General features: G+C 40.7%; 1 protein-coding gene, 2 long non-coding RNA genes and 2 pseudogenes across 5 annotated transcripts; 2 read left to right on the top strand and 3 right to left on the bottom strand.

Moving 5' to 3' along the window:
- Positions 1 to 18,549: 18,549 nt before the first annotated feature.
- Positions 18,550 to 24,442, bottom strand: LOC143272567 (uncharacterized). Its single transcript, XR_013050242.1, has 3 exons — positions 24,200 to 24,442; positions 23,199 to 23,260; positions 18,550 to 18,785 (listed from the first exon to the last, which is right to left on the bottom strand). It is a non-coding gene; the product is annotated as an uncharacterized LOC143272567 (long non-coding RNA).
- Positions 24,443 to 24,513: 71 nt separating this feature from the next.
- Positions 24,514 to 36,698, top strand: LOC143272536 (uncharacterized). 2 transcript variants are annotated; one of them, XR_013050191.1, is made up of 5 exons: positions 24,514 to 25,048; positions 26,532 to 26,642; positions 27,544 to 27,642; positions 27,920 to 27,989; positions 36,481 to 36,698. It is a non-coding gene; the product is annotated as an uncharacterized LOC143272536 (long non-coding RNA). The 2 variants fall into 2 exon arrangements; XR_013050187.1 differs by lacking the exon at positions 36,481 to 36,698 and having other exon boundaries at positions 27,920 to 28,242.
- Positions 36,699 to 48,579: 11,881 nt separating this feature from the next.
- Positions 48,580 to 105,795, bottom strand: LOC143272448 (ankyrin repeat and SOCS box protein 16-like). Of its 2 annotated transcripts, XM_076567426.1 has the most exons (12): positions 105,659 to 105,795; positions 104,265 to 104,326; positions 75,972 to 76,086; positions 75,055 to 75,228; positions 69,621 to 69,657; positions 67,865 to 67,926; positions 64,905 to 64,938; positions 62,986 to 63,052; positions 58,837 to 58,925; positions 52,427 to 52,493; positions 51,406 to 51,442; positions 48,580 to 48,892 (listed from the first exon to the last, which is right to left on the bottom strand). In XM_076567426.1, exons 2-6 carry the CDS (start codon positions 104,273 to 104,275, stop codon positions 67,919 to 67,921), a joined length of 345 nt encoding a protein of 114 aa, XP_076423541.1. In that variant the 5' UTR covers positions 104,276 to 104,326; positions 105,659 to 105,795; the 3' UTR covers positions 48,580 to 48,892; positions 51,406 to 51,442; positions 52,427 to 52,493; positions 58,837 to 58,925; positions 62,986 to 63,052; positions 64,905 to 64,938; positions 67,865 to 67,918. The 2 variants fall into 2 exon arrangements, with proteins under 2 accessions (XP_076423541.1, XP_076423588.1); XM_076567473.1 differs by lacking the exons at positions 48,580 to 48,892; positions 51,406 to 51,442; positions 52,427 to 52,493; positions 105,659 to 105,795 and adding an exon at positions 105,352 to 105,534 and having other exon boundaries at positions 53,575 to 58,925.
- LOC121822263 (synaptojanin-2-binding protein pseudogene) lies at positions 52,720 to 54,448 on the top strand (annotated as a pseudogene).
- On the bottom strand, positions 53,754 to 53,872 carry LOC143271225 (small nucleolar RNA SNORA40; annotated as a pseudogene).
- Positions 105,796 to 122,059: the final 16,264 nt, after the last annotated feature.

Here is a 122,059-nt window from a genome sequence, read left to right as displayed (position 1 = left end):
TCAAACTTTAAACTGTAGGCATCTGAATCCTCTCCCAGATGGGTTTCAACTGAGCATGGTAGTCTCACCAACACCTCCAAGTTGTTGGGTTTCACAGGATCAGCAGCTGGGCCCTGGGTTGTCCTCAGACGGAATGTTCAGATTCGTTCTGGTTCCGACCCTCGGAGATAGCTTCTTCCCCAGGTGTTGGGGTTAGGGGCGTCCCTGTTCCAAACTGTGTCTGCTTGTCTCCATCCCTGGGCCTGTCTACCCCTGCAGTCCACCGCTGGGCCTGTATGTCCCTGTCAGCTGCTGCTGCCAGGCCCATCTACCTCTGCCGGGTGCCTCCGCGGGCCTACCTGCATCTGCTTGTCTCCACCTCCAGGCCCATCTGCATGAATCTTAATTAGTCTTATTAATAAAAACCTGGAGTCAGATATCAGGGTAAGTGCTGAAAGATCAGAGGGACAAAGGAACAAGCCACAGCCACCTCTTACCTTACCAACTCCTCAGCTGAAAGAATTGAGCTCCTTTCTCTGCCCAGCCATATCACTTCCTCAGCATTTCCTTCTTTAAGTTGGGAAAGTTTTCTTCTATAATTTTGTTGAATATATTTTCTGTGCCTTTGAGTTGGTATTCTTCACCTTCTTCTATCCCTATAATTCGTAGGTTTGGTCTTTTCATGGTGTCCCAAATTTCTTGGACATTTTGGTTTATGACTTTGTTGGCTTTAGTATTTTCTTTGACTGATGAAACTATTTCTTCTACTGTATCTTCAATGCCAGAGATCCTCTCTTCCATCTCTTGCATTCTGTTGGTTATACTTGCATCTGAAGTTTCCGATCTTTTACTCAGATTTTCCATTTCCAGCATTCCCTCTGTTTGTGTCTTCTTCATTTCTTCTATTTCCCTTTTCAGGTCTTGGACTGTTTCCTTTATTTGTTTCATTGCCTTTTCATGATTTTCTTTTAGTACTTTATTGTTTTCTTCCAGGACTTTATTGTTTTCTTCCAGGACTTTATTGATTTCTTCCAGGACTTTATTGATTTCTTCTAGAACTTTATTGTTTTCTTCTAATTTGTTTGCCCTTTCCTCTAGTTGTTTACAGCATTCTTCCCATTTTTTTTGTCTTTTCCTCTACACAAGCCTCTACCTTCTTCATGATGTTATTCATAAGGCTGTATTCTTCTGCTTCTTCCAATTTTTGATGTTCAGGTCTAGATGTTGGAGTCGGGCTAGGTTCTGGTGATGCTGTATTGCTCTTCATTTTCTTGTGTGTACTTCTGCCTTGACGTCTGCCCATCTCCTTGTGGTTCGTTCTTGGTCTTATCAGTGCACTTGGTTCAGACAGAGCTGACAGATTCAGGAAGTCTCTCTCTCTTGTCCAGATGGGAGATCTTTTGTCCAAATGGGAACTCTGGGGCAGGATGGAAGCTCTTATCTGGACAGGAAGTCTGGGGCAGGATGGGAGCTTTTTTCCAGACAGGCAGTCCAGGGTAGGATGGGCTCTCTTGTCCAGAAGGAAAGTCCAGGGCAGGATGTGTGCTCTTGTCCAGAAGGGAAGTCCAGGTCAGGATGTGAGCTCTTGTCCAGAAGGGAAACCCTGGGCAGGATGGGAGCCCTCTCTGGTACAGAAGGGAAGTCCAGGGCAGGAAGGGAGCTGGGGGCCGGTCTCTAAGTCTCAGAAAGTGGCTGGGGTCTCTGGCAGATGGGCGTGGGGACAGGGCGTGGAAATTGCAGGGGCTGCCAGTGGGCTTGGAGAAGGGGATCCTTCCCTGTGGGGCTAGAAGGGGACCTGCTCGGTGGCCAGAACCTGGGGCCAAGTTGGGCAGGTCTTCCCCGGAGTGGCTGTTGCCCAGGGATGGAGTCCAGGCTGGGCCCGGATACTCACCTCTGGTCCACAAGGGTGTTTTTTTTTTTTAAAGGGTTTCTCTGTTTAGCATTGAAGCCTTTCCTCGAAATATAGCCCAGGCTGGCTTCGAACTCACAGAGATCTGCCTGCCTCTGCCTCCTGAGTGCTGGGATTAAAGGCGTGCACCACTACTGTGTGCCCCCCCCCACTTGTTAACCACCTCCTCCCATTTATCTATCCAGAGGCTGATTTTTCCCTCTTCTTGGCTTCAAACTGAGCATGAGAGTATAACGAGATGTCTGAAAGACCCTCCCTATGCAAAAAGTAAATCAGGCAAAGAATTTGTATGTGTGGCAAGCCTATTTTCTGGGGCCCTCACATTGTCTCCCTGCCCTCTCACAACCCTTTCCAGGAAAAGATCAAACATCACCATTCACAGCTTTTTAACAAGTATTTAGTTTGGCGATCTGTACCATATTGGGCATTTTTGTTCTCTATTTAATCTCAATGGCCACAGTGAAAGGTGGAGAGTGGAGCCCTGGGAGAAGTCAAAGGATCTATGGGACCTCAAGTTTACAACCCAGACCCAACACTCTGGTTCCATCCCAGTTTTGACCACAACTCCTGTTTCTGTTTCTCTAAGAAATATCACTGTGGTCCTTCTTTTCCCTCTTCTAATTGACACAGTGTGAAAAAGGTGACCGGGTTCGATGGGCTCGCAGGGGTCAAGAAGACCAATGGGCACTAAGGTCAGTGTGTGGTCCAGATGGACATTCCCAGGCCCTCTCACTAAGACTGGGGAGCAGCAGTTGTCTACAAAGATAGGGAGGGCAGGACTGGGGGACTGTCATCCTGTGCTGGGGAGTCAGCCCTTTGGGGGACATCATGCCCTGGGGTGCAGGGACATGGGGATCCTGTTCCTTTTGTTCTCTTTGGCTATCGGGGTTTTGCCTCCAGATTAGGGTTTTGAGGGCTGAGAAAAGCTACATTGTTTTTAGGCCTAGTATAAACACAAGCCTCCAGGACATCTTCCTGTTCGCGGCTATATGCCACTTAAAACTCACAGTAGAGTGCAGAGACCTAAGCAGCACATTCAGGGAATCCTTCCATTCTTCCAGCATACCTGGCTGTCTTGGAGACTGACTTTAAATAGTCTGCTTTCTTTTAGGGCTTCCCTGGATCCAGGGGGGAAAAGGTCAGTCCTTGTCTCTCCTGGCATCCCAGACATTGGTCTGGGCACAGCTCTGGAGTTAGGGGTGGGTAGAAGACAGGCCCAGCTCTCTCTTCAGATATCAACTGCAGCCATCATTTCCAGCTACTCCTCTGTCCTTCATCGTGTATGGGCTGAGAGAGAAGAGTTGCCTCCTGAGGCAGGGCAATTCTGGTTAAAAAAAAAAGGACCTCCCAGTGAGGCTCTTGCCCCACAACAGGGACCAGGGAAATTAATGAGAGCCAGGTAGGGAGTTATCCTAAGTCAGGGTGCTGGAAGAGGGGACTTAGCCTTAGGCCAGGTTTCTATCACACAGCTTTCTCTTCTACTTAAATAAAACAAACACCAACAGACACATGCCCTGTGAGATGAGAGGATCTGAGACTATCTTTGTTTCACTTTATTAACTAACATTAAGAGGTCTTAGGGGCACTGGGCATGCCTTTAATCCCAGCACTTGGGAGGCAGAGCCAGGTGGATCTCTGTGAATTTCAGCCCCCCCACACACACACCCAGAGCGAGATCCAGAACAGACACCAAAACTACACAGAGAAACTCTGTCTCAAAAAACAAAACAAAAAAAAAAAAAAGAGGTCTTAGGGGGTCTAACCAGAAAGCAAGCCTTTACTGGGCAAGCGACCTATTATCTGAGTCCCTAGAGCTTTGCAAAAATGAGGGTGTTGGCCTAGGGAGTTTATCAGTTTGAAATGCTCCTTATCCTCCCCCAACACACACAAGTGCAATATTAGTGCATTGACCCTCCCTTTGGTTTCCTCCTGGGGATCCTGAAGCAAAAGGGGTGACTTGGGTCCCAAAGGAGAAAAGGTAGTGGCAAGTCTGTACAAGTGATGTGCTGTAATAGAAGTGGGAGCTCCCACACCTGTGGATTGATGGATGGCCATCATAGAAATGGCTGACCAAATCTATCCACAGACAGTTCCAAGTGGCATTTCAAAACAGTCACAGCATTTGTTCTTTTCACAGGGATTCCCTGGATTTCCTGGAATGCTAGGGCAGAATGTAAGTGTCTAGAATTAGAGATGACAGACCTCAGGTCCTCCAAACAGCAAATGGAGCTTCCTTTTGGTTCTTCTGGCAGAACATTGATTTTAACTGTGGAAAGTTCCCATTTCAGTTGGGAACCAAGTTGTCTTATCCACTGGAAGAGGGTAGCAGGGAGGCCTGAGGTCAACCTCCAGTTGAGTGGAAAAGGCTATTTCCACTCACTCCATACACACCATGGAGAGAGGTCTCTCTTTGCTTCTCCTACCTCCTGGAGCTCAAGGCAAGATTAAAAAACTATAAGTTGTGTGAAGAGCAACTCCTATCTCTTATCTGAGCCACAATGGTCAAGACCCCTCATATCCCTCAGACCCTGGAGCAAATTAGAGATTTGTTTGATTTAGTTTCACTGCTGCCTAAACACTCAATACAGTCTTCAAGGGTGGCAAACACTGTTGGAGGGACAAAGGATTATAGTAAATAGGTGACAACTATTTTATTTAACTGGCAAGATATTTAGTATCTCACTTGGGACAGGCCCAATTTTAAAAGGAGACAGTTTGAGGTGTTAAAGAAAAACCATTCGGGGCTGGAGAGATGTCTCGGTGCTTAAGAGCACTGGCTGCCCTTCCAGAGGACCTGAGTTCATGGCATCAAATAGCTGAGAACTTCCATCTATATCTACAAATGGGAGAGAGAGAGAGAGAGAGAGAGAGAGAGAGAGAGAGAGAGAGAGAGAGAGAGAGAGAGAGAGACTCACTGGACATGGCACAAGTCTTCTGAAACCCAAAGCCCAACCCCAGTGACACACCTCTGCCAATAAGGCCACACCCCCTAATCCTTCCCAAACAGTCCCACCTACTAGTAACCAAACAATCAAATACTTGAGCCTATGAGGGTCATTCTTATTTGAACTGCCACCTAGGCTAGCAAGGTAATGCTGGATCTTCACGTTGTAAGGCACTGACATTGGAAAGTGTAATCTTTACCTAGGTCACAGACCTATTCTTCAAATATGCAAATAAGTATTTTCTTAGTATTTTTAATTGTTTTTAAACATTCACTTTAAATGTTACTTTCTAAAGTGTAATATTTTTATTGGGCAGTACCCAGCCATCAGGGCATGATGGAGTACTTTCAGTCATTATGTAAGTCACTGTAACTTATGCTTAACCTGTCAGAAATTCAATTCCTGCTATCCTAGATAAGATGCTACATTTTAAAAAATAGAGTAATTATATAAACAAACTAAAGCAAACTTCAAAAAAGAAGTGAGTTCCATAAGATATTTGGTCTAGGTTTTCATTCCCTGCAACAGTGACCATCAAAGACTCATATATCACTGTAAAGTTAAATATGACAGTTTCCCTGGTTTCTGCACCATTTCCTAGACTTGGCAACAGGAGCTGTCTCCCCCTTTCATGGCAGGATGTTTTAAGACAGAGATGATATGATAACCATAATTAGGTCTTAGGAGAGAAATTAGATCAAGAAATTATGGGCTGCTTCTAGTTCTTAAAGAGAAAGGCCATATTTCCTTCTGACAATCTCTTTTCAAAAATTCATATTTTTTAATGGTGTTGTTTTCTCCTAGCCAAGCAAGACATGCCCTAGGCCTCTTTAAATAGCCCAGGGGAATTGTGAACCATCTCCATGGCCCAATTAACCCATCATACGCTCATTGCTGAGCATCCTGAAGGACAACATGTTCAAAAGACTACATGGACACAAGGAAAATTCTTTCTTAAAGATTGATTGTTTTAATTGTATGAATGTGTGTGGGTATATGTGTAGGTATGTGCACATAGTGTCAGTACCTGTGCAGGTTGGATGTCTTGAATACCATTAAGTTGGAAGTTTTGTGACCATTCACTGCCTGGAGTTACAGGGAGTGTGAGCTACCTGATACAGGTGCTAGGAAATGAACTTGGAAAACAAGTCCTCTGGAAAACAAGTAAGCATTCTTTTTTTCTTAATTGAGATTTTTTCTATTCATTTTTACATACCAACCACAGATTCCCCTGTCCTCCCTCCTCCCATCCCCAGACTCCTCCCCCTAACCCACCCCTCATTCCTACCTTCTCCAAGGCAAGGTCTCCCATGGGAAGTCAGCAGAGCCTGGTACATTCAGTGGAGGCAGGTCCAAGCCCCTCCTTCCTATACCAAGGCTGTGCAAAGTGTCTCACCATAGGCAATAGGTTCCAAAAAACTGGCTCATGCACTAGGGACAGATTCCCGATCCCATTGCCTGGGGGCCCCCTGAACAGTTCAAGCTAAACAACTGTCTTGCCTATCCAGGGTTCCTAGTCCTGTACCAGGTTGGCTCCTCAGCTATTGGTCCACCATTCATGCATTTTCACTACTTTGGCTAGTTGTCTTTGTACTTTTTTCCATCATGGTCTTGATGTCCCTTACTCATAGAATTCTTTCTCTCTCTCATCAATTGGACTCCTGGAGCTCGGCCTGGCACCTGGCCGTGGATCTCTACATTTACCTCCATCAGTCATTGGATGAGGGCTCTATGATGACAGTTAGGGTATTCAGTCATCTCATCACCTGAGTAGGCCAGTTCAGGCACCCTCTCAACTATTGCCAGGAGTCTAAGGTGGGGTCATCCTGTGGATTTCCTGGGAAATTCCCTAGCATTCTGTTTCTCCCTATTCCCACGATGTCTTCATTTATCATGGTATCTCTTTCCTGGCTCTCCCACTCTATCTCTGTTCCAGCTCAAACTTCCCATTCCCCTATATTCTCATCTCCCATCCCTTGCCCTCCATTACTACCCCCCACCTCTAGTTTGTTTATGTAGGTCTCATCTATTTCTCCTTCACTGGGTGATCCATGTGTCCTTCCTAGGGTCCTCCTTGCAAGGTAGCCTCCCTGCAGCTGTGGGTTGCAGGCTAGTTATTCTTTGATCTAGTATCCACTTATGAGTGAGTACATACCATGTTTGTCCTTCTGAGTCTGGGTTACCTCACTCAGGATGATATTTTCTAGTTCTATCCATTTGCCTGCAAATTTCATGATGTCATTGTTATTCTCTACTAAGTAGTACTCCATTGTGTATATGCACCAGATTTTCTTTATCCATTCTCACAGAGATCTGCCTGCCTCTGCCTCCTGAGTGCTCAGATTAAAGTCGTGAGCCACCACTGCCAGGCAGCTTTTCTTATTTATTTCAAAATACTGGAAATGAAATCAGTTTTGGATCTTTCCCTTGTACTCACTGTTACACTCCCCTCCCCAACAAATGCTGTTTTCAGCTCGGGGAATGAATTCTGCCAAACTGGCCCACACAACACCTCGCTCCTGGCCATACTCCCCCATCCCAGGCAGAAAAAGCCTGGAGTCCCTGTTCTCCCTTACCTTAGCACCAGGCCCTGCCAGGACAGTGATGGAAGAAATCACAGTAGTGCCAGTGTGGCTCCTTCCTTCACAGACAGCCAGAGAAAAGCTTCCAGCTCACACACACCGGTTCCGGATGCTCCTCAGAAGTCCTGGGGTGGAGAGCTGCAGTTGGTCCACTGGATGTCACTCTTTCAATGCAGAGGAATCTGAGGTGGGGCCAGAGAGGAGACTCTAGTTAAAATGGAGGTCCTGGTGCATGTGAGAGAGTTTTCTACAGTCACTCCCCATGCAGCTAACTTTTTGTGTGAGAGTCAGTCTACCACACACTCTGTCCTACTGTGAAGCCATGACAGACTGCCCCTGGCCACTCTTGAGATTCCTTCTCAAGAGCCTCACAGTGATATGATTATCTGTTGTCTCAAAGGCTCCCATCATCCGGGCAACCTGTGCGAGGAGCCTGGAAAGTCCCCAGCTGCTCAAGGCTGCCTGTGGTGCAAGCCTGTGGTAAGACTCCCTGGAGCGTTTAGACCAGCAGCTCACAGGGTGGGGACACAGCCTTTCCTGCCCAGGTGGCCGCTCCCACCGGGAGCCTACACTGTACACAGCCATTTTTGCTGTCCCCTTCTGTCAGCAGCAGTAAGTTCCCTGCCTTCATTTTAAATGCCCTTTTTTGTCCTGTCCCAGTTAAGTTGTTTGTGTGAAAAATGTGCAGTTGGGTTCGGGAGGGTGCTGGGGATCAGTTCCCCTGTTGTTTTTCCTGTTTGGAGAGCATTGTCCAGCTTGTGTCTGGATACAGAGTAGCCATTCCTTGACTCTGGCTGTTAGAGGGGTATATAAACCCATGTTGGTACGAATAAAGAGAGCTGCTTCCCTGACAAACTGAAACTGGGTATCTAGAGTGCTGTTTAACCTCGGCGTCCCTCACCAGATTTCCTGCTCCAGCTTCGCGGGCTGCAGCACCCTTCTGGATGTGGCATCTGGGTCTTAAGCATCTGCTCACTGGTCATCTGCTCTGTACCTGAGCTTGGCCTAGTAAGGCTGGCCGGGTCACCTGTCCTGAAAACCTTTCCCATGGTGCTTGGTTTTGGGGAAGGATACAGAGGTTCGCAGGGATGCTTGAACCCACCGCACTTTTCCTTTCTAGATCTTTCCTGAGCTCCCAGGGGAGGAGGAGGAGAAATGGGGAAAGGGCAGGAACAGGAAGATTCTTAGGTTCCTCCTCTCCCAAGAGCTCAAGATTGTTGTGGAAGCTTCTGGGTCCCCACAGCAGTGACTAGATGCTGGGTGGTGGAAAGGTGTACAGTAACACCTCCTCCCTTGTGGTTCCTGCCCAGGCATGCTCTGCAGTGACTGGGCTGGCTGGAGAGCTTCTGTCACTGTTTCACTTGTGTTGGGGCCTATGCAATCTTAACAGAGAGCATCATGCTGGAGCTTTTACCCCACTGGCTCTTTGTCCTGATTTAATTGCCCTCTGAACACCTCCACTCCTGTGCTCTGGGGTTCCTGTTCCCTTCTGGGTGGCACTGTAAAACCATTTCATCAACTTATGCTCTTAGGGAAAAACACAGAGAAATGGCTGCTGTTCCTATTAGTTTTTTCTTCACCCAAATGATAAAAAAAAAAGGTCTGTTTAACAATCTACCCACTTATAAGTACATGGGTGCTGTGTAAAGTTCTTAATCTAGTTACCTGGATTTTTCCCCCAAGATGTACCGGTCTTGAGGTTCTGAGCCATCTAGCTGAGCTCTAACAAACAGTTCAGAGTCTGACTTTCCATTGGTTGAAAACCATTCTTTGAATATTTTCCACTCTTGATTTCCCTTCTCACTGAAGTTTCAATGACTTTTTAAAAATGTCTGTTCTCATCTCTTGGGACTTAAAGCAGTATTAACTTTGCCTCTGTATAAGGCCACTTAATTGAAAGAGGTGAACATTAATATTTTACAAGGTGCAGCCATTTGTGGTTCATGGTATTACATGGCCTTTTCATTCATGGATGCCAGAGGAAGAGGTGGAGAACTTTGCATTTCAGACAGAAGCCACTCAACTCGTGTCCCTCATCATCAAGGAAAATTTCTTATAGGAGTTGGTTTTTTTTGTTTTGTTTTTTTTTTTTTTTTTTTTGGTTTTTCGATACAGGGTTTCTCTGTATAGCTTTGTGCCTCTCCTGGATCTAGCTCTGTAGATTAGGCTGGCCTTTAACTCACAAATATCCGCCTGCCTCTGCCTCCCAAGTGCTGGGGTTAAAGGCCGATGGAGGGAAATGTGGCTGCGCCGGCAAGTCCAGGTGCAGAGAGTTTTTTATAGGGAAAAACTGCAAGTCAGGGCTTACATGCTTTGGCATCTTGGGATTGGGTAGTAGGGATATGGGGCAAGGTGATTTTGTAAACAATTGGTCTAGATTTTCAGCTCAAAGTCACATTTGAAACATTGGGTTAGACTTTTGGCTGGGGAACCACAACCTGCTGAACAGGATTATCTGGGCTGCTCAGCAGGATTATCTAGATATCTTCAAGGGCCATAAACCACAGACAGGATGTCCGCAGGAGGATACTGCTCTGTATCTGTTAGAGTTGTCATGGCACATTCCTGGGGTCCTTCCTGGAACTGAGTACAGCAGGTGGTCTGAGATGGTGGCCCTGCCCTAAGGTGGAGTCTGTATTGCCTTCACAATTCATTTCTTCTTGTTCTTCCTCTAACTTAGGACTACACTAGCAGAGGAGCATGTTGTTTGAGTCCCAGTTGTATCAGCTGTGGCTCCAGCTTCCAGGTAGGAAGAGGTAGAGGGCCTGTCCAGCCTTCAGGCAGTATACTGCTGTGGCTTCCTGAGATTTTCAGGTTATCAAAAGCCAAAAAGAAGAGTGCTTAGAAAGAGAATGAAGAGAAACAGATAGTGTCATGAGATGCTGCAGCAAGATCCCAGGAAAGCTACTAGGCAGGCAGCACTCTTCCCACCAGAGCTGAAGACCAGCAGGGGACTCAGTCAGACTTCCCAGGCAGTGTGTGGTCTGAGGATGGCCAAGCTCCAAAGTTCGAGACAAGCTCTCCTAAAAACCATGCAGTGTACATAGGCTAGGAGTGGCTTAGAGGAAAAATCCATTTTCCTACTTTTTGTGGCTGTTTTACAGGTGTAGAAGGATCTCATTATGTAGCTCTGCCTGTCAGAAAATTCACTGAGTAGACAAGGCTGACCTCAGACTCACATAGTCCTGCTGGCATTTACCTCCTGAATGCTGTGATTAAAGTCATGTGCATCTTGGCCCAACTGAATTCCTCCCCTCCAAGTGCTCTACCACTGAGCTAAATCCCCACCCCACCCCGTAATATTTTTATGTATGGAAAACTTCAGTTTTGCCTCTTTTTTTTTTTCGAGACAGGGTTTCTCTGTGTAGCTTTTCACCTTTCCTGGAACTCACTTGGTAGCCCAGGTTGGCCTTGAACTCACAGAGATCCTCCTGGTTCTGCTTCCTGAGTGCTGGGATTAAAGGCGTGCGCCACCACCGCCCAGCCAGTTTTGCCTCTTAACAAAACCAAATATGTATGCTGTTATGAATTATTATGAGGTGGGGCCCCCCATGGGTATCCCGCGCACAGGGAACCATGCTGGCATGCTGGACAGATGCAGCGCAGCGGTGGCCGGCGGGCATGGCATCAGGGTGGCCCTTGGACATTGACAACCCAGAGGCTGCATCCATGTGGAAATGGTTTATTATAAAGATGCAGAGAGACAGAGGAGAGAGGGAAGGAGGAGGGGGAAGAGGAAGGGAAAGAGAGTGAGAAGGGTATGGAGAGGGGCAGGGCGGGGAGAGAAGAGAAAGAAATGGGTGGAGTTATCCCTTAATAAGAGACTTCTATGTCAGGATGCAGGGCGGTCCCAAGGGGCAGGGTCAGAATATTAACATATGCCCTCCCCCCCAAAAAAAATACCTAACACCTAGAAATGGGAGGTATACATGTATAGTTGCACATATGTGGTGAAGTTGACTGTGGACACATGCTGAGGCATGGCTCTCGGGTTTCTCACAGGCCTCACCATTCCCTTTCTTTTATCTGGTAGCTTCAGTGATTCACTCCTGTTTGGCAGTTCATGTTTGGGCTCCTGGGGCCTGACCTGTTAAAGAAACAATCTGACTGGGGCAAAATCAGCTCATGGTGCCTCAGTTGGTAAGAAGCAGCTCTGTTCTATCTCCGAAGGTTTTTTGTTTTGTTTTCTTTTGTTTTGTTTTTTTATAGAGGTGATCTCATGTAGCTTAGGCTGGCCTTGACCTTTCTGCACAGATGAAAACCATCTTTACTTTTTGACCCTCCTGACTCCATTTCCCCAGTGATGGAATAGCAGGTATATGCCACCTTATGTGGGGCTGGGAATTGAACCCAAGGCCCCTTATAGGCAAGGGAAGTACCCTGTCAACTGAGTCACATCTTAACAGTGGTCAGGGTCGGTTCCCTAGTGAAAGTACCCCTGTTATGGATGGGAGGCCATGCGGTGCAGAGCACATATCTCTTACATTCTCACCCTGGTCCTGGGGTGCCTCATTTTCCATATTCAGCAGCAGGGAGTCAGCAGCAGCCTCCCAAACAGTGGAAGCGATGCTGTTGAGGCCTCGGTCAGTTGCCAGGTACACAGGTGTGCATTCATTGAGCATGGGGTCATCTGCCTAGGGACAGCTTGGACCAGGAACTGCACCATGCTGTGCTCCTGAGCTTCCACAGCCAGGTGCAGTGCAGTCCATCCCCTGGGCCTCCTGGATAGGAATATGGATGTCAGCTATGAAGTTCAGAGGCCATACACTGAGCCTGTGCCCTGGAGATGGAGTTTCAACAGATTTGACATTGTCAGGGGACTTGTGGCTGGACCAGAAGGAGTCAGGTTGTGGACCAGGTGGCATCCTGGCTGCATTCTGAAGCAGTGACTCTATGAATGGTTGGTTTTTCTGCAATGTGGTGACTTGAAGACAGAAAAGGCCTGGGGTGGACTAGGGCAAGGAGAGTTGTTGGCCATGTACTGGTCATTTCTTCAAGGACCACCCTACCCTTCAGCCTCAAGGGACCACTGCCAACACAATTCCTCTAATCCCAAGACTATAAAAACACAACCTCCCAACACCACCCTCAGATCTGAGAAGAAAGGAACTTAAATGTTCCACCTTTCCAGCCATGTTATTGAAACTTTCATGTTTCAAGGATCAGGCTGCTGAATGGCAGTCCCCAACATACCCACTCTTCCAATGTACATTACCAACCTTGCCAGCTCTAAACTCTACCTGTCTTCCAGGCCCAGCTAGACTTCTTACATAAGCTGGCTGGTTCTCTTCATGGCCCCGATCTCTACACAGGGATTACTCCTTCCTGTATGCCCCATGACTTTAGTTTTACTCTGTTATCTCCCATATGGTCTGGATCTCCTTCTTTTCTCTAACCCTGTTTATAATGGAGATTTAGATTCCAACTTTGCAATCTAAAATCCAATTTAGATTTCATCCTTTGTCTCTTTCAAGTTTCTGTTCAAAGGTTCCTGACTCCAAGGCCTTCCCTGAACATTACTCCAGAGGAGTAGTTTTGGAGCTTGGAATTTTCTGGCTGAATCAGTTTCTCACAGTTTGAGGAGTGGGTGGTAAAGGTAGCAGAGAAGCAAAAGACTTATACCTGACAGCTACCTCAAGATATCACTTTAAAGGATAATGCTGCATCACCTACAAAAAGAGCATTTTGAACTAAAGGAAACACAAGATAAATATACGTTAAAGATCCAGAAACTAATCAATAGTAGAATCAATGCAGAATCCAGTGCCTTTTATCAAGGGGATAAAAGAAAAACTTGTAACAGGAGACAACATGATCTTGTTTGCTATGCTCAGGCAACTTTCCCTCTGGTAAACTACTGTCTTAGGGGTGAAACATTTTTGGTTCATTTGTTTTGTTTTGTTTGGAAAATACTATTATACTACCCCTTGTATTGATTATAAAGGCTAATATGGGACAGGATATATTATGCTCATTTTCCTCAGTAAATTTTTGCAATTGGTTGGTCATCAGAATTAAGAGAGCTTTTTTCCCCTGAGAATTGTGTTGTTGTTGTTTTTTTCTTACTTTTCTTATTCTTTTTAATTTTATATGTATGACTGGTTTTTTGTTTGTTTGTTTTTCCTTTTATTTTCTTTTACAATACCATTCAGTTCTACATATCAGCCATGGATTCCCTTGTTCTCCCTCCTCCTGCCCCCTCCCCTTCCCCCCAGCCCATCCCCCATTCCGACCTCCTCCAGGGCAAAGTTTCCCCAGAGGACTGAGATCGGCCTGGTAGACTCAGTCCAGGCAGGTCCAGTCCCCTCCTCCCAGACTGAGCCAAGTGTCCCTGCATAAGCCCCAGGTTTCAAACAGCCAACTCACGCAATGAGCACAGGACCGGGTACCACTGCCTAGATGTCTCCCAAACAGATCAAGCCAATCAACTGTCTCACCTATTCAGAGGGCCTGATCCAGTTGGGGGCCCCTCAGCCTTTGGTTCATAGTTCATGTGTTTCCGTTCATTTGGATATTTGTCCCTGTGCTTTATTCAACCTTGGTTTCAACAATTCTCACTCATATAAACCCTCCTCTTTCTTGCTAATTAGACTCCTGATGATCCACCCGGAGCCTAGCCATGGATCTCTGCATCCAGATCCCTCAGTCGTTGGATGGGGTTTCTGGCATGACTATTAGGGTGTTTGGCCATCCCATCACCAGAGTAGGTCAGTTCCTGCTGTCTCTCGACCATTGCCAGCAGTCTATTGAGAACAGAGAACAGAGACTCACTGGGGGTTCTAACTGATGTACTTCCTTTAAGCACAGAGGCAGAATAAGGGCAGGGAATATTGTGTTCCTTCAAAGGATTGTAATTTACATAATCACTTGTCTCACCAGCAGCTTTTACCCTCATCTCAGATCTCCTCAGCAGTAGCATTTCTGTTAAAATAGGTAACACGAGTTCTCTAGAATGCTAGCAACTATGTCTAATACCTTTTGAGCTTTCTTTAATGCCAGATAAGCTTACTCCCCTTGGGGTACATGTGGGAAACAGATGAAGTTCTCATTGAATGTGTATAGTTGACACAGGCATGGTCATACCAAGGATTTCAATGTCATACCCATGGGGATGGCAAAGTCTTCCCCTGTTCAGTCTTGAAGAAAAGCAAAAGCCGCCCTGAGGACCTATTATCAATGTTGACTGTATGTAAAACTTAGAATCTCAGCTTCCTTTCCCAGGCCAACTATAATCTGGCTTACCTTCCCTACAAAGACCTTGGACTAGGATATTACCTGCAGCTGGGGCAAACCCTGAAAGTAGGTTGGAAAGCAAGTATGTCCACTATGGTTCCTCCTATGAAGGAAGAGCAGAAACCAGTAAGAGAAAGCAATAGCAACTCAGTGCTGGCCCTCTGACATTTACCCTATTGTTCAAGGGAAGTTTGAGATAAGACTGCATCCTCTGCAGAAATGCTTGTCTATTTGCTCAGATAGAATCATCTTAGTCTCTTTCTGTAGTAGTATTTAACCTTTGTGAAAACTTGTTTGCAGCTTGGGTGGCATGAAAGGGAGCTGACAGAAAAAGCCTTTCTACTAATATTTTCAGGGTATATCACCATGGTGCAGCAAAATAAACATTATCCTGTAATACTCTGTAATCGAGTCAGCAGGATCATACTGGAGGTTAAGTGTGCAACTCTGTTGACATCTATGAACTCCAATGTTTGCAATATAAAAATAGTTCCAAAAAACATTTTCATAGTCACTTAGAAACAAGAATTCTCACCCAAAAAAATGCATTAGAGGTTCATAAGTTTCTTAATTGGATTATGCTAGCTTATATGATGTCTACAAATCTGTGTTTGTATTTCTATATGAATCTTCTATAATTGATTTGCTAATTATGTTGATTAGTATTTTTCCTACTGCACGCGGTACTGCTAAACTAATTTTCTTCACACTTTTGGGGTTTTCTAGTTGTATATGACCATGCATGTTAAATTATTTCTATTTGTAGGTTTTCACTGGCGAATCAGTATTTTAAAGGTGGATAACAATTGAGTATTAGCATTAGTGTGTGTATGGGTTCCTTTAGGATCAATTTTCAGATGGATCTACACTTTTAGCACTAGTTTTGACAGATGCTATGCATTTGGGGGCTTTTCTAGAATGGACTTTATAGGGTGCACTAATAATGAGACATTAATTTAACAAAACTGAATAAAGTGTTTTCTCCTTACTATCAATTTTTTGGTGGACAAAAGTTTTGAGGAAAAATTGTGGGTTCATTACATGTTTTATAATATGATTATTCAAGAGATGAAACATGAATATATATTTACTCATAAAAAGAGAAGAACTGAAAAAGAACAAAGTATGGATGTCACTGAAGTCCGTTTTGTTGGATGAATGAGTTTTACTCAATTAGAGGAATATGTGAAAGGAGTTGCTTACAGTAGTAAAAGGGGCTCAGACATTTGCTACCATGAAACACCGTGGGATACAACTTATGAACATTGGACACCCTGAGCCCACTGCACATGTGTAGGCCTATCTACATGATGTAGGGTATCATTTCATCAGAGCTTCTTCTAAGCATCATTTCTGGTCTGAGTTTCTTCGGGAGACTTAAGCATAAGCAGTCTTATCAGTTTTGCAGACTTCCCAATGACATATGAAGATGTTATTTTTGTGTGTGTGTTATTACCTTCCCTTCATGATGAAATGTTACAGTCTCCAGAAAATATTTAAACAACAGTACCTCCCTATTTTTATCAATTTGCATAAATTATGCAGTCTTTGAGATTAAGAGTAAAATGTTTTAATGAATTTTTTCTACATTTAGAATGTTTGCTTAGTGCAAAGTATAGATATTTTCTAAGAGTTGAATATTACATAAAGGTTATTTAAATTCATAATATTTTCTAGGGTCCTTTAAGGACAGAGCTTGGAAAAATCATATACAAAATCATTTACAACAGAAACTTTTCTCCCCAGGATGAATTTTCTGATGGATCCTTAGCTGTGTCTGCTAGCTAAAGCATTAGTAGCATTAGCTACAAGGATTCTCTCTTGTATGATCTCTCTGATGTTTAAGAGTTGAGGCACATATGAATGATTTCACACATTTACTATATTTGTAAGGTTTCTCTCCTATATGAAGTTGCTGATGTATTCTAAACTCTGAAGCACTTGAAAAGGACTTCTTACATTCCCAACATTTGTAAGGTTTTTCTCCTGTATGAATTTTCTCCAGTTTTCGAAGACCTGATCTATAGTTAAATAATTTCTCACATTCACTACATTTGCAAGGTTTCTTTCCTGTATGACTTTTCTCATGTGACTCAAGATTTGTGCTACATGCAAAAGGACTTTACACATTCAGTACATTTGTAAGGTTTCTCACCTGTGTCAGTTCTCTGATGTTTTATATGAGTTGAGCCACATGCAAAGGATTTTTCACATTCCCTACATTTGTAAGGTTTTTCTCCTGTATGAATTCTTTAATGATTTGTAAGGGTTAAACTATTTGTAAATGACTTCTCACATTCACTACATTTGTAAGGTTTCTCTCCTATATGAATCTTCTGATGATATTTAAGAGTAGAACTATATGTAAACGATTTCATGAATCCACTACATTTGTAAGATTTCACTCCTGCATGAATCCTCCGATGATTTTTAAGAGTTGAATTGTGTGTAAATGACTTCTTACACTCACTACATTTGTAAGGTTTCTGTCCTTTATGAGATTTCTGATGTGTTCCAAGATTTAAGCTACATCCAAAAGATTTTTCACATTCACCATATTTGTAAGGCTCCTGTCCTGTATGAATTCTCTGATCGTTTCCTGTAGTATTGCTGGTTTTATAAGGTATGCACCTAGATGATTCATAAAGCATTTTGCCAAGGTCATTATCTTTATAAGACTTCTTTTGGATATTCACATGCTGATAGTACTATTTGATCCTTGATCCATGATGTTCTCATATTTACCACATATGCGATGTTTCTCTGGAAATTCAGACCAAACACAGCTAACAGGAACTGATGAATGAGTAAGAGCTTCAATACTTGAAGTTCCCTCAAGGAAACTAGCATTTACTAAAAGCAGAGCTCTCAGCATAGGCCTTCTGTGTTTTACTCTCATTAACTGAACAGTAATAAAAACCACTCTAGTCTCCATTAAACACAAGGATCACTGAAGGGGCTTCCATCCTCACATGAAATGGATATTTGAAGAGGCAGGGGAAAAATGGGTGATTGAGAAAGCATCATATGTTGTGGGACGGTCTATATGTCAAATTGCTCTGATTGGTCAATAAATAAAACACTGGTTGGCCAGTGGCCAGGCAGGAAGTAGGTGGGACAAGGAGAGAGGAGAATTGTGGGAAGCAGAAGGCTGAGGCAGAGAGACACTGCAGCCGCCGCCATGACCAGCAGCATGTGAAGATGCCGGTAAGCCACCAGCCACGTGGCAAGGTATAGATTTATGGAAATGGATTAATTTAAGCTATAAGCACAGTTAACAAGAAGCCTGCCATGGCCATACAGTTTATAACCAATATAAGTCTCTGTGTTTACTTGGTTGGGTCTGAGCGGCTGTGGGACTGGCGGGTGACAAAGATTTGTCCTGACTGTGGGCAAGGCAGGAAAACTCTAGCTACAATCATATGTGGATTATTTCTATACAGAGTCATACTGTACAGCCTTGGCTTACTAGGAACTCACTAGGTAACTCAAGGTAGCCTGAAACTCACCAGTTCCTCTTGGTTCAGCCTCCCTAGTGCTAGGATTAAAATCATGTTCACCAGGACTAAAGATACAGACCAGATTTCAAAAATTGATCAATAAAACAAACAAAAAACAACAACATAGTTACCATAGTATTTTCTCTATTTTAAAACTTCTCCATTTTTTAAGTCAGAAAGAGGTGAATAGTTTAATTCAATAGTAAAATAAAAATATTCCAATCACTAACGGTATTTCACTACATTTCCATGCTCTGAATATTCAATATTCTTTGAAGTTTTCAGTTAAAAACTAATTAAGAGGCCTTGAGAGATCACAGTATATAGCATTTGTTGCTTATGCAGAAAAAATGTAAAAGAAGCACCAGGTAAAATTATGTTTATTACCAGAACTTCCCTCATTTCTGGTAGTAGTCATAGAATGTTCATGGAGTTTATTTAAAAATAACACACAAAAAATAGGTAAATATAAACAATGTGCCAGGAATTCTACAAGAAGATCATTCTTACCTACAAAAACCAGATTTCTGTAATTCTCCAACATCACATCAATATATAAAGTCCTCCAAGCAGGATTCAGACATTCCCATTCCTCATGGGAAAAGTCTTCATCCAAATCACTGAATCCCAACAGACCCTGTAATAGAAAATTACCTTTTACCATATGCTTTGGGCAAAATGCTTTCCTATGGAAAGAAAGGTTAGCAATTTCAAGCACTAGCTGCTCTTTTCAGAGGATTCACATTCAATTCCTACTACACACTGAGTTTAACTCCAGTTCCATGGGATCCAATGCTCACTCCTGATCTCTGCAGGCAGGAGGTAGACAGCAGTCATGCAGATATTTTAAAGGAAAAAAGAAAGTTAATTTTGAAGATACATTCTAGAATATTCATACTGTTTTTTATTAAAGCTCTGGGAAACCCAGTTCTATTCTGTCTACACATGTGGCAGCTCAATACAGTACCAGATTCCAGAGCCAAGTGTTTTGTGCCAACCTCGGGACTCCATATTCACCAGCAGGCATGTGGTACATATAAAAACATGCTGAAAACATTCACATATGTAAATACATTTTATTTAAAAGAAAGAAATGGAAACCTGTCCATTGCAGCCTCACTTTAGAATCTCCACCTAGGTCATACAGTAACTTTGGGGAAGCAAAACAATAGGGTGGGGGAGCTTTCCTCTCCCCAAAAGAAAAGAGAGCAAAATCATTAACAGAGGCATTCACTGAGGCTAGAAAATTGATGGTTTATGCACAGCTCCAAGACAACTGTTTCTAGAAAAGTCTTACTTTATATTTCACATGATGCAATATCAATATGGGGCCTGCTTTGCTTATAAAATGGTCTGTGGTACAATGTTTGAAAAACAAAATGAAGGACAAAGAGAAATTACTAATCTATTGAAAATGTACCATTGACCATTGGAATTGAGAGAATGATAACAGCAAGAGATATCCTGAGACAAATATATTTCAGGTATTCAAATCCTGTGTTCCCAGTCCCCAACTCAAACAGAGACCCCTGCCTGACCAGAGGCCATGCAGGCCACCAAAACTGCAGGTATGCCATCTGCCAGAGGACATTCACTCACTCTGTAGTCGCCTGACCACTCTACTCTCAAGCCCCTCCCATCTTCACCACGGTGTCATGTCCCCACCCACAACTCAGACAGAGACCCCCTACTTGATGAGATGTTATGCTGGCCACCAGAAATCTAGATAGGTCACCCACCACAGACCACCTCTACTCTCTCAGTGCCTGCCCAACCTACCCCCAACATTCTTTACCCTCCTCATTACTTTGTCCCAGCTCCTGACTCAGGCAGAGACCCCCTGCTTACCAGAAGCCATGCTTTTACCATAAGACCAAGTAGGCCACATGCCTCATACTCCCCTCATACACTCAGTGCACTCCCCATCCTCAATTCACCCACAACACCTCATCACTATGTCCAAACCTCCAACTCAGGTGAAACCCTGCTTGACCAGATGCCTCCCCAGCCACGAGAAATTCAGCCCTCAACATGAATGAAAGACACATACTCAACCACAGGCCACATCAACCTGGAGACCAGAGATAATACATAAAACAAACAAACAAACAAAAACAACAACAAAAAAAAACCTAAAACCAAAAAAACCAAAAAAAAAAACTAAAACTAAAACAAAACCACCCAATAAACACCCCTCCAACAAAGATAAAATCAGAAACTGACACCTGCACCTATAACCACCACAAACCCAGATGCCTAGATGCCAACCCAAGAGCACAATCCACAACAGTCAAGGCCACATGACCACCAGAGCCCAGCTATCTTACTAAATCAAGTCCTGAATATTCCAACACAACTGAAGCACAAAAAAAATAAAGACATTAAAACCAGGTTTATGCAGGTGATAGAAGTCCTTAAAGAGGACATAAATAAATCCCTTAAAGAAATCAAGAAAAACACAAACAAAAACAGAGAAAATTAATAAATCTCTTAAAGAATGATAACAATAAACAGTTAAAGGAAATGAATAAAATTTTTCAAACTTAAAAATGGAAATAGAAACAATAAAGAAAATACAAACTGAAGGAATTCTGGAAATAAAAAAAGGAGTTAAGTAAACAGGAACAAAAGATGCAAGCATCACCAGGAGAATCCAACACATGGATGAAAGGATTCCCATGCAGGGAATGCCCTGGGAAGGGGAAATAGAATAGATTTGGCCAGTGGACTAGGGGCAGGTGGTAACTGAGAAATGATCTACTTCAAGACCCAGCTTTAATACTTTTGTGTATATACCCAAAGGATGCTCCATCCTACCACAAGGACACTTGCCCAACTATGCTCATAGCTGCATTATTCACAATAGCCAGAAACTGGTAACTCATGTCCTTCAGTCAAAGAATGTATAAGGAAATGTGGGGTGTTTACACAATGGAGTGTTGACGGGAGCCAAAAGCCTAAGTGATCCTTGACACACATGCCACCACATTTAGGCTTCTCTCCTCTTTTCCTAGATCTAGGCCTTGCTTAAGTCTCCATAGCACCAGAACCTCTTCTCATAAATATCAGAACCTCTTCTCAGAAATCAGGTGACCGCACTGCAGTTAGGCAGTTAGGCAAGAATAGATAATCCTCATAACAACACTCACGGCTGGCAGAACAACCCATGATTCAAGTCCCCTCTCTGCTTGCATCCCCCTTTGCCCCTCCCTATATATGCCTTAAGAGGAAAGTAAGATTTTGGAGCTTGATCAGACATCCTGTCTTGCTCTCATTCATTGTGTCCATTGTCCCTATTCACTCGCTGGCCGTCCCTTCAGGTCCCTGTTGAAGACCCCACTGGCAGGGGCAGAATATTACTCAGCTGTTGAAAATAATCACATCATGAAATCTACAGGTAAATGGATGCAACTACAAGAAATTATCCTGAGTGAGGTAACCCATTATCGCAAACATGGTATGTACTCACTTAGAAGTTAGCTGTTAATAAAGGTTAAGAATGCTACAACCCACACACCCAGAGAGGATAAGTAACAAATTGGGCTCAAAGCTGGATGTATGGATCTCCCTGAGAAGGGGAAATTGATTTTTCAGATGGATTAGGAGGGATCAAGTGGTAGGGGAGGGGTGGAGGAAGACAGTACAAGGGACAGAGGCTAATGGAATTGGAGAACATTTGGGGGGCTACATGGAACCCTAGTGCAGTGGAAACTTCCACAATACTATGAGAGTAACCCTAGGGAAGACTCCTAGTAATGGAGGAAATAGAGTCTGAACTGGCCATATTCTTTAACCAGACACCTTCCAGTGTTGAGACTGGGACACCAACCCAGCCACAAAACTTTCAACCTACAATCTATCCTGACTGCAAGATATGCAGGGACAATGGAAGTGTAGAACTTTTGGGAGTGGGCAGCCAGTGATTGATCTAAATTGAGGCCCAGGATACAAAAGAAAGTCCACGCCCAACACTGCCAGGAAGACCAGGAAGCAGAGGCTGGAAAGCCCAGAGACCTGTAATAGAAAACAAACAAACAAACAAAACAAAACAAAAAAAAACATGTGTTCAAATGATCCAAGTGATATTCTGCTATACTCATGGATCAGTGCCTAGCCTAATTCTCATCTGAAAAGCTTCTTCTGGCAGCTTATGGGAGCATACAGAGATCCACAGCCAAACATTAGATAGAGAGAGTCCAAACTGGAGATCCCCATGAGGTCCCTCCCCTCAGAGCACAAGGCCTGTTCATTTCTGAAAGGAACCAGAGGAATACAGAGTGGGAGGTGGGGAAGTGTGGGAAGAAACTGGGAGGAGTGGCAGGAGGGGAACCACAGTTGGTTGGGATGTGTTGTATGTGAGAAAAATATAAATCAGAATTAAAAAGCTGAAAAAGAAAACCAAACAAACACCTAGAGGCACATCATCACTGAATGATATCAAATGCCAATGAGAAAAACCAGTATACTGCAATCTGCATCTCTTCACAGAAACATCAGTTTCATGGCAAGAGCAAGGCAGAGCATTCCATCTCTCATCTGCCCACTCTACACTGCTGAAACATTTAGTATTAGGATTTAGACAGTGAGTCTTTTCTGTGATACAAGGAAATAGTTTCATGTATTTGCATGGCCACATTCAAAATCCTGGTTCTGGAAACCTGACCATCCCTGAAATGTAACCTTTGCAGCACATCAGACTTTCCTTCATCACTAATATATAGGGACACAGAGCCATCCTCAGTAGGAACTGTAGGGCAGCAATATATGTCATTGATCGTCATTCACAGTGGACTCTCTTTCACAACTGCAGGTCTTAAGTCTATGAAAAATAGTTGCTTCACAGTAGTAATGGAGAGAATATAAAATAGAACAAGGCTGTGCTATGAAGGTCACATGATTTAACGACATTTTTGATAACCAGAGAAGAAAAAAGGAAAAAAGTCACAGGAAATAAACACATCTGATGAAATTGTCCAAGGCAGAGTACAAAAGGCCTTCCTGACTTCAATATCAAATAATTTTCAAGGAAATATCCAGACACAACACTGACCTGCTGCTCATTTACAGGAGACACAGCCATTCTCCTTGTTGATCTTCTCCGAGTTTCTGTCTCTGGAACAAAGACCAGAACTCTTGTTCACATTTCACATCAACGTTTAAAAAGCACAAACCTACAAATCTGCAACCGTGTTATGTGTGTTATGGACAATGTCATACCACAGGAAAAAATCCAAACACCCAAGTGATACCAGGTCTTGTCAATATTTCTACAGAGAGGAGAGCTTGTGAAATTATACTTGGAGTTCTTAAAGAAAATAACTCTCAGGTGGTGGGAGTCATCACGGCCTTTTTTCTGTTTCTAGGCCTGGCTAGGGGAACAATATTCTTATTAAGGGCAGTTTTGTGACCATATGGCGACAGGACGGTACTGTCTGCCTGCTTCCAGCTCATTGCCTTCTCTGCCGGGGTCAATGAGCAGAGGTCCAAATGTTTGCTTTTCTAGCTGACTTCTGCATTCTTCCGGTCTGTGCTGGGCTCAGATATCTGGGTCCCAGGGAGGGAGTCTCTGCAGATGGACTTGTCAATGGGGGGTCAGAGTGGCAAGGGTGCACAGCTCTGACTGATCTCTGCTTAAGCCAAGCACAAGAAGCTCCTAGGCTGAGAGAGAGCTGTCTCTCTGCCTATCACAAGGACGGGGGTGGAGGTGGCAGGCCTGACTGGTGTATGTGATCTGATGATGTTCCTTCTCCCTTCCTTCTTGAATGCCTGTTCTCTGTGACGGAAACTAGACGCCTTCGGGGGCTCTCTGATTAAATAAACTTTTCCCCCTCCCCAGCTCCTGTGACCTCCCAATGCTTAACCCCTTGGACAGGCTAGGAGGCTGGCAGACTGGGTCTAGGGGTTGAACATGGCCCTAGTGTGGACCTGGGTATAAGAGGGAGAAGGAACACTTCGGCCTCAGAAGGGCAGAAGTTAAATGACAGGCCTAGGCCCAAGACAGCCAGTGTTGCTCTGATTTAGAAAGGCCATTTTTTTTTCTTTTTTGCTCACTTTTTTTTTAAGACAAGATGTAGCCCACAGTGACCTCGCATTTCATATGTCCCTAAAGATGACCCTGAATGGATCTTGTTATCTTCACCTATCACGTGCTGGTATTGCAGGTATGCACCTCCATATCCTGGATCAGGAGATCAAATCCAGGACTCTGTGAGTGCTAAACAAGCACTCAGCTAACTGAGCTACACTCCAGCCCCTTCCTAATTTCCAAGTACTGGCAATGGAGTTTCCTCTTCACTGTTTATTCCCTCCCCCTCCGCACCCCTCCCCCACAACTCTGTCCACAGTTCCTGGAACAAACTGCCAAACTGGCCAGCACCACCCCTAGCTCCTGGCCGTCCTCCCACATCCCTGTGCAGAAAAAGACTGAGGCCGGGGTTCTCCCTTACCTTGGTACCAGGCCCTGATGGGAAACTACTGGAAGAAATTGAAATATGGCATTGGCTTCTCTTTCAGCCTGGAAAGGGCAGAGATTCTGCCAGTCCAGGCCCCTTTTCCAAGCCAGCAGGCCTCCTTCTCAAGGGGGTGGGCCATGGCAGTGGCAACTCTGAGATCCCATTCCTTTAAAACAGAAGGGTCCCAGGCGGATCTCTGTGAATTCGAGGCCAGCCTGGTCTGAGTGAGATCCAGGACAGGCACCAAAACTACACAGAGAAACTCTGTCTTGAAAAACAAAAGAACAAAAACAAAACGACAAACAAAAATAACAAAACAGAAGGATCTACTCCTGGCTGACCTTGGAGTGAACCCGCTGCAAGTCTGCCCCCGTCTGGATCCGCAGCCAGCAAGGCAGTGGTTAGACTGGTGATTGGCAGCCACATGTGGGAGCCACGAACCCTGAAGGTAGACATATTGACCTTCGACTTTCATACACTGTTGCAGGATCCCAAATGTCTGCAAGGTGGCGGATTGCTTTGTGGGTGACTCAGTACAGCCAGAGAGTCTGGCCCTACCACCTGTCCTGGAAGCCTTTCCTAAGGAGCTTGGTTTGGTGGAGCTGTCCATGGGTTGGCAGGGTTCCTTGAGCCCACTTCGCTTTCCTTTTATAGATATTTTCTCTGCTCTCCCAGTGGAAAAGGAGGAAAAACTGAGAGGGGTGGGCCCAGAAAGATTCATAGGCTCCTCCCCACCAGAGAGCTCAGGTTGTTTTGCCCAGACACATAGCAGTGGGAGGGTGTAGAGTGGGGTGCTCTCCCTGTGTGGCTGCTCCCCATGCATACCCTGCATTGACTAGGGTGGCTGGGGCCACCATTTACTTGTGTTCAGGCCAATGCACGTGTGCAAAGGAGCAATCATGGAGGAGCTTTTACCTCATAGACTCTTTGTGCTGATTTAGTTGCTCCTTGAACACCTCCACTACTGTGCCCTTGGGTTTTCTTGTCCTGCTGGAGGGAAGAGCAAACTCTTTCAAAGGGCTGATGTTCACGTGGAGCAGCACACAAAAACGCTATTTCTGTTAAAGTTTGTTCTTCACCCAAAAGAAAAATTTTTTTTTTGTTTTGTTTTGTTTTGTTTTCCGAGACAGGGTTTCTCTGTGTAGCTTTGTGCCTTTCCTGGAACTCACTTGGTAGCCCAGGCTGGCCTCGAACTCACAAAGATATGCCTGCCTCTGCCTCCCGAGTGCTGACCCCAAAAGAAAAATTTCTAATTAATGAATTTCTGATTTGTAAGTGAACCAGGGGGTCCCATGGGGGTTCTTAATCTGTTTAAATCTCATTCAGGATTTTTTCCAAGGTGTATCAGCTTCCAACCCACATAGCTGAACTCTAATATATCGTTCAGAAATTCTGACTGTCCATTTATTTAAAAACCATCTTTTGTGAATTTTTCCACTCTTGATTTTTCTTCTTACTGTAGCTGCAAGGTCTTTTTTTTTTTTTTTTAATCGTAGTTCTTCTCACTTGGATCTTCAAATCAGTGTGAACTGTACCTCTAAATATGACTTCATTGTAAGAGATGCACTTTCAGATTTTAAAATGCAAAGGCATTGTGGTCATGGTAATACATGATCCTTCATTCTTATTTGACAGAAGAGGAGGTGGGGACTTTTGCCTTTTAGTCAGAAATTGCTCAGCCTCTGTCCCTCATCTTCAATAGTATCTATTCAAATGGGAAATTTTTTCCTTTGGGAGTTGACTTCTAAGGCTTAGGATGTGGGTATCCTTTTGTGTTTCTCAACCTTTATATAGGGGAAGTGTAATATGAGATGTAGTGGGAGTGATTTGGAGGGATAATTCAGCAGTTGATCTCCAAAATTGTCACAAGTTTGAAAGGGAAGGGACTGTTGGACAAGTGGAATAATGTGGCTGTGCATATGTATTAACAGGCATTGGACAGTATTCCATAAGAGGAGTTGAGAGGCCCTTCCAAGTTGGACAGGAGTAAAGAGCAGAAAAATGAAATCTGCCCCAACCATCAAGGAGCACAGAAACTGCAGGTGAGGAGCTTTTAGAGCAAAAGATGCTGCTCCGGGGCTCTAATGCTCTACTCTGTACTCTGATACTGACAAAGCATTTTGCACTTGAACCCTTACTTGAAAAGCTAAAGAAATTTAGAGTGATGAGAACAGTGACTATGTTTGCAGTTCCTCAGCCCCTGTGCCCTCCTGAGGCAACTGTACCACGGAAGTGTCTAATTGGCCTCCCTTGCCCCTCTGCAGAATCTCCAGCTGGACAGAAAAAGAAACTCTTAGGGGTCTGGGTCAGGTCAAGCATAAGCTTGTCCCTTTCTAGGAGTGAGCCTCATAGATTGCCTCTGTTCCCTCCAGCTGAGCTTCAAGGACAGATCAGACCACAGGCTTCCCCACTTCTAGTTAAAGGGCTCCACAATCCTGCATCTGCTCAGCACTACTGATGCCCACATCCCCATTCAAACTGGCTCCCAACAGCATCAGGCAAGTTGGAAGCTTGCAGCACCACCCCCAAACCCCAACTCTCTGCACCTGGTGTCCTTGCCTGAGCACAGGTATAGGGGAAGACTAGAAATGCATGTTCCCTCAGCTCCATCCACTACCCAGCTTGAGCAGCCATGGGCCCACTGGCTTCTAGCCTTGTCCACTCCCTCCATCACTTACCTCCCTGGCTTGTCTGGCACAGCTTCTCTTACATGGCTAGGAGATAGGCCAGGCCAGATTTCTACAGGGAACCCCTTTAGTGATGCTCTCCCTCTTCACCAGCCTGCTTGGTCACAGCCATCAGCCTTCACCATTCTAGACACAGTGACCACCATTGCCACTTAGTGGGCCAGACTTGTGAATATCTGAAGCTCAAGGGCTTCCTCTTAGGTCAGGTTCCCCGTTTTCTAACAATGGTGTCTCCTTCCCTTTTTGCCTGGGTCAGTGATCTAGGACCAGTGACTCTGACCTTCAAAGATCTGTATGACCTGCTGCATCTTCCCTCAACCACTTACCCAGCTCTGGAGAGATCTGGTGACCTGATGTAAGTTCTTTTCCCCATTGCTTTGTCCAGTCCTTGCTTATCCTATGTCTTAGTTGATGAGACACCAATCTGAAGCTTCCCTGGAACACCCAAAGAAGGATCTTCAACCTAATTTATTGTCCTCCCTCCTGCTAGTTTTTCCCTTCCCAGCATCCATTACAATTTATAAGTGTTTATGATTTTAATAGCTGTCTCACTCAGAGTAAGCACTTAGAGTATACAAGCACTAGGTGTCAGAAACAATGTTGGTTTATTCTTGTTCTTCCTCTCATTTTAGGACTGCACTGGCCCCACTAGAGAGGCACATTGCTGGGCTCAAATTACAGCATCTGTGACTCCATCTGCAGGTAGGAAGAGGTGGGAGCCCTGTTTTGGGTTCAGTCAATACACAGCAGTGGTTTTCTAGAGATTCCCATCTCATCAAATGACAAGTAAGAAAGGTGCTGATATAAATCATCAGAGAGGCTTCCTCCAGTGGCTAATGGGAGCAGATGCAGAGACCCACTGCAGAGGGACCCACCTTTTGCACATCAAAGACATTGGCAATGAGATGCAGAGTCAGTGAGAAATAAACACACAGACTTCTTTCCCGAGGAATAAGTGCTTCTCATCTGCTCTTTATTTTTAGCCACCCTGTTTATAGTCACCACACCAAGTTGATTACAAATAGGAGGATTTTTCCCATAATCAAATGGTACACAGTTACTATATGATCATCATAAAACCATATTTTTTCTGGAACAAGTCAATCTCAGTATATTTCTTAGTCGCATATTTATGTACTTTCTGAGAAACCCACATTCAGTTAAACATTCATTTTTTAGACTTCTCACAAAACCAAGATCCTTGCTGGGCAGTGGTAGCACATGCCTTTAATCGCAGCACTAGGGAGGCAGAGACAGGAGGATCTCTGTGAGTTCGAGGCCAGCCTGGACTACAGAGCAAGATCCAGGACAGGCACCAAAACTATACAGAGAAACCCTGTCTTGAAAAAATAAAAAACAAAACAAAACCAAGATCTTTTCAGCCATGGCCGTTTGCATAGGGAGTGGTTTTTGTGATTGCCAGGAAAACAGGTTACTAGTTTCACTTTTCATATTTTTTAGAGTCCTGTGCAATTATCTTAACTAGGCACTCAATTCTTTGTTTTGTAGTTACATGAAGTCCTTATTGAAACTGTTGTTTCAGCTATGATGCCCACTGAAACTCATGAACACATTCATCAAGATTAAATGAACTTGAGCCAGCCTGGCTCCTGAGACCCAATTGTTTTTCTTATTCCCTAACCAAACCCACAATCTATATAGCTCTTCAAGGTAAACTCATGAGTCTTAGCTGTGTGACTCTTCCTTGTTCTTATTTTCTATCCTCTGCAGCACCTGCTTTGTCAAGGCTGGGCAACACTAATCCTACCTTTACCTATGTTAATTTCCCACTCAGATGACCTCTGTCACAGTCCCTCACTATATTTATCAAAAACTCTTAGTCATCAAATCCCATTTACACTAAAACTATTATAGTATAAAATCACTGCTTCAGTTAAAGAGTACACCTTAAGAGGAAATCATCTTCATAATAATCTATAGGAAACATGCCAAGTAGAGCAGAATATTTCCAATCCCAGTACATTACAGGCAGTGGAGATCTTCCTACCCCCATTTACATCATGCCAGATACCAGAGAAAAATGGAAGACCAGAGAAATGCAGCAACCATGTAAAGGCACAGCAATAGCAAGAGACAATCCAGAGCCAAAGCCCTCAGGGCCTTGCCTATGTAAGATTCACCCATCAGTGCCTTCCTTCCTGGTGGGCTAATCTCTTGAAATTTAATGGCCACCTGATGTTCCTCTCACATGTCCACCAGCCCCACAGCCAAACATTAGGCAAAGCCTAAACTGGACACCTCCATTGGGATCCTCCTGTTGGAGCTCAGGGAACCCTGAAAAACAGGGAGAGGAGGAAATGTAGGAATCAGATGGGCCGAGAATACTAGGAGGATAACTTGGCCCAAAAAATCAACTAAGAATGACTCATAGGGGCTCAGAGAGCCTGAAGCAGCAATAATGAGGTCTGCATGGCCCTTTATTAGGTCCTCTGCATATTAGTTTTGCTTGTTAGCTTAGTATTTTTTGTGAGACTCCTAACACTGGGAGTGGGGATGTCTTTGACCTTTTTGTCTGCTCTTGGGATCTTTTGACTGGGTTGCCTCACCCAGCCTTGCTATGAGGGTTTGTGCCTAGTCTTATTGAATGTTTTCATGCCATGCTCAGGTGATATCCCTGGGAGGCTCTTTTCTCAAGAAAATCAGAGGAGCAATGGATCTGGTGGAAAGGGGGCTGGGGGCTGGGAGGAGTAAGCAGATGGGAAACTGTGATCAGGATGCATTGTATGAGAAGAATAAATAAAAATATATGCCAGGGGTGATGGTACCAGCCTTTAATCCCAGGACTCTGTAGCCAGAGGTAAGCAAGTCTCTTTGAGTTTGAGGCCAGGCTGGTCTACAGAGCAAGTTCCAGGATATCCAGAGAAAGATATTTTTATTTTGGTTATGTCTGATGATAATCCAGCAGATTATGGAATATTCAATGATCAAATAATGGCACTTAATAAATATTTCCTTTTAAAATAAAATCTTCATTTATTTCATAGTTGTATATATTTATGACATATGATATTTTCTAAGCAGGATTTAAATATAATGCTCAAGTCTGGTTGATTTGTCAACATCCACATCATTGCTTTGTGTTTGGAGATTTGAGGTCCTCACCTGTATTGGTTATCCACTATATGTAATAAAGTAGATGATGTACAATGCAGGTCTTTAGATATGGTTGTTCACTCAAACTGTGCTTGCATCACAACTCTCCAGCCTAAGTTTACCCCTCCAGTCTTCACAGTCCCTCCCATGTAGAAATTGCTAGTCTATCCAGAGTGCTGTGTTTCAATGGCAGTTGTATGTATTCTACTGGTCAGGAGACAGAATCTATTATATCAATATCATTTCCTTTGATATCCAGAGAAGTGGACTAGCTGTCCTGAACATGCATGGTTCTTAGTGATGATTTTAATAATCTATAGCACTAGCAGCTGTATAAGGGATTCCTCTTCCTCTACACCATCACCAGTATGTGTGACCTAATCCCTTTAACAGTAAGATTGTAACTTGGGAGAAATGATTGCTCCCACTTGTTATGACATGTCTTACCATGAAAAAATAATGAAATCAGGCAATTATTCTAAAAACATGCTAACAATTGGAGGTATCCTTTTAGTCTATGACTGTGCTTTTGGTTTCTGACAACTTCACACAAACTGGAGTGAACTGAAGAGAAGAGACCACAACTGAAGAATTGTCCACTTAACATTGCCAAGAGTTGTCAGGAGGTCCTGGGTTGTATAAAAAAGCAAGCTGATCAGTCAATGGAGAAATCATCATTACTCCATGCTTTCTACTTCAGTTACTGCCTTGAGATCTGCATTTGGGGTGCTGAGAAGAAGGTATATTCCTGTTTGTTAGGATGGAATGCTCTATAGATATTAATTAAATCCATGTAAGTCATTACATCAGTTAGGTCCCTTATTTCTCTGTTAAATTTTGATCTGGCAGATCTGTCCAGTGGTGAGAGTGGGGTGTTGAAGTCTCCCACTATTAATGTGTGGGGTTTTATATGTGATTTAAGCTTTAGTAATATTTCTTTTACATATGTGGGTACCCTTTTATTTGGGGCATAATGTTCAGAATTGAAACTTCATCTTGGTGGATCTTTCCTGTGATAAGTATGTCATATCCTTCTTGATCTCTTTTGATTGATTTTATTTTGAAGTCTATTTTGTTAGATATTAGGATAGCTACACCAGCATTCTTCTTTAGTCCATTTGATTGGAAAGACTTTTCCCAGCCTTTTACTCTGACGTAGTGTCTATCTTTGAAGTTGAGGTGTATTTCTTGTATGCAGCAGAAAGATGGATCCTGCTTTCATATCCATTCTGATAGACTCTGTCTTTTAATAGGTGAATTAAATCCATTGATATTAATGGATATTAATGACCAGTGATTGTTGATTCCTGTTATTTTTTGGTGGTAGCATGTGTGTACTTCTCTTCTTTCAGGTTTACTGCTGTGGGGTTATCTATTGCATGTATTTTGTGGGTTTATCTGAATTCCTTAGGTTGAAATTTTCCTTCCAGTGCTTTCTGTAGGGCTGGATAGGTGTTGTTTAATTCAGATTTTGTCTTGGAATGTCTTGTTCACTCCATCTATAGTGACTGAAAATTTTGTTGGGCATATTAGTCGAGGCTGACATCCATGGTCTCTTAGTGTCTGTATTACATCTGTCCAGGTCTTTCTGGCTTTCAAAGTCTCCATTGAGAAATGGGGTGTTATTCTGATGGGTCTGCCTTTATAAGTCACTTGCCCTTTTTCCTTAGCTGCTGTTAATATTTTTTCTTCTTTTTGTATTTTTAGTGGTTTAATTATTATGTGGCGAGGGGACTTTTTTGGGGGTCTTGTCTATTTGGTACTCTGTGAGCTTCTTGTATCTTCATAGGTATTTCCTTCTCTATGTTGGGATAGTTTTCTTCCATGATTTTGTTGAATGTATTTTCTGTGCCTTTGAGTTGGTATTCCTCTCCTTCTATCCCTATTATTTTTAGTTTTGGCCTTTTCATGGTATCCCAGATTTCCTGGGCAGTGAGTTTTCTTTGAATGTTGAATCTATATTCTCTATTGTATCTCCTATACTGGAGATTCTCTCTGTCTCTTCCATCTCTTGTATTCTGTCGATTATACTTGCACCTGTATTTTTGTTCATTTATTCAGATTTTCTATTTTCAGTACTCCCTCAGTTTGTGTCTTCTTCATGGTTTCTATTTCACTTTTCAAATCTTCAGCTGTTTCCTTCACATGTTTAATTGCCTTTTCATGGTTTTCTTGGCTTTCGTTAAGAAATTTATTGATGTCTTCTAACTTTTTGTCTTGTCCTCAATTTCTTTAAGAGAAAAATTCATTTCTTTTTTAAAGCCCTCTAGTGTCTTCATGAAGTTATTTTTCACTTCACTTTCTTCTGTTTCTTCAACATTGTGATGTTCAGGTCTTGCTTTTGTAGAAGGGGTAGGTTCTTGTCAGGCCATATTGCTTTTTATGTGGTTGTACATATTTAGGCACTGGCATCTATCCATCTCTTCCTCCAATAGGTGCAAAAGGTGCCTGTGTCTGAGCGAGCTGCTATTGGTCCAATTTGTGCTTGCTGTGTCTGTGTCTCAGAAGGCCACTCTGGGTCCCATCTTAGCTTTAGTTATATTGGAGCTGCCAGTTTCTGTATCCAGGGATCTGCTCTTGGTCTTGTCTGGGTTCTTGGTCCAATGAGAGCTGGCAGTTTCTATGTCTCAGGAAATCACTGGGATAGCAGCGGAATGGGTATGTTTGCAATAGGGTGTATGTCTTGTAGATTGCAGGGTCCAAATGGGGGGCTTTGATGGATGAGTCTGCCCACAGGAGTCTTCCCTGCTCCTTGGCAACTGGGGCAGTGATGTGTGTGGGGTTCCCAGAGACTGTATGTGTCCCAGAGCCTAGGTCCTAGAGGCAGGACCCTCTAGGTGAGAGATGAGTCATTCACCTATTGGTCCAATCAAAGCTGATGGATTCTGTGTCTGAGGAAGCCACTAGGGTCATAGGGGGATAGGAATTGAGGTAGGGCATGGGTCTTGTTGATTCAGGGTTGAATGGGGGGTATAGGTGAGGTAGCCTGTTGTCAGGAGTCTTCCCTGCTGCCTGGCAACTGGGGTAGAGATGAGTCAGGGTTTCCAGGGACTGGTTCTATCTCAGGGCCTAGCTCCTAGAGCCATATCTAGGATGTGGCTGGGGCTTTCTCCCATGTAAAGAGACTGTACTTTAGGCCAAGTATATTTTTCTTTCTATCACTAACTCATGCCTTCATGCCCCCACCATTTGCTTTCCTGATCACCATGACCCAGAAAGAACATCCAGAGCTTTGAACCATACTCATGTTCTTTTACCCCCAATGCTCCCAGCTCCTGTCCTTTCTCACCTGGTGATTGGCTTCTGCTCTGATTCCAGAGGCAGGTGTTGACTATGAAAGGAGGCCTGTTCTGAGTCAGGATGGAACTTAGGTTTCATTAACTCCTTACAATGTCTGTAGTGGATATTAGAGCATCTCTGGACTGAGGATCCAGGAAGTGGGAAAAGTGAAAGCTGGGGTAGATGACCCTAAGCTGTGTCCTGGCTCTGAGTGTCCAGTTTGGAGATTCTGTGAACATCAGCACAAGTGAGGACTGTTGGGGACTGAGAGAGACACTTACTTGGATAATGGGGAACTTCCAAGTAGCATCCTTGTGGAGGAGAAGAACTTAACAGTTTGAAACAGTGTACTAGTTAGCATTAACAGTCACCTTGACACAGCCCAAAGTCATATTGGTGGAAAAAGTGTCCCAACTGAGTAACTGCAACTTCATGTCTATGGCCAATCTTTATCAAGTTAGGCTGTGGACATGTCTTGATTGAGTGTCTTAATTGGCTCAGGAGGGACCAAGCCTCTTTGGGCAGCACCATCCATATGCAGATGGTCCTTGAATGTATGAGATAGAAAGCTAAACATGAGCCAGAGTGTGAGCCTGTGAATGAGCCAGCAAGCAGCATGTTTTCTGCCTTGACTTCCTTCAGTGCTACACTATGATACAGCCCCAGAAGGAAATGGACCATTTACTCTTTCCTAAACTGCTATGCTCAGGAGGAAAGAATACAACAGTGTATTGGAAGGAGCAGAAGACATGTCAATTTGAATCAGTGTTCTTTGTACTAGAGAACAGACCTTCAACAACCTGTGGACAAAGAAAAGGAAGGCTTTAGACACCAATGATGGGCCAGAAAGTGCATGTGCAGCCCCTGTATTAGACTCTCGAGAGAAATGTTCTTGGACTTTCCTCTGAAATTTTCTAAGCACAGGGCTCCTTCTGAAGGTGCCTATCCTCTGGATGTACACTATTTCAATTCTTGTCATGGACTTCCTTAGAAAAATCTGAAACCTTGTGTAGATCCAACCTACACTAGAAGGAATTAGGAGTTCTGAAGAGCACAGTGAACCTGATGACAGGCCCTACATCCCACCTGTGCTGAGGGTCTCAGGGCAGTTCACTGTTGACTTGTTGACCATGCCTACTGTAGCCCTAGACGTGAGATTGTCATTCTCCCATTGATCTCCATGGGGCGATATCAGGACACACCATTAAAAATCAGAAAATTGTTTTCCTGAGCCATGACCTTGCCTAGCCAACTCATTTCTATTTTTGTCTCCACTAATCCAGAGCTTCCTCCCTAGATTCTGTTCAGAACTACTGGCTCCTTCCTTTTTTCTGAGAACACATGGGGAACACTAAAGTCGCCTCTCTTGGCATCTCTCATAGGGCAATACAGGATTACTACCAGGGAATGACCTAGGCAAAGGGCAAAGGTGACCCAGGAAGATCGGGGGTATATGTGCTCACTGAACACACAGCTCAGCCAACACATAATGCTGAAGGTTACTTTGAAGCCCTCCACAGATAGAAGGAGCTAACAGACTTTTCAAGAACACACAGATCACCTCTACCCCAACACTGAGTACATGGAACTCCTCACACCATGGCGCCTGGAACATTCTCCTGGATCAGGCAATTGACTGGTGGCATTAGTGATACAGGATTTATCTTCATCCCTAGTCATCACTTAGCTAGTCCCTTTGCAGTCCTCAAAGACTGTCCTTTTCCTTCAGGGAGTAAATCTTACCTTCCCAGAGCACTGAGGACACAGGGCAGACCAGATGCTCAGCTGGGTCTCTGTGTCACAAAGACACATAGACAGGATAGAGGCTCCTTCTTACGTGCAGACACAACCAATGCCACAGGATAGGAGAGGTGATTGATCAAGATTACCAAGGTGAAATTGGATTGGTGCTCCACAATGGAAGTAAGAAAGGTTATGGCTGTTGGGCAGGAAATCCTTTAGGACTACTCTAGATTCCACCGTGTTTTATAATTAAAGACAATGGGAGACTGCAACATGTTAATACAGGCAGATAACAAAAGACACAGACTCACCAGAATGAACATATAGGTCACAGCTCCATGAAAAGAGCCAAGGATGTGTAGTTTCATTCTCACTGAATGAGAGTAAAAGCCATGTATTCAAAATTTAGTCAAATTATGTAAGTTTTAATTTCTGCCATAATAGGTTCCTCCCTAAAAACAGGTTTGAGAAAAGACCAAGGAAAAAAGGGGGCAATGGGGTTTTTATATCCTCCCAAAATAGGGGAAAGGCTTTCCAGGGCTTAGGAGTTCCAGAGGAACTTTGATGATGTAGGTACTTGGCAGAACAACTTTGCTTCTGAGGGTAGAGGTCTAGGGTTAGGGCATGGAACATGTTCAGTTCCAGAATCTTAAGTTTTACAGTAAATAGAAACAAACTTCTTTTGACACCATGAAAAGATGGTTTCTGATATTAAGATGGAGTCAGGCTGGTCCATCAATCATAGGAGAAGGTAATTACAAATACTAGCTAAGGCATGTGAACAATTTCAGAAAGGTGGATTAGAGTTGACATGAGTTATTCTGTGGTATTTTTTTTTTTTTTGGTTTTTTCGAGACAGGGTTTCTCTGTGTAGCTTTGCGCCTTTCCTGGAACTCACTTGGTAGCCCAGGCTGGCCTCGAACTCACAGAGATCCGCCTGGCTCTGCCTCCCGAGTGCTGGAATTAAAGGCGTGTACCACCACTGCCCGGCCTGTTGTATTTTTTAAGAATGTGTTCATACAGATATTTGTGTTTTCTTCTTATCTCTTTAACATAGGATGTAACATCAATCAAGAGAATACTAATGATTATTATATTTCAGTTTGAGATACTGAAAGAATATCTCTCAAGGAATCTTGCTACCTCTTCTAAATTAATAATGACTTTGTGGTTTTATGGGGACAGTTTTAGCATGTTTGGTAAAATTGTAACCTGGTTAAATATATATTTCATTTGCAATTACATGTGTGATAAATAAATTATGTTTAGTTATAAGCTAGTTATTGTTTTCATTTAGAAATTAATCATCGCATAAGGATATATGCTTGAGTGACAGGTTGACAAGAGGTAGACTCATAAAGGCTGTTCTTGGTTATCAACTTGACTATATTTGAGATGAACGAAAATCTGAAAATGAAATGCATACCAGTTAGGGATTATTTTTAATTAATTTTAAGTAGGAAGAATCACTTCTAATCTGGTTCTTGAGGCAAGAAGACTCACTCCTTTATTCTGGGTGTTGAGGCAGGAAGACACACTTTCAATTGGGCCATACTTTCTGCTGAAAGCCTGTAAAGAGACACTGCAGATAAAGTCTTTGTGCTTTGCCTTCTTGCTCTTGACTTCCTAGCATGTTTGCCTGCTCGTTCGCCTTCACTGGCATTAGAGCCTACTCCTTTCGATTCCCCATCTACTAAAGACCAGGTGAGTCATCCAGCCTCATGGACTGAGCATCTTTTAGATTTATGGAATTTCTTTTGATAGCCACCCATTGTTGTATTAGCAGGACTACAGGCTGTGCGTCATTCTATTAATCACACACACACACATACACACACACACACACACACTCAGAGAGAGTCTCATTCCCTTTGACTGTTCTGGTGTGTGAATGTGTGGTAACCACCTCTGGTTCACTTTATAGTGTCTCCCTCTCTGTGTCTCTCAGTTTTGCTCAGTCTCTGTCTCTCATTCTCATTCTTCCTCAGTCCCACTGTCTCTCCATATCTTTCTCTGTCTCTCCCTATGTGTCTGTGTAGATGAATTTCAAAAATGGTTTTATTATATGAAACCACCCAGCCAAATATAGGGGTGAAAGCTTTATATCAGGAAAAGCCACCAGGCAACCATACCTTACCAACTCTTCAGATTCCAAATGCGAGTTACTTCCTGTCTGCCCATGCCTTTATTGTGTTGCTTTTCTGCCCTCTCCTTGGCTCTCTTAGCCCAGCTACCTCACCTCCAATACCTACACAGCTCAGTCACTTTCTGTCTGTCTGTACAGACCTCCAGGCTTCTCTGGTTGGTACTGGGAATAAAGGCATGTTTCACCATGCTTGGCTCTATTCCCTACCTTGAACACACAGAGACCCTGCCTGCGAAGTGATAGGATTAAGGAAGTGCACTCTCTGATTTTTGTGTTTACTATAGTGGCCAGCTTTCCTCTGATCTCCAGGCAAACTTTATTAAAGCATAAATAAAATATCACCACATTTCCCCTTTTTTGTCTAAAAAAATTATAACTAATATGAGAAAGACTATATACCTTACTACAATAACTATATATAATATATACAAGCAAAATATACATCAACAATGTCTAGTCCATCTGCATTTGACAAATTCATAGAAATGGCTTCTTTATCTATCTTATTTTGTTGAGTCCAAAATGTACCTAATTCACTTTCCATCCTATCTTGTATTACCAACAGAAAAGTATTTTATGGTGTCTTTGAAATCTATAAACTTACACCTCCTTAGTGAAATTCTTTTCTGAAATTTCTTAACAAGGAAAACTGTAACCATAACTATCTCATCTTCAACTCCCTCAGAGACCCAAGAAGGAAATAATATTAACTAGTAAAATAGGAAGTGCAAACAAGCGACTTTTAAAAAATGAGTTATGACAAACACAACCAACTGCCTGGACAGTCACCCAAGGTTTCTCTGCACCTTGGGGCATCATCTTTGGCCTATAGGTTTAGCATATTTGACAGATGTTTTTGTGAAGTGGGATGTACACAAGGTCTAAAGCTTGACCCACATTTGGTGTGAGAATTCCGTGTAACAGATAAACCTGAATTCCACCAGTGTCCTGTCATGATTTAGAATTTTAAATTCAAGAAGTTGCTGGTATATTTGGAATTCAGCTTCCCATTCTTCTTGACTTGTGGGTGACTTCATCTCCTTTATTACATGCCAGTCTACCATTGAGAAGTTAGACTCCATCAGCCTAGTTCCTCTTTCAAGAATAAATGTTTCAGGTACTGCTCCACTACACACCAGAAGCCATCGGTCCACTGCCTGTTCAGATGCCTTAAAAGAAAGGGGCACTGTACCTTTTCCAGATTGAAAAGCCACTTCAGTGATGGTGCCATATTTTCCTGGCCTCAGGGGACACCTGGTGCCAAAGCTGCAACCATTCTTGTCTTGTCAAGGATTGGTAATCCTTTGTTTTGTTTACTTTTTGTCCATTTTGGATAGCATACTGTCAGCAGTCAATGCAAGAGCACTTTCCTGCACTGTGGCTAACTTCTGCAACAATGAAAGTTAACTCTGTATGCATTTTCTTCAATGGCCATACCTTCTCTGAAGTAGACTGGTGCTGCCAGGAGCAGAAATGTCTCATAGTCATTATAAAAGAAATAAAATCTGTGTTACTAAAACATTTTAAATGCCATATTCTGTAGATGTCCAAAGGGTTTGAAGATGACCTGTCTATCTAAAATTTATCACTGCTTGACCTTGAAAGCATACCTAATATGAATACAAGTTTGATTGTAATGTCTAAGTACTAAATTTCATTTCTTTATATCCTAATATTTGGTAATAATAACATCCAAGGATTAGAAAACTGCATTATATTGTTAAATGAACTGTATAGCTACAATATCATAACAAGATTAGAACTATATGTACAGCATTTTCTAACTAACTGACTAACTAACTAACTATATAATATAAAATCCAATCCAATGTAATGTATTTAAAACTAGTAGTTGTCTTTTAAAAGTAGATTCAATAATATACCTTTTTGTCTATATCATATCTATATCCTCTCTTTTTTTTCTTTTCAGAGTAGATTCAATAATCTACCATTAATTCTATCATTTCTATATTTTTTTTCAGAGTAGATTCAATAATGTACCTCTTATTTATATCCTCATTTTTCTTTTTTTTAAAATAAGAACCTAAAATCTAATCCACTTTGTTTAGCCTCTTTCCTGACCATTAACAATAACACCTTATAACCAACCATCCTAAACAATGAAAGCTATTCCTCAGCTGATCCTTTTGCCTCAGACTGGAAGCCTCTGAGTCCTCATCCAGAAAGAATCCCACCTGAATTGAGCTGCTCCAAGCCTGAAAGCTTAACCAGCCAAATGCTTCTAGTTTCTGGCCCTCACGACTTAAATATCTTTCTGCTTTCTGCCATCACTCCCAGGGATTAAAGGCTCATTTTTGGGATTAAAGGTGTGAGTCACCATACCGGGGTGTTTCCACTGTGGCCTTGAACTCACAGAGATCCAGAGGGATTTCTGCCTCTGGAAAGCTATGATTAAAGGGGTGTGCTACCACTATGTTTATTCTATCCTCTATGTTTAATATTGTGGCTGTTGTCTTATCTGACCCCAGATAAGTTTATTAGTGTGCACAATATTTTTGGGGAACACAATATCACCACAAAATACTCTTGTCTAAATCAGGTCACCTCATGAAGCTTCCACCAATGGGAAAAATAAAAGCTCCACCTGTGCCTCTCCATTAATGGGAAACTTTATGAGCCAAGACTATGCTTACTGCCCCAGGGGTTCTCAGTTCCTCTGTGACAAGTCACACTTGCCCTGGAGGAGCATGCTCATTGGAGCCTAGCACTCACAATATAGAGCACCATTTTTGGAAACAATGGGTGTTGAAGTGGTCACATACAAACCCTTCAAATGACAGATTTGAGGGAGGGGTACCTAATACCCTGACCCAGAACTTGCTTAATAAAGACTCACCCATGCTACAATGTAGCCATTGGCACAGGGTCTACCAGATGAATCAAAATCAAGGGACCAATATTGATTTTTTTTTTCATGTATTGACAGTTAAGTAGTGTTGGAGCCAGACTACAGGAAAGCCAGACTGAGAATGGCTGAGCTGATTGAATCTGTACTTAATTGTGTTGTCTAGGCTTAATGAGTTTCCAGAAGACAGGACTAACTGGAGAGAGATGAGATGTAGGTGTTGTGCCTGAATCTGGAGACCCCAGAGCAAGACAACCACAGAACCTATATCCAATGTGAAACACACAGGAGTTTATGAATTAACAAGCAGCCTGGGCTTGGTCTGTGTCCAAATCTCTGACACAGGGGCTAGAAGGAGGACATCCCTGAGCTCTCAGAATGGGGGTTTTTAAAGGGAAATATTGCAAGCACGGTGGTAAAAAGCTTTGTGTCATAGGACTGGGTGAGGCTGTATAACCATTGAACTCTCTGGTTGGGGTCCAGAGGAATTTTCCAACAGCATTTATCAGAAGGACATTTGGAGCCTGCAGATGTTGTTTATCAGGATTGCTTTATGCTAGTGTTCTGCCAGGGAGGCTGGCTGGCCTAGCACATAATGGCATCCAACAGGTTGGCAAGAGTTTCCACCTAAAACCTGAGAAAAAAAAGATTCTAAAATGGAGCTAAAAATAGCCTCCTAGTGGTCTCTCTCAAGTTAGTGGCAACCTGTGGGTTTGAGCTTCTCTATGGTGGGATCGTGGCGTGCAGGCTTGACCTATGCTATGTTAAACAGCGGTGTCTCCAAGCTGTGCACTATTCTGAGTGTTGGATATAGTTTTTGTTAGTTAAAAAAAGAGCTTTCTGGGCTACACAGTGCTGTGGATATTGCTCTGTATAAATAAACACTGATTGGTCAGTAGCCAGACAGGAAGTATAGGCAGGACTAACAGAGAGGAGAATTGAGGGAACAGAAAGGCAGAGAGGGAGACTGCCTGGAGCCCCAGCCAGGACAAGCAAGATAAGGTACCAGTAAGCCACGAGCCATGTGGCAAAATATAGATTAATAGAAATGGGCTAAATATTAGAGTAAGAGCTAGACAATGATAGGCCTGAGCTAATGGCCAAGCAGTTTCAATAATGTAAGCATCTGTGTGTTTATTTTATAAGTGGGCTCCGGGACTGGCGGGACTTGGTGGGACCCTGAGAGAAAAGCTCTTCAGCTATAACACAGTGCTTTGATAGAAGCATAGAACCACTGTTTCTAAGAGTTGATGGCTCCCAGACCTGGCGGTAAACATACCACCGCCATGTTGGGAAGCTAAGGTGGGTAGAGCCTTCAGCCAAAGCTACCATTTCAGTCCTAGTAATGCTGCAGTTTAAAACAATAGATTCACAATAAGACAGATTCAGATGAAACAAGACTTTAAATGCTTTACAAGGTGTGTAAAAATGTATGTAGGGTTGAAAGAGAGAGAAAAAGGGTATATACAGTTAGATAAAGAAATAGTTTTTAAAAATAAAGTTTTTAAAGAGACAGTAAAGGTAGTATAAAAAATAAGTCACGTAAACATGGATATTACACAGAGAATCTGGATTGTGTTGTCTTCACGGTTTTTTAAATGCAGAAAAACACTTGATAGTAAAAGATGTTGAGTTAAGCCACTATGTGCTTTTTAAAGGTACCTTGACTTCAAAATTTGGATGTAAGAATAGAATATGTTGCTTTGGAAAGGAGGCTCTGCTTTTGTTTCCACAGAAAGCAAGAGGCTATGGATTTGTTCCAGATTAAGATAAATCAAGTTTGACCAGCCAAGACCCCATGAAACATCTCCAGTGACACCATGGCCCAGATGATTCAACATCCAGAATAGTTTCAAGGAAACTGGCTCAGATAATACACTCTCACAGACTACTCCATAATCCTAAAATTTTTTTTGTGTCTGCATAAGATACAGTGCCCCTCTCTAGCAGGAAGTAGCAAGAGAAGCTACAATGAAATTCCCAAATATACTAAGCTGGCTTTGAGATGAAATTGGCTCACTCCTTCTCTAACCCAAACATACTGCTAAAAAATAAGGTTGAGAGATTCTTTTCTCCCAAATCAGAAGAGCCCTCTGGTGTGGGACAGAGTAAAACCAATATTTTTATTTAAAGCAGGCCTGTTATAAATGTAATCTCTTTCTAAAGAAGAAAAGGGGATAGTTTAGATATGATAGGATGAAAGGGTAGATTAATGAACCTACTTTTAAAGAGTAACAACTTGTTCAGAAATGTTTTACATTGCTATTGATTTTAGTTTATTGATACAAGTTTAAACCTAATTTTGTTATTATATATATATATATATATATATATATATATATATATATATATATATATATATATATTTGCTTGGGAAAATGGTCCTTCATGTTCCTGCTTCACAGAGGAAACTGCCAGTCATTCTATAGGACACAGAGAAAAATAACTGGGAGACTCGAGGCCTGTGGGCTGAAGACAGATGCCCATGACTTTAAGTTCTGTTGACCTAGACATTTTGGTTCCAGCATTTTGATCATTATGCTATGAAGGGAGATTCATCCCAGGGCCACTCCCTCTAGCTTTGGGCTGAATATATTCTACATTTCATGGAAACAAGAATAATCTCTCACTTTTAAGAACCAGCTGAATAATAATGACAATTCTAAGGTTGAAGAAAACAGAACCTACCAAAGGAGGAAGAAGAATATGAGCTAATTAGAAGCTGAACCTGGACAATCTAAGATCCTGACTTGCAAAGGATTTAGAATATTTATAAACCACACTCTAAGATGGACCCGAAACACTGTTTCCAAGTAGGATTATCTGAGGGGCAGGGGAAAGATCTCCAGTAAAATTTGCTGGAATCATCTGGGACTGTGGGTCTGGATGGAATAAAAGACAGGAAAGAAGATGGCCACATTTCGGAGTTCCTTGCTCTGCTTCCAGCTGCTCACCATGTAGGAGCTCTTCACCTGCCATCCATCTTGTGAAAACTAAGTCCATTGACAAGTTAAGGAAAACACTCCTTTCTTAAAAATTATGCTCAACTTTTGTGGTTTTTATTCTTTCATTTAATTTTTAAATCCAAACAAAAATAAAATGAAAAAAAAAACAAAAGAAAACCAAAAAAGACCATCATTTTTAAAACAAAAGTTGAGCAGACATATTTTCATTAAGGAGAATATATAAGTGATGAATGATATATCATGATTAATAAAATTAAGTGGCCCAAATAAAGGTGCACCCCCCTCAGCCTGTATGTCTGGAATAAAGGTGTGTTTCTTCCTTCCTCAAAAGTCCCCATTTGAAGTAGATTTCTCGCAGTTGTGCTCTCCATTTTGTAGTTTTGTAAATTCCAGATAGAGTCAAGTTGAGAACCAAGTTTAGCCATCACAAGTGTGTTTTATTTCTTATGGTTAGTCTTCCATCAAAGAGGGATCATGTCAAAATTTTCACCGCTACTATTTACTCTTGTATGTTGTTACAATACTTGCTGCTATAAACACCATCAAGGAAGGGGTGTTTTACTTAACTTGTCAGAGGTCTTAATTTTCACAAGATGGATGGCAGGTGAAGAGCTCATACATGGTGAGTGGGAAGCAGAACCAGGAGCCTCTGAAGGTGGCTCTCTTCTTCCCTGCTTTTGATTGCATCCAGACCCACAGTTCCAGGATGACTTCAACAAACTTTAGTGGTGGTCTTTCCCTGCATCTCAGATAATCCTACTTGGAAACACTCTTCCAGATCATTTTACGGACACTAAGATAAACACATCAGAAAGAATAGGTCCCACTGACCAAAATGAAATCAAGATCACACATGTAATTTAAACATCATTAAACCCCAATAAAAGAGTATAATCACTTAAAGGCTCCCCACCAAAAAAAATCCCAGGACCAGAGAGTTTGAGGGAAGCAGTATCTGAAACTCTGACCCCAAACCCATATAGAGAATAGTCACTGATATTACTAGCTAGCCACCACCAAAACTTCTTAAGAGGAACCAGAAAGAAATCAGACAAAGAAAGAAACACAGAAAAAAAAATTTCAAAGTAGCCTCAAATAGTATAAAATATCTTATGGGTACCAATAACAAAGCAAGTGAAAGACTTGTATAATCAAAACTTCAAGTCTTTGAGAAAGAAAGTGAAGAAGATATTAGAAAATGGAAAAATCTCCCATGCTCATTGGTCAGTAGGATTAATATCTAAAAACAGCCATTCTAAAACAACAATCTACAGATTCAAAACAATCTGCTTCAAAATTTCAACACATTTTTTAAAGACCATTCTTAGCTTCATATGAAAATACAAAAAGCCATTTGAGTCATAACATTGGTTAAGTCCCTTATATTTCTACTACGTTTCAATTTGGCAGATCTTTCCAGTGGTGAGAGTGGGGTGTTGAAGTCTCCCACTATTAATGTGTGGGCTGTTATGTGTAATTTAAACTTTACTAATGTTTTTTTAAACATATATGGGTGCCCTTGTGTTTGGGGCAAAAATGTTCAGAATTGAAACTTCATCTTGGTGGATCTATCCTGTGATAAGTATGTAATGTCCTTAATGCTATCTTTGATTGATTTTAGTTTGAAATCTATTTTGCTGAACATTAGGATAGCTACAGCAGCTTGCTTCTTAAGACCTTTGGATTGGTAAGACTTCTCCTAGCCAGATCTGATAGCTAACAGATCTTCAAAGAAGAGATAATACCGATACTCTTTAAATTGTTCCACATAATAGAAACAGAAGGAATGTTACCAAACTCCTTCTATAAGGTTACAATTACCCGGATTCCCAAGCCAACCAAACATTCACTACAAACAAAGAGAACTACAGACCAATCTCCCTCATGAACATTGATGCAAAAATATTCAATAAAATATTGGCAAACAGACTCCAAGAACACATCAAAACATTTATCCACCATGTTCAAGTAGGCTTCATCCCAGAGATGCAAGGGTGGTTGAACTTAACGGAAGTCTGTCAATGTGAAACACCATATAAACAAAAAAAAAAAAAAAAGAAAAAAAAGAAAGAAAAAAACCACATGATCATCTCACTAGATGCTGAAAAGGCCTTTGACAAAATCCAACACCCCTTCATGAAAAAGGTCTTGGAGAGATCAGGAATACAGGGAACATACCTAAACATAACAAAGGCAATTTACAGCAAGGCAACAGCCAACATCAAAGAAAATGGAGAGAAACTCAAAGCGATTCCACTAAAATCAGGAACAAGACAAAGCTGTCTGTTCTCCCCATACTAATTGAATATAAAAATGGCTCCACTGAAGCCAGAGTAAATGTTCAAACTTGGATCTTTGGACAGCTGAACAACACTAAATAAGCTGACCAGTAATCTTTGCTTTCTTCATGGACCTGGTCTGTAGCATGAATCTTAAATAGTCTTATTAATGAATCAAACCTGAGGCCAGTAATTGGGGTGAGTGCTGGAAGGTCAGAGACACAGAACAAGCCACAGCCAAACTCACCTTGCTAGTTCCTCAGCTGATTCTTTTCCCTCGGACTGGATGCATCTCAGCTGAACTGTGCTGCTCAAAAAACAAAAGCTTACCAGCTGAATGCTTCTAGTTTCTGGTCTTCAAGTCTTATATATCTTTCTGTCTTCTGCCAACACTCCCTGGGATTAAAGGCTCACTCTCTGGGGTTAAAGGCATGAGTCACCATGCCTGGTTGGTTCCAGTGTAGCCTTGAACTCACAGAGATCTCAGATGGATTTCTGCCTCTGGAATGCAAGGATTAAAGGCGTGTGCCACCACTTCTGTATCCTCTATGTTTAATATTGTGGCTGTCTTATTCTCTGAGCCCAGATAAGTTTATTAGAGTGCACTGAATTTCGGGGAACACAATACCACCACACTGGTCAGGTCCTCTCAAACAACATTTCTATTTGTCATTGGTTCCTGGTGAGAAAGTTCAACCAAGTTCCTACATCACCAAAATTCCTTTGGGACCCCCAACCATTAGAAAACTCTTACTACTGCATTTTGGGGGGGGGTATAAAAACCGTACATCTCCTATATTCCTGGCTATCCTCTCAAACCTGAGATTGGGGAGAAAACCTATTATGGCAGAAAATAAAGCTTATTTAATTTGACTCAAAATATATTGATTGGTGGTTTACTTTCTTTCAGTGGGAATATCACTACACATCTTGAACCCTTTTATGGATTTGTGCTATATTTCCTCATCCCTGGTGTGTTTGTACTTTTTGTCATCTGTCTGCATTAGGTTGTGACAGTCTCCCATCATATTTAATCATAGGAAAATGTGGCACCATGAGGAGCCCTAAAGGATTTCTTGTCTGAAAGGCATAATCTTTCTTTCCTCCATTGTGGAGAAGCCATGCAATTTCCTAATGTTTATCTTGGTCATTCAACCCTCTTAACACTGTTATTTCCTTCTTGGCCTGTTGGATTAAGGACATCCGAAGCTCAAAGTGACTTAGGAGAAGTCTGAGGTTCCAGTTCAATGATCTGTTTGTTGTAGCTCCAATCAGGAGCACTGCCCTACACCATCAATCACACTAGAATCAAAATTTCCAAGCAAAAAACTTAAGGTCATGTAAACAGAAAGTAAACTTTTCCCCCAAGAGGTCACTAGGGGTGACAGTGAGTGGTACTATTCCCTTTTCTAACACCTAGTGCCTTGACCCATGGATCTGGGCTATGGAGGAATCTGCCTCCCGGAGAATACTACTTCAGCTCTCCTGGTTGATGTTACTTCATTGGTTCCATAGTAGTGTCTTCTAAATATCATGAGAGAAGCTTCAGGGTTTTGGTGAACCTGCACCAACCAGTGGATTCCATGACTGTGGGCCACAGGTTCACCTATGTGTCTGTGAATTTAATCTTGGTCAGAAGCTATACCATGTGGAATAACATGATGGTTAAAAAGACATTCTGTTAGTTCCTGTGTGGTAGTTTTGGTAAAAATCATTACAGGTGGGAAATGCAAATCTATATCTAGACTAAGAATCTGCTCAAATAAGGATTGTCCATTCCACAGAGAAAGACGTCCAATGTAGCCATCCTGTCATGATGTTGCTCTGGGTCTCTGTGTTGGTCTTTGCTGTTGGCAGATCTGACATTCAGCAGCAGGTGTACCCAGGTAAGTCTTGATGAGTGGATATCTATGTTGTTGATCTCAAGCATAACCCCCATCTCAGGTAGAACAGCTACTATGATCATGGGCAATGGGGCAATACCAAAAGTGACTTGGGAAAGAGTCTGACAGTCCATGGTATGGGTTTTCATGTCTAATTAATTATTGACCTCCTCCTCTACCTAAACCACCTTTCATGGCAGTTTACAGAGGACAACGGATCTTCACATTCTTTGCTTCTTTGCAGATCTGTCCAAATACTTCTCCCCCAAATGTCTTTCTAATTTGTCCTTATTTCCTTATTTGTTTTTATGTTTTCTTCTCTCATACAATGCCATCTGTCCATAGTCTCCCCTCCTTCCCTCCACAGAGATGTACTACTACCCTATTTCCCTTCAGAAAAGCACAGGTTTCCTGGGGTTATCAACTGAACACAACATACTAAGATGTAATAATAGTAGTCACAAACCCTCATATCAAGGCTAGAGAAGCCAACCTAGAAGGAAGAAAAGTTCCCAAGATCAGACAAAAAGGTCAGAGACTCCTCATACTTCCCTTCTTAGGAGTCCCACTAACCAATGAGCAAAACAACCAGAGCCTGTATGCAGAGGACTTAATACAGACCCATGCAGGCTGTGTGATTGCCTCTTCGGGCTCTGGGAGACAAAATGAGCACTATTCAGATGAATCTGTGTGCTCTGTTCACCTAGTTTCTTTGAACCCTCCTATAATCCTGCCTTACCTTGTTCCTTGAGATTTTTCCTGAGCTCTGCCTAATGTTTGGTTGTGGATCTCAGTATCTGGTACCATCAGCTGCTAGAGAAAGCATAACTGATGTCCATTGGACTAGACCCAATCTCTGAGTGAAACAGTATTTCTGTAGGTATTGTCTCATAGTTTTTTTTTTTTATGAGTGTGGCAGTAAGACCCTGCATAAACTTCCACAGATGAACAGAGCTGGATGGACTAATATGGGATTCTTCAAACAAAAACAACACTGGAATCCACAAACTGATTTTAACATTTTTATTCATTTTGGTATTTTATTTGGGTAGATATTGTTTACAGAGATGGATGTGACCATGGAGACAAGAGGAGGACTGAACAAGGGTCCTCTGCAAGAGCAAAAATTGCTTTTGCAACTGACTCATCTCTTTAGTCCCACACACTGAGTTAGGAGAAAAAATGTCTTCATTCTCTTCCACTTCTCTTGTAAGCAAACATTCATGTTTATTTTCTCCTTTCCAGAGTCCTTGACCATAACTTCTGCTCAGTCCAATCCAGACAGGTTTCTCCAAAGAAATTCTGTTGTAATGTGCTTGGGGTCAGCAACTAAAATGAATTCCAGTTTGCAACTCATTGACAAAAATCAAACCAGGACAGTAACAGCATAGTGCACAACATAGTTCAGCACTTCCCCTCCCTTAACCTGACAACTCATTTACAGCTGTATTATACCCTGAGCCACCATGCTGTCTTTCCCCAGTTCCACTGGAAATGTTCCACACATCCCATATCCTAACCAGGTGTCATTGATAACAACATTTAGCTGCTGCTTCTCGGAGACAAGTGTAGGACAAGGCTGACCAGGTCCTAAGATTGCTTCAAGCATTTGAAAGGGGGCTCCAAGAAAGGGAGATGAGCAGAAGCCAAGGAATTGTATGCTTCAGCCACTAAATGGGGATATGCGCCCACCATTGCCTTCCAGCCTGAGGTCTCAGAGGCCTCAGAAGCATGAACTGTAATGAAATCCAGTACCTGGGTTTTCAGTTGCCCTGAGCTGTGGAGGTCAGCCTTTGTCTTCTTACCACTGTCTTTCCAGTCCATTCTTGTATTGGGCCACCACTACCTACAAGGACTTATTGCTCATTTACAATTTATAGAAGTGATGGTTCACACCAACAAAATATTTTTCTCTGGCCAAATTTTCATACAAAACTGAGGTAGGTAGTAGACTACTGCTGCATTTTAACAACATTCATAAGAAAATGAATTTCACAAAGGATCACTTTACCATAGGAACAGATGGAGTACCATTACCCTCTGGGACGGGTGTGAGAGCAACAGGTTTTTCAGAGAGCCTTTAGGATAAAAACATGCAATAATGGGTGGATTTGGTCCTTTGACTGACTCTATTGAAAGATTGTTTACCTGTATATTAAGCAGCATTTTTGCATTAAGTAATTCAACATAAACCTGAATTTTACAATTTTTTGTTGCTTTTGTGAGTTTCAACTTAACTCAATCTATAAAACATTCAGTGAAGACTCACTCTTAGTTCTATTTAAAAATCAAAATCAAAACAGTCAGTGGCCTGGGAGAGGCCTCAGTCAATAAGAGTGCTTGATGCCCACACACAACAAACTGAGATTGAATGATCATCAACCACATAAAAAGCTGGGCATGGACACATGCACTTGTAACCCAGTCTGTGGGTGGAAGAGACAGGGTATCATTTGGGCTTGTTGGCTGCTAGAGCTGCTCCAGGTTCAGTCAGAGACCTTATGTCAAGTGGGTAAGTGAGAGAATGACACAAGAAACCAATATCCTCCTCTTCTCTTCATGTCGCACACAGACATAGGCAAACCAGGCAACACACATCTATGCACACTAGAGACAGGATGGTGGTTTTTGCACACACTTTGTTCAGATGGTTGCATTAACTGATGACTTTCTTGTTGTTGCTCAAAGCACTTAAAGCTCTTATTTCATTCTTCTTCCTCTACTCCTAAAGCACCATGGCCCCTTCTCTGTCAAGAAACTTTATAGGCATTTTAAGCATATCATTGTGTGTCATGCTCTCTCCCAAGAAATTGGTTTGGTAGAATGTGAAGTATACTCTATCTTGAAGTATCAAGCTGACAACCAGTTCAGAAGTCACCACTTTTTTGGTGCTTTGAATTGCTTTTTGATAGTCTGTTCACAAGCATATGATGAAACTGTCACAGGACTATTTTTATACTCTACAGGTGTTTCTTTATTGCTTAGTCTTTATGAGGCAGTGGAGAGTAACAATGTCCCCTCAGCTCTACTCCATCCAAACTGCACTGAAGATCTCCACGTTTCAGGGCTTATGGTTTATAAGTTCTAGGGCAACCACTTTTTTTTCCTACCTGACACATCCCTTGGTCTTCACCCCAGTTGTGGAACTCATTGAGGGGACTATTAACCTTCTGTACAGAAGCATATCCATAAGCCCACTCTGAGGCAATCTTCAGCAAAGCCTGGGAGAGTCTTGAACCTTGCCAGTTTACTCACACTCTCTCCAGCAGACAGCTCACCCAAACATAACAGTGAACCAAATTAATGCCCTGCAAATTAATATTGTTACATATATGTGCATGGCATGTGATATGCAGTGTATTTGTATGTATGTGTGATTTCAGGTACATACATGCCATTTCCTCCAAAGAGGAAAGTAATTTGTGGGCTCCCAGTAATACTTTCTGAAAACTCAGAATGATCCCCAATTCTGTAAGCTCTCAGAAAAGATAAAGATCTCAAACTAGAACTCCTAAAGAAGGTATAGTTCAAAAGCTGATTTCAGAAAAGTTTTGAAAAGGTAAGGAGAGTCAAATGGACATCAGTGTGTATGGTTAACACAAGGAGCCTCATTTTCTAATACACAGAGTTGGTACTTGGGAAATGCTGGTTGAGTATAAACCTCATGTCCATATGAACTAAAAAGAACAACTTTTTAGTCTAAAATATAGTGATAATACTGTTGGTACTGTAACACAAAGCAAAAATTCAGTATATAAAATTGTGTCTATCTGAGAATACATCCAAGAAATAAATTAGTTATTTTTGAATTTCCCTAGGATTAGGGTATTGTTAAACCTTACCTGCAGAGAGGTCTTGGGTCAGTACTGTAATACATTTCTAAAAATAAAAACAAAATGCATTACATTACAACTCTAGAAAAATATAGCCTATAAAAATGATTAGACTCATTGTTAGCATCAATTTCTTCAAGACCAATTTTGAGATTATTCTAGAGAAAATAGTCATCTGTAGGCAATTACTTCAGGTAGAATTCTTCCATTTTCTGTATATATCACATCAAAGAAGACATATATTCATCAAGCGTAATGCCTAAAATAAACACCCATACACAACTGTGATGATCTTAATGAGCTCTCTCAGACTGATGGGGAGCAGCATCCTTACCAGTAAAAGTATCACCAATTGACAGTGTCACAAAATAGCTTCATGGGGTTCTTGTTTGACTTTGGGTTAATGATACAAGAAAAAATGTCTAGACTGGGTTTGGTGGCACACAACTTTAATCCCAGCATTGGAGAGGCAAAGGCAGGTAGATCCTTATGACTTCCAGGACAGCCAGAATGTAACAGTGAGACTGTGTCTCAAAAATAAAACAACAAACAAAATAGAGAGCCAAAAAGGAAAAATATCTATGAGCCTATACATACTTTTTCTTCGGGAAAACAAAGTATCTTGTTCAGCTTTTTAGATGGAATTGTTCATGTTAGGATACAAATTCCTACCACTGGGTCTAGATGTTGGCAACTGTCCTTTGTATCATAATGACTCACAGAAAGAAACAGAAGATGGACAAAGATCTTCAAGGAGCAGCATGAGTGAGGACAACATCCTTAATCTCCTCGTCCCTCTGAGGGAAGAAGCTCCTTAGCTCTAGTTATCACAGTCTTTCCAGTCCATTCCTTTATTGGGTCACCACTACCTACAAGGACTTATTGCTCACTTACAATTTATCAAGTGATGGTTCACACCAACAAAATATTTTTCTCGGGCCAAATTTTCATACAAAACTGAGGTAGGTAGACTACTGCTGCATTTTAACAACATTCATAAGAAAATGAATTTCACAAAGGATCACTTTACCACAGGAAGCGATGGAGGTCCATTATCCTCTGGGACAGGTGTGAGAGCATCAGGTTTTTCAGGGAGCCTTTAGGATAAAAACATGCAATAATGGGTGGATTTGGTCCTTTGACTGACTCTATTGAAAGATTGGTTACCTGCATATTAAGCAACGTTTTTGCATTACGTATTTCAACATACACCCAAATTTTACAGTTTTGTGTTGCTTTTGTGAATTTCAACTTAACTCAATCTATAAAACATTCAGTGAAGACTCACTCTTAGTTCTATTTAAAAATCAAAATCAGAACAGCTATGCTGGGGACGCGGCGTGGAGTTTGATTCACCTTCACCTGCGCGGAGCACCCGCTGACCCCGGGCTTCCGCCCGGAGAGCTGTCCGACATGAACGGACGGGTGGATTATTTTGTCACGGAGGAAGCGATCAACCTGACGAGAGGACCCTCGGGTAAATGGCCGAGACTTAAAGAACCTGCTACACCAGGATGCTGTAGACCTCTTTCGTAATGCGGGATATGCTGTGTCCCTGAGAGTACAGCATAGGTTACCAGTGCAGAATGGACCTATAGTACATCGAGGTGAAGGAGAACCAAGTGGGATTCCTGTAGCCATGGTGCTGCTACCAGTGTTTGCCCTCACCATGGTTGCAGTTTGGGCCTTTGTGAGATACCGAAAACAGCTTTGAAATGCTTGCGGTCTTCCAGTGTGTCCAATGAACTATTTCTCTCACTCACCTTCCCTGCCAGTCTCCTATATCCTTTATCCTCTACATAGCCAACACATGATTTAAAGTGACTGATTACCACTCAAAACCTTGCTGTTCAAACTCGCCAAGACTTCAAATTCTAATGGGAGAGTAAAGGTATTATTTGAAGAAAAGCTTGTGGGGGGGAGGGAGAAGCCTTGCTAAGAACAAATGAGAAGTTACATATTTTACTAGAACTGCCAATAAAAATTCAGCTATCACCCAAAGAGGAAAAGCTCAGTCTTCCTGTCACCATGGATGACACCTTTTTCTTAGCTGGCATGTTTGAAGGCTAGCTGTGCTACATGGAAGGAGGAGCTGATCTTTACTTTTTTTCTTTTCCTTTTAATGCTTTTCCTTGTGAAGTGTTTGTGGCCTTTAATTTGTAACTCTATACCTAGATGCCTATATTGGACACAGGCGAATGAAGTTTTTTTTTTTTAAACTTACTTCAAAAAATAAATATATACAGTAGTACACATATGCATATATGATAACATAACACTGATGCCTTATAAGAGGTGAGAAAACCATACTAGTTCCTGGGTTTCTAATGAACAATTTTTTGGGACTAGGGGGTCATCATATTCCTTCATATATAATCAAGACTCATATTAACAGTGAGTTCTGGATTGTAAAGAGAACCTCCTTGCACACTTGTCTGTAAGTCATTGTCCACAAATTACAAACATACACAGTGCTAAGGGATGACTGTCAATGAAGCACGTCAGGAGCTCTTTGCAGAGCGTGTATAGTGGAGATGGGAAAATGATCTTTAAAAGAGAAAGCTCAATCATTAGGGAAATAATAACAGAAACAATGGATTGGAAACTGTAGAACAAGTGTCACACGGTAGCTATGGTGATGTGGTGAATTGTACTAGAACAGCTCTGCTCAAGTCAATCTGTTCAAAGACTTGGAGGTATAAAGACAAGTTCTACCAATCTCTGAACCAGCCTAGTTGGTATTTAGCAGTGCTGTTAAAGGGTCAAGTGGGATAGATGTGGGCAGCAGTAGGGCCCAATGAACCAGAAGGGCCAAAAGTTGTCTTGATAGACGACTGAAAAAAAGATCATGCCTCAAGGTGGCACTTGAACCCTCAAGGCTGCTTCACAGTTTTCAGTTTCTAGTATCAGGCAAAACCTTAGGAACTGCCTTTCTGGTAGAATAGACCTAAAACCAGCCTGCTTCTGATTAAGATAAGAAGGCCTGAATTGATGTGGTTTTTGGTTTTGTTTACCCACCCCCTACCCCCCCCCCAAAAAAAAAAACCAAAAACCTCTAAACACTAGCTTTGATTTTAATAAGTTAATGGACCATTTTTCAGAGAAGGGGAAAGAATAAGGTTTGTTTGTTTGATAGAGGGGTCAAGGAAATTTGTTGATTGTTTCCAAGGAAAGCCTGAGACTAGAGTGTGGATGACTAGATGCCAGGGAACAGCAGGGATATTGGTGAGGTGGGAGCCATCCTGTTCATGTAGTGTCTGAGTTGGTTTTAGAGTGCCGAGGATAGTTGAACCAAGCCTAGTTTTTTTTAACAAAATAATTTTTATCTTCTAAATATATTGGCCAGACTGTTATTTTGACAGAAGATTATGAGTTTTCCTGACAATCTAGCAATTACTTAACAAGTGTTGGTTGCACATTAGTTTTGTCAAGACACCTGTACAAAGAAGGGAAATAAATGCACAGACTTCATCTGAAAGGACATTGTGATTACAGTTAGGAAGAGAACAGTTAAAATGGAATTAGCCATGTAAGTGTAAGTTGTTTATGTTGTAGACAACAATAGAAAATAGCTCCTGCGAATTGAGCGTTCCATAGAGGAAGGGACAGGTTAAAGATCTTTAGGTGCTAATCATCTAGTAAGAGCATTCATAAATAGGTGAAAAAAGTCTATCAGGGCGAATAATAAATGAAACCAGTATGGAAAGAAATGTTACCATGCAAGATAGAGCACAGTGTGGTTGACACTGTTGACAGATGATCAACAGCTATTTTAAGGAATTCAGAAAAGGAAAACTGTTGTGTGGTGGCATCAGAGTAGAATGGAAAGTCTTAAAAAGTCTGATGAGACTTTGCCTCTGGGTAAACTGTTGATACAGGGAGAGATTTGCTTTTAACAGTCTTCACATAACTAAGCCATTCAGTACTTTTTGAAATTGATTTAGTAATAGGAGTTATTCTAAGTCCCACAGAAAATGCAAAAACATATTGTAGTTCTTGCTGCAACCAGCACCACTGTGGAGGCCCAGTGTCTGTACCCTCCTTGTGTTCGATGGCATCTAAAGCGGCTTCTGCCATGGGCCTATTTACCTCTAGTATTCACTTCAGGGCTTGGAATTTATTGTTGAAAGACGGTCACACTTACAAATTGAAACAAATGGCAAGGAGGATAGAAAGCTGTTGTGTTGATATATGTAAATACAAAACATCTTCGGTGGGAATTTTACTTCGGTTGATAGGAATTCTGATACACTTGGGTCTCTTTGGGAAATAAACAGCACTTGACCAAAACATTTAAGATTTAGGCAAATACTTTAGTATTTCACTTTTGGTTGTATGTAAACTAAAATTAGCATAGATGGGATGTTAAGAATCCATTATAGATTGTAAAAAATTTATGTTTATCATAGACTGACTCTGATATTCCTATTACCTTATAGACTATATATGATGCTTCTACCACATAAATTATAATGTTTAAAGTTTTGAAAATTGATTATAGGTATACTTAAAGTATTTTTCTTGTATTTATCAATGTGTTTTTATATGTAATTCTAATAGATATTATTTGCTTCAGTCGTTTCTGTTTCTGTTTCCTGCAGTTTTCTGTATGAATGATTTCATGTAATTAATTGGACCATCTAGTCACAGGCAACAGATAAAAATAGTATTTGTAATTACAGTCTATGCCAGGGCTGTACTAAATTGACTGGTGACACTATATATAACCTTGAGATCCAAGTATTGTTATAAAGAGACTGAGAATGAGAGAATAAATTGTTTTCCAAGATTGTATAGGTGGTAATATAGAATCATGATTTAAACTCAGGACTTTGGGTGACAGTATTAGTAATATTCCCATTGCTAACAGTTCTCAAAGCAAGGTCTCTGGACAAAAGCATCAGTTTTCCCTGCAAATTTTTGGGCATCATCCCATACTTACGGAGTGAGACAAGCATGGCAACCAGCAATTCTGTCCTTTTAGGTAACTGACTAATGCTGAAGTTTGAGATTCACCCCTGTCTAGTTAGAATCACTTGGACAGCTAGCTGGTCAACCCACATTAAATAAGGACCTTTGGGACTAGGACTTGGACAATAAAATATGTTTCACGAGGTATCTAAAATGTGCAGCCTCTATTGGAAATGTTCCATGGCATTAAATTATCAGATCACTTGCAGATGAGGCTCTAGCCAGAATCAAGAACTTGGCTAAGTTCAGAGCCCAGCTCTCTGAGAGGTAGAGTAAGAAGTGGAACATTGTTTTCCTCCTGTGTGCTCAGGACAGACTGATCAACCTCTGGTAACATGTGTAGCCATATAAGAACCAAATCATAGGATTGTGACTCTAATAGACTCTTGGATAAAATTTGTATTAGAAGTGAGAAAAGTTAGTGGTGTTGTTTTTGTCTCAAATTTGTTTTGAATGTCACCACTACAAGAATACATACAAAAACTGTATTTTAAAATCTCATTTTACTTCCATCTTTTCCCAATGGGCTTTCAATAAAGACCAGAAGAACTGATAGACAGCTAAAGAGGATTGTAGGTATCAAGATTTGAATGGGAGATCACATTGAACAATCTGATAAGCCCAATCACGTGTTGTTTTAATTTCAGTAGTTTAAAATTAGATATAGGCTGTTTGTGGTATTTTTTATTGTGCAAATAAGCAATTAAAATGCATTTAGAGGCCAAAAAAAAAAAAAAAAAAAATCAAAATCAAAACAGTCAGTGGCCTGGGAGAGGCCTCAGTCAATAAGAGTGCTTGATGCCCACACACAACAAACTGAGTTTGAATGATCATCAACCACATAAAAAGCTGGGCATGGACACATGCACTTGTAACCCAGTCTTTGGGTGGAAGAGACAGGGTATCATTTGGGCTTGTTGGCTGCTAGAGCTGCTCCAGGTTCAGTCAGAGACCTTATGTCAAGTGGGTAAGTGAGAGAATGACACAAGAAACCAATATCCTCCTCTTCTCTTCATGTCGCACACAGACATAGGCAAACCAGGCAACACACATCTATGCACACTAGAGATAGGATGGTGGTTTTTGCACACACTTTGTTCTGATGGTTTCAGTAACTAACTGATGGCTTTGTGGTTGTGTGCTCTAGCACTGAATGCTCCTGTTTCATTCTTCTCTAAAGTACCACGGCCTCTTTTCTGTCAAGAAACTTTTAGGCATTTTATTGATTCTCATCATCTCTCCCAGCATAGTTTGGTAGAAAATGAAATACGCTCTATCTCTAAGCAACAAACTGCCAACAATCTCAGAAGTCACTCCTTTTTTGGTGCTTTGAAGCTGCTTTTACCACCACCCCCAGCCCCACGCAGGCAGGCACACAGGGACAAGGAAGTGGGGTTCTTCTACATCCTTTGTTCTAATTGCTGCAGTAGGTATATTTTATAGTTGTATATGTACATGAACAGTTCCTTTATTACTCCTGGTTCATCCTTCCTGTCCTGAGCCTATAGCACAAAGTACCTTCTCTGTTCTCTAAGAGATAGACTTGGTGGAACAGGAGAGCAACACTTGCCTTTACTATCACAAGCCAACATATGGTTGACAGGTTATAGGTGGCCTTGCATTTGTTGTTGTTGTTACCTGTTTGCCAGTAGATGCCAGACCATCACCAAATGTTGCCGTTTAATGTGATGTCTCAGCCTGTTTCAAAACTCATGGGAGGCGAGCACAGTCTGTCTGTCTCCTGTCCTTCCTGGCTATGTCTAAGCTCTAGGTGCCAGGGGTTTGTAGTTGTTGAACTCTGATGCAATAGCTGTGTTTTTCTTGCTTCCTTGTTGGACTTCACCCAGTTGAGCCAAGCTTCTCTACAGAACCATGTCTGAAGCCTACTGCTGATGGGATCCACAGAAGAGCCAAAAACCTTGAGTCTTAGTTCTTTATACTCATTGTGGATAACTGTTACTAACCGTGACTGCTGTTTCAGGAGTGTGGGTGCACAGATTCACATCTGACCAACACAGCATTGAGACATTTCAGACACAATTCCCCCTCCCCCCAAAAAAATAAAACAAACAAAAAAACAAACAAAAAAAAAGAATAGTGTCTGGTAATAGCATTTAACCTTCACTAAAAAATACTAAAATGATCACAAATTTCACTGTGATAAATTAAGTTGAAACTTTTCAAAGTAAACAACATTAATGTGGTTTCCCTAACTAGTAGAAAATCACCAATCAAATCAGATTTCGAATGATGAACTGTTGTTTTTAAATGGGAGCTGAGCCCTGATGCACACTGTACTCTTGTTTTGTTTTGTTTTGTTTTGTCTTGGTTGGAACATTCCCTTTGCCAGCTCAGGCTATGTGCCTCTGAGTTGAAGCCAATCTTCCTCCTATCATTTTAGTATTCCTTACTTAAAGAATTGTCACTCTCAAGAACAGGACTAAGATAGTAAAAAAAAGGACACATTACCTATTTGACTCAAACTGGTCCTCCATTGAAAAGTGGGCCATCTCTTGTTTTGCTTTAGAAGAAGCCATTTTAATTGCTGTCAACCCACACTGTAAAGAAAAAAATTACCCTTTAAAAATCAACATGCTTCTCAACTGAAAATTTATCGGAGATTCTGTAAAGAATCAGTCACAAACGACAGATTTTCCTTCATCCCTTGCTGCACGTTCACACACACAGCTAGACCCTTCCTTATGACACACCAGTGCCCTGTCCAACATTGCCTGTGAGCACCCCTCCTCTCCAGAACTCTCCACAAACACTCACTGGTTCCAAGCTTCTTAGCTCCATGGAGATGTAACTCCATTGCCCCAACCCCATTATGTGGCATCTAGGTTTGGTGTGCCTTTGTTCGGTAAGAGAGCTCAAGTGGCCTCTCTGGAGCAGTTTGTTATTCTATTTTTCCAAACTATGTCTTCCCAAAACTGAGAATTATTTTCTCCCAACCTGAACAGCATTTCCTATACACATAGAAAATTTGAACAAATTAAATAAAAAATGTCTTCTTGGTATGTCTTCTTCAATGATCAATTTCCAAACTTGCCTGTGTGCCAGTGACCTTTCTCATTTTCCACTCCAGCCTTATCTCTGAGAATCAATCCCCATCAGTAACTTCGTAATTGCAACAGACTTCTGTTTATTCTACAGATATTTATCTTTAAAACTAATTCATTTTTATTGTGTATGTATGGGAATTGTGTGGGGGTCTTTTTCCTTAGTTTAATTTTAAAGTTAAGCCCAATTCTGAAACCAAGTAGGCTGTGTGCTGTGCTACTTTTAACTATGTATAAAAATATAAAAAACATATTTGGAGAAAAATGTTTCACTCTGAACAGATTCATTGAGACTGCTTGATCTTTGGCATGTGATGGGTGGACCTGAGTGACATTGCTGGGTATATAATGGGGATGTCGTTGAATGCTGTTTACCTTGGTTTTTGCTTCAATATCTGCATTGTAGTCAAGCGGTTTCCTGTCAATTGTTGGGTTTCCTGGGATAATCCCTGGTCACTATTCTTGCAAGGAGAATGCACTGCTGACACTGGAGTATGTGTGAGTGTGTGTGTGTGTGTGTGTGTGTGTGTGTGTGTGTGTGTGTGTGTGTGAATACTAAAATATTTACAGTGAATGTATAAATCAGAGGGCTAGTGAGAGGGCTAAGGTGATAAAGGCACTTGCCAGGATGACAGACAATTGGAATTTGATCCCTGAGACTGAAATGGTGAGAGGAGAGAACTGACTGCTATAAATTATCCATTGACCTCCACACTTCTGCTATGGCACACAGGTTTCTTGCCTTCCCTCATCCACCAAATAACTCAGGACCAGGGTGTCCTCGAATTGACAAAGACCAGCTTGCCTCTGCTTCATGAGTGCAGGGATTAAAGGTGGGCATCACCATGCCCAGCCTGCTATTGATGTTCTTCCTGCCTATATGTTCTCTGGGTTTCAATGTGTCAAACTGGAAGGCTGATGAGGACTGTTGTCTAGGGAGTAGCAGACCTGTTGATGCTGGCTACTTATAACAACTTATGATATCTTGGCTTACACTCTGATCATCTGCATTACAATCATATTCATTCTGGGGTCTGGAAAGATGGCTCAGTAGTATAAACACTTATTGCTCTTGTTTTATTCTTATAAAACCCTTGTTACTCTTGCAGAGGGCCTGGGTTTGATTCACAGCACCCACTTCTTGTCTGACAACCATGCAGAACTACAATTCCAGGGGATCAAATGCCCTCTTGGATGTCTGTGGGCAGCACACACACACAAGATGCACAGAGAGAATGTATGCAAAACTTTTAAACACAGAAAATAAATCAATTTAAAATATACAGGTATGTTGGGTACATTCATGTTGACATGACCTACCCGAGTCTCCATTATTTATTCTCTTCATTTCTATGAGATCTTTTCTCGGTGTTGCAAGTTGCTCAACTTTTGATTTTTTTTCTCCATAGTCTAATTTACTATCACTTACCCCTTAAAACAGTGATTTTTCAACCTGTGGGTCAGACCCATTTGGTAATCATAGGACTCTTATTCACAGAGGTCACCTAAGACCTTCTGAAAATACAGATATTGACCTTATGATACATAACCTTAGCAAAATTACACTTATGAAGTAGCAACGAAAATAATTTTATGGTGAGGGTCACCACAACATGAGGAACTGCATCAAATGGTCACAGCATTAGAAAGGGTGAGAACTACAGCCTTTGAAGGTCATTAGGTGGGGTGTTCCCAGAAGTGAGGATATAAAGGAGGTGAAGGACATGTTCCAGGCTGGGTTCTTCTTCTCTGACACTATTTGCAATAATGTAGACATAGGAACACAGAAGCATCATTCCTCTCACAAGCAAATATGTTAGTTTTCAAATTAGTGGGAATTACCACTAAGTATTTTTTTTTTATTTTTAAGCTATCATTTATTATCTCTCCCAGAGAAAGGATGTTGACTTCGGTTTTAATTTTTTTTAATGACCAGGTCTTGCTATCATCTGAAAGATGTTTCTCTGTTTTCTGCAATGGAAAGGTAGAGGATTAACTTTCTTGGTATGGTTCTGAAATTAATTCTTTTGTTTTGGGGTGCACAATTTTGAAACTACTTTATTCCTTAGCAGGTACTGAAAATTGAAACATGGAAAGTAGAAACTCTCACTTAAAAGTGAAATATCTCTAAATATGCTCATGTTTTTACAAATTACTACAACCTCATCAAGAACTAAAAGGTAGCCGGGTGGAGGTGGCCCACGCCTTTTATCCCAGCACTTGGGAGACAGAACCAGTCCGATATCTGTGAGGTCGAGGTCAGCCTGGTCTACCAAGTGAGTTCCAGGAAAGGTGATAAGCTACACAGAGAAACCCTGTCTCAGAAAAACCAAGAAGAAAAAGAAAAGAAAAAAAACAAAAACAAAAACATAATTATGCTAGCCTAGAGTAAGAGAAAATCATAAACTGAGAAACTTGCCCTTGCCCTGTTGCTGAGATGAAACTGAATTCCCTTGGTTTTAGAGTTTCTGATCTTATATGACATGATTATTAATTTTAATTTGGCCTCTTCCCTCAGTGTTTCTCTATCATGGTGGGGAGGCAAAAGTACATGTTATTTTCCATTTAGAAATAAACTCTGATGTAATTACTAGTGTCTTCCATATCATAGTACCTATGAAACTGCTTTTGTCCATTGATTGATATTCAAAAGCCATAAATATGCAACTTCTGATTCACACAAACCCTCACTCTATTGCTCCTGGTACAAGCAAACAGGTTTCCTAACCTCCAGCAGCTCACAGTGATGATGTCGCTTTAATATGAATAGATAAGTATCTAGTTACTACCCTCCAGTATTTTAAATGTTTGAATGTGGCCCAAAGAATGTAAGGTTATGTTATTTTAAAACACAGAACAAAAAATTCGGAAGTTAGAGTAGTACGATATGGTAATTGAATCTTCCCTTCTACAACTGCTGGTAAGTGGGGCAGGATTCCTATTATGTAACAAGGGGAAGTTGTCAACATACCTGTAGGGATTCAAATAGAAAACATGCTGTAATCTCTTCATAATGAAAAGTTTTGATGAGCCAATTACAGGTGGCTAAATTTGCACTATTTCCTGCTACTGTAAATACAGAAGCAAAGAGAGAAAGAGAGGAGATGCTCTCATATGTGATCCTGAAGTAGGAGTGTCCATGGGAAGATAGAAGCTACTTGCCTTTATGCCAAAGGTAACAGCACCTGGACGATTCCTAGATCACTGAAACAACTGGACCCATTAAAATGTATGCAGGTGTGTTACCACAGTCGTTCTTTAAAATCACTCTAAGGTGTATTTATTTCTGCACAACATCCTTGGTCAAACATGAAACATCTAATCCATGAGGACTGACCTTTGTCTTCTCATCACTATCTTTCCAGTCCATTCCTTTATTGGGTCACCACTACCTACAAAGACTTATTGCTCACTTACAACTTATCAAGTGATGGTTCACACCAACAAAATATTTTTCTCTGGCCAAATTTTCATACAAAACTGAGGTAGGTAGTAGACTACTGCTGCATTTTAACAACATTCATAAGAAAATGAATTTCACAAAGGATCACTTTACCATAGGAACAGATGGAGTTCCATTATCCTCTGGGACAGGTGTGAGAGCATCAGGTTTTTCAGGGAGCCTTTAGGATAAAAACATGCAATAATGGGTGGATTTGGTCCTTTGACTGACTCTATTGAAAGATTGGTTACCTGCATATTAAGCAGCATTTTTGCATTACGTATTTCAACATACACCCGAATTTTACAGTTTTGTGTTGCTTTTGTGAATTTCAACTTAACTCAATCTGTGAAACATTCAGTAAAGACTCACTCTTAGTTCTATTTAAAAATCAAAATCAAAACAGTCAGTGGCCTGGGAGAGGCCTCAGTCAATAAGAGTGCTTGATGCCCACACACAACAAACTGAGTTTGAATGATCATCAACCACATAAAAAGCTGGGCATGGACACATGCACTTGTAACCCAGTCTTTGGGTGGAAGAGACAGGGTATCATTTGGGCTTGTTGGCTGCTAGAGCTGCTCCAGGTTCAGTCAGAGACCTTATGTCAAGTGGGTAAGTGAGAGAATGACACAAGAAACCAATATCCTCCTCTTCTCTTCATGTCGCACACAGACATAGGCAAAATGTACAACATACAATACACACACACACACACACACACACACACACACACACACACACACACACACACATCTAGAAACACTAGAGGGAGGATGGTGGTTTTTCCACACACTTTTTTCTGATGGTTGCAGTAACTGATGACTTTCTTGTTGTTGCTCAAATCACTTAAAGCTCTTATTTCATTCTTCTTCCTCTACCCCTAAAGAACCATGGCCCCTTTTCTGTCAAGAAACTTTTTAGGCATTTTAGGCATATCATTGTGTGTCATGCTCTCTCCTAAGAAATTGGTTTGGTAGATCGTGAAATATACTCTATCTTGAAGCACCCAGCTACCAACCAGTTGAGACGTCACCACATTTTTGGTGATTTGAATTGCTTTTTGATAGTCCGTTCAAAAGTTATGAAACTGTCACAGGACTATTCTTATATTCTACAAGTGTTCTGTTTAATGCTTAGTCTTCCTGAGGCAGTGGAGATTAACACTGTCCCCTCAGCTCTACTCCATCCAAACTACACTGATTATCTCCATGTTTTAGGTCTTATGGTTTATAAGTTCTGGGGCAACCACTTTTTTTTCCTACCTGCCACCTCCCTTGGGCTTCACCCCAGTTGTGGAACTCATTGAGGGGACTATTAACCTTCTGTACAGAAGCATATCAATAAGCCCACTCTGAGGCGATCTTCAGCAAAGCCTGGGAGAGTCTTGAACCTTGCCCATTTACTCACACTCTCTCCAGCAGACAGCTCAACCAAATGTAACAGTGAACCAAGTTAATGCCCTGCAAACTAATATTGTTACACATATGTGCATGGCATGGCATGTGCAGTGTATTTGTATGTATGTGTGATTTCAGGTACATACATGCCAGTGTGCTGGTGTGGTGACTGGAATACTCACATGAGGGTTGACACTCACCTTCAACCTTATTTTTGTGGCTGGGTCTCTCATTAACAAATCCAAACCCCAGGCTATTTATTCATGAAACTTCAGGGGATTCTCTGTCTCCACCTCCAATCTCACCATGAGCTCCCCAGGATTATAGATGCACACAAGACCATCAAGCCTCATGTGGATTCTGGGCATCCAAACTCCCATTCTCACATATGTACAGTAAGCACCTTATCCACTGAATCATTTCACTAGCCATGGCTTATTAACAGCATTTCATACTGTATCAGAGGTATAATCAGTCATTTCAGTATTGTGTGCTCCACAAATAATTATTCAGCTTTGATTAACAAAAAATAAAGAAGCTGAATTTGTCTTACGCAGAGGAAAACATGGTTATAGTTTCTGAATCTTATATTCTCTAATTACTCAGTGTATTTTAAAATGCACACTCTCTTACCACAGTGGATGTCTTTCTTTAACTCTTCCAATAACTGCAAAAGAAAAAGGCAAAATATGGTAGAAGCAACTGCAGAAAATATGGGTATTAAATGTCAAGGCCAATATTTTATTACTACTTGACACCAATTCTGTATACCCTTTAAAGTGGATATTGATTGATAAACAATAAATATATGGAGAACTCTTAATTCCCACTTCCTTGTATATTCAAATACAGAAGATGAATTTATCACAAGTTACTACTTAAAATAAACTGTTGTGTGAAATTCCTTTGACCTTGAGTACTATCAGACAGAGAAACTGGCATCTTAACCAGAATCAACATCACAAACTGAAGCGTTAAAGGGATAGCACAGTGTTGCTGCTGCTGGATTAGTCTCTGGACTAGTGGTGCTAGGAGAACTGTTAGTGAGTACACATATCCTGTATAGAAGTGAAAAGAGATTTTTCAAGGATTCAGTTGAACTTGTTCCATTGAAGATGAAAATTCCAGACACAAGGAAGCTCAGTCTACAGTGACTGCTCTTTGCAGCACAGCAGAACATAAGAAACACAAACAGACCAAGGACAACGACCTTTGCAAAGAATTTCCAGCTGCCAGTGTGGCCAAATATATACACACAGAGGTCAGTGTGTATACTCTCCTCAACTGCTTCCGAGGAGGATGCTGAAGCCTCTGGGTTCCAGCTCTGGTCTCTTGCTCATGTACAGTGCAAAGAAGTTCACTCTCAGCTGCTATCGCCTTCCATGGTAAGAGCCATTGGAAAGACTTCTGCAGTAGTTATGCACCTGGACTCTACCTCCAGGAAGAGAAGCATAGAAGAAACGTGGGGCCAGAGCACCAATTCCAAGGGAGTAGAACCTCACAGTCTCCCAGGAAAAACAGACGCCAGGAAATTATCAAAGTGAGAGGTGAAATTAATAAAATAGAAACTAAGAGAATAATACAAAAAATTAATGAAACAAAGAGTTGGTTCTTTGAGAAAATCAACAAGATAGACAAGCCCTTATCCAAACTAATCAAAAGACAGAGAGAGAGAATCCAAATCAACAAAATCAGAAATGAAAGGGGGGACATAACAACAGACATTGAGGAAATCCAGGGAATTATCAGGTCATATTTCAAAAACCTCTACTCCACAAAACTGCAAGACCTAAAAGAAATGAACAATTTTCTGGATAGGTACCACATACCTAAGTTAAAACAAGACTAGATAAACTATTTAAATAGTCCAATAACCCCTAAGGAAATAGAAACAGTCATTAAAAGTCTCCCAACCAAAAAAAAAACCCAGGATCAGATGGTTTCAGCGCAGAATTCTACCAGATTTTCAAAGACGAGTTAATTCCAATACTCTCTAAATTTTTCCACATAATAGAAACCAAAGGAACATTACCAAACTCCTTCTATGAGGAAACAATTTTATTTGTTTCCACATTTAAAACTTCTATCGAGTCAAGCTTTCACTCTATGCTAACAGTTTGCCCTCTACAAAGGAATAAAAACAATTCTTGTTTCTTTTTTTCAGTTACAGTATGTAAAACTGGAGTGTAAACATCTTAGCATTGCCCATGGCTGAGGCAGAGTATTTGTCCCACCAACAAATGTGCTGAGATTGTGGCTCTATGGTAGAGCCTATGCTTGGCATGTGGGAGGCCTGCATCAACCCTCTTCACCACAAAGAAAATTCCAATGCTGAAATAATGAAGAAACTCACCCACATTACAATAATACTGACTCTTTTTACCTCACCACTTATGTGAAGAGGGTCATTCCGATTCCTCTACACTGTTCACTTGTTGCTGTGCTTTCCCAAGGCAAGGCAGGTGTGGAAGTGTCCATGGTGACAGTTGCTGAAAGCCCAAACCCTGTAGTGTTTCTCCCTCTTAGAATCTCATCCAGACTTGATGGACCAGTCAGTGCCGTCTACTACAGAACAGTGTTCTTTTCTCAGCCTTCCTCCCACTCTGGAAAATTTTTCTGGAAATTATGTCTTGTAGCATAAAAACCAAGAAGCAACATATACTACACTAACTGACAAAACTAAAGGGAAGAGGTGTTGGCAGTGTAGCCAATAGGGAGAGCACAAGCCTAGAATCCTTCTAATGGTAGTGTTGGATCCCCAGCACTGTGTCTAGAACTCAAAATCCATTCATGGTTTAAAAAGTTATTGATAAGCCTATTATTTCTTATGGCAAGATATATTTACATTAAATGGAGGCTAATTAAAGATAAATATAAAACTATATGTGAATTGTCTAATATGTCTAAATTGAGAAATTATAGGAAGGAAAAAACCAGAAAAAGTTATATTTAGTCCCAAAAAACTTAATGAGAGTAACTGAATACTGTATTTTTTGTTTTCTTTTTACATGATCACATTCTATTGACCCTGATGTATATAACATATATAACATAAATACAATGTATTTATTATAAAAATGAAAGAAAAATCCATTTTATAACATGTCCACTGGCTGTCACATGACTATAGATAACACATACTGCGGACTAGGTTAGAAATCTTTTTTGTTTGTTTGTTTGTTTGTTTAAGACAGGGTATCTCTGTGTAGTTTTGGTGCCTGTCCTGGATCTAACTCTGTAGACCAGGCTGGCCTTGAACTCACATAGATCTGCCTGGCTCTGCCTCCTGAGTGCTGGGATTAAAGGCTTGCTCCACCACTGCCCAGCTTAGAAACCTTTTTATTTATATAAAGATACTACATGCATCAGAGACTCATGTTAAATAAACATGTTTCAGACGATATAATTTGAGATTTGAAATTTCTCATAAACCATTACTTAAATAATTCTGAATTCCAAAACATTAAAGGCATATTCAAAAAGGATATAACTACATTTATATCTCATATCCTTAGTTCCTTCTTTGAAAGAACAAAGCTTTTTTTTTTTTTTAATTAGGGTAACAGCAGTGGATTATTCACCTTCAATCTTACCTGTATTGATTGGAACAGATGTCTTCAGTATTGATTTTAACGGTTGTGATGTTCTTACTCCACTGTGACATATTTTAAAAAGTGATATTTTAATATCCATATAAAAATATTTACCGAATTCTTTGAATTATTTGTTGCTTGATTTCCTAATATACATTGCATTTGAGATTTACACACAACTTATTTGTCTTTCAAGCGGTTAATTATTTGGTGACACTTTCCTTACAACTTAGTCTCATGTGAAAGAAAGGAAGAATTTAGTTCACAAAAATTAAATTAGCCCAACAAAAACACACATAGAGGCACAGACACACACACACACACACACACACACACACACACACATATATGAAGGAAGACACTAGTTCCTCCCCAGCCCTTTTTTATGGCTGCTGTAACTCATGGTTTTCTATTCATGTGCTCAGTGTAATTAGTGATTTCATTTGTCATGTCATTCTGTGCACTTAGAGTACCACAGCACCTTCTCTGTCACCATACTTTCTGGAATTTTCACTGACTGTGATGTTATCGCCCAAGAGGTTGGTTTGTGGACCATGGAATAGATTCCTTCTTCTGCTAGTTAATCTTACAAGCTACCATGGCCTTGGGTATGTTCAAGCTGTTCCTTAGCAGCCCATTCATGAGTGAATCCTGAAACCACAATCTACCTGTTTCTATGCCAAACAAGCAATTCTATGAAATTACCAAGATAATAACATGAGCTAACAACAATAAAACTTACTGGATAATTTCAGGGTTTTACTGTGGAACTGTTTAGAATTCCCAGTAGAATGTAACATGTGGTTTTTGCAAGGTGTGTCTTTAAACAGTTGTAGCTACTGAAACATTATGAATCTGCACTTTGGACATTAGCTGTGATGATTGGGGATCTTTTAACTTGGAGTAAATAAGCTATTTAATAATGTGTAGCAAACGTTTAATTGATACATAGCCCCACTAAAGAAGATGACATAATTGCCCTCTAGTATGGAAGGAATCAATCAAAAGGAACAGAGAACTGGCTTGAAATACAACCTTTAAATGTCTGCAAAACCCAAGTGTCTGAGACAGCAGATCATCAACAGGAATGGGCTTTCAACTCTATGTTCATGTCCAACCGATAGGGAAGACAAAACCCCCTTTAGAGAGAGATAAATAACAGTCATCTGTGGTGTGGCTCTCTACGTTGAGATCATCTCTTGAGATTCAGAGACTTCATTGCTGGGCACTCTGGTAGAGGGAAGGCCTGGGGTCTTCCGCCGTCAGGGAAAGGGTGCTACACCTGACAAAAAGTGCCTCTGCAAGTGGAGATGGTGTCCAAAGAGGAAAGTAATTTGTGGGCTCCCTGTAATACTTTCTGAAAACTCAGAATGATCCCCAATTCTGTAAGCTCTCAGAAAAGATAAAGGCCTCAAACTAGACCTCCTAATGAAGATCTAGTTCAAAAGCTGATTTCAGAAAGGTTTTGAAAAGGTAAGGGGCATCAAATGGACATCAGTGTGTATGGTTAACACAAGGAGCCTCATTTTCTAATACACAGAGTTGCTACTTGGGAAATGTTGGTTGAGTATAAATCTCATGTCCATATGAACTAAAAAGAACAACTTTTTAGTCTAAAATATAGTGATAATACTGTGGGTACTGTAACACAAAGCAAAAATTCAGTATATAAAATTGTGTCTATCTGAGAGTACATACAAGAAATAACTTAGTTATTTTTGAATTTCCCTAGGATTAGTGTATTGTTAAACCTTACCTGCAGAGAGGTCGTGGGTCAGTACTATAGTATATTTCTAAAAATAAAAACAAAATGCATTTTATTACAACTCTAGAAAAATATAGCATATAAAAATGATTAGACTCATTGTTAGCATCAATTTCTTCAAGACCAATCTAGAGATTATTCAAGAGAAAATATTCATCTCCAGGCAATTACTTCAGGTAGAATTCTTCCATTTTCTGTATATTTCACATCAAAGAAGACATAAATTCATCAAGCATAATACCTAAAAATAAACACCCATACACAACTGTGATGATCTTAATGAGCTCTCTCAGACTGATGGGGAGCAGCATCCTTACCAGTAAAAGTATCACCAATTGACTGTGTCACAAAATAGCACTTGGGGTTCCTGTTTGACTTGGGCTAATGATACTAGAAAAAATGTCTAGACTGGGTGTGGTGGCACACAACTTTAATCCCAGCATTGGAGAGGCAAAGGCAGGTGGATCCTTATGACTTCCAGGACAGCCAGAATGTAACAGTGAGACTGTGTCTCAAAAATAAAACAACAAACAAAATAGAGAGCCAAAAAGGAAAAAAATATCGATGAGCCTATACATACTTTTTCTTCGGGAAAACAAAGTATCTTGTTCAGCTTTTTAGTTGGAACTGTTCATGTTAGGATGCAAATTCCTACCACTAGGACTAGATGTTGGCTACTGTCCTTTGTATCATAATGAAACCTCACAGAAAGAAACAGAAGATGGACAAAGATCTTCAAGGAGCAGCATGAGTGAGGACAACATCCTTTCTCTCCTTGTCCCTCTGAGGGAAGAAGCTCCTCAGCTCTAGTTATGTTCCCAGGCTTATGTGCAGCTTGAAGGATGCTCATGAAAACATCCATCATCTCTCCTGAAAAGAATGATTGGAAAGATCCCTCCCTTGGTAGTAATGCATCCTGAGCTCTGCCTCAGGTGAGCGGGCAGCAGAGAAGCACCTGTGGGGCTGGAGCAGCAGACTCCGTGGGTCATCTTCTGACATGGAGTCATTGTGCATGTTTACATACATGAACTCTGAACTCACTCATGCCCTCACTGTACACTTGCACTTTGCTTTTATTTTAATAAAATGTTCATTTTTTGGTCTTGTTTAAATTAAGAGAAACTTAGTGCATCTTCTTTGCATTCCCCATGACTTAGGAAGGGCATTTGTCCCACCAACTAGTGGGCTGCAATTGTGACTCAGTAGTAAAGCCTATGCTTATCAGGCAGAAGCCCTCAGTCAGTCCTCACCACCACAAATGACAAGAACGACAAATTTCATACTAAAGTGATACAAAATGTTGCCTGCATTACAATAATATCAACTCTCTTCATCTTACCTCTTGAGAGAAGAAGGTCATTTGGATTCAGTACCTAGTGTGATTGTCAATGGCAAGTTAGGTATAAAAGACAGCATGAAACAGTTGCTGATGCACAAACTCAGCATAGTGCCCCTTCCATTGCAACAGAGTCTCTCTAGACTCCATGGAAGAGCAGCTAATTCTCTGAAATATAGAACAATGTCATTTTCTCAACTCTCTTTTTGTGTCTACTGTTTTTTTCTGGAAACCATGTGTTGCAGCAGATAAGTGATGTGTCATCTTACTGTGATCTATTTAACAAAAACTAAAGGGAAAAAGTACTAGAGGTAGAGTTAATAGGTAGGGTGCTTGCCTAGAATACTCACAAAGCCTTGTGATCAACCCCTAGCACCCCAGAAAACTAAAACCATCAACCAACAAAACAAACAAACAAACAAAAAGAAAAGAAACAACAGAAAAGAAAGAAAGAAAGAAAGAAAGAAAGAAAGAAAGAAAGAAAGAAAGAAAGAAAGAAAGAAAGAAAGAAAGAAAGAAAGAAAGAAAGAAAGAAAGAAAGGGAAAGAAAAGCAAAACATGTCAGGATTGACAAATTTTCCTAAAATCTATTACATTCACTATGGCACAACACTTCCATCCTAAAACAGGAGATTACAAAAAAAAAGGGGGGGGGTAGGTGAAAACTCTCTAAATCGAGAAAGAAATTGCAAAGAAATTGAAAAAGTCAGACGGTTTTAATTAAATCATTAGGTAAGAAATTAATGAAAGTGATAGATTATTGAAGTTTTGTTTGTGCACAATTGCATGTTATTGGTACTGAACTATGGAACCGTGTGAGGTAGAAAACACAAGGCATTTTTTGTTATAAAAACAAAAGGAAAAGCCATATTTCCGACATTCCAATTTACTACAATGGGGCATGGAGGACATGTGCCAGGTTCATAAGTTTCATTCTCATTTATCCAAAAACAGTACATGGATCAATATTAAAATCAAATAAGCAACGTTTTGACAATATATTTTCACAGTTAAAAGTGCTGAGAAATAATTCCTTAATTCTCACTTTCCCAAATATTAGGAAATGAATATGAAAACCATGTAAACGCATTTATACTTGATTTCCTTAACTCCTTTTGGGGAGCTAAAATCCTTACTCTTACTTATTTTATTCAGGGTTGACAGGACCAGATAGAGTAGTTCACTACACAAATCTTACCTTGATTGAACTTGACCTGCTTTTTCTTATTGTGTTTTGCCCTCTCTGAAGATGCATGTTCACTGTGACATATGCTTAAAAGCGATCATTATTTTATTGTTTGTATGAAAAACACTTAGCATGTTTTCCAAATTCTTTATTTTTGAGTCCCTAAGATACCTTACATTAGATATTTACAAATAACATTTTATTTTTTGAAACAAGATCTCACTCTGGAGCCCAGCTGACTTTATACCTACTTTATGAACCATGTTGGCCTTGAAATAACAGAGATCTCTCTGTCTCCTGCCTCCCAAGTTGTGGAATTAAAGGCATGAGCAAACAGGCCTAACCAAATGACTTTGAATTTATTCTTCAGCACTTGATTATGATTAGTGACTGGTGCCTTCCACCTTTTCTCTTTTGGAAAAACTCAGCCCCCAATTAAATCACCACCACCAACAGGCATGCACACAGGGACAGGGAGAGGGGGTTCTTCCACATTCTTTGTTCTAATGGTGGCAGTAAGTAAGTATATTTTATAGTTCCATATGTACATGACCAGTTCAATTATTACTCCTAGTTCATCTCTCCTCTCCTGAACCTATAGCACACAGTCCGTTCTCTGTTCTCTGTAGCAGGAATCTTAACAGGTCTTAGTAATAAAATCAAACCTGAGGCCAGTTATTAGGGTGAAAGCTGGAAGATCAGAGAAACAGAACAAACCACAGCCACCTCACCTTGCCCATTTCTCAGCTGATTCTGTTCCTTCAGACTGGAAGCCTCTGAGTCCTCATCCAAATGGATCTCAGCTGAACTGCTGCTCGAAAGCCTGAAGCTTAACCAGCTAAAAGCTTCTAGTTTCTGGTCCTCATGCCTTATATACCTTTCTGCTTTCTGCCATCACTCCTTGGGATTAAAGGCTCACTTTCTGGGATTAAAGGCATGAGTCACCATGCTTGGCTGTATCCTTGAACACATGGATTTCTGCCTCTAGAATGCTAGGATTAAAGACGTGGGCTACCACTGCCTATCCTCTATGTATAATGTTGTGGCTGTTCTCTTCTCTGACCCCAGATAAGTTTATTAGCGGGCACAATATTTTGGGGAATACAATACCAACACAGTTCTCCCAAGAGTTGCATTTGGTGGAAGAGGACAGCAACTCTTGCCTTTACTCTCACAAGCCAACATATGGTTGACAGGTTATAGGTGGCCTTGTATTTGTTGTTGTTGTTGTTACCTGTGTGCTAGTAGATGCCAAATCATCACCAAATGTTGCCGTGTAATGTAAAGTCACAGCCTGTTTCAAAACTCATGGGAGGGGAGCACAGTCTCTCTGTCTCCTTTCCTTCCTGGCTAAGGCTAAGCTCTAGGTACCTAGGGTTTGTAGTTCTTGAACTCTGATGCAATAGCTGTGCTTTTCTTGCATCCATGTTGGGCTCACCCAGTTGTGTGAACCTTCTCTACAGGACCATGTACAAAGGTACTGCTGATGGGATCCCCAGCAGAGCCAACCTTGATTCTTATTTCTTTATACTCATCGTGGACAAATGTCCCTAACCATGACTGCTGTTTCAGGAGTGTGGGTTCACAGATTCACATCTGACCAACACAGTTTCAAGACATTTCAGACAGGACAAAAAAAAATGAATGGAATGGGGTAATAGCATCTAACTGTCATGATTGTTCAAAAGCCATTTAAAGCAGAGTGAGTGATCAAAGAGACAACATGATTTTCAAAAACTATGTTGAACATAACATTTTAAAGGAAAATATATAAGAAACAATGAAAATACTAAAATGATGACAAATTTCACTGTTAAAAATAATTAAAGGTGAAACTTTTCAAAATAAACAACATTAATGTGGTTTCCTTAACTAATAGAAAATCACCAATCAAATCAGATTTTGAATGATGTTGTTTTTAAATGGGAAGCTGAGCCCTGATGCACACTCTTCTTTTGTTTCAGTTGGAACAGTCCCTTTTTCTAGCTCCCACTCACTATGTGCCTCTGAGTTGAAGCCAATCTTCCTCCTATCATTTTAGTATTCCTTACTTAAAGAATTGTCACTCTCAAGAACAGGACTAAGATTGTAAACAAGAAGAAACATTACCTATATGACTGAACCTCCAAAGGCACATTTGAACCATTCTGTATTAAGAACTCTGCCATTTGCTCTTTTTGCTCAAATAATGCAAGTTTCAATTGTGTCAAACCATACTGTAAAAAAAATTACACTTTATAAATCAACATGCTTCTCAACTGAAAATTTATCACAGATTCTGCAAACAATCAGTCACAAAGGACAGATTTTCCTTCATCCCTTGCTGCACGTTCACACACACACAGTTGGACCCTTCCTTTGGACACAACTTTGCCCTGTCCAACATTGCCTGTGAGCACCCCTCCTCTCCAGAACTCTCCACAAACACTCACTGGTTCCAAGCTTCTTAGCTCCATGGAGATGTGACTCCATTGCCCCAACCCCATCATGTGGCATCTAGGTTTGGTGTGCCTTTGTTCAATGAGTGATACAAGTGGCCTCTCTGGAGCACATGGTTAATCTGTTTTTCCAAATTATTTCTCCCCTAAACAGAGAATTACTATCTGTTTGTTCTACAGACATTTTCTTTAAAATTAATTTAATTTTATTGTGTGTGTGTGTGTATGTGAAGTATGTGTGGGCCCAAATCCTTGATCTGTTGAATTTTAAAATTAAGCCCTATTCTAAAACAAAATAGGCTGTGCTGTGTTCCTTTAAACAATGTATAAAAAATAAAAAACATATATGGAGAAATGTTTTACTCTGAACAGATTCATTGAAACTGCTTGAGCTTTGGCATGTGATCAGTGAATCAGAGTGTCATTGCTGGAAGTATACTGGGGATGTCGTTGAATGATGTTTACCTCGGTTTTTTCTTCTATGTCAGACTTATAATCCAAAAGTTTTCTTACAGTTGTTTTGGTGCCACTTGAAACAGCGTGGTGCAGGTCTATATTTCCACTTAAAACCCTCAGGTGGGGATCGGCACCCTCAAAGAGTAATATGGACACACACTCCACATTGTCCCTCTGTGTGGCCTATGGGTATTGTATAAAGAAAGAGATCTTCAGTTCAAGAAAGTCAAGATAAATATTTCTAAAATTGCATTGAACAGTTATCCTTAGATCAGACAAATTGCTTAGGTTATACATATTATCCCTCTCTTTTTGAGACAGGTCTTCTTAAGAACCCCAGTCTTGTCTAAACTCATAATCTCCCCACCAAAGTTTTTCAAGTGGTAGAATTTCAGGGCTATGCCACAACACCTAGATATTGAAGTATCTCATCAGTACTAGTTGGTTATTGTTGTAGTAGGGTGGTTGCTTGTTCATTTGTTTTGCTAACTTGACACAGACTGAAGATTCCTGGAAAGAGGGATCCTTGTTTGAGGAATTGCCTCTATCAGATTGGACTGTGGGAAAGTCTGTGGAACATTTTCTTGATTGAGGCTCATGTGGGAGGGTACATCTTCCTATAGGTGGTGGCACAACTGGGCAAGTAGTCCAGAGTAGTATAAGAAAGCTGAGCAAGCCTTGGAAAAAGCCATGGAAAAGCAGCATTCCCCCAATGATCTCTGCTTCAGTTCCTGCCTCTGGTTCCTGATTTGAGCTCCTGCCCTGGTTTCCCTTCATGATGGTCTGGACTGTGATGTGGAATTGTAGGCCAAATAAACATTTCCTCTTCCAAGTTGGTTTTGGTCAGTGTTTTATCACAGCAACAAAAAAGCAAACAAGAACAAGATCTAATCCAATTTATACCCAAACTGATATCCAATAGCTACCTTAATCAAGGGTGTGCAGCCTTCATCATTGTGGACATCAATAGAGGCCTTTTTGGCTAACAACAATTTTACCACATCTGGATGATTGTGTGCACAGGCATAATGGAGTGACGTCCTACAAATTGAGAGGACATTTTAGAAAATACAGATTACCATAGAAGGCACATTCAACTCTAAATACTACATAGCAAACTTCATTTCCTTCTAATGTAAGAGAAGTAACTGGGATTTTATTATTTACTTATTTTTCTACTCAAGTATTCATTTGATATGCTACGGATATAGTGCATGGCCATCCCATTTCAGGTAAGTGCTCTAGCACAAGTTTCACCCTTCCTTAGAGTAGCCCATCTGCATAACAGAATACCCAATAGATTTAACTCAGCTTGGATTTAAATCCTACTCTAATTGCTGTTATAAACTAGGTATATATTATTAGTACCCAGTAGGTAGGATTGCAGGCCAGTGCCGCTGTGCCTATCTTGCTCTTTCTTTCACATTTTAGCATCACTGACATCTCTATCACTTACAATTCATGATATTTTATGACTATAATTGGCAATATTATGTTATATATTAGGCTTTCTATGTGCTCCATGACTCAATTTCCCCATTCACAGGATAGAGATTCAACACTGTAGCTATCTTACATCATGCTACTGTGATGCTTCAATTCATGTCTTCAAGAGGATCGACAAGTGCTTCCAGCACCTGACAGTCAGTGTTTGGTGGATACAATAATGATTAGTCTTTCTACTGATAACAAACACAATATTTCAACGAAGAGAAATAACAGAATTCTACTTAATGTGCAGACATAAAATTTTTTAATTTAATATTTTAAAACTATATTCCCCAAGATGACCTTGAACTTGGTAATCCTCCCAGTAGGTAGGATTGCAGGTCAGTGCCACTGTGCCGACCTTACTCTTTATTTTACATTTTAGCATCGCTAAAATCTATGCCATGATATTTTATGACTATAATTGGCAATATTTTTAACTTTGATACTATACAACATAAAAGCTTATCATGTAGTTCACTGTGCCTTACATTAAATGAAATATGATACGATCTCAGGCCCATGGGTCGCGCACGCCAGTAGGATTTGCTGAAGAAGGCAGAGGCAGGAGGATCCAAGTAACAGCACCAAATGAAAGGATCAATGGCAGTGTTGGTGCAGCTGATTACCAGTGGAAAAGTCATGAGCCAGGGCCACAAATACCAGAGTTACAGAGAGCTTTATTGGAAGGAGGAAGGGGATAGGAAAGAGGGTGGCCAGGTTGAGAGAGAGAGAGAGAGAGAGAGAGAGAGAGAGAGAGAGAGAGAGAGAGAGAGAGAGAGAGAAGCTGGGACACAGCAGAAGGAAGGGTGAGATTTTAGCTCTGAGTTCTGACCTCTTGGCTTTCTCTTTTACATTGTTTCTGTGTTTCTTATTTAATAAGATGGTTGGTTACATCTACATATGGCGCCCAACGTGACAAGAATCCATTAAAAACCACTTGGTTTGGCGGGAGTTATTGATTTAAAAGACTGTTTCTTTTCAATACCCTTACAAGAAAAAGACAGAGAAAGATTTGCTTTTAAAGTGCCTACTTATAATAATTATCAACCGGTTAAAAGATTTCAATGGAGGGTCCTCCCTCAGGGAATGGTGAATAGCCTAACTCTGTGCCAATATTTTGTACAACAGCCATTGGAAGTGATATGTAAAAAATTACCTAAATCTATAATTTATCATTATATGGACAATATTTTACTAGCTGACTCAAATGCAGATACTTTAGAAAGAATGATTGAAGAATTAAAGAAAATTTTGCCTTGCTGGGGAATACAAATTGCTCCTGAAAAAATACAAAGAGGAGATTCTATTAATTATTTAGGATATAAAATAGAGCTACAAAAAATTAGACCCCAAAAGGTGCAAATTAGGAGAGATAGACTACAGACTCTTAATGACTTTCAAAGATTATTTGGAGATATTTCTCATCTACGAACTATTGTTGGGGTAAAAAATGATGAACTGACTAATTTGTTCAAAACCGTAGAAGGTGACAAGGACTTAAACAGTCCAAGAGAATTATCACCTGAAGCTGAGAAAGAATTGGCCTTGGTAGAAAAGAAAGTACATGAAGGGCATGTGGATCGTATTGATCCAAAGCTGGATTGCATTTTGGTTATTTTACCTTCTAGGCGTTCTCCTACTGGAATATTAATGCAGAGGGAAGATATTAAATTGGAATGGATATTTTTACCAAATAAACCAAATAAAAAATTAAAAACTTATGTGGAAAAAATCTCTGACTTGATTTGCAAAGGAAAATTGAGACTTCGTCAATTAGCAGGAATAGACCCAGCAGAAATTGTCGTACCATTAACTAAGGAGGACATTGAAAAATTATGGACAGAAAGTGAACCTTGGCAAAGAGCTTCCAGTAATTTTTTTGGGAGAAATTAACAGCAAATATCCCAAAAGAGATAGAATTGATCTTATAAAGAGAGCTGATTGGATCTTGCCTTGAATTGTACGGCAAAAACCCATATCTGGAGTTCGGACATTTTATACAGATGCCAACAAACAAGGAAAGGCAGGTTACAAATCAGAAAATTTAAGTAAAGTGGTTCAAAGTCCGTATAATTCAGTTCAAAAATCAGAATTGTATGCTATTCTGTTGTTATTAATGGATTTTTCAGAACCTCTCAACATAGTAACTGACTCTCAGTATGCTGAAAGAGTGGTGTTACATATTGAGACTGTAGAATTTATCCCTGGTTCTTCAGAATTAACTTCACTATTTATTCAATTACAAGATACAATCAGGAAAAGGAATCATCCTTTATATATAACTCACATTCGATCCCATACTGGTCTACCAGGCCCTCTAGCACAAGGCAATGATGAGATTGATAAATTATTGATAGGAAATGTGCTGGAGGCCTCAGAATTTCATAAAAAACATCACGTCAATAGTAAAGGCTTAAAAAAGGATTTTTCCATAACCTGGCAACAAGCCAAAGAAATAGTAAAGAAATGTCCTACTTGTTCCTTCTATAATCAAACGCCATTACCAGCAGGATGTAAACCAAAGGGTACTCAGAGAAATGAAATCTGGCAGATGGACGTGTTTCACTTTGCAGAATTTGGAAAATTGAAATATGTACACCACACCATGGATACTTATTCAGGATTTCAATGGGCAACTGCTTTGAGTTCTGAAAAAGCTGATTCTGTAATCACTCATTTGCTAGAAGGTATGGCCATCATGGGTATACCTGCACAAATCAAAACTGACAATGCTCCATCATATGTCTCTGTTAAAATGAAACAGTTTTTTGCTCATTACAATATAAAGCATATTACAGGCATACCACATAATCCTACAGGTCAAGCAGTTATAGAAAGATCAAACAGAACTCTAAAGGATATGCTAAATAAACAGAAATGGGTAACAAAAACCCCCAGAAATAGACTGCATAATACTCTTCTAACTTTGAATTTTCTGAACGCCAATGAGAAAGGAACAACAGCTGCAGAGAGACACTGGATAATAGAAAAAAACTACAGAATTAAATCAGCCTATATACTTTAAGGATGTGCTGACCTCAGAATGGAAACCAGGGTATGTGTTACATTGAGGACGAGGTTTTCCTTTTGTTTCTACAGGAGCAGATAAGCGGTGGGTACCATCAAAAATGATAAAGGTTCGATTTGATCAACAGAGACCTCTTAATTAGAGGAGATGATAGTTCATCAACCAGCATGAACATCCAATTTAAACTAACTTGTATCAATAACACATGCCTTTTCATTTAATCAGATAATAACTTGCCAAAAAGGAATAGCCCCAAAATTAATCTTGGGGAAAGGTTTTTGTTTTTGTCTTCTAGGAGAATGAAGGTTAAGGAATCTGAAGAACACTGGACAAATGAGACAACTGAAGAAAAGGGACAAATCATCTATCCCAAGAAACAGAGTGAAACGGTGTATGGGTATATATTATCTAAAAATTGTTTCATGTCTTCCTAAATGTTTGTTTCTGCTTTTCTCTAAAGATTTAAAACTATTGGTCTTCTAATAGTCCCAGTTCAATTAAAATTTAAAGCTGACTTTGGAGTTGGAGAATGGCTCTCTCCTTCTTTAAACTCAAGCATGTTGTTAAAAGGAAAATGCAAACTCCCTGTATCATGCCAGAATAAAGGAGCCATCTTCTGCTATGGTACAGGACAAAAGCCAAATTAATTAAGGGACTATTCTATTACTAATCTCAACTCCTATTCTGATTCTTTAAACTTTTCTTAAAGTATGAAATTTATATCAAAATTTACAAGATTAATATATAGATAGATAGATAGATAGATAGATAGATAGATAGATAGATAGATAGATAGATAGATATTCATTTTAAACTTTGTTAAGATATGAATGGTCATATAGAGTACTAAGTAATTCTAGAAAAAAAAGGCTTCAATTACCTGCATATATATGTCTTTGTGTTCGAGTCTCTTATCAGTTTTCTGCAGGAAAGCACGGCCAGGCCTAACATCAACTGAAGTCTCCAGAAAGAAGATGGGGCCCCACAACAACAACAATTCCACGTGGACAATAATAATGTCATTAAGCTGACAAACATCATCCACAGATCAGCTTTGAACTACAAGGTGCTCAGAGCAATTTTGAGATGACTAGCTGAGATGATCCAGTCACAAAGACTACTTGAATAAGGACTTGAGATAAACCCTGAACTTTGGCATTATACACAGACTGGATAATGAAGGATATAGTTACCTTTCCTAGAATTTGACAATTAACCTAAAATTTTTCTTTCAGGATAAAGAAAACTTCGCCCATACCCAGCAGGAAGCAATTTTAAGAATACGACGCCCACATTCCCAAAGAGGTGGTGTGGGGCGGGTGGTTTTTTGGTCTTTTTAATGGGTTTTGGGTCTGGGATAATTTTCAGTGTTTAGGGGGATTGGTTACAAGTTATTGTCAAGGGTTAGGAAAAAGGCTAAGCAAAGGAGATTAAATTTAAGGTTCTTATAATAAAAAGAAAGAAAGAAAGAAAGAAAGAAAGAAAGAAAGAAAGAAAGAAAGAAAGAAAGAAAGAAAGAAAGAAAGAAAGAAAGAAAGAAAGAGACAATTACTAGTTTTAAATACTTTACATTGGATTGGATTGTTTTATATTGTAAACAAATTTGAAATTGATATTGTTAGAAAATGCTATATGTATATTTCTAATTGTATTTATACCATTCATTTAACAATGTAATGCAATTTTCTGATCCTTGAATTATTATTACCAACTATTAGGTTATAAAGAAATGAAAGTTAGTAGTTAGACATTATAATAGAACTTGTAGTCATATTAGATATGTTTTTAAAATTGAGCAGAGATGTTTTAGACAGGTCATCTTCAAACCCTTCAGAGATCTACAGAATATGGCATTTAAAATGTTTTAATAACTTAGAAAATTTTTCTTTTTTGAGACATGTCGGCTCCTGGCAGTACCAATCTACTTTAGAGAAAATATGGGCATTGAAGAAACTGCATATGGAGTCAACTTTCATTGTGGCAAAAGTTAGCCACTGGACAACAAAGTATCCTCGAATCAAAAGGACAAAATGGACAGACAGAACATGAAACAAAGGACTACTGATTCTTGCCAAAACAAGTGTGGTTATGGCTTTATCAAAAGGCATCTTCTGAGGCCAGGACAATATGGCCCCATCCCTGAAGTGGCCTTCGCAATCCGGAAAAGGTACAGTGTCCATTTCCTCGAAGGCAGCTTAACAGGCAGAGGGCCGATGACTTCTGTTGTGCAATGGAACAGCAGCTGAAAGCTCATGCCTCTCAATAGTAGACTGGCACTTAATAGAGGGATGTGGAGAAGAAGGGGATGCTGAGATGAAGCCAGATATACACAGCCAAGAAGAATGGACAGCTGAATTAAAAAACTGTCAACAATTTCCAGAATTTAAAATCCTGAATCATGATAGAACACTAGTGGAATTCAGGTGTTTCTGGTATGTGGACTGCTCTCACCCAATGTGAGGTTGAACTGTTGATCTTGTGTACATCCTACTTCACAAATGAGTCTGTCAGATACATTAAGCCTATAGGCTGAAGATGATGCCCCAACACTTGCGGAGAAACCTCAGGTGACTGCCCAGGCAGCTGGCTGTTTCTGTCAACTCACAAATTTTTTGGAAGTTGCTTGCATGCACTTCCTGTTTTTATTTTGTTAGCTAATATTATTCCCTTCTTGGGTCTCTGAGGGAGTTGAAGATTAGTTAGTTATGGTTGAAGATTAGTTAGTTATAGTTGAAAATTTATTAGGATAGAAAGTGCATTAGATACATCTTGGATTTACCAAAATAGGATAGATAATGGAATTATTTTCTCTGATTTGTCAAATACCTGTTTAGGTATTTATTACTTGTATATATTGTATATACTTATTGTACTTTTGTATATAGTTTTTCTTTTGTTAGTTATAACCTTTTGCTTTTTTTTTTTTACTAAAATAGAAAATGGGAAATGTGGTGGTATTCCAATTGTACTGAAATGTGATTTTGATTGTATGTTAATAAATAAAGTTGCCTGGGGGTCAGAGCTATTAGAGCCATAGACAGAGTGTGGCGGTGGTGGCACACGCCTTTAATCCCATAGATCTCTGTGTGTTCAGGGATACAGTCAGCATTGGAGACATATGCCTTTAAGACCTATGGGGCTGCACATTCAGACAGTGATGAGGCAGTCACGTGTTTGGGTTTACAACCAATGAGAATGCAGAATGACTAGAAAAATGACTTACACACAGGAAATAGCTCTCTTTTCGGGAAGCTGGGACACAGCAGAAGGAAGGGTGAGATTTTAGCTCTGAGTTCTGACCTCTTGGCTTTCTCTTTTACATTGTTTCTGTGTTTCTTACTTAATAAGACAGTTGGTTACATCTACAGATGGGAATCATAATTTGGTGGAACATTTTATTGCTCACCTCCTTTGAACTTTGTAGGTTGCATCCGGGATCATGAAACCTTGTCCTCAAGGAGGAAAGTGTTCAGGACAGTTGAAGCTGAGAGACCTTGGGGCCCTTCTTTGAAGTTCATGGCATCTTCAGAAATAGGGAATTGCACTGTACAAGTTGGATAGAGCCAAGCAAGGCAGTAGCATTGGTTTCTAATGTTTTGGTAGTCTCTTCAACAGCCCTGACTCCAAACTCAAAAAAGGGTCTCCTATGGCTGATGTTGCAGCCTTTTTTAGGTGGCCCTTGTCTTTTGGATGGAGTATTGTTAACACAGATCAGGAAATGTTGTTTAAGTAACATATGTGGATTTATATGCAGACTTACATATATCATCATATGGGGGTAGTTAATAGTGTGATTCCTGATGATTTACTCTTTTGGTATTTAATCCAAACATAGAGAACCTCTTTCCCATTTCCTTGACCTTATAGCTTACTATTCCCCTCTCTATGAATGCCTGACCTTACCCCAGAAATCAGGTTTATTTTTTTACTTTTCTGGTTTTTGAAATTACTCTAGAATATGTGCTCATGTCTGAAGCATTAGAGCTAGAAGAATAAGAGGAAAGAGAACTTTTGACCTCTGTCTTTCTGGGCTGGGGGTTATCATATTCAATTTGGTTTAATGCAATACCATCCATTTACCTGTAAAGTTCAGGATTTCACTTTCTTTACAGCTACATACTATGTCACACTGGTTTTTATCATATTTTTTTAAATTATCTATTCCTCAGTTCAGGGGCATTTAGGGTGTTTCCCAATTGCATGTGTTCCCACCACCAAACCAAGGACTACAGGCATTGCCAGATGAAAAATTAGCTGTTGATGTAAGGCCAGCTTCCAGCAGCTCAGGAACTGAAGAGAAAGCATGAAGCAGGTGACAGCACACAACTGAGATTTTTATCTAAGGGAGTCAAAGTTAATACTCTGGGGCCATTGAAAAGGAAACACAAAGACACACGCATACATACACATCTTCAAAATGTCAGGGTCTCTCTTCATTGTATTTTCTTTTACCTTTTTTCCTGATGTCTTGCTTCAGACTCTTTCATGGTTATTTCCTTCTAACACCTTCCTGATATCTTCCTTCCCTCATTCTTTATTTTCCCCCAATAGCTTACATAACCCCCTCAAAATCTTTCAAGCAGTATTAAAATTACAATGTGGGTACATTCCATTGTTCAACTGAACGGTTACAATGAATACTGGTAAGAAAATAGCATGTTTCTCATTTCCCTGATATGATTAAACATTTTATATATTTCAGGTGAAAAAAAAACTAATTATTCCCAAAGACCCACACATATTAATGTCTCAGCAATGGGCTATAGATTAACAAAGTGTAAGGAAGGTTTCTTTTTCAGCCAGTTCTCTTTTTACTAGCAGGCTTCATTTCATGGTTACAAAGAAAGGATCAATCAATAATCTTTTAAAAAATCTGAAAAAAAATCACAATTCTAATCTTTTATATGTGTAAGGCAACCACTCATCGCTATTTTAAATCCCTAGGGTGCATACTCACTCATTAATACATTTTTATTAAATCATATGAGAAGATGAGAGCATAAATGGGTACGAGGAATTAATCACTTCTCACCAAGTCTGAAAGTTGCTTTTCTAACCTTTAAATTGTCCCCCAAGACTTTCTACATTAAAGCCATTAATAAAAACAACTTAACCTGATTTTATAAACAATCTACTTGTCTATGTTCTTTCTAAGAGTGGTGGTTGAATCATTCACTATTATTTTAAGCACCTGTGACAATGTCCAATGAGGTGAGAAGCCTTAAGAGTTTTCATACAATTCAGAGGTTATGAGGGACATTGTGACAAGGAGGATAACAAGTGGAGCTGTGATCTGTTAACAGGCTAAGTCCTCAGTACGCAGTCCTCGGGGCTCTGCCTCTCCAAGCTCATTTGGCATGATTTTGCTAGTGGCCAGCCTGTGCTCTGAGTTCCAAGGCTGCTTACTGTTCCTCTCATATGCCACCAACAATTAGCATCTCACAGGGATGAGCTCGCTTTATGGTTTTCCAATAAAACAGCATAGTCTTCTTGATGTCACATATACACAAATGACAAAAATCAGACTGACAGATAAAAGCATTTAAAAATAATGATAGAAAAAATGCTATCAACTTGAGTGTGAAGGGGACAGAAACTGGGATCAAGGTATGGTATCAGAGAGGTGATGGGAAGAAGGATGTGAGGGGAGATTACGTGATGTAATTCTAATTCAATCAAAATATTTTTAAAATTATAAACTTTTAAGCCAGGTGGTGGTGGCGGCGGCGGCGGTGCATGCCTTTAATCCCAGCACTCGGGAGGCAGAACCAGGTGGTTCCCTTTAAGTTCGAGGCCAGCCTGGGCTACAGGTGAGTCCCAGGAAAGGCACAAAGCTACACAGAGAAACCCTGTCTCAAAAATCCAAAAACAACAACAAAAGCAAACAACAACACCCCCCCCCCAAAAAAAAAACCAGAATAAAACAAACAAAAAACATTTAACCTGGCCCCCGACTTCTCTTCTGGACCAGGGGTGAGTACCTGGGTCCAACCCGGACCCCATCCCTGGGCACCAGCCACTCCGCAAAGACCTGCCCAACTTGGCAGCTCCCCTTCTAGCCCCACCGGGAGGGATCTCCTTTTCCAAGCCCCCTGGCAGCCCCTGCAATCTCCGCGCCCTGCCCCCACGCCCATCTGCCTGAGACCACAGCCACTTCCTGAGACTTAGAGAACGGCCCCCAGCTCCCAGCCTGTCCCCGACTGCCATTCTGGACCAGAGCCTGCCCCGGACTTCCCTTCTGGACCAGAGAGTTGGACAAGAGAACTCCCTTTTGGACAAGAGAGAGAGTCTTCCTGAATCTGTCAGCTCTTTGTGAAACAAGTACACTGATAAGACCAAGAAGGAACCACAGGAGATGGGCAGATGTCAAGGCAGAAGTACATACAACAAAATGAAGAGCAATACAGCATCACCAGAACCTAGCCCGCCTCCAACATCTAGACCTGAACACCAAAAACTGGAAGAAGCAGAAGAAAGTAGCCTTATGAGTAACTTCATGAAGAAGGTAGAGGCTTGTGTAGAGGAAAAGACAAGAAAATTGGAAGAACGCTGTATACAACTAGAGGAAAGGGCAAACAAATTAGAAGAAAACAATAAAGCCCTCCAAGAAAACAATAAAGCCCTCCAAGAAAACAATAAATTCCTGGAAGAAAACAATAAAGTCCTGCAAGAAAACAATAAAGCACTGAAATAAAATCATGAAAAAGTAATGAAACAAATAAAGGAAACAGTCCAAGAACTGAAAAGGGAAATTGAAAAAGAAGACACAAACAGAGGGAATGCTGGAATTAGAAAACCTGAGAAAAAGATCGGGAACTTCAGATGCAAGTATAACCAACAGAATGCAAGAGATGGAAGAGAGGATTTCTGGCATTGAAGACACAGTAGAAGAAATAGTTTCATCAGTCGAAGGAAACACTAAAGCCAACAAAGTCATGAACCAAAATGTCCAAGAAATTTGGGACACCATGAAAAGACCAAACCTACGAATTATAGGGATAGAAGAAGGTGAAGAATACCAACTCAAAGGCCCAGAAAATATATTCAACAAAATTATAGAAGAAAACTTTCCCAACTTAAAGAAGGAAATGCCTATGAAGATACAAGAAGCCTATAGAACACCAAACAGACTAGACCCCCAAAAAAAGTCCCCTCGACACATAATAATTAAACAACTAAATGTACAGAATAAAGAAAGAATATTAAGAGCAGCCAAAGAAAAAGGCCAAGTGACCTATAAAGGTAAACCCATCAGAATAACACCCGACTTCTCAATGGAGACTTTGAAAGCCAGAAGGACCTGGACAGATGTAATGCAGACACTAAGAGACCATGGATGTCAGCCCAGACTAATATACCCAGCAAAACTTTCAATCATCATAGACGGAAGGAACAAGACATTCGAAGACAAAGCCAGATTTAAACAATACCTATCCACAAACCCAACCCTACAGAAAGCACTAGAAGGAAAATTCCAACTGAGGGAAGTCAGATACACACTTGAAAACACAGTCAATAGATAAAGCCACAACAGTAAACCCCAAAGAAGAGAAGTACACACACACTCCCACCAAAAATAACAGGGATGAAGAATCACTGGTCACTAATATCCCTTAATATCAACGGACTTAATTCACCTATAAAAAGACATAGACTTACAGAATGGATACGAAAGCAGGACCCATCTTTCTGATGCATACAAGAAACACATCTCAAATTCAAAGACAGACACTACCTAAGAATAAATGTCTGGGAAAAGACTTTTCAATCAAATGGTATTAAGAAACAAGCAGGGGTAGCCATCCTGATATCCAACAAAATAGACTTCAAACTAAAATCAATCAAAAGAGATCAAGAAGGACATTACATCCTCATCACAGGAAAGATCGACCAAGATGAAGTTTCAATTCTGAACATATATGCCCCAAACACAAGGGCACCCACATATGTAAAAGAAACATTACTAAAGCTTAAACCACATATAAAACCCCACACATTAATAGTGGGAGACCTCAACACCCCACTTTCACCACTGGACAGATCTCCCAAATCGAAACTTAACAGAGAAATAAAGGACTTAACTGATGTCATGACCCAATTGGACCTAATAGATATCTACAGAACATTCCATCCTAACAAGAAAGAATATACTTTCTTCTCAGCACCGCATGGAACTTTCTCTAAAATCGACCACATACTTGGCCACAAAGCAAATCTCAACAGATACAAAACAATCAGAATAACCTCCTGTGTTCTATCAGACCACCATGGTTTAAAGCTAGATTTCAACAACAACAAAAACTACAGAAAACCTACAATCTCATGGAAACTGAATAATGCTCAACTGAATCACCAATGGGTTAAGGAAGAAATAAAGATAGAAATTAAAGACTTCCTAGAGATCAATGAAAATGAAGACACCAGATACCCAAACTTATGGGACACTATGAAAGCAGTGCTAAGAGGGAAATTCATAGCACTAAATGCCCACATAAAGAAGTTGGAGAGATCCCACACTAGTGAATTAACAGCACATCTGAAAGCTCTAGAACAAGAAGAAGCAAAGTCTCCCAGGAAGAATAGACGCCAGGAAATTATCAAAGTGAGAGGTGAAATTAATAAATTAGAAACTAAGAGAATAATACAAAAAATTAATGAAACAAAGAGTTGGTTCTTTGAGAAAATCAACAAGATAGACAAGCCCTTATCCAAACTAACCAAAAGACAGAGAGAGAGAATCCAAATCAACATCAGAAATGAAAAGGGGGACATAACAACAGACATTGAGGAAATCCAGAGAATTATAAGGTCATATTTCAAAAACCTCTACTCCACAAAACTGCAAAACCTAAAAGAAATGCACATTTTTCTGGATAGATACCACATACCTAAGTTAAATCAAGACCAGATAAACTATTTAAATAGTCCAATAACCCCTAAGGAAATAGAAACAGTCATTAAAGGTCTCCCAACCAAAAAAAGCCCAGGACCAGATGGTTTCAGCGCAGAATTCTACCAGATCTTCAAAGAAGAGTTAATACCAATACTCTCTAAATTGTTCCACATAATAGAAACAGAAGAAACATTACCAAACTCCTTCTATGAGGCTACAATTACCCTGATTCCTAAACCAAACAAGGATGCAACAAAGAAAGAGAACTACAGACCGATCTCCTTCATGAACATTGATGCAAAAATACTCAATAAAATACTGGCAAATAGACTCCAAGAACACATCAGAACAATTATCCACCATGATCAAGTAGGCTTCATCCCAGGGATGCAAGGGTGGTTCAACATACGAAAGTCCATCAATGTAATACACCATATAAACAAACCCAAAGAAAAAAACCACATGATCATCTCACTAGATGCAGAAAAGGCATTTGATAAAATCCAACACCCCTTCATGATAAAAGTCTTGGAGCGATCAGGAATACAGGGAACATACCTAAACATAATAAAGGCAATATATAGCAAACCAACAGCCAACATCAAATTAAATGGAGAGAAACTCAAAGCAATTCCACTAAAATCAGGAACGAGACAAGGCTGTCCACTCTCCCCATACTTATTCAATATAATACTTGAAGTTCTAGCCAGAGCAATAAGACAACATAAGGAGATTAGGGGATTCAAATTGGAAAGGAAGAAGTCAAGCTTTCCCTATTTGCAGACGACATGATAGTATACTTGAGTGACCCCAAAGATTCCACCCAGGAATTGATAAAGCTTATAAACACCTTCAGCAACATAACAGGATACAAGATCAACTCAAAAAAATCAGTAGCCCTCCTATATACAATGGACAAAGAAGCTGAGCAGGCAATTAGAGATACATCACCCTTTACAATAGCCAAAAATGACATAAAATACCTTGGGGTAACACTAACCAAGCAAGTGAAGGACCTATATGACAAGAACTTTAAGTCCCTGAAAAAAGAAATTGAAGAAGATCTCAGAAAATGGAAAGATCTCCCATGCTCATGGATAGACAGGGTTAACATAGTAAAAATGGCAATCTTACCAAAAGCAATTTACAGATTCAATGCAGTCCCCATCAAAATACCAACACAATTCCTCACAGACCTGGAAAGAACAATACTCAACTTCATATGGAAAAACAAAAAACCCAGGATAGCTAAAAGAAACCTGTACAATAAAACAACTTCTGGAGGCATCACAATCCCCGACTTCAAGCTCTACTATAGAGCTACAGTAATAAAAACAGCCTGGTATTGGCATAAAAACCGACATGTGGACCAATGGAATCGAATTGAAGACCCTGACATTAACCCACACACCTATGGACATATAATTTTTGACAAAGAAACCAAAACTGTACAATGGAAAAAAGAAAGCATCTTCAACAAATGGTGCTGGCATAACTGGATATCAGCGTGTAGAAGGCTGCAAATAGATCCATATCTGTCACCGTGCACAAAACTTAAGTCCAAGTGGATCAAAGACCTCAACATAAATCCAGCTACTCTGAACCTGCTAGAAGAGAAAGTAGGAAATAGTCTTGAACGCCTTGGCATAGGAGATCACTTCCTAAATATAACACCAGTAGCACAGACACTGAGAGAAACAATCAATCAATGGGACCTCTTGAAACTGAGAAGCTTTTGTAGAGCAAAGGATATGGTCAACAAGGCAAAGCGACAGCCTACAGAATGGGAAAAGATCTTCACCAACCCCACATCTGACAGAGGACTGATATCCAGAATATATAAGGAACTCAAGAAATTAGACATCAAAAGGACCAACAGTCCAATTGAGAAATGGGCTTTAGAACTAAACAGAGAATTCTCAACAGAGGAACCCCAAATGGCTGAAAGACATTTAAGGAATTGCTCAACTTCCCTAATCATCAGGGAAATGCAAATCAAGACAACTCTGAGATACCACCTTATGCCTGTCAGAGTGGCTAAGATCAAAAACACTGAAGACACTTTATGCTGGAGAGGATGTGGAACTCTCCTCCACTGCTGGTGGGAATGCAAGCTTGTACAACCACTTTGGAAATCAATATGGCGCTTTCTTAGAAAATTGGGAATCAATCTCCCCCAAGATCCAGCTATACCACTCCTGGGCATATACCCAAGAAATGCTCAATCATACCACAAGAGCACTTGCTCAGCTATGTTCATATCAGCATTGTTTGTAATACCCAAAACCTGGAAACAACCTAGATGCCCTTCAACTGAAGAATGGATAAATAAATTGTGGCACATATACACAATGGAATACTACTCAGCAGAGAAAAACAATGACATCACACGGTTTGCAGGCAAATGGATGGATCTAGAAAAAATCATCCTGAGTGAGGTAACCCAGACTCAGAAAGACAAATATGGTATGTACTCACTCATAGGAAGATGCTAGATGTGGAACAAGGATGACTGGACTGCTACTCACATCACCAGTGAGGCTACCTGGAAAACGGGACCCCAAAAAAAGACACGGAGAAATGGACGAGATCTACATGAACAGCCTGGTCATGAGTGGGAACAATGAAGGGCGACAGTCGAGGGAAAGAGAGGGGGAGATCCTAACTGGATCAAGAAAAGAGAGGGAGAACAAGGAATAGGAGACCATGGTCAATGAAGACCACATGAGAAGGCGAGAAGGGGAGGAAGCAGAGAGCTAGGGAGGCCCACGGAGATCCACAAAGATACCCCCGCAAAAGACTGCTGGCAATGGTCGCAAGACGGCAGGAACTGACCTACTCTGGTGATGGGATGGCCAGACACCCAGATAGTGGTGCCATAAACCCCATCCAAGGACTGAGGAATCTGAAGGCAGACATCCACGGCTGGGCCCATGGTGAAGCACTGGGAGTCTAATTAGTGAGAAAGGAGAGGGTTTATATGAGCGAGAATTGTTGAAGCCAAGGTTGGATAAAGCACGGGTACAAATAACCAAATGAATGGAAGCACAGGATCTATGAACCAAAGGCTGAGGGGCCCTCAACTGGATCAGGCCCCCTGAACGGGTGAGACAGTCATTTGGCTTGATCTGTTTGGGAGGCAGCTGTGCATTGGTGCCAGGTCCTGGGCTCGTTGCATGAGTTGGCTGTTTGAATCCTGGGACTTATGCAGGGACACTTGGCTCGGTCTGGGAGGGGGGAATGGACCTGCCTGGACTGAGTCTACCAGGTCAACCCCGGTCCTCGGGGGAGACCTTGATCTGGAGGAGGTGGGAATGGGGGGTGGGTTGGGGGGAGGGGTGGGCGAGAGGGGAAGAACAGGGGAATCTGTGGCTATTATGTTGAACTGAATGGTGTTGTAAAATAATAATAATAAAAACAAAAACATTTAACCTAAAAAAAAAAAATCCTATAGTAAGGGCCACTACGGAAACTGCAAGGGAGAATTTATGGATTAAAAAACAAAATTTTGAGACTTAGTAGCTACGTTCCAGAATATCAAGAATTTAAAAGAGGCTCCTGTTGTAGGTTAACCATAAAACAGTTTTGACATTTTAACAAATCCAATACTGTTAATAAACATATTTCTAAAAAGGGTTTCACAGTCACTCAAAAAGAATTCTTATTCACTAGTGTGTCAGAATTTTATATACTACATTTGATCCTTAACTGTCTATCTGAGTATTAATTTTCTGATTCATAGCAATTTGGGAAAAACTATTAATGAGGTCTGTTCTTGTTATATGATAGATCTTTCCTGGTAAGATGTGAATCTACTCACTCAAAATGTGGATTGAAAACAGAACCAAGAATAGATAGTAATGAAGTGTGTCTTGTTAAATCAATAAACCTATTTGGGTTACCTTAAGGAATATGGAAACAAGTTGGTAACAGGAGCAAATCAGACTACAAAATAGTAGTCACCATAAAACTCCAGCCCTGCAGGGACAGGGCTTACTAAGCCTGGACACACAGAATGCACTGCACACCTGGAGGTAGATCCAGAGGTTGTAGGACATCCATTCTTGGAGATTTAGTTCATCAGTGCCTCCGCTGAGGAGCATGGCTGATCCCCGTTTCTGTAGGAGAGTTTAGGATAGTGAATCCTGTCAGTTTTTTGACTTCCTGAAATGAATGAGAGGTGCGTATTTCCTGATTAATCAGCTTCCATTCAGAATGGAAGGTTTAAGTTTCCAGGGAACTGATATAACACAGTATAGTCTAGAGGCTTCTTCATTTTTCATTTGTATACAATTTTTGAGATTGAAGAAGTAAAAGTAACATGTTTCAATGAGAATTGTCCTACATTGTCACATTTTCAAAATTTTTCCTCAGTATAAGCTCTCAACGTTTTGCAAAATTTGTAAATTATTAAAGGTTTCCACAAATATCCCATGTTTCTTTTGTATGAAGACGCAGTGGCCTTTAAGAACAGAACTTTGGATAAATCATATACCACACTATTTACGATGTAAACTTTCCATTCCAGTATGTTTTTCAAGTATTCTTAGACGCTAGACGAAGACAGTCTTTGCCACATTCACTACTCACAATTTTCTGTCCTGTATGAATGATCTGAAGTTGCTTAAGGCTTGAACCCTGTGTAATGGATTTTTCACATTCACTATATTTCTAAAGTTTCTATCCTGTATGAATTCTTTGGTAATTTCTAAGACTTGATATATGTACAAAGGATTTCTCACATTCAGTACATTTATGAGGTTTCTTTCCTGTATGAACGATCCGATGCTGTGTAAGATTTGAAAACATTCTAAAGAATTTCCCACATTTACTACATTTGAAAGGTTTCTCTCCTGGATGAATTCTCTGATGTTCTTTAAGGGAAAAGGAACGTGTAAAGGTTTTCTCACAATCACTACATTTAAATCGTTTCTCTTCTTCTTGACTTCTCTGATGTACTTTGAGATCTGAGGCACGTGTATAGGATTTCTCACAATCAGTGCATTTGAAAGGTCTCTCTCCAGTATGAATTCTCTGATGTGCTCTAAGACAATCAGCACTTATAACGGAATTCTCACAATGATTACATTTGAAATATTTCTGATTTCTATGAATTTTCTGATGTGTCACAAGTTGCTCTTTCTGGATAAAGCATTGTTCACATTTACTACATTTGTAAGGGGCCTCTCTACAATGGGTTTTATTATGGTTTTTAACCTGATGTAACAGGGAAAAGCACATTCCACATTCTTTACATTTGTAGTATTTCTTTCTAAAATGAGATCTATAATGTTTACTGAGACTCCAGCATGATGTGTAGCATTTTGCACATTTCCTGCATTCGTATCCTTCCTGTACAATAGAGTTTTGTTTTGGCATGAGTGTATGTTTAGAGTCAAATGATTCATCATAGTCTGTAGCATTGTGTAGTTCCTTTGTAGTGTGAATTCTTTGACTTGTCGCAGAACACAAATTCAAATGTTTCCCGCAGTCTTTAGGTTTGCCAGTTTCTTCTCCAGTGTTCCCACTTTTATGATTCTTTGGGTTTGTTGATTCAATAGAGGCATTCCTGTGGTTACCACATCCATACTTGTTGCAGTTCTCTGTAAGATTACTTGTGTTATTAGGTATACATGGAGAGAATTTTTGGGCCATTTTGCCAATCTCATTAAATTTATGAGACTTCTCTTGGAAAGTCACAGGATGGTAGACCATGTGCTTTGATCCTTGATTCAAGATATTCATATATTTCCCCCATATATGGTATTTCTCTAGAAAATGAGTATAAATATGGCTTATAGGGATTGATGCATATTTACAGATTCAAATACTGATGTTTTGTTAAGTTCTCTAAGACAAATTACCTAGAGACTCTTAAAAACAGAGCTCTCCGCAGAGGCCATTTGTGTTTCACTATTATTAGATGCATGCTCAGAACCAATCTAATTGTCATCAAACACTGAGGACTGATAGTAGCCACCTCATTTTTATATAAAATGCAAACCTTGTAGAAGTTGGGACAAATAGATTATTGAGCAATAGTGCATTAAAAATGGAGCTCTCTGTAAGATATGTGGGTGGGTTTTTATTTTCTTACTGTTTATGTTTTTGAGAGGGTCACACTGTACAGACTGGGTCATCTAAGAACACATTAAGTAACCAGATGGGCAAGGAACTTACCATATCCTCTTACCTCATCCCCCCTAGGGCTAAGATTAAAATTATGCTGTCCTGTGCTCCCAGGATTAAATAGACAGACAATACCTCAAAAATAAATAAACAAATGAATTGAATAAAACCAGCAAAATATTCATTAAAAATTTTTTCCTCTATTTAAAAACACTCTACATTTCTTAAAATTCAGAAAGAGGTTTAATCTGACATTAATATCAATGCATTCAAATCACTAAGTATATTATGATGCATTTCCTTGCTCTGAAAATTCAACATTCTTAAAATTTGTAGTTTTCATTAAATACTAGGTAAGAGGAGTATACAGACCACACAGTATGTAGCATTGGTTGTGTTTTCAGAGAACAAAGAAAAGTATAATGGAAAAAATATAACAAAGTTATGTTTATTACCAGAATTTTCCCCATTTCTGGTAGTTTCTAGGTTGTTTACAAAGCAAGTAAATACCATGGATGATGCAGCTATTACTAAAGAAGAGAATTCTTAGCAACAAAAAAATAGATTGCTGTAATTCTCAAACATCACATCAATGCACAAGTCCCTCTAATAGGACCCTAGACATTCCCATTCCTCCTGGGAGATGTCCACAGCCACATCCCTGAATTTCCATAGACCCTCTAATGCAAAATTATTCATTAACCATGTGCTACTGGTTAATACATTCCTAAGAAAAAGAGACCTAAGGAAAAAGATTGTTTTGGGATGTGAAAGATCCATGCCCATTAATCATTTAGATAAACATTTTCTGGAGATGTTTTAAAAATGGTTTCAGAAGATAAGAGTACTAATTGGTCTTCTAGAGGTCACCCATTCAGATCCCAGCACCCACATGACAAACCCGGCCCTACAGAAAGCACTAGAAGGAAAATTCCAAACTAAGGAATTCAGATACACTCTCAAAAACACAGGCATAGAGAAGTACACACACTACTAAAAGATAACAGGAATCAACAATCACTGGTCATTAATATCCCCTAATAGCAAAGGAATTAATTCACCTATAAATAGACACAGGCTTACAGAATGGATATGAAAACAGGATGCATCTTTCTGCTGCACACAAGAAACACACCTCAAATTTAAAGATAGACACTACCTAAGAATAAAAGGCTGAGAAAAGACTTTTCAATCAAATGGTATTAAGAAACAAGCGGGTATACCCATCCTGATATCCAGCAAAACAGACTTCAAACTAAAATCAATCAAAAGAGATCAAGAAGGGCATTACATACTCATCACAGAATAGATCCACCAAGATGAAGTTTCAATTCTGTACATTTATGCCCAAACACAAGGGCACCCACATATGTAAGAGAAACATTACTAAAGCTTAAACCACATATAAAACCCCACACATTAATAGTGGGAGATCTCAACACCCCATTTTCACCACTGGACAGATCTGCCAGATCAAAACTTAACAGAGAAATAAGGATTTAACTAATGTTATGACTCAAATGGACTTAATTGATATCTACTGAAATTTCCATCCTAACAAAAAACAATATACCTTCTTCTCAGCACCCCATGGAACCTTCTCTAAAATCGACCACATACTTGGCCACAAAGCAAATCTCAACAGATTCAAAACAATTGGAATAACCTCCTGTGTTCTATCAGACCACCAAGGTTTAAATTTAGATTTCAACAACAACAAAAACCAGAGAAAACCTACAATCTTATAGAAACTAAATAATGCTCAACTGAATCACCAATGGGTTAAGGGAGAAATAATGAAAGACATTAAGATCTTCCTAGAGATCAGCAAAAATGAAGATACCACATACCCAAACTTATGGGACACTAGGTGGTAAGAGAGAAATTCATAGCATTAAATGCCCACATAAAGAAGTTAGAGAAATCTCACACTAGTGACTTAACAGCACACCTGAAAGCTCTAGAACAAGATGAAGCAAAGTCTCCCAGGAAGAATAGATGCCAGAAAATTATTAAAGGGAGAGCTGAAATCAATAAAATAGAAACAAAGAGAACAATACAAAAAAATTTAATGAAACAAAGAGTTGGTTCTTTGAGAAAAATCAACAAGATAAAAAGCCCTTATCCAAATTAACCAAAAGACAGAGAGAGAGCATCCATATTAACAAAATCAGAAATGAAAAGGGGGACATAACAACAGACATTGAGGAAATCCAGAGAATCATCAGGTCATACTTCACAAACTTCTACTCCACAAAACTGGAAAATCTAAAAGAAATAGACAATTTTCTGGATAGGTACCACATACCTAAGTTAAATCAAGACCAGATAAACTATTTAAATAGTTCAATAACCCCTAAGGAAACAGTCATTAAAAGTCTCCCAACCAAGCCGGGCGTTGGTGGCGCACGCCTTTAATCCCAGCACTCGGGAGGCAGAGGCAGGCGGATCTTTGTGAGTTCGAGGCCAGCCTGGGCTACCAAGTGAGTTCCAGGAAAGGCGCAAAGCTACACAGAGAAACCCTGTCTCGAAAAACCAAAAAAAAAAAAAAAAAAAAAAAAAAAAAGTCTCCCAACCAAAAAAAAGCCCAGGACCGGACCAGATGCTTTCAGGGCAGAACTCTACCAGATCTTCAAAGAAGAGTTAATATCAATACTCTTTAAATTGTTCCACACAATAGAAACAGAAGGAACATTACCAAACTCCTTCTATGAAGCTACAATTACCATGATTCATAAACCAAACAATGACACAACAAAGAAAGAGAACTACAGAATGATCTCCCTCATGAACATTGATGAAAAATACTCAATAAAATACTGGCTAACAGACTCCCAAGAACACATCAAAACAATTATCCACCATGAACAAGTAGGCTTCATCCCAGGGATGCAGGGGTGGTTCAACTTACGAAAGTCTGGCAATGTAATACACCATATAAACAACCTCAAAGAAAAAAAAAACACATAATCATCTCACTAGATGCAGAAAAGGCATTTGACAAAATCCAACACCCCTTCATGATAAAGGTCTTGGAGCAATCAGGAATACAGGGAACATACCTAAACATAATAAAGGCAATTTACAGCAAGCCAACATCAAATTAAATGGAGAGAAACTCAAAGCGATTCCACTAAAATCAGGAACGAGGCAAGGCTGTCCACTCTCCCCATACTTATTCAATATAGTACTTGAAGTTCTAGCCAGAGCAGTAAGACATCATAAGGAGATTAAGGGGATACAAATTGGAAAGGAAGAATTCAAGCTTTTCCTATTTGCCGATGACATGATAGTATACTTGAGTGACCCCAAAGATTCAACCAAGGAACTGATACAGCTTATAAACACCTTCAGCAACATAGCAGGATACAAGATCAACTCAAAAAAATCAGTAGCCCTCCTATATACAATTAACAAACAGGCTGAGAAGGAAATCAGAGAAACATCACCTTTACAGTAGCCACAAATAATATAAAATACACTAACCAAGCAAGTGAAGGACCTATATGACAAGAACTTTAAGTCCCTGAAAAAAGAAATTGAAGAAGATGTCAGAAAATGGAAAGATCACTCATGTCCATGGATAGGCAGGATTAACATAGTAAAAATGGCAATCTTACCAAAAGCAGTCTACAGATTCAATGCAATCCCCATCAAAATACCAACACAATTCTTCACAGACCTGGAAAGATACTTAACTTCATATGGAAAAACAAAAAACCCAGGAAAGCCAAAAGAATCCTGTACAATAAAACAACCTCTGGAGGCATCATTATCCCTGACTTCAAGCGCTACTATAGAGCGACAATAATAAAAACAGCTTGGTACTGGCATAAAAACAGACATGTGGACCAATGGAATCAAATTGAAGACCCTGACATTAATCCACACACCTATGAACATATAATTTTTGACAAAGAAACCAAAACTGTACAATGGAAAAAAGAAAGCATCTTCAACAAATGGTGCTGGCATAACTGGATATCAATGTGTAGAAGGCTGCAAATAGATCCATATCTGTCACTGTGCACAAAACTTAAGTCCAAGTGAATCAAAGACCTCAACATAAATTCACCTCCTTGAACCTGCTAGAACAGAAAGGAGGAAGTAGTCTTGAATGCACTGGCATAGGAGATCACTTCCTAAATATATAACACCAGTAGCACAGACACTGAGAGAAACAATCAATCAATGGGACCTCTTGAAACTGAGAAGCTTTTGTAGAGCAAAGGATATGGTTAACAAGGCAAAGCAACAGCCTACAGAAAGGGACAAGGTCTTCATCAACCCCACATCTGACAGAGGACTGATATCCAGAATATATAAGGAACTCAAGAAATTAGACATCAAAAAGACCAACAGTCCAATTAAGAAATGGGATATAGAACTAAACAGAGAATTCTCAACAGAGGAAACTCAAATGGCTGAAAGACATTTAAGGAATTGCTCAACATCCCTAATCATCAGGGAAATGCAAATCAAAACAACTCTGAGATACCACCTTATGCCTGTCAGAATGGCTAAGATCAAAAACACTGAAGACACTTTATGCTGGAGAGGATGTGGAACTAGGGGAACTCTCCTCCACTGCTCATGGGAATGCAAGCTTGTACAACCACTTTGGAAATCAATATGGCGGTTTCTTAGAAAATTGGGAATCAATCTCCCCCAAGATCCAGCTATACCACTCTTGGGCACATACCCAAGGAATGCTCAATCATACCACAAGGGCACTCGCTCAACTATGTTCATATCAGCATTGTTTGTAATAGCCAGAACCTGGAAACAATGTAGATGCCCTTCAACTGAAGAATGGATAAATAAAATGTGGTACATATACACAATGGAATACTACTCTTCAGAGAAAAACAATGACATCATGAGGTTTGCAGGTAAATGGATGGATCTAGAAAAAAATCATCCTGAGTAAGGTAACACAGACTCAGAAAGACAAACATGGTATGTACTCACTCATAGGAGGATACTAGATGTAAAACAAAGAAGACTAGACTGCTACTCACAACACCAGGGAGGCTACCCAGAAAACAGGACCCCAAGAAATACACAGGGATCGCCCAATGACAGAGAAATGGATGAGATCTACATGAACAACCTGGACGTGAGTGGGGGTAATGAAGGACGAGGGTGGAGGGACAGAGAGCTTAGGGGAGCAGGAGATCCCAGCTGGATCAAGAACAGAGAGGGAGAACAAGGAATAAGAGACCATGATAAATGAAGAACACATGAGAATAGGAAGAAGCAAAGTGCTAGAGAGGTCCACAGAAATCCACAAAGATACACCCACAATAGACTACTGGCAATGGTCTAGAGACAGCCCGAACTGACCTACTCTGGTGATAGGATGGCCAAACACCCTAATTGTCTTGCAAGAATCCTCATCCAATGACTGAGGGAACTGGATGCAGAGATTCACGGCCAGGCCCCAGGTGGAACTCCAGGAGTCCAAATGGCAAAAAAGAGGAGGGTTTATATGAGCGAGAGTTGTTGAGACCAAGGATGGATAAAGCACAGGGACAAATAGCCAAACCAATGGAAACACATGAACTATGAACCAATAGCTGAAGCTATTGGTTCTAGCAGGGAAACCCAGTTCAATTCTATCTACACATGTGGTAGCTAACTACAGTACCTGAATCCAGTGCCAAATGTTTGGTGCCAACCTCAGGACTCCATATTCGCCAGCAGGCATGCTGTACATATAAAAACATGCTGAAAACATTCACAAATATAAATACATTTTATTTAAAAGAAAGAAATGGAAACCTGTACATTGCAGCCTAACTTCAGAATCTCCACCTAGGTCATACAGTAACTTTGGGGAAGCAAAACAATAGGATGGGGGAGCTTTCCTCCCCCCAAAAGAAAAGAGAGAAAAAACATTAACAGAGGCATTCACTGAGGCTAGAAAATTGATGGTTTATGCACAACTCCAAGACAACTGTTTCTAGAAAAGTCTTACTTTATATTTCACATGATGCAATATCAATATGGGGCCTGCTTTGCTTATAAAATGCACTGTGGTACAATGTCTGAAAAACAAAATGAAGGACAAAGAGAAATTACTAATCTATTGAAAATGTACCCTTGACCATTGGAATTGAGAGAATGATAAGAGTAAAAGATCTCCTGAGACAAATACATTTCAGGTATTCAAATCCCGTGTTCCCAGTCCCCAACTCAAACAGAGACATCCTGCCTGACCAGAGGCCATGCAGGCCACCAAAACTGCAGGTATGCCATCTGCCAGAGGACATTCACTCACTCCGTAGTTTCCGGACCACTCTACTCTCAAGCCCCTCCCATCTTCACCAAGGTGTCATGTCCCCGCCCACAACTCAGACAGAGACCACCTACTTGAGGAGATGTTATGCTGGCCACCAGAAATCTAGATAGGTCACCCACCATAGACCACCTCCACTCTCTCAGTGCCTGCCCAACCTACCCCCAACATTCTTTACCCTCCTCATTACCTTGTCCCAGCTCATGACTCAGGCAGAGACCCCCTGCTTGACCAGAAGCCATGCTGCTTACCATAAGACCAAGTAGGTTACACGCCAACAATACGCCCCTCATACACTCAGTGCACTTCCCATTCTCAATTCACCCACAATACCTCATCACTATGTCTGAACCTCCAACTCAGGCGAAACACTGCTTGACCAGATGCCTTCCCAGCCACCAGAAATTCAGCCCTCAACATGAATGAAGGACACATGCTCAACCACAGGCCACAGCAACCTGGAGACCAGAGATAATACAGAAACCAAAAAAAACCCAAAAAAACAAAAACCAAAACAAAACAAAAACACCCCTCCAACAAAGATAAAGTCAGAAACTGACACCTGCACCTATAACCACCACAAACACAGATGCCTAGATGCCAGCCCAAGAGCACAATCCACAAATGTCAAGGCCACATCACCACCACAGACCAGCTATCTTACTATAACAAGTCCTGAATATTCCAACACAACTGAAGCACAAAAAAAATAAAGACATTAAAACCAGGTTTATGCAGGTGATAGAAGTCCTTAAAGAGGACATAAATAAATCCCTTAAAGAAATCAAGAAAAACACAAACAAAAACAGAGAAAATTAATAAATCTCTTAAAGAATGATAAGAATAAACAGTTAAAGGAAATGAATAAAATTTTTCAAACCTAAAAATGGAAATAAAAACAATAAAGAAAACACAAACTGAAGGAATTCTGGAAATAAAAAAAGGATGTAAGTAAACAGGAACAAAAGATGCAAGCATCACCAGGAGAATCCAACACATGGATGAAAGAATTCCCATGCAGGGATTGCCCTGGGAAGGGGAAATAGAATAGCTTTGGCCAGTGGACTAGGGGCAGGTGGTAACTGAGAAATGATCTACTTCAAGACCCAGCTTTAATACTTTTGTGTATATACCCAAAGGATGCTCCATCCTACCACAAAGACACTTGCCCAACTATGCTCATAGCTGCATTATTCACAATAGCCAGAAACTGGTAACTCATGTCCTTCAGTCAAAGAATGTATAAGGAAATGTGAGGTGTTTACACAATGGAGTGTTGACGGGAACTAAAAGCCTAAGTGATCCTTGACACACATGCCACCATATTTACGCTTCTCTCCTCTTTTCCTAGATCTAGGCCTTGCTTAAGTCTCCATAGCACCAGAACCTCTTCTCATAAATATCAGAACCTCTTCTCAGAAATCAGGTGACCAGGTTACAGTTAGGCAGTTAGGCAAGAATAGATAATCCCCATAGCAACATTCACGGCTGGCAGAACAACCCATGATTAAAGTCCCCTCTCTGCTTGCATCCCCCTTTGCTTCTCCCTATATATGCCTTAAGAGGAAAGTAAGATTTTGGAGCTTGATCAGACATCCTGTCTTGCTCTCATTCTTTGTGTCCATTGTCCCTCTTCACACGCTGGCCCTCCCTTCAGGTCCCTGTTGAAGACCCCACTGGCAGGGGCAGAATATTACTCAGCTGTTGAAAATAATCACATCATGAAATCTACAGGTAAATGGGTGCAACTACAAGAAATTATCCTGAGTGAGGTAACCCATTATAGCAAACATGGTATGTACTCACTTAGAAGTTAGCTGTTAATAAAGGTTAAGAATGCTACAACCCACAGACCCAGAGAGGATAAGTAACAAATTGGGCTCAAAGCTGGATGTATGGATCTCCCTGGGAAGGGGAAATTGATTTTTCAGATGGATTAGGAGGGATCAAGTGGTAGGGGAGGGGTGGAGGAAGACAGTACAGGGGAGAGAGGCTAATGGAATTGGAGAACATTTGGGGGGCTACATGGAACCCTAGTGCAGTGGAAACTTCCACAATACTATGAGAGTAACCCTAGGGAAGACTCCTAGTAATGGAGGAAATAGAGTCTGAACTGGCCATATTCTTTAACCAGACACCTACCAGTGTTGAGACTGGGACACCAACCCAGCTACAAAACCTTCAACCTACAATCTATCCTGACTGCAAGATATGCAGGGACAATGGAAGTGTAGAACTTTTGGGAGTGGGCAGCCACTGAGTGGTCTAAATTGAGGCCCAGGATACAAAAAAGAGTCCACGCGCAACACTGCCAGGAAGACCAGGAAGCAGAGGCTGGAAAGCCCAGAGACCTGTAATAGAAAACAAACAAACAAACAACAAAAAAAAAAAAAAACATGTGTTCAAATGATCCAAGTGATATTCTGCTATACTCATGGATCAGTGCTAGCCTAATTCTCATCTGAAAAGCTTCTTCTGGCAGCTTATGGGAGCATACAGAGATCCACAGCCAAACATTACATAGAGAGAGTCCAAATTGGAGATCCCCATGAGGTCCCTCCCCTCAGAGCACAAGGCTGTTCATTTCTGAAAGGAACCAGAGGAATACTGAGTGGGAGGTGGGGAAGTGTGGGAAGAAACTGGGAGGAGTGGCAGGAGGGGAACCACAGTTGGTTGGGATGTGTTGTATGTGAGAAAAATATAAATCAGAATTAAAAAGCTGAAAAAGAAACAAACACCTAGAGGCACATCATCACTGAATAATATCAAATGCTAATGAGAAAAACCAGTATACTGCAATCTGCATCTCTTCACAGAAACATCAGTTTCATGGCAAGAGCAAGGCAGAGCATTCCATCTCTCATCTGCCCACTCTACACTGCTGAAACATTTAGTATTAGGATTTAGACAGTGAGTCTTTTCTGTGATACAAGGAAATAGTTTCATGTATTTGCATGGCCACATTCATAATCTTGGTTCTGGAAACCTGACCATTCCTGAAATGTAACCTTTGCAGCACATCAGACTTTCCTTTATCACTAATATACAGGGACACAGATCCATCCTCAGTAGGAACTGTAGGGCAGCAATATATGTCATTGATCGTCATTCACAATGGACTCTCTTTCACAACTGCAGGTCTTAAGTCTATGAAAAATAGTTGCTTCACAATAGTAATGGAGAGAATATGAAATAGAACAAGGCTGTGCTATGTAGATCACATGGTTTAATGACAATTTTGATAACCAGAGAAGAAAAAAGAAAAAAATCACAGGAAATAAACACATCTGATGAAATTGTCCAAGGCAGAGTACTAAAGTCCTCATGACTTCAATATCAAAATAATTTGCAAGGAAATATGCGGACACAACACTGACCTGCGGCTCATTTACAGGATACACAGCCAATCTCCTTGTTGATCTTCTCCGAGTTTCTGTCTCTGGAACAAAGACCAGAACTCTTGTTCACATTTCACATCAACGTTTAAAAAGCACAAACCTACAAAAACTAAAACTGTGTTATGTGTGTTATGGACAAAGTCATACCACAGGAAAAAATCCAAACACCCAAGTGATACCAGGTCTTGTCAATATTTCTACAGAGAGGAGAGCGTGGTAAATTATACTTAGAGTACTAAAAGAAAATAACTCTCAGGTGGTGGGAGTCATCACGGCCTTCTTTGTTTCTAGGCCTGGCTATGGGAACAATATTCTTATTAAGGGCAGTTTTGTTACCATATGGGGACAGGACTGTATTGTCTGCCTGCTTTCTGCTCTTTACTTTCTCTTCCGGGGTCAATGAGCAGAGGTCCAAAAGTTTGCTCTTCTAGCTGACTTCTGCATTCTTCTGGTCTGTGCTGGGCTCAGATATCTGGGTCCCAGGGAGGGAGCCTCTGCAGATGGACTTGTCAATGGGGGGTCAGAGTGGCAAGGGTGCACAGCTCTGACTGATCTCTGCTTAAGCCAAGCACAAGAAGCTCCTAGGCTGAGAGAGAGCTGTCTCTCTGCCTATCACAAGGACGGGGGTGGAGGTGGCAGGCCTGACTGGTGTATGTGATCTGATGATGTTCCTTCTCCCTTCCTTCTTGAATGCCTGTTCTCTGTGACGAAAACTAGACAACTTCAGAGACTCGCTGATTAAATAAACTTTTCCCCCTCCCCAGCTCCTGTGACCTCCCAATGCTTAACCCCTTGGACAGGCTAGGAGGCTGGCAGACTGGGTCTAGGGGTTGAACATGACCCTAGTGTGGACCTGGGTATAAGAGGGAGAAGGAACACTTCGGCCTCAGAAGGGCTGAAGTTAAAGGACAGGCCTAGAGCCAAGACAGCCAGTGTTGCTCTGATTTAGAAAGGCCATTTTTTTTCTTTTTTGCTCACTTTTTTTTTAAGACAAGATGTAGCCCACAGTGACCTCGCATTTCATATGTCCCTAAAGATGACCTTGAACTGCTCTTGTTATCTTCACCTGTCACATGCTGGTATTGCAGGTATGCACCTTCGTGTCCTGGATCTGGAGATCAAATCCAGGAGTCTGTGAGTGCTAAACAAGCACTCAGCTAACTGAGCTACACTCCAGCCCCTTCCTAATTTCCAAGTACTGGCAATGGAGTTTCCTCTTCGCTGTTTATTCCCTCCCCCTCCGCACCCCTCCCCCACAACTCTGTCCACAGTTCCTGGAACAAACTGCCAAACTGGCCAGCACCACCCCTAGCTCCTGGCCGTCCTCCCACATCCCTGTGCAGAAAAAGGCTGAGGCCCGGGTTCTCCCTTACCTTGGCACCAGGCCCTGATGGGAAACTGCTGGAAGAAATTGAAATATGGCATTGGCTTCTCTTTCAGCCTGAAACCGCCAGAGATTCTGCCAACAAAGGCCCCTTCTCCAACCCAGCAGGCCTCCTTCCCTATGTGCGGCCCGTGACGTCAGGACGTCAAGGGGGTGGGCCGTGGCAGTGGCAGCTCTGAGATCCCATTCCTTTAAATCAGAAGAGTCTCAGGCAGATCTCTGTGAGTTCGAGGCCAGCCTGGCCTACAGAGCGAGAGCCAGGACAGGCACCAAAACTACACAGAGAAACTCTCTCTTGAAAAACAAAAGAACAGCAGGGCGGTGGTGGCACACGCCTTTAATCCCAGCACTCTGGAGGCAGAGCCAAGCAGATCTCTGAGTTCGAGGCCAGTCTGGGCTACCAAGTGAGCTCCAAGAAAGGCACAAAGCTACACAGAGAAACCCTGTCTCAAAAAACCAAAAAAAAAAGAAAAAAGAAAAAGAAAGAAAGAGAAACAAAAGAACAAAAATAAAACGAACAAACAAAAATAACAAAACAGAAGGATCTACTCCTGGCTGACCTTGGAGTGAACCCGCTTCAAGTCTGCCCTGGTCTGGATCCGCAGCCCGCAAAGGCAGTGGCTAGTCTGGTGATTGGCACCCACACTTGGGAGCCACGAACCCTGAAGGCAGACATATTGACCATCGACTTTCATACCGTGTTGCAGGGTCCCAAGTGTCTGCCAAGTGGCAGGTTGCTTTAGGGTGACTCAGTATAGCCAGAAAGTCTGTCCCTACCACCTGTCCTGGAAGCCTTTCCTAAGGAGCTTGGTTTGGTGGAGCTGTCCATGGGTTGGCAGGGCTGCTTGAACCCACTGTGCTTTCCTTTTATAGATCTTTTCTCAGCTCTCCCAGTGGAAAAGGAGGAAAAACTGAGAGGGGTGGGCCCAGAAAGATTCATAGGCTCCTCCCCACCAGAGAGCTCAGGTTGTTTTGCCCAGACACCTAGCAGTGGGAGGGTGTAGAGTGGGGTGCTCTCCCCGTGTGGCTGCTCCCCATGCATACTCTGCAGTGACTAGGGTGGCTGGGGCCACCGTTTACTTGTGTTCAGGCCTCTGCAAGTGCGCAAAGGAGCAATCATGGAGGAGCTTTTACCTCATAGACTCTTTGTGCTGATTTAGTTGCTCCTTGAACACCTGCTCTACTGTGCCCTTGGGTTTTCTTGTCCTGCTGGAGGGAAAGTTACTAGTTTCACTTTTCATATTTTTTAGAGTCCTGCCCAATTATCTTAACTAGCCATTCAATTCTTTGTTTTGTAGTTACATGAAGTCCTTATTGAAACTGTTGTTTCAGATATGATGCCCACTGAAACTCATGAACACATTCATCAAGATTAAATGAACTTGAGCCAGCCTGGCTCCTGAGACCCAATTGTTTTTCTTAATCCCTAACCAAACCCACAATCTATATAGCTCTTCAAGGTAAATTCACGAGTCTTAGCTGTGTGACTCTTCCTTGTTCTTATTTTCTATCCTCTGCAGCCCCTGCTTTGTCAGGGCAGGGCAACACTAATCCTACCTTTACCTATATTAATTTCCCACTCAGATGACCTCTATCACAGTCCCTCATTATATTTATCAAAAACTCTTAGTCATCAAATCCCATTTACACTAACACTATTATAGTATAAAATCACTGCTTCAGTTAAAGAGTACACCTTAAGAGGAAATCATCTTCATAATAATCCATAGGAAACATGCCAAGTAGAGCAGAATATTTCCAATCCCAGTACATTAAAGGCAGTGGAGATCTCCCTACCCCCATTTACACCATGCCAGATACCAGAGAAAAATGGAAGACCAGAGAAATGCAGCAACCATGTAAAGGCACAGCAATAGCAAGAGACAGTCCAGAGCCAAAGCCCTCAGGGCCTTGCCTATGTATGATTCACCCTTCAGTGCCTTCCTTCCTGGTGGGCTAATTGCTTGAAACTTAATGGCCACCTGATGCTCCCCTCACATGGCCACCAGCCCCACAGCCAAACATTAGGCAAAGCCTAAACTGGACACCTTCATTGGGATTCTCCTGTTGGAGCTCAGGGCACCCTGAAGAATAGGGAGAGGAGGAAATGTAGGAACCAGATGGACTGATAATACCAGGAGGAAAACATGGCCCAAAAATCAACTCAGAATGGCTCATACGGCCTCAGAGAGCCTGAAGCAGCAATAATGAGGTCTGCATGGCTCTGCATTAGGTCCTCTGCATTTTAATTTTGCTTGTTAGCTTGGTTTTTTTTGTGGGACTCCTAACACTGGGAGTGGGGATGTCTTTGACCCTATTGTCTGCCCTTGGGATCTTTTTCCTTTCACTGGGTTACCTCACCCAGCCTTGCTATGAGGGTTTGTGCCTAGTCTTATTGAATCTTTTCATGCCATGTTCAGTTGATATCTTTGGGAGGCTCTTTTCTCAAGAGAATCAGAGAAGCAATGGATCTGGTGGAGAGAGGAGATGGGGGCTGGGAGGAGTAAGCTGTGGTGGTAATCTGATTGTACTGAAATGTGATTCTGATTGTATGTTAATGAATAAAGTTCCCCGGGGGTCAGAGCTATTAGAGCCATAGCAAGAGTGTGGCGGTGGTGGCACACACCTTTAATCCCATAGATCTCTGTGTGTTCAGGTATACAGCCAGCATTGGAGACATATGCCTTTAAGACCTAGGGGTCTGTACATTCAGACAGTGACGAGGCAGTCACGTGTTTGGGTTTACAACCAATGAGAAGGCAGAACAATAATACTATAAAAAGACATAAAGACAGGAAGTAGCTCTCTTTCGGGAAGCTGGGACACCGCAGGCGGAAGGGTGAGATTTTAGCTCTGAGCTCTGACCTCTCGGCTTTCTCTTTTACATTGTTTCTGTGTTTCTTATTTAATAAGATGGTCGGTTACATCAACAGTAAGCAGATGGGAAACTGTGATCAGGATGCATTGTATGAGAAGAATAAATAAAAATATATGCCAGGGGTGATGGTACCAGCCTTTAATCCCAGAACTCTGTAGCCAGAGGCAAACAGGTCTCTTTGAGTTGGACGCCAGGCTGGTCTACAGAGCAAGTTCCAGGATACCCAGAGAAAGATATTTTTATTTTTGTTATGTCTGATAATAATCCAGCAGATTATGGAATATTCAATGATCAAATAATGGCACTTAATAAATATCTCCTTTTAAAATAAAATCTTCATTTATTTCATAGTTGTATGTATTTATGACATATGATATTTTCTAAGCAGGATTTAAATATAATGCTCAAGTCTAGTTGATTTGTCAACATCCACATCATTGCTTTGTGTTTGGAGATTTGAGGTCCTCACCTGTATTTGTTATCCACTATATGTAATAAAGTAGATGATGTATAATGCAGGTCTTTAGATAGTGTTATTCACTCAAATTGTGCTTGCATCACAACTCTCCAGCCTAAGTTTACCCTCCAGGCTTCACAGTCCCTCCTATGTAGAAATCACTAGTCTATCCAGAGTGCTGTGTTTCAATGGCAGTTGTATGTATTTTGCTGATCAGGAGACAGTCTATTATATCAATATCAACTTCTCTGATATCCAGAGAAGTGGACTAGCTGTCATGAACGTGCATGTTTCTTAGTGATGATGTTAATAATCTATAGCAGCTGTACAAGAGATTCCTCCTCCTCTACACCATCACCAGTATGTGTGACCTAATCCCTTTAACAGTAAGATTATAACTTGGGAGAAATGATTGCTCCCACTTGTTATGACATGTTTTACCATGAAAAATAATGAAATCAGGCAATTATTCTAAAAACATGTTGACCATTGGAGGTATTGTTTTAGTCCATGACTGTGCTTCTGGTTTCTGACAACTTCACACAAACTGGAGTGAACAGAAGAGAAGAAACCACAGCTGAAGAATTGCCCACTGTGGACATTGCCAAGAGTTGTCAGGAGGTCAGGAGTTGTATAAAAAAAAAACTCTGATTTTCTATTTCCAGCATTCCCTCTGTTTGTGTCTTCTTCATTTTTTCTATTTCCCTTTTCAGGTCTTGGACTGTTTCCTTTATTTGTTTCATTGCTTTTTCATGATTTTCTTTCAGTACTTTATTGTTTTCTTCTAATTTGTTTGCCCTTTCCTCTAGTTGTTTATAGAGTTCTTCCTATTTTTTTTGTCTTTTCCTCTACACAAGCCTCTACCTTCTTCATGATGTTATTCATAAGGCTGTTTTCTTCTGCTTCTTCCAATTTTTGATGTTCAGGTCTAGATGTTGGAGGAGGGCTAGGTTCTGGTGATGCTGTATTGCTCTTCATTTTGTTGTATGTACTTCTGCCTTGACGTCTGCCCATCTCTTTGTGGTTCCTACTTGGTCTTACCAGCACACTTGGTTCAGACACAGCTGACAGATTCAGGAAGTCTCTCTCTCTTGTCTAGATGGGAGCTCTCTTGTCCAAATGGGAACTCCAGGGCAGGATGGAAGCTCTTATCTGGACGGGAAGTCCCCGGGGCAGGATGGGAGCCCTCTCTTGTCCAGAAGGGAAGTCAGGGCAGGATGGGAGCTCTGGTCCAGAAAGGAAGTCGGGGGGGGGGGGGGGGGGCAGTATCTCACTTCTGTTCTTAATGAGAGCAAAATTTTTGAGCTACAAAATTTGTGCTCTGTTTTCACGTTCATCTTCCCTTTTCTTAGAAATAACTATGTATGTGAAAGAATTGGAAGCCACGGAATATAACAATCATGGTGTTAGAATAAATTGTTATACTCAACATTGTTCTTTTTTTAAATTATTTTTATTTATTTATTCTCTCATATATTACATCCCAGCCACAGTTCCCCCTCCCCCTTTTCTCTCCCCCAGATGCTTTCCTCCTCCATTTTCCTTCAGAAAGGGCAGCCCTCCTAGGGTTATCAATCAAACATGGCATTACAAGTTACAATAAGACTAGGCACATTGCTTATAACAAGGCTGGATGAGGCAACCCAGTGGAAGGAAAAGGGTCCCAAAAGAAGACAAAAGAGTCAGAGATAGCCCCCACTCCCATTGTTAGAAGTCCCATAAGAACACCAAGCTAAGAAGAGAGATGGCTCAGCAGTTAAGAGCACTGACTGATGTTCCAGAGGTTCAATTCCCAGGCCATCTGGTGTCTGATCATGCTGGGATAAAAGAAAAAAGGAAAAAAGAACACCAAGCAATACAACTGTAAAATTTATGCAGAGGGTCTAGGTCAGTCCCATGCAGGCTCCCTGGTTCTTGGTTCAGTTTCTGTGAGCTCCTATGAACCCTGGCTAGTTGATTCTGTGGGCTGTGTTCTTCTGGTATCCTTAACCCCTCTGGCTCCTACATCCCTTCCTCCCCCTCCTCTGAGGAATTTCCTGAGCTCAGCCTAATGTTTGGCTGTGGGTCTCTACACCTGCTCCCATCAGTTGCTGGATGAAGCCTCTCTGATGATGATTGTGCTAGACTCCAGTCTACAAATATAACAGATTATCATTAGAATCATTTCAATGAGTTTTTTTCCCCATTGTTCAACATTGTTCTTATGTGACTATTCCTGAGCCAGATTCTTTAGACATCTATATTCTACAGCATACATACACTGTCAGAAACAGTGAGAAGATGGAAGGAAGTGCCAGGATAGACCAGTTCATTGTTAAGATGGCTCAAAACAAGTGTGTTACCTCTTTTCACAGGAGTAACATACCTGTCAGTCTATGTTTGTATGAATTTTTAATATGAAGATGAGTTGTTTCTCCTAATTCAGTTTACTTGTCATTGAAAAAATATGCATGCATTGGGGAGAGAGTGATGCTGGATATGGACCAACAACATGTTATTATCATATCTGATAAGCTTATCCTTCAGTGTACATGTGCTTCCCTATGATCAGGGATAGAGTGATTATGCTATTTAAGACATAATATGATTCTGGAATAATTTCCAACATAATCTAAAATCTCCTTATAATTTGTACCTTTCTTCATAATATTTAATTATAGTCATCATGAAACTTTATCACTTGACTCCTTGTATTCCTCAGCAAAGTCTCCATTTGTAGCGATAACGCCCGCAATACCACCACCCGTTCACCATGTCTGAGCGAGGGGCTGTGGATCGAAAAAACAGAGACAAAGAGAGCAAGTCATTTGCCACAGCAGAATGCCAAATGCTGTTTATTCAAAGAGGGAGGAAACTTTAAAAATAGGCTTACAGCACAATGGGAGAACCCCAGAGGGCAGAAGTTCGCTACAGAACATTCTACATTCTTGCATCTAAGCTGTTAATGCCCAATATGCAGGATACACAAACAAGGAACTTCCCTTAAGCATTCAGGAGGGTGGATACTGGCAGGGAATTAGCATAGGGAGGACATCTGGTCAAGGTCAGCAAGCAGACAATGGCTTTACCCAATATGGGAGGAGACCAGGGCCCTACATCCATTGGTGTACCCTTTTATATCTTCTCACACATCCCCATTAATCCCAGTCAAATGTGTGGGATCCTTTTCTATAGTTATTACTGTTACATACATATGTACAACTATGTAATCACTACCTGTTGCGTCCATTTAATGTTGCTTGTATGTATATGGTTTGGGGGCTGAGTACTTGTGGCTGGATAATTGATTAGTGTGAGACCAAAATGAGCTATCTTAGAAATAAGACCAAAATGCTTTTACCCTAAAATTAAGGCCTAAGATTTCTCCTTTGGGGAATAGGCCATTAGTTACTGAAAACATTCAGTTCAGATTCCAGAAACAAGGAAGTATAGAAGTTCAGAGTCACAAGATAGTCATGAGGTAATGCCTGCCAGACTATGGAATGTCCTCTCCCTGGTTTCCAGGGTAACTGACCACAGAAATGCCCCCACCTGAGGGCAGCCAATGAGAAATGGTGGCGGGCAACCACTCCCTTAGAAGTAATTTCTAGAAGTCCCTAGAAGCGAGCCAATCAGAATTGTACCCGTACTAGCACCCCTAAATGATATAACCTTGTGATTTTTCCCTTTAAAAGCTGAGCTTGCAGATAGGTGGGCACTTCCTCCAGGCTCCACTGCGTTGGACGTATTGGATGAAGTCCCTGCCTAGGCTTGTATATGCAGAATTAAACCTTGCTTTTGCATTCCGGATGCTTGTCTTTGGTGGTCTCTCTGGGGGTCATGATCTGGGCACAACAATTAGGTTTTCATCCATAAAAATTATTTCATCCTGTTTTAAGCATTAATTAGTTGCCGATGGTCCTATGTCTACAAGTGGCTTTTCATGAGACTACATCCTCTGAGGAAGCATGTCTACAGTTGCCATAGTTAAGTTCTTTTATAAGCAGTCATATTGTTGGGGTATCCTGTGTATACCTTCTCTGTTATTTCTAAGACAAACAATGTCAAATATTTCCAGGTCATCTGACCCTCAGAAACTTTTTGCCCACATTCCACCATGTTCCCTAAGCATATTTGCAAGAAATTTGTGGTAGACTTATCAGTTCTCCTGGGCACCACAACCTCTGCTATTCTTTGGTTATCTTCTGTTGCACTGAGTATTTTCTTTTCTCTCTTTCTTTCTTTCTTTTTCTTTTTCTTTTTTTTTTTTTTTTTTTTGCTTTTTCGAGACAGGGTTTCTCTGTGTAGCTTTGCGCCTTTCCTGGAACTCACTTGGTAGCCCAGGCTGGCCTTGAACTAACAGAGATCCACCTGGCTCTGCCTCCCGAGTGCTGGGATTAAAGGTGTGCACCACCACCGCATGGCCGAGTATTTTCTTTTGTTAGTGGTGAGAGCCACACTTATATGTGGGTATAAGGAAAAATATTTGGGATGAAGTTGGGAATGGTTCCGGCTTAAAAAGCTCCACCCTACTTTTAAAAGGCTTAGGAACTAAATAGAAGGATTCTGATGTGCCATTCTGTACTGAGAAATGTAATGTCTGTTTTCTTTTCACAAATAAAATGAATTAATCTCTTTGCCAATTGGATGCTTCCAATACAAAAAAGAATAATATTTATTGAGGTCTATGGGGGGGGGGGTCTTGCCCCTCGATAGCCCTCTCCCAGGGTCTGGGAAGAATCTACAAGCAGCTAATAATCTAATCTTTGACGATATTAAATGAATATGCACATGAAACTCTTAGTCATTTGCTTTATTTTTCTGAGTCAGTTCTCTCTCTACATGGCTTCTGGTTTGTTCTCAGATTCAGCTTCTCTTTGTCCCTCTTCTTCCTGTCCTCTCCTTGTCCTAGTTCTAGCTAAGCTCTTTTGCTCTCCACCTCATATTTGTGCTCTGATCCTCTGTCTATTATGTTTCTTCTTCTCTTACCCTCCTGACCTGATTCAATTCACCTACAATCTGTAAAAACTCTGCCTTGCTGCTTCCTGGTTGGGTGGGACAACCCTGCTCAGAGATAGGAGTACAGCCTCAATACTTCACTGCACCTGATATGCAAAAAATCCTTTTGTTCTGTGTCAATTGCTCTGAAATGCCACTTGGACTGTGAGAGGAAGAAGAGTCTGAGCTTCATTTGCACAAGAAATAAAGCTATGCAGGTAGCAACTGTCCTGTCTCCAGAAGGGTATTTATCTTAATTCAGGAGACCATTTGCCATTATGGCCTAGGATACTTGAGAAGTATTTCAGATAAATACACTGTTAGGAGTTCTTGAAAGTATACATAGCATACATGGCTTGACCTCTGGAAAAGTCCTTGACCTTCCAGGTAGTAGCTTTTGCCATAGGAGATGGATTCTGTTAGTTATATTGTTGTGCCCAGATCGTGACCCCCAGAGAGACCACCAAAGATGAGCATGCCGGAATGCAAAAGCAAGGTTTAATTCTGGATATCCAAAAGCAATACAAGCCTAGGCAGGGACTTCGTCCAATACATCCAACGCAGTGGAGGCTGGAGGAAGCGCCCACCTGTCTGCAAGCTCAGTTTTTAAAGGGAAAAGTCACAAGGTTACATCATTTAGGGGTGCTAGTACAGGTACAATTCTGATAGGCTCGCTTCTAGGGACTTCTAGAAATTACTTCTAAGGGAGTGGTTGCCCGCCACCATTTTTCATTGGCTTCCCTCAGGTGGGGGCATTTCTGTGATTACACAGTCACTATGGAAACTAGGGTTGGGACATTCCATGGTCAAGCAGTTGCCTAGGGGGCCAGGGAGAGGACATTCCATAGTCCGGCAGCCATTACCTCCTGACTACCTTGTGACTCTGTACTTTTACACTTCCTGGTTTCTGGAATCTGAACTGACTGGTCTCGGTAACTTCTGGCCTGTTCTCAAAAGGAGAAATCTTAGGCCTTAATTTTAGGGTGAAAGCATTTTGGTCTTATTTCTAAGATGGCTCATTTTGGTCTCACAATATTTTCCTGTGGCTTGCAGCAAATTTTTATTTTATGAAGCAACTAAAACTGTCTTGATAGAAATAAGCATTTTGGGTTCCCAATTACAGAAAATTTTGAAAAATTAACAATAATTAAACCTTGGTTTATGAACATTGCATGTTGAAAGTTTGTTTTCCTCCTTGTATGTGTACTTTTAACCTTCCAAAGTATGTTATCTTCTTCACTACAAGTCATTATTGTAAAGATAAGGGGATGACAGAGCATATAAAGTGGTTATGAAACAAGTGAGCAACATGAGTTGAGATTCAGAGAACCCACATCATAGTGGGCATAATAGTGCACAGTTACATTGGAAGTGCTCTTGCAGGGAGATGGGAAGATGAGATAAGAAAATTCTCAGAAGTTTCTCTGGCATGTGTAGTGGCAAAAACTAAGACACATAATCTAAAGTGGGCTGAACAACAAATACCATCAGAGAAGTTATCATCTGCATTTCATGCACAAGCATTGAAAATTTTCCCCATGAGAGATATGTATACAAACACATCAGAGACAGAAACACTAATACACAGCATATACACATGCAATCTATGATAAATATGTAACTATAAAAAAGCCAACTATTGCCACAGATAGATTGAATTCAATGAGGGAGATCATAAATACTAAATTGCCTAGGGAACCTGGAAGCATTTGTGAGACCAAAATGAGCCAGCTTAGAAATGCTTTCACCCCAAAATTAAGGCCTAAGGTTTCTCCTTTTGGGAATTGGCCAGAAGTTACTGAGACCAGTCAGTTCAGATTCCAGAAACCAGGAAGTGTAAAAGTACAGAGTCACAAGGTAGTCAGGAGGTAATGGCTGCCGGACTATGGAATGCCCTCTCCCTGGCCCCCTAGGCAACTGCTTGACCATAGAATATCCCAACCCTAGTTTCCATAGTGACTGTGTAATCACCAGATGCCCCCATCTGGGGGCAGCCAATGAAAAATGGTGGTGGGCAACTACTTCCTTAGAAGGAAAACTGAATTGTGATTTCTGGAATTCCTAGACACAAGCCAATCAGAATTGTACCAGTACTAGCACCCCCTAAATGATGTAACCTTGTGATTTTTCCCTTTAAAAACTGAGCTTGCAGACAGGTGGGCACTTCCTCCAGCCTCTACTGCATTGGATGTATTGGACGAAGTCCCTGCCTAGGCTTGTATTGCTTCTGGATATCCAGAATTAAACCTTGCTTTTGCATTCCAGCATGCTCGTCTTTGGTGGTCTCTCTGGGGGTCACGATCTGGGCACAACACATTCATTAGCAGATGTGAAAGTATGTCTTCTGACAAAACACAAGCTTTCAAACTGTAGAAGGCATTGCATTTAAATTTGTACATCTGACTGTTTTGAGCTCCCTCCTGAATGCAATATCACTTCCATGCAGGCTGATGGAGGAAAACTGTCAGCTTATTTTTGCCGTGTTATTTGTCATTGAGGAAATGAGCAGAAACTCCCATCTTTTACTAAACAGCTCTCTAGGAATTGACATTTACAACCTTCCATATGCTGAAGTAAAGGTTCTAGAGAGTGTGTTTTATTGGCTCACAGATTTGAGCATTCTCATCCCTAATTACTTGTGTAGAAAAGAGAGGAAATCAACTGCTTTACTTAGAGGAATATCATGGAAAACATCCAAACTCATTAGGACATTACTGTATCTTTACAAATTTAATCAGGTGAGTAATAGTGCCATGAGTGATGGGTAGGCAGGTCTCTTTTCACACATTATAACTATGTGCAAAATGAAAGTGAGAGATTTTTAATTACTCACTATAAAAGAACAACTACAGAGACAGATGAAGACACATCCATTTTTTTACTGTGAAATGCAAGAAAGAGGATGGACAGTGGAGAGTGTGACTGAAATCTTGAGACTTCAGTAAATTTGGGGAAACTTTCAGGGAATGATATATGACTTTAAAAACTGTTGTGCAGATTTTCTTTTTTGTTTTAGTTAAGAATTTTTTTCTCATTCATTTTACACACCAATCAAACACTCCTTCCCTCCTCCCACTCCCCCAGGCTCCCTCTCTCAACCCACCCTCCACTCCCTCCCAGAAGAAAGCAAGGCCTCCCATGGGGAGGCACATCCAGTAGAGGCAAGTCCAAGCCCTTACCCCTGCCTCAAGACTGTAAAAGGTGTCCCATTATGGGTAGCGGGCTCCAAAAAGCCTGTTCATGCACCAGGAATGGATTCTGATTCTACCACCAGAGGGCCTCCCAAGTAGATCAAGATACACAATTGTCTCACCATGCAGAGGGCCTAGTCCAGTCCCATGCAGGCTTCACAGCCATTGATCCAACTTTCATGAGTTCCCACTAGTTTGGTTTGGTCATCTCTGCAGGCTTCCCCCATCATTATGCACTGATGCACTTGCTCATAGAAACTCTCTTCTTTCTTTTTGACTGGACTCCTGGAGCTCCACCTGGTGTTTGGCTGTGGATCTCTGCATCTACTTCCATCAGTCATTGGAGAAAAGTTCTGATCTCTGTGGCAAGCCAGTTCAATTCAGGTACCCTCTCCACTATTGCTAATAGCCCAGGCTGCGGTCATCCTTGGGGATTCCTGGCAACTTCCCTAGCACTGGGTTTCTCTCTATCCCCATGATGATTCTCTCTATCATGGTATCTCTTTCATTCCCCATTCCTCCCTGTTCCAGGTCAACCACCCCATTCCCTTTTGTTCTCATCCCCCATCCCCTACCCTCCATTGCCCACCCTTCATCCCCAGGTTCCTCATGAAGATCTCTATTTCCCTTTCCCAGTGCAGTCCATGCATCCCTCTTGGGTCTTTCCTGTTACCTTCTCTGGAGTTGTGGGTTGTTGCTTGATTATTCTTTGCTTTTTGTCTAGTATCCACTTATGAGTGGGTACATACCATGTTTGTCCTTCTGAGTCTGGGTTACCTCACTCAGGATGATATTTTCTGGTTCCATCCATTTGCCTGCAAATTTCATGATGTTTTTCTCTGCTGAGAAGTACTCCATTATGTATATATACCACATTTTCTTTGTCCATTCTTCAGTTGAGGGGCATCTAGGTTATTTCCAGGTTCTGGCTATTACAAATAATGCTGCTATGAACATAGTTGAGTTCATAGCCCTTGTGGTATGACTGAGTATTCCTTGGGTATATGCCCAACAGTAGTATAGCTGGGTCTTGAGGTGTATTGATTTGCAATTATCTGAGAAGCCGCCATATTGATTTCCAGAGTGACTGTACTAGTTTACACTCTCACCAACAGTGTAGGAGTGTTCCCCTTGCTCCACATCCTCTCCAACATAAGCTGTCTGCAGTGCTTTTGATATTAGCCATTCTGACTGGTGTAAGATGGTATCTCAGAGTTGTTTTGATTTGCATCTTCCTGATAATTAAGGATGCTGAAATTCTTCCTTTGAGAATTCTCTGTTAAGCTCAAATTTTTAATTGGATTGTTTGTTAGTTTGGTGTCAAGTTTCTTCAGTTCTTTATATATTTTGGAGATCAGCCCTCTGTCAGATGTTGGGGTGGTGAAAATCTTTTCCCATTCTGTAGGCTGTTGCTTTGTCTTATTTAGTGTGCCCTTTGCCTTACAGAAGCTTCTCAGTTTCAGGAGGTCCCCTTTATTAGTTTTTGCTCTCGGTGTCTGTGCTGCTAGTGCTATATTTAGAAAGTGATCTCCAGTGCCAATGCATTCAAGACTACTTCCTACTTTCTCTTCTATCAGGTTCAGAGTAACTGGATTTATGTTGAGGTCTTTGGTCCCCTTGGACTTAGTTTTGTGCATTGTGACAGATATGGATCTTTTTGCAATCTTCTACATGTTGATGTCCAGTTATGTCAACACCATTTGTTGAACATGATTTCTTTTTTCCATTGTACAATTTTGGCTTCTTTGTAAAAAAAATCACATGTTTATAAGTGTGTGTGTTAATGTCACGGTCTTCAGTTCGATTCCATTGGTCCACATATCAGTTTTTATGCCAATACCAAGCTGTTTTTATTACTGTAGCTCTATAGTAGAGCTTGATGTCAGGGATGGGTGTTGCCTCCAGAGGTAGTTTTGTTGTACAGGATTCTTTTAGCTATCCTGGGTTTTTTGTTTTTCCATATGAAGTTGAGTATTGTTTCTTTCTAGGTCTGTGAAGAATTGTGTTGGAATTTTGATGGGGATTACATTGAATCTGTAGAATGCTTTTGGTAAGATTGCCATTTTTACTATGTTAATTCTTCTTATCCAAGAGCATGGGAGATCTTTCCATTTTCTAATGTCTTCTTCAAATTCTTTCTTCACAGATTTAAAGTTATCATCATACAGGTCTTTCACTTGCTTAGTTAGAGTTACTCCAAGGTATTTTATATTATTTGTGGTTATTGTAAAGGATGATATTTCTCTGATTTCTTTCTCAGACTGTTTATCATTTGTATATAGGAAGGCTACTGATTTTTTTGAGTTAATCATTATCCTGCCACATTACTGAGATGTTTATCAGCTCTAGGAGTTCCCTGGTGGAATTTTTGGATAACTCATATATACTATCATATCATCTGCAAATAGTGAAGGTTTAAATTCTTCCTTTCCAATTTGTTCCCCCTTGATCTCCTTTTGCTGTCTTATTGCTTTAGCTAGAAAGAACTTCAAGTAATATATTGAATAAATATAGGGAGAGTGGACAGCCTTGTCTTGTTTCTGATTTTAGTGGAATCACTTTGAATTTCTCTCCATTTATTTTCATGGTGGCTGTTGGCTTGCTGTAAATTGCCTTTATTATGTGTAGGTATGTTCCCTGTATTCCTGGTCACTCCAAGACCTTTATCATGAAGGGGTGTTGAATTTTGCCAAAGGACTTTTCAGCATCTAATGAAATGATCATGTGTTTTTTTTCTTTCAGTTTTGTTATATGATTGTATTACATTGACAGACTTTTGTATGTTGAACTATCCTTGCATCACTGGGATAAAGCCTATTTGATCATGTGGATAATGTTTTTGATGTGTTCTTGGAGTCAGCTTGCCAATATTTTATTGAATATTTTTGCATCAATGTTCATGAGGGAGATTGGTCTGTAATTCTCCTTGTTGCATCTTTGTGTGGCTTGGGAATCAGAGTAACTGAGCCTCATAAGAGGAGTTTGGTAACGTTCCTTCTGTTTCTATTGTGTGGAACATTTTGAAGAATATTGGTAGTAACTCTACTTTGAAAATCTGGTATAATTCTGTGTTGAAACTATCTGGTCCTGGGTTTTTTTTTTTTAGGTTGGGAGACTGCTTCTATTTCTTTGGGAGTAATTGGTCTATTTAAATTGTTTATCTGGTCTTGATTTAACTTTACTATGTGGTACCTATCCAGAAAATTGTTCATTTCTTTTAGATATTCCAATTTTGTGGAGTACAGGTTTTTGAAATATGATCTGATGATTCTCTGGATTTCCTCATTGTCAGTTGTTATATCCCCCTTTTCATTTCTGATTTTGTTAATTTGGATGCTCCCTCTGCCTTTAGGTTAGTCTGGATAAGGGTTTGTTTATCTTGTTGATTTTCTTAAAGAACCAACTCTTTGTTTCATTGATTCTTTGTATTGTTGTCTTTGTCTCCATTTTATTGATTTCAGCTCTCAATTTGATTTTTTCCTGGCATCTATTCTTCCTGGGTGACTTTGCTTCTTCTTGTTCGAGAGCTTTCAGGTATGCTGTTAAGTTACTAGTGTGAGAGTTCTATAACTTCTTTATGTGGACATTTAGTGCTATGAATTACCCTCTTAGCACTGCTTTCATAGTGTCCCATAAGTTTGGGTATGTAGTACATTCATTTTCATTGATCTCTAGGAAGTCTTCAATTTCTTTCTTTATTTCTTCCTCGACCCGTTGCTGATTCAGTTGAGCATTATAAAGTTTCCATGAGATTGTAGGCTTTCTGTAATTTTTGTTGTTGTTGAACTCTAACTTTAAGCCATGGTGGTCTGATAGAATACAGGAGGTTATTCCATTTTTTTTTGTATCTGTTGAGATTTGCTTTGTGACTGAGTATGTGGTTAATTTTAGAGAAGGTTCCATGGGGTGCTGAGAAGAAGGTATATTCTTTTTTTGTTAGGATGGAATACTTTGTAGACATTAATTAAGTCCATTTAAGTCATAACATCAGTTAGGTCCCTTATTTCTCTGTTAAGTTTTGATCTTGCAGATCTGTCCAGTGGTGAGAGTGGGGTGTTGAAGTCTCCCACTATTAATGTGTGGGGTTTTATATATGATTTAAGCTTTAGTAAAATTTCTTTTCCATATGTGGGTACCCTTGTATTTGGGGCATAATGTTCAGAATTGAAACTTCATCTTGGTGGATCTTTCCTGGGATAAGTATATAATAGCCTTCTTGATCTCTTTTGATTGATTTTATTTTGAAGTCTATTTTGTTAGATATTAAGATAGCTGCACCAGCTTGCTTCTTTAGTCCATTTGATTGGAAAGACTTATCCCAGCCTTTTACTCTGAGGTAGTGTCTATCTTTGAAGTTGAGGTGTATTTCCTGTATGCAGCAGAAAGGTGGATCCTGCTTTCATATCCATTTTGATACCCTGTGTCTTTTTATAGGTGAATTAAATCCATTGATATTAAGGTATATTAATGACCAGTGATTGTTGATTCTTGTTATTTTTGGTGGTAGTGTGTGTGTACTTCTCTTCTTTCAGGTTTACTGCTGTGGGGTTATCTATTGCCTGTATTTTCGAGGGCGTATCTGACCTCCTTAGGTTGGAATTTTCCTTCTAGTGCTTTTTGTAGGGCTGGATATGTATTGTTTAAATCAAGTTTTGTCTTGGAATGTCTTGTTCACTGCATCTATAGTGAATGAAAATTTTGCTGGGCATATTAGTCTAGGCTGGCATCCATAGTCTCTTAGTGTCTGTATTACATCTGTCCAGTTCCTTCTGGCTTTCAAAGTCTCCATTGAGAAATGGGGTGTTATTCTGATGGGTCTGCCTTTATGAGTCACTTGGCCTTTTTCCTTTGCTGCTCTTTATATTCTTTCTTTATTTTGTATTTTTA

Source organism: Peromyscus maniculatus, chromosome 1 (assembly GCF_049852395.1).
Source record: "Peromyscus maniculatus bairdii isolate BWxNUB_F1_BW_parent chromosome 1, HU_Pman_BW_mat_3.1, whole genome shotgun sequence".
In the NCBI taxonomy this organism is placed as follows: domain Eukaryota; kingdom Metazoa; phylum Chordata; class Mammalia; order Rodentia; family Cricetidae; genus Peromyscus; species Peromyscus maniculatus.
This window is presented reverse-complemented; position numbering and strand designations above follow the sequence as displayed.

Excerpts from the sequence above, each read along its gene's own strand:
- LOC143272448 (XM_076567426.1), bottom strand. Across the intron at positions 75,229-75,971 it reads GCTGCACACCCTTGATTAAG|GCCACACAGAGGGACAATGT; the intron begins GTAGCTATTGGA and ends CAATACCCATAG. Across the intron at positions 69,658-75,054 it reads ACATAGAAGAAAAAACCGAG|AAATATACTATAGTACTGAC; the intron begins GTAAACATCATT and ends TTTTATTTTTAG.